Raw genomic sequence first — 139,146 nt, forward strand, 5'->3', positions numbered from 1 at the left:
CTCCTGGAGGCGCTCAGTCAGACCTAGTGCTGACACGTGGGAAGACACTCCTCGGGACGCGTCTTGCTTGGGCTTCTCTCCTGGAGGCCCTCAGTCAGACTCATTGTTGACATGTGGCAAGACACTCCTCGGGACGCGTCTTGCTTGGGCCTCTCTCCTGGAGGCGCTCAGTCAGACCGAGTGCTGACATAAGGCAAGACGCACCTCGGGGCGCGTCTTGCTGGGGCCTCTCTCCTGGAGGCGCTCAGTCAAACCCAGTGCTTACATGTGGCAAGACGCTCCTCGGGGCGCGTCTTGCTGGGGCTTCTCTCCTGGAGGCGTTCAGTCGGACCGAGTGCTGACATGTGGCAAGACACTCCTCGGGACGCGTCTTAGTTGGGCTTCTCTCCTGGAGGCCCTCAGTCAGACTCATTGTTGACATGTGGAAAGACGCTCCTCGGGGCGCGTCTTGCTTGGGCCTCTCTCCTGGAGGCGCTCAGTCAGACCCAGTGGTGACATGTGGCAAGACGCTCCTCGGGGCGCGTCTTGCTTGGGCCTCTCTCCTGGAGACGCTCAGTCAGACCCAGTTTTGACACGTGACAAGACGCTCCTCGGGGCGCGTCTTGCTTGGGCTTCTCTCATGGAGGCCCTCAGTCAGACCCATTGTTGATATGTGGCAAGACGCTCCTCGGGGCGCGTCTTGCTTGGGCCTCTCTCCTGGAGGCGCTCAGTCAGACCGAGTGCTGACATGTGGCAAGACGCTCCTCGGGGCGCGTCTTGCTTGGGCTTCTCTCATGGAGGCCCTCAGTCAGACCCATTGTTGATATGTGGCAATACGCTCCTCGGGGCGAGTCTTGCTTGGGCCTCTCTCCTGGAGGTGCTCAGTCAGACCCAGTGTTGACATGGTGCAAGACGCTCCTCGGGGCGCGTCTTGCTTGGGCTTCTCTCTTGGAGGCCCTCAGTCAGACCCATTGTTGACATGTGGCAAGACGCTCCTCGGGGCGCGTCTTGCTTGGGCTTCTCTCCTGGAGGCCCTCAGTCAGACCCATTGTTGACATGTGGCAAGACGCTCCTCGGGGCGCGTCTTGCTTGGGCCTCTCTCCTGGAGGCGCTCAGTCAGACCGAGTGCTGACATAAGGCAAGACGCTCCTCGGGGCGCGTCTTGCTGGGGCCTCTCTCCTGGAGGCGCTCAGTCAGACCCAGTGCTTACATGTGGCAAGACGCTCCTCGGGGCGCGTCTTGCTTGGGCCTCTCTCCTGGAGGCGCTCAGTCAGACCCAGTGGTGACATGTGGCAAGATGCTCCTCGGGGCGCGTCTTGCTTGGGCCTCTCTCCTGGAGACGCTCAGTCAGACCCAGTGTTGACACGTGACAAGACGCTCCTCGGGGCGCGTCTTGCTTGGGCTTCTCTCATGGAGGCCCTCAGTCAGACCCATTGTTGATAAGTGGCAAGACGCTCCTCGGGGCGAGTCTTGCTTGGGCCTCTCTCCTGGAGGTGCTCAGTCAGACCGAGTGCTGACATGTGGCAAGACGCTCCTCGGGGCGCGTCTTGCTTGGGCTTCTCTCTTGGAGGCCCTCAGTCAGACCCATTGTTTACATGTGGCAAGACGCTCCTCGGGGAGCATCTTGCTTGGGCCTCTCTCCTGGAGGTGCTCAGTCAGACCCAGTGTTGACATGGTGCAAGACGCTCCTCGGGGCGCGTCTTGCTTGGGCTTCTCTCTTGGAGGCCCTCAGTCAGACCAATTGTTGACATGTGGCAAGACGCTCCTCGGGGCGCGTCTTGCTTGGGCTTCTCTCCTGGAGGCCCTCAGTCAGACCAATTGTTGACATGTGGCAAGACGCTCCTCGGGGCGCGTCTTGCTTGGGCCTCTCTCCTGGAGGCGCTCAGTCAGACCGAGTGCTGACATGTGGCAAGACACTCCTCGGGACGCGTCTTGCTTGGGCTTCTCTCCTGGAGGCCCTCAGTCAGACCAATTGTTGACATGTGGCAAGACGCTCCTCGGGGCGCGTCTTGCTGGGGCTTCTCTCCTGGAGGCGTTCAGTCAGACCGAGTGCTGACATGTGGTAAGACACTCCTCGGGACGCGTCTTGCTTGGGCTTCTCTCCTGGAGGCCCTCAGTCAGACTCATTGTTGACATTTGGCAAGACGCTTCTCGGGGTGCGTCTTGCTTGGGCCTCTCTCCTGGAGGCGCTCAGTCAGACCGAGTGCTAACATGTGGCAAGTCGCTCCTCGGGGCGCGTCTTGCTTGGGCTTCTCTCCTGGAGGCCCTCAGTCAGACTCATTGTTGACATGTGGCAAGACGCTCCTCGGGGCGCGTCTTGCTTGGGCCTCTCTCCTGGAGGCGCTCAGTCAGACCGAGTGCTGACATAAGGCAAGACGCTCCTCGGGGCGCGTCTTGCCTGGGCCTTTCTCCTGGAGGCCCTCAGTCAGACCCATTGTTGATATGTGGCAAGACGCTCCTCGGGGCGCGTCTTGCTGGGGCTTCTCTCCTAGAGGCGTTCAGTCAGACCGAGTGCCAACATGTGGCAAGACGCTCCTCGGGGCGCGTCTTGCTTGGGCCTCTCTCCTGGAGGCGCTCAGTCAGACCCAGTGGTGACATGTGGCAAGATGCTCCTCGGGGCGCGTCTTGCTTGGGCCTCTCTCCTGGAGACGCTCAGTCAGACCCAGTGTTGACACGTGACAAGACGCTCCTCGGGGCGCGTCTTGCTTGGGCTTCTCTCATGGAGGCCCTCAGTCAGACCCATTGTTGATAAGTGGCAAGACGCTCCTCGGGGCGCGTCTTGCTTGGGCCTCTCTCCTGGAGACGCTCAGTCAGACCCAGTGTTGACACGTGACAAGACGCTCCTCGGGGCGCGTCTTGCTTGGGCTTCTCTCATGGAGGCCCTCAGTCAGACCCATTGTTGATAAGTGGCAAGACGCTCCTCGGGGCGCGTCTTGCTTGGGCCTCTCTCCTGGAGGTGCTCAGTCAGACCGAGTGCTGACATGTGGCAAGACGCTCCTCGGGGCGCGTCTTGCTTGGGCTTCTCTCTTGGAGGCCCTCAGTCAGACCCATTGTTTACATGTGGCAAGACGCTCCTCGGGGAGCATCTTGCTTGGGCCTCTCTCCTGGAGGTGCTCAGTCAGACCCAGTGTTGACATGGTGCAAGACGCTCCTCGGGGCGCGTCTTGCTTGGGCTTCTCTCTTGGAGGCCCTCAGTCAGACCAATTGTTGACATGTGGCAAGACGCTCCTCGGGGCGCGTCTTGCTTGGGCTTCTCTCCTGGAGGCCCTCAGTCAGACCAATTGTTGACATGTGGCAAGACGCTCCTCGGGGCGCGTCTTGCTTGGGCCTCTCTCCTGGAGGCGCTCAGTCAGACCGAGTGCTGACATGTGGCAAGACACTCCTCGGGACGCGTCTTGCTTGGGCTTCTCTCCTGGAGGCCCTCAGTCAGACCAATTGTTGACATGTGGCAAGACGCTCCTCGGGGCGCGTCTTGCTGGGGCTTCTCTCCTGGAGGCGTTCAGTCAGACCGAGTGCTGACATGTGGCAAGACACTCCTCGGGACGCGTCTTGCTTGGGCTTCTCTCCTGGAGGCCCTCAGTCAGACTCATTGTTGACATTTGGCAAGACGCTTCTCGGGGTGCGTCTTGCTTGGGCCTCTCTCCTGGAGGCGCTCAGTCAGACCGAGTGCTAACATGTGGCAAGTCGCTCCTCGGGGCGCGTCTTGCTTGGGCTTCTCTCCTGGAGGCCCTCAGTCAGACTCATTGTTGACATGTGGCAAGACGCTCCTCGGGGCGCGTCTTGCTTGGGCCTCTCTCCTGGAGGCGCTCAGTCAGACCGAGTGCTGACATAAGGCAAGACGCTCCTCGGGGCGCGTCTTGCCTGGGCCTTTCTCCTGGAGGCCCTCAGTCAGACCCATTGTTGATATGTGGCAAGACGCTCCTCGGGGCGCGTCTTGCTGGGGCTTCTCTCCTAGAGGCGTTCAGTCAGACCGAGTGCCGACATGTGGCAAGACGCTCCTCGGGACGCGTCTTGCTTGGGCTTCTCTCCTCGAGGCCCTCAGTCAGACTCATTGTTGACATGTGGCAAGACGCTCCTCGGGGCGCGTCTTGCTTGGGCCTCTCTCCTGGAGGCGCTCAGTCAGACGGAGTGCTGACATAAGGCAAGATGCTCCTCGGGGCGCGTCTTGCTGGGGCCTCTCTCCTGGAGGCGCTCAGTCAGACCCAGTGCTTACATGTGGCAAGACGCTCCTCGGGGCGCGTCTTGCTTGGGCCTCTCTCCAGGAGGCGCTCAGTCAGACCCAGTGGTGACATGTGACAAGACGCTCCTCGGGGCGCGTCTTGCTTGGGCTTCTCTCATGGAGGCCCTCAGTCAGACCCATTGTTGATATGTGGCAAGACGCTCCTCGGGGCGCGTCTTGCTGGGGCCTCTCTCCTGGAGGCGCTCAGTCAGACCCAGTGCTTACATGTGGCAAGACGCTCCTCGGGGCGCGTCTTGCTGGGGCTTCTCTCCTGGAGGCGTTCAGTCAGACCGAGTGCTGACATGTGGCAAGACACTCCTCGGGACGCGTCTTGCTTGGGCTTCTCTCCTGGGGGCCCTCAGTCAGACTCATTGTTGACATGTGGCAAGACGCTTCTCGGGGTGCGTCTTGCTTGGGCCTCTCTCCTGGAGGCGCTCAGTCAGACCGAGTGCTAACATGTGGCAAGTCGCTCCTCGGGGCGCGTCTTGCTTGGGCTTCTCTCCTGGAGGCCCTCAGTGAGACTCATTGTTGACATGTGGCAAGACGCTCCTCGGGGCGCGTCTTGCTTGGGCCTCTCTCCTGGAGACGCTCAGTCAGACCGAGTGCTGACATAAGGCAAGACGCTCCTCGGGGCGCGTCTTGCCTGGGCCTTTCTCCTGGAGGCCCTCAGTCAGACCCATTGTTGATATGTGGCAAGACGCTCCTCGGGGCGCGTCTTGCTGGGGCTTCTCTCCTAGAGGCGTTCAGTCAGACCGAGTGCCGACATGTGGCAAGACGCTCCTCGGGACGCGTCTTGCTTGGGCTTCTCTCCTCGAGGCCCTCAGTCAGACTCATTGTTGACATGTGGCAAGACGCTCCTCGGGGCGCGTCTTGCTTGGGCCTCTCTCCTGGAGGCGCTCAGTCAGACGGAGTGCTGACATAAGGCAATATGCTTCTCGGGGCGCGTCTTGCTGGGGCCTCTCTCCTGGAGGCGCTCAGTCAGACCCAGTGCTTACATGTGGCAAGACGCTCCTCGGGGCGCGTCTTGCTTGGGCCTCTCTCCAGGAGGCGCTCTGTCAGACCCAGTGGTGACATGTGACAAGACGCTCCTCGGGGCGCGTCTTGCTTGGGCTTCTCTCATGGAGGCCCTCAGTCAGACCCATTGTTGATATGTGGCAAGACGCTCCTCGGGGCGCGTCTTGCTGGGAATTCTCTCCTAGAGGTGTTCAGTTAGACCGAGTGCCGACATGTGGCAAGACGCTCCTCGGGACGCGTCTTGCTTGGGCTTCTCTCCTCGAGGCCCTCAGTCAGACTCATTGTTGACATGTGGCAAGACGCTCCTCGGGGAGCGTTGTGCTTGGGCCTCTCTCCTGGAGGGGCTCAGTCAGACCCAGTGGTGACATGTGACAAGACGCTCCTCGGGGCGCGTCTTGCTTGGGCCTCTCTCCTGGAGGCGCTCAGTCAGACCGAGTGCTGACATGTGGCAAGACGCTCCTTGGGGCGCGTCTTGCTTGGGCTTCTCTCATGGAGGCCCTCAGTCAGACCCATTGTTGATATGTGGCAAGACGCTCCTCGGGGCGAGTCTTGCTTGGGCCTCTCTCCTGGAGGTGCTCAGTCAGACCCAGTGTTGACATGGTGCAAGACGCTCCTCGGGGCGCGTCTTGCTTGGGCTTCTCTCTTGGAGAACCTCAGTCAGACCCATTGTTGACATGTGGCAAGATGCTCCTCGGGGCGCGTCTTGCTTGGGCTTCTCTCCTGGAGGCCCTCAGTCAGACCCATTGTTGACATGTGGCAAGACGCTCCTCGGGGCACGTCTTGCTTGGGCTTCTCTCCTGGAGGACCTCAGTCAGACCCATTGTTGATATGTGGCAAGACGCTCCTCGGGGCGAGTCTTGCTTGGGCCTCTCTCCTGGAGGTGCTCAGTCAGACCCAGTGTTGACATGGTTCAAGACACTCCTCGGGGCGCGTCTTGCTTGGGCCTCTCTCCTGGAGGCGCTCAGTCAGACCCAGTGCTTACATGTGGCAAGACGCTCCTCGGGGCACGTCTTGCTTGGGCCTCTCTCCTGGAGGCGCTCAGTCAGACCCAGTGGTGACATGTGGCAAGACGCTCCTCGGGGCGCGTCTTGCTTGGGCCTCTCTCCTGGAGACGCTCAGTCAGACCCAGTGTTGACACGTGACAAGACGCTCCTCGGGGCGCGTCTTGCTTGGGCTTCTCTCATGGAGGCCCTCAGTCAGACCCATTGTTGATATGTGGCAAGACGCTCCTCGGGGCGCGTCTTGCTTGGGCCTCTCTCCTGGAGGCGCTCAGTCAGACCGAGTGCTGACATGTGGCAAGAAGCTCCTCGGGGCGCGTCTTGCTTGGGCTTCTCTCCTGGAGGCCCTCAGTCAGACCCATTGTTGACATGTGGCAAGACGCTCCTCGGGGCGCGTCTTGCTTGGGCCTCTCTCCTGGAGGCGCTCAGTCAGACCGAGTGCTGACATAAGGCAAGACGCTCCTCGGGGCGCGTCTTGCTTGGGCCTCTCTCCTGGAGACGCTCAGTCAGACCCAGTGGTGACATGTGGCAAGATGCTCCTCGGGGCGCGTCTTGCTTGGGCCTCTCTCCTGGAGACGCTCAGTCAGACCCAGTGTTGACACGTGACAAGACGCTCCTCGGGGCGCGTCTTGCTTGGGCTTCTCTCATGGAGGCCCTCAGTCAGACCCATTGTTGATATGTGGCAAGACGCTCCTCGGGGCGCGTCTTGCTTGGGCCTCTCTCCTGGAGGTGCTCAGTCAGACCGAGTGCTGACATGTGGCAAGACGCTCCTCGGGGCGAGTCTTGCTTGGGCTTGTCTCCTGGAGGCCCTCAGTCAGACCCATTGTTTACATGTGGCAAGACGCTCCTCGGGGCGCATCTTGCTTGGGCCTCTCTCTTGGAGGCCCTCAGTCAGACCCATTGTTTACATGTGGCAAGACGCTCCTCGGGGCGCATCTTGCTTGGGCCTCTCTCTTGAAGGCCCTCAGTAAGACCCATTGTTGACATGTTTCAAGACGCTCCTCGGGGCGCGTCTTGCTTTGGCCTCTCTCCTGGAGGCGCTCAGTCAGACCGAGTGCTGACATAAGGCAAGACGCTCCTCGGGGCGCGTCTTCCTGGGGCCTCTCTCCTGGAGGCGCTCAGTCAGACCCAGTGCTTACATGTAGCAAGACGCTCCTCGGGGCGCGTCTTGCTGGGGCTTCTCTCCTGGAGGCGTTCAGTCAGACCGAGTGCTGACATGTGGCAAGACACTCCTCGGGACGCGTCTTGCTTGGGCTTCTCTCCTGGAGGCCCTCAGTCAGACTCATTGTTGACATGTGGCAAGATGCTTCTCGGGGTGCGTCTTGCTTGGGCCTCTCTCCTGGAGGTGCTCAGTCAGACCGAGTGCTAACATGTGGCAAGACGCTCCTCGGGGCGCGTCTTGCTTGGGCTTCTCTCCTGGAGGCCCTCAGTCAGACTCATTGTTGACATGTGGCAAGACGCTCCTCGGGGCGCGTCTTGCTTGGGCCTCTCTCCTGGAGGCGCTCAGTCAGACCGAGTGCTGACATAAGGCAAGACTCTCCTCGGGGCGCGTCTTGCTTGGGCCTCTCTCCTGGAGGCGCTCAGTCAGACCGAGTGCTGACATGTGGCAAGACGCTCCTTGGGGCGCGTCTTGCTTGGGCTTCTCTCATGGAGGCCCTCAGTCAGACCCATTGTTGATATGTGGCAAGACGCTCCTCGGGGCGAGTCTTGCTTGGGCCTCTCTCCTGGAGGTGCTCAGTCAGACCCAGTGTTGACATGGTGCAAGACGCTCCTCGGGGCGCGTCTTGCTTGGGCTTCTCTCTTGGAGAACCTCAGTCAGACCCATTGTTGACATGTGGCAAGACGCTCCTCGGGGCGCGTCTTGCTTGGGCTTCTCTCCTGGAGGCCCTCAGTCAGACCCATTGTTGACATGTGGCAAGACGCTCCTCGGGGCGCGTCTTGCTTGGGCTTCTCTCCTGGAGGACCTCAGTCAGACCCATTGTTGACATGTGGCAAGACGCTCCTCGGGGCTCGTCTTGCTTGGGCCTCTCTCCTGGAGGCGCTCAGTCAGACCGAGTGCTGACATAAGGCAAGACGCTCCTCTTGGCGCGTCTTGCTGGGGCCTCTCTCCTGGAGGAGCTCAGTCAGACCCAGTGCTTACATGTGGCAAGACACTCCTCGGGGCGCGTCTTGCTTGGGCTTCTCTCCTGGAGGACCTCAGTCAGACCCATTGTTGACATGTGGCAAGACGCTCCTCGGGGCTCGTCTTGCTTGGGCCTCTCTCCTGGAGGCGCTCAGTCAGACCGAGTGCTGACATAAGGCAAGACGCTCCTCTTGGCGCGTCTTGCTGGGGCCTCTCTCCTGGAGGAGCTCAGTCAGACCCAGTGCTTACATGTGGCAAGACACTCCTCGGGGTGCGTCTTGCTTGGGCCTCTCTCCTGGAGGCGCTCAGTCAGACCGAGTGCTAACATGTGGCAAGACGCTCCTCGGGGCGCGTCTTGCTTGGGCTTCTCTCCTCGAGGCCCTCAGTCAGACTCATTGTTGACATGTGGCAAGACGCTCCTCGGGGCGCGTCTTGCTTGGGCCTCTCTCCTGGAGGCGCTCAGTCAGACCGAGTGCTGACATAAGGAAAGACGCTCCTCGGGGCGCGTCTTGCTTGGGCCTCTCTCCTGGAGGCGCTCAGTCAGACCCAGTGGTGACATGTGAGAAGACGCTCCTCGGGGTGCGTCTTGCTTGGGCCTCTCTCCTGGAGACGCTCAGTCAGACCCAGTGTTGAGACGTGATAAGACGCTCCTCGGTCCGCGTCTTGCTTGGGCTTCTCTCATGGAGGCCCTCAGTCAGACCCATTGTTGATATGTGGCAAGACGCGTCTCGGGGTGCATCTTGCTTGGGCCTCTCTCCTGGAGGCGCTCAGTCAGACCGAGTGCTAACATGTGGCAAGACGCTCCTCGGGGCGCGTCTTGCTTGGGCTTCTCTCATGGAGGCCCTCAGTCAGACCCATTGTTGATATGTGGCAAGACGCTCCTCGGGGCGAGTCTTGCTTGGGCCTCTCTCCTGGAGGTGCTCAGTCAGACCCAGTGTTGACATGGTGCAAGACGCTCCTCGGGGCGCGTCTTGCTTGGGCTTCTCTCTTGGAGGCCCTCAGTCAGACCCATATTTGACATGTGGCAAGACGCTCCTCGGGGCGCGTCTTGCTTGGGCTTCTCTCCTGGAGGCCCTCAGTCAGACTCATTGTTGACATGTGGCAAGACGCTCCTCGGGGCGCGTCTTGCTTGGGCCTCTCTCCTGGAGGCGCTCAGTCAGACCGAGTGCTGACATAAGGCAAGACGCTCCTCGGGGCGCGTCTTGCTGGGGCCTCTCTCCTGGAGGCGCTCAGTCAGACCCAGTGCTTACATGTGGCAAGACGCTCCTCGGGGCGCGTCTTGCTGGGGCTTCTCTCCTGGAGGCGTTCAGTCAGACCGAGTGCTGACATGTGGCAAGACACTCCTCGGGACGCGTCTTGCTTGGGCTTCTCTCCTGGAGGCCCTCAGTCAGACTCATTGTTGACATGTGGCAAGACGCTTCTCGGGGTGCGTCTTGCTTGGGCCTCTCTCCTGGAGGTGCTCAGTCAGACCGAGTGCTAACATGTGGCAAGACGCTCCTCGGGGCGCGTCTTGCTTGGGCTTCTCTCCTGGAGGCCCTCAGTCAGACTCATTGTTGACATGTGGCAAGACGCTCCTCGGGGCGCGTCTTGCTTGGGCCTCTCTCCTGGAGGCGCTCAGTCAGACCGAGTGCTGACATAAGGCAAGACTCTCCTCGGGGCGCGTCTTGCTTGGGCCTCTCTCCTGGAGGCGCTCAGTCAGACCGAGTGCTGACATGTGGCAAGACGCTCCTTGGGGCGCGTCTTGCTTGGGCTTCTCTCATGGAGGCCCTCAGTCAGACCCATTGTTGATATGTGGCAAGACGCTCCTCGGGGCGAGTCTTGCTTGGGCCTCTCTCCTGGAGGTGCTCAGTCAGACCCAGTGTTGACATGGTGCAAGACACTCCTCGGGGCGCGTCTTGCTTGGGCTTCTCTCTTGGAGAACCTCAGTCAGACCCATTGTTGACATGTGGCAAGACGCTCCTCGGGGCGCGTCTTGCTTGGGCTTCTCTCCTGGAGGCCCTCAGTCAGACCCATTGTTGACATGTGGCAAGACGCTCCTCGGGGCGCGTCTTGCTTGGGCTTCTCTCCTGGAGGACCTCAGTCAGACCCATTGTTGACATGTGGCAAGACGCTCCTCGGGGCTCGTCTTGCTTGGGCCTCTCTCCTGGAGGCGCTCAGTCAGACCGAGTGCTGACATAAGGCAAGACGCTCCTCTTGGCGCGTCTTGCTGGGGCCTCTCTCCTGGAGGAGCTCAGTCAGACCCAGTGCTTACATGTGGCAAGACACTCCTCGGGACGCGTCTTGCTTGGGCTTCTCTCCTGGAGGCCCTCAGTCAGACTCATTGTTGACATGTGGCAAGACGCTTCTCGGGGTGCGTCTTGCTTGGGCCTCTCTCCTGGAGGCGCTCAGTCAGACCGAGTGCTAACCTGTGGCAAGACGCTCCTCGGGGCGCGTCTTGCTTGGGCTTCTCTCCTGGAGGCCCTCAGTCAGACTCATTGTTGACATGTGGCAAGACGCTCCTCGGGGCGCGTCTTGCTTGGGCCTCTCTCCTGGAGGCGCTCAGTCAGACCGAGTGCTGACATAAGGAAAGACGCTCCTCGGGGCGCGTCTTGCTTGGGCCTCTCTCCTGGAGGCGCTCAGTCAGACCCAGTGGTGACATGTGAGAAGACGCTCCTCGGGGTGCGTCTTGCTTGGGCCTCTCTCCTGGAGACGCTCAGTCAGACCCAGTGTTGAGACGTGATAAGACGCTCCTCGGTCCGCGTCTTGCTTGGGCTTCTCTCATGGAGGCCCTCAGTCAGACCCATTGTTGATATGTGGCAAGACGCGTCTCGGGGTGCATCTTGTTTGGGCCTCTCTCCTGGAGGCGCTCAGTCAGACCGAGTGCTAACATGTGGCAAGACGCTCCTCGGGGCGCGTCTTGCTTGGGCTTCTCTCTTGGAGGCCCTCAGTCAGACCCATTGTTGACATGTGGCAAGACGCTCCTCGGGGCGCGTCTTGCTTGGGCTTCTCTCCTGGAGGCCCTCAGTCAGACTCATTGTTGACATGTGGCAAGACGCTCCTCGGGGCGCGTCTTGCTTGGGCCTCTCTCCTGGAGGCGCTCAGTCAGACCGAGTGCTGACATAAGGCAAGACTCTCCTCGGGGCGCGTCTTGCTTGGGCCTCTCTCCTGGAGGCGCTCAGTCAGACCGAGTGCTGACATGTGGCAAGACGCTCCTTGGGGCGCGTCTTGCTTGGGCTTCTCTCATGGAGGCCCTCAGTCAGACCCATTGTTGATATGTGGCAAGACGCTCCTCGGGGCGAGTCTTGCTTGGGCCTCTTTCCTGGAGGTGCTCAGTCAGACCCAGTGTTGACATGGTGCAAGACGCTCCTCGGGGCGCGTCTTGCTTGGGCTTCTCTCTTGGAGAACCTCAGTCAGACCCATTGTTGACATGTGGCAAGACGCTCCTCGGGGCGCGTCTTGCTTGGGCTTCTCTCTTGGAGAACCTCAGTCAGACCCATTGTTGACATGTGGCAAGACGCTCCTCGGGACGCGTCTTGCTTGGGCTTCTCTCCTCGAGGCCCTCAGTCAGACTCATTGTTGACATGTGGCAAGACGCTCCTCGGGGCGCGTTGTGCTTGGGCCTCTCTCCTGGAGGGGCTCAGTCAGACCCAGTGGTGACATGTGACAAGACGCTCCTCGGGGCGCGTCTTGCTTGGGCCTCTCTCCTGGAGGCGCTCAGTCAGACCGAGTGCTGACATGTGGCAAGACGCTCCTTGGGGCGCGTCTTGCTTGGGCTTCTCTCATGGAGGCCCTCAGTCAGACCCATTGTTGATATGTGGCAAGACGCTCCTCGGGGCGAGTCTTGCTTGGGCCTCTCTCCTGGAGGTGCTCAGTCAGACCCAGTGTTGACATGGTGCAAGACGCTCCTCGGGGCGCGTCTTGCTTGGGCTTCTCTCTTGGAGAACCTCAGTCAGACCCATTGTTGACATGTGGCAAGATGCTCCTCGGGGCGCGTCTTGCTTGGGCTTCTCTCCTGGAGGCCCTCAGTCAGACCCATTGTTGACATGTGGCAAGACGCTCCTCGGGGCACGTCTTGCTTGGGCTTCTCTCCTGGAGGACCTCAGTCAGACCCATTGTTGATATGTGGCAAGACGCTCCTCGGGGCGAGTCTTGCTTGGGCCTCTCTCCTGGAGGTGCTCAGTCAGACCCAGTGTTGACATGGTGCAAGACGCTCCTCGGGGCGCGTCTTGCTTGGGCCTCTCTCCTGGAGGCGCTCAGTCAGACCCAGTGCTTACATGTGGCAAGACGCTCCTCGGGGCACGTCTTGCTTGGGCCTCTCTCCTGGAGGCGCTCAGTCAGACCCAGTGGTGACATGTGGCAAGACGCTCCTCGGGGCGCGTCTTGCTTGGGCCTCTCTCCTGGAGACGCTCAGTCAGACCCAGTGTTGACACGTGACAAGACGCTCCTCGGGGCGCGTCTTGCTTGGGCTTCTCTCATGGAGGCCCTCAGTCAGACCCATTGTTGATATGTGGCAAGACGCTCCTCGGGGCGCGTCTTGCTTGGGCCTCTCTCCTGGAGGCGCTCAGTCAGACCGAGTGCTGACATGTGGCAAGACGCTCCTCGGGGCGCGTCTTGCTTGGGCTTCTCTCCTGGAGGCCCTCAGTCAGACCCATTGTTGATATGTGGCAAGACGCTCCTCGGGGCGCGTCTTGCTTGGGCTTCTCTCCTGGAGGCCCTCAGTCAGACCCATTGTTTACATGTGGCAAGACGCTCCTCGGGGCGCATCTTGCTTGGGCCTCTCTCCTGGAGGCCCTCTGTCAGCCCCAGTGTTGACATGTGTCAAGACACTCCTCGGGGTGCTTCTTGCTTGGGCCTCTCTCCTGGAGTCGCTCAGTGAGACCGAGTGCTGACATGTGGCAAGACGCTCCTCGGGGTGCGTCTTGCTTGGGCTTCTCTCCTGGAGGCCCTCAGTCAGACCCATTGTTGACATGTGGCAAGACGCTCCTCTGGGCGCGTCTTGCTTGGGCCTCTCTCCTGGAGGCGCTCAGTCAGACCGAGTGCTGACATAAGGCAAGACGCTCCTCGGGGCGCGTCTTGCTGGGGCCTCTCTCCTGGAGGCGCTCAGTCAGACCCAGTGCTTACATGTGGCAAGACGCTCCTCGGGGCGTGTCTTGCTGGGGCTTCTCTCCTGGAGGCGTTCAGTCAGACCGAGTGCTGACATGTGGCAAGATCCTCCTCGGGGCGCGTCTTGCTTGGGCTTCTCTCATGGAGGCCCTCAGTCAGACCCATTGTTGATATGTGGCAAGACGCTCCTCGGGGCGCGTCTTGCTTGGGCCTCTCTCCTGGAGGCGCTCAGTCAGACCGAGTGCTGACATGTGGCAAGACGCTCCTCGGGGCGCGTCTTGCTTGGGCTTCTCTCCTGGAGGCCCTCAGTCAGACCCATTGTTGACATTTGGCAAGACGCTCCTCGGGGCGCGTCTTGCTTGGGCCTCTCTCCTGGAGGCGCTCAGTCAGACCGAGTGCTGACATAAGGCAAGACGCTCCTCGGGGCGCGTCTTGCTGGGGCCTCTCTCCTGGAGGCGCTCAGTCAGACCCAGTGCTTACATGTGGCAAGACGCTCCTCGGGGTGCGTCTTGCTTGGGCCTCTCTCCTGGAGGTGCTCAGTCAGACCCAGTGGTGACATGTGGCAAGATGCTCCTCGGGGCGCGTCTTGCTTGGGCCTCTCTCCTGGAGACGCTCAGTCAGACCCAGTGTTGACACGTGACAAGACGCTCCTCGGGGCGCGTCTTGCTTGGGCTTCTCTCATGGAGGCCCTCAGTCAGACCCATTGTTGATATGTGGCAAGACGCTCCTCGGGGCGCGTCTTGCTTGGGCCTCTCTCCTGGAGGTGCTCAGTCAGACCGAGTGCTGACATGTGGCAAGACGCTCCTCGGGGCGCGTCTTGCTTGGGCTTGTCTCCTGGAGGCCCTCAGTCAGACCCATTGTTTACATGTGGCAAGACGCTCCTCGGGGCGCATCTTGCTTGGGCCTCTCTCTTGGAGGCCCTCAGTCAGACCCATTGTTGACATGTGGCAAGACGCTCCTCGGGGCGCGTCTTGCTTGGGCTTCTCTCCTGGAGGCCCTCAGTCAGACCCATTGTTGACATGTGGCAAGACGCTCCTCGGGGCGCGTCTTGCTTTGGCCTCTCTCCTGGAGGCGCTCAGTCAGACCGAGTGCTGACATAAGGCAAGACGCTCCTCGGGGCGCGTCTTGCTGGGGCCTCTCTCCTGGAGGCGCTCAGTCAGACCCAGTGCTTACATGTGGCAAGACGCTCCTCGGGGCGCGTCTTGCTGGGGCTTCTCTCCTGGAGGCGTTCAGTCAGACCGAGTGCTGACATGTGGCAAGACACTCCTCGGGACGCGTCTTGCTTGGGCTTCTCTCCTGGAGGCCCTCAGTCAGACTCATTGTTGACATGTGGCAAGATGCTTCTCGGGGTGCGTCTTGCTTGGGCCTCTCTCCTGGAGGTGCTCAGTCAGACCGAGTGCTAACATGTGGCAAGACGCTCCTCGGGGCGCGTCTTGCTTGGGCTTCTCTCCTGGAGGCCCTCAGTCAGACTCATTGTTGACATGTGGCAAGACGCTCCTCGGGGCGCGTCTTGCTTGGGCCTCTCTCCTGGAGGCGCTCAGTCAGACCGAGTGCTGACATAAGGCAAGACTCTCCTCGGGGCGCGTCTTGCTTGGGCCTCTCTCCTGGAGGCGCTCAGTCAGACCGAGTGCTGACATGTGGCAAGACGCTCCTTGGGGCGCGTCTTGCTTGGGCTTCTCTCATGGAGGCCCTCAGTCAGACCCATTGTTGATATGTGGCAAGACGCTCCTCGGGGCGAGTCTTGCTTGGGCCTCTCTCCTGGAGGTGCTCAGTCAGACCCAGTGTTGACATGGTGCAAGACGCTCCTCGGGGCGCGTCTTGCTTGGGCTTCTCTCTTGGAGAACCTCAGTCAGACCCATTGTTGACATGTGGCAAGACGCTCCTCGGGGCGCGTCTTGCTTGGGCTTCTCTCCTGGAGGCCCTCAGTCAGACCCATTGTTGACATGTGGCAAGACGCTCCTCGGGGCGCGTCTTGCTTGGGCTTCTCTCCTGGAGGACCTCAGTCAGACCCATTGTTGACATGTGGCAATACGCTCCTCGGGGCTCGTCTTGCTTGGGCCTCTCTCCTGGAGGCGCTCAGTCAGACCGAGTGCTGACATAAGGCAAGACGCTCCTCTTGGCGCGTCTTGCTGGGGCCTCTCTCCTGGAGGAGCTCAGTCAGACCCAGTGCTTACATGTGGCAAGACACTCCTCGGGGCGCGTCTTGCTTGGGCTTCTCTCCTGGAGGACCTCAGTCAGACCCATTGTTGACATGTGGCAAGACGCTCCTCGGGGCTCGTCTTGCTTGGGCCTCTCTCCTGGAGGCGCTCAGTCAGACCGAGTGCTGACATAAGGCAAGACGCTCCTCTTGGCGCGTCTTTCTTGGACCTCTCTCCTGGAGGAGCTCAGTCAGACCCAGTGCTTACATGTGGCAAGACACTCCTCGGGGTGCGTCTTGCTTGGCCCTCTCTCCTGGAGGCGCTCAGTCAGACCGAGTGCTAACATGTGGCAAGACGCTCCTCGGGGCGCGTCTTGCTTGGGCTTCTCTCCTCGAGGCCCTCAGTCAGACTCATTGTTGACATGTGGCAAGACGCTCCTCGGGGCACGTCTTGCTTGGGCCTCTCTCCTGGAGGCGCTCAGTCAGACCGAGTGCTGACATAAGGAAAGACGCTCCTCGGGGCGCGTCTTGCTTGGGCCTCTCTCCTGGAGGCGCTCAGTCAGACCCAGTGGTGACATGTGAGAAGACGCTCCTCGGGGTGCGTCTTGCTTGGGCCTCTCTCCTGGAGACGCTCAGTCAGACCCAGTGTTGAGACGTGATAAGACGCTCCTCGGTCCGCGTCTTGCTTGGGCTTCTCTCATGGAGGCCCTCAGTCAGACCCATTGTTGATATGTGGCAAGACGCGTCTCGGGGTGCATCTTGCTTGGGCCTCTCTCCTGGAGGCGCTCAGTCAGACCGAGTGCTAACATGTGGCAAGACGCTCCTCGGGGCGCGTCTTGCTTGGGCTTCTCTCATGGAGGCCCTCAGTCAGACCCATTGTTGATATGTGGCAAGACGCTCCTCGGGGCGAGTCTTGCTTGGGCCTCTCTCCTGGAGGTGCTCAGTCAGACCCAGTGTTGACATGGTGCAAGACGCTCCTCGGGGCGCGTCTTGCTTGGGCTTCTCTCTTGGAGGCCCTCAGTCAGACCCATATTTGACATGTGGCAAGACGCTCCTCGGGGTGCGTCTTGCTTGGGCTTCTCTCCTGGAGGCCCTCAGTCAGACTCATTGTTGACATGTGGCAAGACGCTCCTCGGGGCGCGTCTTGCTTGGGCCTCTCTCCTGGAGGCGCTCAGTCAGACCGAGTGCTGACATAAGGCAAGACGCTCCTCGGGGCGCGTCTTGCTGGGGCCTCTCTCCTGGAGGCGCTCAGTCAGACCCAGTGCTTACATGTGGCAAGACGCTCCTCGGGGCGCGTCTTGCTGGGGCTTCTCTCCTGGAGGCGTTCAGTCAGACCGAGTGCTGACATGTGGCAAGACACTCCTCGGGACGCGTCTTGCTTGGGCTTCTCTCCTGGAGGCCCTCAGTCAGACTCATTGTTGACATGTGGCAAGACGCTTCTCGGGGTGCGTCTTGCTTGGGCCTCTCTCCTGGAGGTGCTCAGTCAGACCGAGTGCTAACATGTGGCAAGACGCTCCTCGGGGCGCGTCTTGCTTGGGCTTCTCTCCTGGAGGCCCTCAGTCAGACTCATTGTTGACATGTGGCAAGACGCTCCTCGGGGCGCGTCTTGCTTGGGCCTCTCTCCTGGAGGCGCTCAGTCAGACCGAGTGCTGACATAAGGCAAGACTCTCCTCGGGGCGCGTCTTGCTTGGGCCTCTCTCCTGGAGGCGCTCAGTCAGACCGAGTGCTGACATGTGGCAAGACGCTCCTTGGGGCGCGTCTTGCTTGGGCTTCTCTCATGGAGGCCCTCAGTCAGACCCATTGTTGATATGTGGCAAGACGCTCCTCGGGGCGAGTCTTGCTTGGGCCTCTCTCCTGGAGGTGCTCAGTCAGACCCAGTGTTGACATGGTGCAAGACGCTCCTCGGGGCGCGTCTTGCTTGGGCTTCTCTCTTGGAGAACCTCAGTCAGACCCATTGTTGACATGTGGCAAGACGCTCCTCGGGGCGCGTCTTGCTTGGGCTTCTCTCCTGGAGGCCCTCAGTCAGACCCATTGTTGACATGTGGCAAGACGCTCCTCGGGGCGCGTCTTGCTTGGGCTTCTCTCCTGGAGGACCTCAGTCAGACCCATTGTTGACATGTGGCAAGACGCTCCTCGGGGCTCGTCTTGCTTGGGCCTCTCTCCTGGAGGCGCTCAGTCAGACCGAGTGCTGACATAAGGCAAGACGCTCCTCTTGGCGCGTCTTGCTGGGGCCTCTCTCCTGGAGGAGCTCAGTCAGACCCAGTGCTTACATGTGGCAAGACACTCCTCGGGACGCGTCTTGCTTGGGCTTCTCTCCTGGAGGCCCTCAGTCAGACTCATTGTTGACATGTGGCAAGACGCTTCTCGGGGTGCGTCTTGCTTGGGCCTCTCTCCTGGAGGCGCTCAGTCAGACCGAGTGCTAACATGTGGCAAGACGCTCCTCGGGGCGCGTCTTGCTTGGGCTTCTCTCCTGGAGGCCCTCAGTCAGACTCATTGTTGACATGTGGCAAGACGCTCCTCGGGGCGCGTCTTGCTTGGGCCTCTCTCCTGGAGGCGCTCAGTCAGACCGAGTGCTGACATAAGGAAAGACGCTCCTCGGGGCGCGTCTTGCTTGGGCCTCTCTCCTGGAGGCGCTCAGTCAGACCCAGTGGTGACATGTGAGAAGACGCTCCTCGGGGTGCGTCTTGCTTGGGCCTCTCTCCTGGAGACGCTCAGTCAGACCCAGTGTTGAGACGTGATAAGACGCTCCTCGGTCCGCGTCTTGCTTGGGCTTCTCTCATGGAGGCCCTCAGTCAGACCCATTGTTGATATGTGGCAAGACGCGTCTCGGGGTGCATCTTGTTTGGGCCTCTCTCCTGGAGGCGCTCAGTCAGACCGAGTGCTAACATGTGGCAAGACGCTCCTCGGGGCGCGTCTTGCTTGGGCTTCTCTCTTGGAGGCCCTCAGTCAGACCCATTGTTGACATGTGGCAAGACGCTCCTCGGGGCGCGTCTTGCTTGGGCCTCTCTCCTGGAGGCGCTCAGTCAGACCGAGTGCTGACATAAGGCAAGACTCTCCTCGGGGCGCGTCTTGCTTGGGCCTCTCTCCTGGAGGCGCTCAGTCAGACCGAGTGCTGACATAAGGAAAGACGCTCCTCGGGGCGCGTCTTGCTTGGGCCTCTCTCCTGGAGGCGCTCAGTCAGACCCAGTGGTGACATGTGAGAAGACGCTCCTCGGGGTGCGTCTTGCTTGGGCCTCTCTCCTGGAGACGCTCAGTCAGACCCAGTGTTGAGACGTGATAAGACGCTCCTCGGTCCGCGTCTTGCTTGGGCTTCTCTCATGGAGGCCCTCAGTCAGACCCATTGTTGATATGTGGCAAGACGCGTCTCGGGGTGCATCTTGTTTGGGCCTCTCTCCTGGAGGCGCTCAGTCAGACCGAGTGCTAACATGTGGCAAGACGCTCCTCGGGGCGCGTCTTGCTTGGGCCTCTCTCCTGGAGGCCCTCAGTCAGACTCATTGTTGACATGTGGCAAGACGCTCCTCGGGGCGCGTCTTGCTTGGGCCTCTCTCCTGGAGGCGCTCAGTCAGACCGAGTGCTGACATAAGGCAAGACTCTCCTCGGGGCGCGTCTTGCTTGGGCCTCTCTCCTGGAGGCGCTCAGTCAGACCGAGTGCTGACATGTGGCTTCTCTCATGGAGGCCCTCAGTCAGACCCATTGTTGATATGTGGCAAGACGCTCCTCGGGGCGAGTCTTGCTTGGGCCTCTTTCCTGGAGGTGCTCAGTCAGACCCAGTGTTGACATGGTGCAAGACGCTCCTCGGGGCGCGTCTTGCTTGGGCTTCTCTCTTGGAGAACCTCAGTCAGACCCATTGTTGACATGTGGCAAGACGCTCCTCGGGGCGCGTCTTGCTTGGGCTTCTCTCTTGGAGAACCTCAGTCAGACCCATTGTTGACATGTGGCAAGACGCTCCTCGGGACGCGTCTTGCTTGGGCTTCTCTCCTCGAGGCCCTCAGTCAGACTCATTGTTGACATGTGGCAAGACGCTCCTCGGGGCGCGTTGTGCTTGGCCCTCTCTCCTGGAGGGGCTCAGTCAGACCCAGTGGTGACATGTGACAAGACGCTCCTCGGGGCGCGTCTTGCTTGGGCCTCTCTCCTGGAGGCGCTCAGTCAGACCGAGTGCTGACATGTGGCAAGACGCTCCTTGGGGCGCGTCTTGCTTGGGCTTCTCTCATGGAGGCCCTCAGTCAGACCCATTGTTGATATGTGGCAAGACGCTCCTCGGGGCGAGTCTTGCTTGGGCCTCTCTCCTGGAGGTGCTCAGTCAGACCCAGTGTTGACATGGTGCAAGACGCTCCTCGGGGCGCGTCTTGCTTGGGCTTCTCTCTTGGAGAACCTCAGTCAGACCCATTGTTGACATGTGGCAAGATGCTCCTCGGGGCGGGTCTTGCTTGGGCTTCTCTCCTGGAGGCCCTCAGTCAGACCCATTGTTGACATGTGGCAAGACGCTCCTCGGGGCACGTCTTGCTTGGGCTTCTCTCCTGGAGGACCTCAGTCAGACCCATTGTTGATATGTGGCAAGACGCTCCTCGGGGCGAGTCTTGCTTGGGCCTCTCTCCTGGAGGTGCTCAGTCAGACCCAGTGTTGACATGGTGCAAGACGCTCCTCGGGGCGCGTCTTGCTTGGGCCTCTCTCCTGGAGGCGCTCAGTCAGACCCAGTGCTTACATGTGGCAAGACGCTCCTCGGGGCACGTCTTGCTTGGGCCTCTCTCCTGGAGGCGCTCAGTCAGACCCAGTGGTGACATGTGGCAAGACGCTCCTCGGGGCGCGTCTTGCTTGGGCCTCTCTCCTGGAGACGCTCAGTCAGACCCAGTGTTGACACGTGACAAGACGCTCCTTGGGGCGCGTCTTGCTTGGGCTTCTCTCATGGAGGCCCTCAGTCAGACCCATTGTTGATATGTGGCAAGACGCTCCTCGGGGCGCGTCTTGCTTGGGCCTCTCTCCTGGAGGCGCTCAGTCAGACCGAGTGCTGACATGTGGCAAGACGCTCCTCGGGGCGCGTCTTGCTTGGGCTTCTCTCCTGGAGGCCCTCAGTCAGACCCATTGTTGATATGTGGCAAGACGCTCCTCGGGGCGCGTCTTGCTTGGGCTTCTCTCCTGGAGGCCCTCAGTCAGACCCATTGTTTACATGTGGCAAGACGCTCCTCGGGGCGCATCTTGCTTGGGCCTCTCTCCTGGAGGCCCTCTGTCAGCCCCAGTGTTGACATGTGTCAAGACACTCCTCGGGGTGCTTCTTGCTTGGGCCTCTCTCCTGGAGTCGCTCAGTGAGACCGAGTGCTGACATGTGGCAAGACGCTCCTCGGGGCGCGTCTTGCTTGGGCTTCTCTCCTGGAGGCCCTCAGTCAGACCCATTGTTGACATGTGGCAAGACGCTCCTCTGGGCGCGTCTTGCTTGGGCCTCTCTCCTGGAGGCGCTCAGTCAGACCGAGTGCTGACATAAGGCAAGACGCTCCTCGGGGCGCGTCTTGCTGGGGCCTCTCTCCTGGAGGCGCTCAGTCAGACCCAGTGCTTACATGTGGCAAGACGCTCCTCGGGGCGTGTCTTGCTGGGGCTTCTCTCCTGGAGGCGTTCAGTCAGACCGAGTGCTGACATGTGGCAAGATCCTCCTCGGGGCGCGTCTTGCTTGGGCTTCTCTCATGGAGGCCCTCAGTCAGACCCATTGTTGATATGTGGCAAGACGCTCCTCGGGGCGCGTCTTGCTTGGGCCTCTCTCCTGGAGGCGCTCAGTCAGACCGAGTGCTGACATGTGGCAAGACGCTCCTCGGGGCGCGTCTTGCTTGGGCTTCTCTCCTGGAGGCCCTCAGTCAGACCCATTGTTGACATGTGGCAAGACGCTCCTCGGGGCGCGTCTTGCTTGGGCCTCTCTCCTGGAGGCGCTCAGTCAGACCGAGTGCTGACATAAGGCAAGACGCTCCTCGGGGCGCGTCTTGCTGGGGCCTCTCTCCTGGAGGCGCTCAGTCAGACCGAGTGCTGACATAAGGCAAGACGCTCCTCGGGGCGCGTCTTGCTGGGGCCTCTCTCCTGGAGGCGCTCAGTCAGACCCAGTGCTTACATGTGGCAAGACGCTCCTCGGGGCGCGTCTTGCTGGGGCTTCTCTCCTGGAGGCGTTCAGTCAGACCGAGTGCTGACATGTGGCAAGACACTCCTCGGGACGCGTCTTGCTTGGGCTTCTCTCCTGGAGGCCCTCAGTCAGACCCATTGTTGACATGTGGCAAGACGCTCCTCGGGGCGTGTCTTGCTGGGGCTTCTCTCCTGGAGGCGTTCAGTCAGACCGAGTGCTGACATGTGGCAAGATCCTCCTCGGGGCGCGTCTTGCTTGGGCTTCTCTCATGGAGGCCCTCAGTCAGACCCATTGTTGATATGTGGCAAGACGCTCCTCGGGGCGCGTCTTGCTTGGGCCTCTCTCCTGGAGGCGCTCAGTCAGACCGAGTGCTGACATGTGGCAAGACGCTCCTCGGGGCGCGTCTTGCTTGGGCTTCTCTCCTGGAGGCCCTCAGTCAGACCCATTGTTGACATGTGGCAAGACGCTCCTCGGGGCGCGTCTTGCTTGGGCCTCTCTCCTGGAGGCGCTCAGTCAGACCGAGTGCTGACATAAGGCAAGACGCTCCTCGGTCCGCGTCTTGCTTGGGCCTCTCTCCTGGAGACGCTCAGTCAGACCCAGTGGTGACATGTGGCAAGATGCTCCTCGGGGCGCGTCTTGCTTGGGCCTCTCTCCTGGAGACGCTCAGTCAGACCCAGTGTTGACACGTGACAAGACGCTCCTCGGGGCGCGTCTTGCTTGGGCTTCTCTCATGGAGGCCCTCAGTCAGACCCATTGTTGATATGTGGCAAGACGCTCCTCGGGGCGCGTCTTGCTTGGGCCTCTCTCCTGGAGGTGCTCAGTCAGACCGAGTGCTGACATGTGGCAAGACGCTCCTCGGGGCGCGTCTTGCTTGGGCTTGTCTCCTGGAGGCCCTCAGTCAGACCCATTGTTTACATGTGGCAAGACGCTCCTCGGGGCGCATCTTGCTTGGGCCTCTCTCTTGGAGGCCCTCAGTCAGACCCATTGTTTACATGTGGCAAGACGCTCCTCGGGGTGCATCTTGCTTGGGCCTCTCTCTTGGAGGCCCTCAGTCAGACCCATTGTTGACATGTTTCAAGACGCTCCTCGGGGCGCGTCTTGCTTGGGCCTCTCTCCTGGAGGCGCTCAGTCAGACCGAGTGCTGACATAAGGCAAGACGCTCCTCGGGGCGCGTCTTGCTGGGGCCTCTCTCCTGGAGGCGCTCAGTCAGACCCAGTGCTTACATGTGGCAAGACGCTCCTCGGGGCGCGTCTTGCTGGGGCTTCTCTCCTGGAGGCGTTCAGTCAGACCGAGTGCTGACATGTGGCAAGACACTCCTCGGGACGCGTCTTGCTTGGGCTTCTCTCCTGGAGGCCCTCAGTCAGACTCATTGTTGACATGTGGCAAGATGCTTCTCGGGGTGCGTCTTGCTTGGGCCTCTCTCCTGGAGGTGCTCAGTCAGACCGAGTGCTAACATGTGGCAAGACGCTCCTCGGGGCGCGTCTTGCTTGGGCTTCTCTCCTGGAGGCCCTCAGTCAGACTCATTGTTGACATGTGGCAAGACGCTCGTCGGGGCGCGTCTTGCTTGGGCCTCTCTCCTGGAGGCGCTCAGTCAGACCGAGTGCTGACATAAGGCAAGACTCTCCTCGGGGCGCGTCTTGCTTGGGCCTCTCTCCTGGAGGCGCTCAGTCAGACCGAGTGCTGACATGTGGCAAGACGCTCCTTGGGGCGCGTCTTGCTTGGGCTTCTCTCATGGAGGCCCTCAGTCAGACCCATTGTTGATATGTGGCAAGACGCTCCTCGGGGCGAGTCTTGCTTGGGCCTCTCTCCTGGAGGTGCTCAGTCAGACCCAGTGTTGACATGGTGCAAGACGCTCCTCGGGGCGCGTCTTGCTTGGGCTTCTCTCTTGGAGAACCTCAGTCAGACCCATTGTTGACATGTGGCAAGACGCTCCTCGGGGCGCGTCTTGCTTGGGCTTCTCTCCTGGAGGCCCTCAGTCAGACCCATTGTTGACATGTGGCAAGACGCTCCTCGGGGCGCGTCTTGCTTGGGCTTCTCTCCTGGAGGACCTCAGTCAGACCCATTGTTGACATGTGGCAAGACGCTCCTCGGGGCTCGTCTTGCTTGGGCCTCTCTCCTGGAGGCGCTCAGTCAGACCGAGTGCTGACATAAGGCAAGACGCTCCTCTTGGCGCGTCTTGCTGGGGCCTCTCTCCTGGAGGAGCTCAGTCAGACCCAGTGCTTACATGTGGCAAGACACTCCTCGGGGCGCGTCTTGCTTGGGCTTCTCTCCTGGAGGACCTCAGTCAGACCCATTGTTGACATGTGGCAAGACGCTCCTCGGGGCTCGTCTTGCTTGGGCCTCTCTCCTGGAGGCGCTCAGTCAGACCGAGTGCTGACATAAGGCAAGACGCTCCTCTTGGCGCGTCTTGCTGGGGCCTCTCTCCTGGAGGAGCTCAGTCAGACCCAGTGCTTACATGTGGCAAGACACTCCTCGGGGTGCGTCTTGCTTGGGCCTCTCTCCTGGAGGCGCTCAGTCAGACCGAGTGCTAACATGTGGCAAGACGCTCCTCGGGGCGCGTCTTGCTTGGGCTTCTCTCCTCGAGGCCCTCAGTCAGACTCATTGTTGACATGTGGCAAGACGCTCCTCGGGGCGCGTCTTGCTTGGGCCTCTCTCCTGGAGGCGCTCAGTCAGACCGAGTGCTGACATAAGGAAAGACGCTCCTCGGGGCGCGTCTTGCTTGGGCCTCTCTCCTGGAGGCGCTCAGTCAGACCCAGTGGTGACATGTGAGAAGACGCTCCTCGGGGTGCGTCTTGCTTGGGCCTCTCTCCTGGAGACGCTCAGTCAGACCCAGTGTTGAGACGTGATAAGACGCTCCTCGGTCCGCGTCTTGCTTGGGCTTCTCTCATGGAGGCCCTCAGTCAGACCCATTGTTGATATGTGGCAAGACGCGTCTCGGGGTGCATCTTGCTTGGGCCTCTCTCCTGGAGGCGCTCAGTCAGACCGAGTGCTAACATGTGGCAAGACGCTCCTCGGGGCGCGTCTTGCTTGGGCTTCTCTCATGGAGGCCCTCAGTCAGACCCATTGTTGATATGTGGCAAGACGCTCCTCGGGGCGAGTCTTGCTTGGGCCTCTCTCCTGGAGGTGCTCAGTCAGACCCAGTGTTGACATGGTGCAAGACGCTCCTCGGGGCGCGTCTTGCTTGGGCTTCTCTCTTGGAGGCCCTCAGTCAGACCCATATTTGACATGTGGCAAGACGCTCCTCGGGGCGCGTCTTGCTTGGGCTTCTCTCCTGGAGGCCCTCAGTCAGACTCATTGTTGACATGTGGCAAGACGCTCCTCGGGGCGCGTCTTGCTTGGGCCTCTCTCCTGGAGGCGCTCAGTCAGACCGAGTGCTGACATAAGGCAAGACGCTCCTCGGGGCGCGTCTTGCTGGGGCCTCTCTCCTGGAGGCGCTCAGTCAGACCCAGTGCTTACATGTGGCAAGACGCTCCTCGGGGCGCGTCTTGCTGGGGCTTCTCTCCTGGAGGCGTTCAGTCAGACCGAGTGCTGACATGTGGCAAGACACTCCTCGGGACGCGTCTTGCTTGGGCTTCTCTCCTGGAGGCCCTCAGTCAGACTCATTGTTGACATGTGGCAAGACGCTTCTCGGGGTGCGTCTTGCTTGGGCCTCTCTCCTGGAGGTGCTCAGTCAGACCGAGTGCTAACATGTGGCAAGACGCTCCTCGGGGCGCGTCTTGCTTGGGCTTCTCTCCTGGAGGCCCTCAGTCAGACTCATTGTTGACATGTGGCAAGACGCTCCTCGGGGCGCGTCTTGCTTGGGCCTCTCTCCTGGAGGCGCTCAGTCAGACCGAGTGCTGACATAAGGCAAGACTCTCCTCGGGGCGCGTCTTGCTTGGGCCTCTCTCCTGGAGGCGCTCAGTCAGACCGAGTGCTGACATGTGGCAAGACGCTCCTTGGGGCGCGTCTTGCTTGGGCTTCTCTCATGGAGGCCCTCAGTCAGACCCATTGTTGATATGTGGCAAGACGCTCCTCGGGGCGAGTCTTGCTTGGGCCTCTCTCCTGGAGGTGCTCAGTCAGACCCAGTGTTGACATGGTGCAAGACGCTCCTCGGGGCGCGTCTTGCTTGGGCTTCTCTCTTGGAGAACCTCAGTCAGACCCATTGTTGACATGTGGCAAGACGCTCCTCGGGGCGCGTCTTGCTTGGGCTTCTCTCCTGGAGGCCCTCAGTCAGACCCATTGTTGACATGTGGCAAGACGCTCCTCGGGGCGCGTCTTGCTTGGGCTTCTCTCCTGGAGGCCCTCAGTCAGACTCATTGTTGACATGTGGCAAGACGCTTCTCGGGGTGCGTCTTGCTTGGGCCTCTCTCCTGGAGAAGCTCAGTCAGACCGAGTGCTAACATGTGGCAAGACGCTCCTCGGGGCGCGTCTTGCTTGGGCTTTTCTCCTGGAGGCCCTCAGTCAGACTCATTGTTGACATGTGGCAAGACGCTCCTCGGGGCGCGTCTTGCTTGGGCCTCTCTCCTGGAGGCGCTCAGTCAGACCGAGTGCTGACATAAGGAAAGACGCTCCTCGGGGCGCGTCTTGCTTGGGCCTCTCTCCTGGAGGCGCTCAGTCAGACCCAGTGGTGACATGTGAGAAGACGCTCCTCGGGGTGCGTCTTGCTTGGGCCTCTCTCCTGGAGACGCTCAGTCAGACCCAGTGTTGAGACGTGATAAGACGCTCCTCGGTCCGCGTCTTGCTTGGGCTTCTCTCATGGAGGCCCTCAGTCAGACCCATTGTTGATATGTGGCAAGACGCGTCTCGGGGTGCATCTTGTTTGGGCCTCTCTCCTGGAGGCGCTCAGTCAGACCGAGTGCTAACATGTGGCAAGACGCTCCTCGGGGCGCGTCTTGCTTGGGCTTCTCTCTTGGAGGCCCTCAGTCAGACCCATTGTTGACATGTGGCAAGACGCTCCTCGGGGCGCGTCTTGCTTGGGCTTCTCTCCTGGAGGCCCTCAGTCAGACTCATTGTTGACATGTGGCAAGACGCTCCTCGGGGCGCGTCTTGCTTGGGCCTCTCTCCTGGAGGCGCTCAGTCAGACCGAGTGCTGACATAAGGCAAGACTCTCCTCGGGGCGCGTCTTGCTTGGGCCTCTCTCCTGGAGGCGCTCAGTCAGACCGAGTGCTGACATGTGGCAAGACGCTCCTTGGGGCGCGTCTTGCTTGGGCTTCTCTCATGGAGGCCCTCAGTCAGACCCATTGTTGATATGTGGCAAGACGCTCCTCGGGGCGAGTCTTGCTTGGGCCTCTTTCCTGGAGGTGCTCAGTCAGACCCAGTGTTGACATGGTGCAAGACGCTCCTCGGGGCGCGTCTTGCTTGGGCTTCTCTCTTGGAGAACCTCAGTCAGACCCATTGTTGACATGTGGCAAGACGCTCCTCGGGGCGCGTCTTGCTTGGGCTTCTCTCCTGGAGGCCCTCAGTCAGACCCATTGTTGACATGTGGCAAGACGCTCCTCGGGGCGCGTCTTGCTTGGGCTTCTCTCCTGGAGGACCTCAGTCAGACCCATTGTTGACATGTGGCAAGACGCTCCTCGGGGCGCGTCTTACTTGGGCCTCTCTCCTGGAGGCGCTCAGTCAGACCGAGTGCTGACAGAAGGCAAGACGCTCTTCTTGGCGCGTCTTGCTGGGGCCTCTCTCCTGGAGGAGCTCAGTCAGACCCAGTGCTTACATGTGGCAAGACACTCCTCGGGACGCGTCTTGCTTGGGCTTCTCTCCTGGAGGCCCTCAGTCAGACTCATTGTTGACATGTGGCAAGACGCTTCTCGGGGTGCGTCTTGCTTGGGCCTCTCTCCTGGAGGCGCTCAGTCAGACCGAGTGCTAACATGTGGCAAGACGCTGCTCGGGGCGCGTCTTGCTTGGGCTTCTCTCCTGGAGGCCCTCAGTCAGACTCATTGTTGACATGTGGCAAGACGCTCCTCGGGGCGCGTCTTGCTTGGGCCTCTCTCCTGGAGGCGCTCAGTCAGACCGAGTGCTGACATAAGGAAAGACGCTCCTCGGGGCGCGTCTTGCTTGGGCCTCTCTCCTGGAGGCGCTCAGTCAGACCCAGTGGTGACATGTGAGAAGACGCTCCTCGGGGCGCGTCTTGCTTGGGCCTCTCTCCTGGAGACGCTCAGTCAGACCCAGTGTTGAGACGTGATAAGACGCTCCTCGGTCCGCGTCTTGCTTGGGCTTCTCTCATGGAGGCCCTCAGTCAGACCCATTGTTGATATGTGGCAAGACGCGTCTCGGGGTGCATCTTGCTTGGGCCTCTCTCCTGGAGGCGCTCAGTCAGACCGAGTGCTAACATGTGGCAAGACGCTCCTCGGGGCGCGTCTTGCTTGGGCTTCTCTCATGGAGGCCCTCAGTCAGACCCATTGTTGATATGTGGCAAGACGCTCCTCGGGGCGAGTCTTGCTTGGGCCTCTCTCCTGGAGGTGCTCAGTCAGACCCAGTGTTGACATGGTGCAAGACGCTCCTCGGGGCGCGTCTTGCTTGGGCTTCTCTCTTGGAGGCCCTCAGTCAGACCCATTGTTGACATGTGGCAAGACGCTCCTCGGGGCGCGTCTTGCTTGGGCTTTTCTCCTGTAGGCCCTCAGTCAGACCCATTGTTGACATGTGGCAAGACGCTCCTCGGGGCGCGTCTTGCTTGGGCCTCTCTCCTGGAGGCGCTCAGTCAGACCGAGTGCTGACATAAAGCAAGACGCTCCTCGGGGCGCGTCTTGCTGGGGCCTCTCTCCTGGAGGCGCTCAGTCAGACCCAGTGCTTACATGTGGCAAGACGCTCCTCGGGACGCGTCTTGCTTGGGCCTCTCTCCTGGAGGCGCTCAGTCAGACCCAGTGGTGACATGTGGCAAGACGCTCCTCTGGGCACGTCTTGCTTGGGCCTCTCTCCTGGAGACGCTCAGTCAGACCCAGTGTTGACACGTGACAAGATGCTCCTCGGGGCGCGTCGTGCTTGGGCTTCTCTCCTGGAGGCGTTCAGTCAGACCGAGTGCTGACACGTGGCAAGACGCTCCTCGGGGCGCGTCTTGCTTGGGCTTCTCTCCTGGAGGCCCTCAGTCAGACTCATTGTTGACATGTGGCAAGATGCTCCTCGGGGCACGTTTTGCTTGGGCCTCTCTCCTGGAGGCGCTCAGTCAGACCGAGTGCTGACATAAGGCAAGACGCTCCTCGGGGCGCGTCTTGCTTGGGCCTCTCTCCTGGAGGCGCTCAGTCAGACCCAGTGGTGACATGTGAGAAGACGCTCCTCGGGGCGCGTCTTGCTTGGGCCTCTCTCCTGGAGACGCTCAGTCAGACCCAGTGTTGACACGTGACAAGACGCTCCTCGGGGCGCGTCTTGCTTGGGCTTCTCTCATGGAGGCCCTCAGTCAGACCCATTGTTGATATGTGGCAAGACGCGTCTCGGGGTGCATCTTGCTTGGGCCTCTCTCCTGGAGGCAGTCAGTCAGACCGAGTGCTGACATAAAGCAAGACGCTCCTCGGGGCGCGTCTTGCTGGGGCCTCTCTCCTGGAGGCGCTCAGTCAGACCCAGTGCTTACATGTGGCAAGACGCTCCTCGGGACGCGTCTTGCTTGGGCCTCTCTCCTGGAGGCGCTCAGTCAGACCCAGTGGTGACATGTGGCAAGACGCTCCTCTGGGCACGTCTTGCTTGGGCCTCTCTCCTGGAGACGCTCAGTCAGACCCAGTGTTGACACGTGACAAGATGCTCCTCGGGGCGCGTCGTGCTTGGGCTTCTCTCATGGAGGCCCTCAGTCAGACCCATTGTTGATATGTGGCAAGACGCTCCTCGGGGCGCGTCTTGCTTGGGCCTCTCTCCTGGAGGCCCTCAGTCAGACCCATTGTTTACATGTGGTAAGACGCTCCTCGGGGCGCATCTTGCTTGGGCCTCTCTCCTGGAGGCCCTCTGTCAGCCCCAGTGTTGACATGTGTCAAGACGCTCCTCGGGGAGCGTCTTGCTTGGGCCTCTCTCCTGGAGGCGCTCAGTCAGACCGAGTGCTGACATGTGGCAAGACGCTGCTCGGGGCGCGTCTTGCTTGGGCTTCTCTCCTGGAGGCCCTCAGTCAGACCCATTGTTGACATGTGGCAAGACACTCCTCGGGACGCATCTTGCTTGGGCTTCTCTCCTGGAGGCCCTCAGTCAGACTCATTGTTGAAATGTGGCAAGACACTCCTCGGGACGCGTCTTGCTTGGGCCTCTCTCCTGGAGGCGCTCAGTCAGACCGAGTGCTGACATGTGGTAAGACGCTCCTCGGGGCGCGTCTTGCTGGGGCTTCTCTCCTGGAGGCGTTCAGTCAGACCGAGTGCTGACACGTGGCAAGACGCTCCTCGGGGCGCGTCTTGCTTGGGCTTCTCTCCTGGAGGCCCTCAGTCAGACTCATTGTTGACATGTGGCAAGATGCTCCTCGGGGCACGTTTTGCTTGGGCCTCTCTCCTGGAGGCGCTCAGTCAGACCGAGTGCTGACATAAGGCAAGACGCTCCTCGGGGCGCGTCTTGCTTGGGCCTCTCTCCTGGAGGCGCTCAGTCAGACCCAGTGGTGACATGTGAGAAGACGCTCCTCGGGGCGCGTCTTGCTTGGGCCTCTCTCCTGGAGACGCTCAGTCAGACCCAGTGTTGACACGTGACAAGACGCTCCTCGGGGCGCGTCTTGCTTGGGCTTCTCTCATGGAGGCCCTCAGTCAGACCCATTGTTGATATGTGGCAAGACGCGTCTCGGGGTGCATCTTGCTTGGGCCTCTCTCCTGGAGGCAGTCAGTCAGACCGAGTGCTGACATAAAGCAAGACGCTCCTCGGGGCGCGTCTTGCTGGGGCCTCTCTCCTGGAGGCGCTCAGTCAGACCCAGTGCTTACATGTGGCAAGACGCTCCTCGGGACGCGTCTTGCTTGGGCCTCTCTCCTGGAGGCGCTCAGTCAGACCCAGTGGTGACATGTGGCAAGACGCTCCTCTGGGCACGTCTTGCTTGGGCCTCTCTCCTGGAGACGCTCAGTCAGACCCAGTGTTGACACGTGACAAGATGCTCCTCGGGGCGCGTCGTGCTTGGGCTTCTCTCATGGAGGCCCTCAGTCAGACCCATTGTTGATATGTGGCAAGACGCTCCTCGGGGCGCGTCTTGCTTGGGCCTCTCTCCTGGAGGCCCTCAGTCAGACCCATTGTTTACATGTGGTAAGACGCTCCTCGGGGCGCATCTTGCTTGGGCCTCTCTCCTGGAGGCCCTCTGTCAGCCCCAGTGTTGACATGTGTCAAGACGCTCCTCGGGGAGCGTCTTGCTTGGGCCTCTCTCCTGGAGGCGCTCAGTCAGACCGAGTGCTGACATGTGGCAAGACGCTGCTCGGGGCGCGTCTTGCTTGGGCTTCTCTCCTGGAGGCCCTCAGTCAGACCCATTGTTGACATGTGGCAAGACACTCCTCGGGACGCATCTTGCTTGGGCTTCTCTCCTGGAGGCCCTCAGTCAGACTCATTGTTGAAATGTGGCAAGACACTCCTCGGGACGCGTCTTGCTTGGGCCTCTCTCCTGGAGGCGCTCAGTCAGACCGAGTGCTGACATAAGGCAAGACGCACCTCGGGGCGCGTCTTGCTGGGGCCTCTCTACTGGAGGCGCTCAGTCAGACCCAGTGCTTACATGTGGCAAGACGCTCCTCGGGGCGCGTCTTGCTGGGGCTTCTCTCCTGGAGGCGTTCAGTCAGACCGAGTGCTGACATGTGGCAAGACACTCCTCGGGACGCGTCTTGCTTGGGCTTCTCTCCTGGAGGCCCTCAGTCAGACTCATTGTTGACATGTGGCAAGACTCCTCGGGGCGCGTCTTGCTTGGGCCTCTCTCCTGGAGGCGCTCAGTCAGACCCAGTGGTGACATGTGGCAAGACGCTCCTCGGGGCGCGTCTTGCTTGGGCCTCTCTCCTGGAGACGCTCAGTCAGACCCAGTGTTGACACGTGACAAGACGCTCCTCGGGGCGCGTCTTGCTTGGGCTTCTCTCATGGAGGCCCTCAGTCAGACCCATTGTTGATATGTGGCAAGACGCTCCTCGGGGCGCGTCTTGCTTGGGCCTCTCTTCTGGAGGCGCTCAGTCAGACCGAGTGCTGACATGTGGCAAGACGCTCCTCGGGGCGCGTCTTGCTTGGGCTTCTCTCATGGAGGCCCTCAGTCAGACCCATTGTTGATATGTGGCAAGACGCTCCTCGGGGCGAGTCTTGCTTGGGCCTCTCTCCTGGAGGTGCTCAGTCAGACCCAGTGTTGACATGGTGCAAGACGCTCCTCGGGGCGCGTCTTGCTTGGGCCTCTCTCCTGGAGGTGCTCAGTCAGACCCAGTGCTTACATGTGGCAAGACGCTCCTCGGGGCACGTCTTGCTTGGGCCTCTCTCCTGGAGGCGCTCAGTCAGACCCAGTGGTGACATGTGGCAAGACGCTCCTCGGGGCGCGTCTTGCTTGGGCCTCTCTCCTGGAGACGCTCAGTCAGACCCAGTGTTGACACGTGACAAGACGCTCCTCGGGGCGCGTCTTGCTTGGGCTTCTCTCATGGAGGCCCTCAGTCAGACCCATTGTTGATATGTGGCAAGACGCTCCTCGGGGCGCGTCTTGCTTGGGCCTCTCTCCTGGAGGCGCTCAGTCAGACCCATTGTTTACATGTGGCAAGACGCTCCTCGGGGCGCATCTTGCTTGGGCCTCTCTCCTGGAGGCCCTCTGTCAGCCCCAGTGTTGACATGTGTCAAGACGCTCCTCGGGGTGCGTCTCTCTTGGGCCTCTCTCCTGGAGTCGCTCAGTGAGACCGAGTGCTGACATGTGGCAAGACGCTCCTCGGGGCGCTTCTTGCTTGGGCTTTTCTCCTGGAGGCCCTCAGTCAGACCCATTGTTGACATGTGGCAAGACGCTCCTCGGGGCGCGTCTTGCTTGGGCCTCTCTCCTGGAGGCGCTCAGTCAGACCGAGTGATGACATAAGGCAAGACGCTCCTCGGGGCGCGTCTTGCTGGGGCCTCTCTCCTGGAGGCGCTCAGTCAGACCCAGTGCTTACATGTGGCAAGACGCTCCTCGGGGCGCGTCTTGCTTGGGCTTCTCTCCTGGAGGCGTTCAGTCAGACCGAGTGCTGACATGTGGTAAGACGCTCCTCGGGGCGCGTCTTGCTGGGGCTTCTCTCCTGGAGGCGTTCAGTCAGACCGAGTGCTGACACGTGGCAAGACGCTCCTCGGGGCGCGTCTTGCTTGGGCTTCTCTCCTGGAGGCCCTCAGTCAGACTCATTGTTGACATGTGGCAAGATGCTCCTCGGGGCACGTTTTGCTTGGGGCCTCTCTCCTGGAGGCGCACAGTCAGACAGAGTGCTGACATGTGGCAAGACGCTCCTTGGGGCGCGTCCTGCTGGGGCTTCTCTCCTGGAGACGCTCAGTCAGACCCAGTGTTGACATGTGACTAGATGCTCCTCGGGGCGCGTCTTGCTGGGGCTTCTCTCCTGGAGGCGTTCAGTCAGACCGAGTGCTGACACGTGGCAAGACGCTCCTCGGGGCGCGTCTTGCTTGGGCTTCTCTCCTGGAGGCGTTCAGTCAGACTCATTGTTGACATGTGGCAAGACGCTCCTCAGGGCGCGTCTTGCTTGGGCCTCTCTCCTGGAGGCGCACAGACAGACAGAGTGCTGACATGTGGCAAGACGCTCCTCGGGGCGCGTCTTGCTTGGGCTTCTCTCCTGGAGGCCCTAAGTTCAGACCCATTGTTGACATGTGGCAAGATGCTCCTCGGGGCGCGTCTTGCTTGGGCTTCTCTCATGGAGGCCCTCATTCAGACCCATTGTTGATATGGGGCAAGACGCTCCTCGGGGCGAGTCTTGCTTGGGCTTCTCTCCTGGAGGCCCTCAGTCAGACTCATTGTTGACATGTGGCTAGACGCTCCTCGGGGCGCGTCTTGCTTGGGCCTCTCTCCTGGAGGCGCTCAGTCAGACCGAGTGCTGACATAAGGCAAGACGCTCCTCGGGGCGCGTCTTGCTTGGGCCTCTCTCCTGGAGGCGCTCAGTCAGACCCAGTGGTGACATGTGAGAAGACGCTCCTCGGGGCGCGTCTTGCTTGGGCCTCTCTCCTGGAGACGCTCAGTCAGACCCAGTGTTGACACGTGACAAGACGCTCCTCGGGGCGCGTCTTGCTTGGGCTTCTCTCATGGAGGCCCTCAGTCAGACCCATTGTTGATATGTGGCAAGACGCGTCTCGGGGTGCATCTTGCTTGGGCCTCTCTCCTGGAGGCAGTCAGTCAGACCGAGTGCTAACATGTGGCAAGACGCTCCTCGGGGCGCGTCTTGCTTGGGCTTCTCTCATGGAGGCCCTCAGTCAGACCCATTGTTGATATGTGGCAAGACGCTCCTCGGGGCGAGTCTTGCTTGGGCCTCTCTCCTGGAGGTGCTCAGTCAGACCCAGTGTTGACATGGTGCAAGACGCTCCTCGGGGCGCGTCTTGCTTGGGCTTGTCTCTTGGAGGCCCTCAGTCAGACCCATTGTTGACATGTGGCAAGACGCTCCTCGGGGCGCGTCTTGCTTGGGCTTTTCTCCTGGAGGCCCTCAGTCAGACCCATTGTTGACATGTGGCAAGACGCTCCTCGGGGCGCGTCTTGTTTGGGCCTCTCTCCTGGAGGTGCTCAGTCAGACCCAGTGTTGACATGGTGCAAGATGCTCCTCGGGGCGCGTCTTGCTTGGGCTTCTCTCTTGGAGGCCCTCAGTCAGACCCATTGTTGACATGTGGAAAGACGCTCCTCGGGGCGCGTCTTGCTTGGGCATCTCTCCTGGAGGCCCTCAGTCAGACCCATTGTTGACATGTGGCAAGACGCTCCTCGGGGCGCGTCTTGCTTGGGCTTCTCTCTTGGAGGCCCTCAGTCAGACCCATTGTTGACATGTGGCAATACGCTCCTCGGGGCGCGTCTTGCTTGGGCCTCTCTCCTGGAGGCGCTCAGTCAGACCGAGTGCTGACATAAGGCAAGACGCTCCTCGGGGCGCGTCTTGCTGGGGCCTCTCTCCTGGAGGCGCTCAGTCAGACCCAGTGCTTACATGTGGCAAGACGCTCCTCGGGGCGCGTCTTGCTGGGGCTTCTCTCCTGGAGGCGTTCAGTCAGACCGAGTGCTGACATGTGGCAAGACACTCCCCGGGACGCGTCTTGCTTGGGCTTCTCTCCTGGAGGCCCTCAGTCAGACTTATTGTTGACATGTGGCAAGACGCTTATCGGGGTGCGTCTTGCTTGGGCCTCTCTCCTGGAGGCGCTCAGTCAGACCGAGTGCTAACATGTGGCAAGACGCTCCTCGGGGCGCGTCTTGCTTGGGCTTCTCTCCTGGAGGCCCTCAGTCAGACCCATTGTTGACATGTGGCAAGACGCTCCTCGGGGCGCGTCTTGCTTGGGCCTCTCTCCTGGAGGCGCTCAGTCAGACCGAGTGCTAACATTTGGCAAGACGCTCCTCGGGGCGCGTCTTGCTTGGGCTTCTCTCCTGGAGGCCCTCAGTCAGACCCATTGTTGACATGTGGCAAGACGCTCCTCGGGGCGCGTCTTGCTTGGGCCTCTCTCCTGGAGGCCCTCAGTCAGACCCATTGTTTATATGTGGCAAGACGCTCCTCGGGGCGCGTCTTGCTTGGGCCTCTCTCCTGGAGGCGCTCAGTCAGACCGAGTGCTGACACGTGGCAAGACGCTCCTCGGGGCGCGTCTTGCTTGGGCTTCTCTCCTGGAGGCCCTCAGTCAGACCCATTGTTGACATGTGGCAAGACACTCCTCGGGACGCGTCTTGCTTGGGCTTCTCTCCTGGAGGGCCTCAGTCAGACTCATTGTTGACATGTGGCAAGACACTCCTCGGGACGCGTCTTGCTTGGGCCTCTCTCCTGGAGGCGCTCAGTCAGACCGAGTGCTGACATAAGGCAAGACGCACCTCGGGGCGCGTCTTGCTGGGGCCTCTCTCCTGGAGGCCCTCTGTCAGCCCCAGTGTTGACATGTGTCAAGACGCTCCTCGGGGAGCGTCTTGCTTGGGCCTCTCTCCTGGAGGCGCTCAGTCAGACCGAGTGCTGACATGTGGCAAGACGCTGCTCGGGGCGCGTCTTGCTTGGGCTTCTCTCCTGGAGGCCCTCAGTCAGACCCATTGTTGACATGTGGCAAGACACTCCTCGGGACGCATCTTGCTTGGGCTTCTCTCCTGGAGGCCCTCAGTCAGACTCATTGTTGACATGTGGCAAGACACTCCTCGGGACGCGTCTTGCTTGGGCCTCTCTCCTGGAGGCGCTCAGTCAGACCGAGTGCTGACATAAGGCAAGACGCACCTCGGGGCGCGTCTTGCTGGGGCCTCTCTACTGGAGGCGCTCAGTCAGACCCAGTGCTTACATGTGGCAAGACGCTCCTCGGGGCGCGTCTTGCTGGGGCTTCTCTCCTGGAGGCGTTCAGTCAGACCGAGTGCTGACATGTGGCAAGACACTCCTCGGGACGCGTCTTGCTTGGGCTTCTCTCCTGGAGGCCCTCAGTCAGACTCATTGTTGACATGTGGCAAGACTCCTCGGGGCGCGTCTTGCTTGGGCCTCTCTCCTGGAGGCGCTCAGTCAGACCCAGTGGTGACATGTGGCAAGACGCTCCTCGGGGCGCGTCTTGCTTGGGCCTCTCTCCTGGAGACGCTCAGTCAGACCCAGTGTTGACACGTGACAAGACGCTCCTCGGGGCGCGTCTTGCTTGGGCTTCTCTCATGGAGGCCCTCAGTCAGACCCATTGTTGATATGTGGCAAGACGCTCCTCGGGGCGCGTCTTGCTTGGGCCTCTCTTCTGGAGGCGCTCAGTCAGACCGAGTGCTGACATGTGGCAAGACGCTCCTCGGGGCGCGTCTTGCTTGGGCTTCTCTCATGGAGGCCCTCAGTCAGACCCATTGTTGATATGTGGCAAGACGCTCCTCGGGGCGAGTCTTGCTTGGGCCTCTCTCCTGGAGGTGCTCAGTCAGACCCAGTGTTGACATGGTGCAAGACGCTCCTCGGGGCGCGTCTTGCTTGGGCCTCTCTCCTGGAGGTGCTCAGTCAGACCCAGTGCTTACATGTGGCAAGACGCTCCTCGGGGCACGTCTTGCTTGGGCCTCTCTCCTGGAGGCGCTCAGTCAGACCCAGTGGTGACATGTGGCAAGACGCTCCTCGGGGCGCGTCTTGCTTGGGCCTCTCTCCTGGAGACGCTCAGTCAGACCCAGTGTTGACACGTGACAAGACGCTCCTCGGGGCGCGTCTTGCTTGGGCTTCTCTCATGGAGGCCCTCAGTCAGACCCATTGTTGATATGTGGCAAGACGCTCCTCGGGGCGCGTCTTGCTTGGGCCTCTCTCCTGGAGGCGCTCAGTCAGACCCATTGTTTACATGTGGCAAGACGCTCCTCGGGGCGCATCTTGCTTGGGCCTCTCTCCTGGAGGCCCTCTGTCAGCCCCAGTGTTGACATGTGTCAAGACGCTCCTCGGGGTGCGTCTCTCTTGGGCCTCTCTCCTGGAGTCGCTCAGTGAGACCGAGTGCTGACATGTGGCAAGACGCTCCTCGGGGCGCTTCTTGCTTGGGCTTTTCTCCTGGAGGCCCTCAGTCAGACCCATTGTTGACATGTGGCAAGACGCTCCTCGGGGCGCGTCTTGCTTGGGCCTCTCTCCTGGAGGCGCTCAGTCAGACCGAGTGATGACATAAGGCAAGACGCTCCTCGGGGCGCGTCTTGCTGGGGCCTCTCTCCTGGAGGCGCTCAGTCAGACCCAGTGCTTACATGTGGCAAGACGCTCCTCGGGGCGTGTCTTGCTGGGGCTTCTCTCCTGGAGGCGTTCAGTCAGACCGAGTGCTGACATGTGGCAAGACGCTCCTCGGGGCGCGTCTTGCTTGGGCTTCTCTCCTGGAGGCGTTCAGTCAGACCGAGTGCTGACATGTGGTAAGACGCTCCTCGGGGCGCGTCTTGCTGGGGCTTCTCTCCTGGAGGCGTTCAGTCAGACCGAGTGCTGACACGTGGCAAGACGCTCCTCGGGGCGCGTCTTGCTTGGGCTTCTCTCCTGGAGGCCCTCAGTCAGACTCATTGTTGACATGTGGCAAGATGCTCCTCGGGGCACGTTTTGCTTGGGGCCTCTCTCCTGGAGGCGCACAGTCAGACAGAGTGCTGACATGTGGCAAGACGCTCCTCGGGGCGCGTCCTGCTGGGGCTTCTCTCCTGGAGACGCTCAGTCAGACCCAGTGTTGACATGTGACTAGATGCTCCTCGGGGCGCGTCTTGCTGGGGCTTCTCTCCTGGAGGCGTTCAGTCAGACCGAGTGCTGACACGTGGCAAGACGCTCCTCGGGGCGCGTCTTGCTTGGGCTTCTCTCCTGGAGGCGTTCAGTCAGACTCATTGTTGACATGTGGCAAGACGCTCCTCAGGGCGCGTCTTGCTTGGGCCTCTCTCCTGGAGGCGCACAGACAGACAGAGTGCTGACATGTGGCAAGACGCTCCTCGGGGCGCGTCTTGCTTGGGCTTCTCTCCTGGAGGCCCTAAGTTCAGACCCATTGTTGACATGTGGCAAGATGCTCCTCGGGGCGCGTCTTGCTTGGGCTTCTCTCATGGAGGCCCTCAGTCAGACCCATTGTTGATATGGGGCAAGACGCTCCTCGGGGCGAGTCTTGCTTGGGCTTCTCTCCTGGAGGCCCTCAGTCAGACTCATTGTTGACATGTGGCTAGACGCTCCTCGGGGCGCGTCTTGCTTGGGCCTCTCTCCTGGAGGCGCTCAGTCAGACCGAGTGCTGACATAAGGCAAGACGCTCCTCGGGGCGCGTCTTGCTTGGGCCTCTCTCCTGGAGGCGCTCAGTCAGACCCAGTGGTGACATGTGAGAAGACGCTCCTCGGGGCGCGTCTTGCTTGGGCCTCTCTCCTGGAGACGCTCAGTCAGACCCAGTGTTGACACGTGACAAGACGCTCCTCGGGGCGCGTCTTGCTTGGGCTTCTCTCATGGAGGCCCTCAGTCAGACCCATTGTTGATATGTGGCAAGACGCGTCTCGGGGTGCATCTTGCTTGGGCCTCTCTCCTGGAGGCGCTCAGTCAGACCGAGTGCTAACATGTGGCAAGACGCTCCTCGGGGCGCGTCTTGCTTGGGCTTCTCTCATGGAGGCCCTCAGTCAGACCCATTGTTGATATGTGGCAAGACGCTCCTCGGGGCGAGTCTTGCTTGGGCCTCTCTCCTGGAGGTGCTCAGTCAGACCCAGTGTTGACATGGTGCAAGACGCTCCTCGGGGCGCGTCTTGCTTGGGCTTGTCTCTTGGAGGCCCTCAGTCAGACCCATTGTTGACATGTGGCAAGACGCTCCTCGGGGCGCGTCTTGCTTGGGCTTTTCTCCTGGAGGCCCTCAGTCAGACCCATTGTTGACATGTGGCAAGACGCTCCTCGGGGCGCGTCTTGTTTGGGCCTCTCTCCTGGAGGTGCTCAGTCAGACCCAGTGTTGACATGGTGCAAGATGCTCCTCGGGGCGCGTCTTGCTTGGGCTTCTCTCTTGGAGGCCCTCAGTCAGACCCATTGTTGACATGTGGAAAGACGCTCCTCGGGGCGCGTCTTGCTTGGGCATCTCTCCTGGAGGCCCTCAGTCAGACCCATTGTTGACATGTGGCAAGACGCTCCTCGGGGCGCGTCTTGCTTGGGCTTCTCTCTTGGAGGCCCTCAGTCAGACCCATTGTTGACATGTGGCAATACGCTCCTCGGGGCGCGTCTTGCTTGGGCCTCTCTCCTGGAGGCGCTCAGTCAGACCGAGTGCTGACATAAGGCAAGACGCTCCTCGGGGCGCGTCTTGCTGGGGCCTCTCTCCTGGAGGCGCTCAGTCAGACCCAGTGCTTACATGTGGCAAGACGCTCCTCGGGGCGCGTCTTGCTGGGGCTTCTCTCCTGGAGGCGTTCAGTCAGACCGAGTGCTGACATGTGGCAAGACGCTTCTCGGGGTGCGTCTTGCTTGGGCCTCTCTCCTGGAGGCGCTCAGTCAGACCGAGTGCTAACATGTGGCAAGACGCTCCTCGGGGCGCGTCTTGCTTGGGCTTCTCTCCTGGAGGCCCTCAGTCAGACCCATTGTTGACATGTGGCAAGACGCTCCTCGGGGCGCGTCTTGCTTGGGCCTCTCTCCTGGAGGCGCTCAGTCAGACCGAGTGCTAACATTTGGCAAGACGCTCCTCGGGGCGCGTCTTGCTTGGGCTTCTCTCCTGGAGGCCCTCAGTCAGACCCATTGTTGACATGTGGCAAGACGCTCCTCGGGGCGCGTCTTGCTTGGGCCTCTCTCCTGGAGGCCCTCAGTCAGACCCATTGTTTATATGTGGCAAGACGCTCCTCGGGGCGCGTCTTGCTTGGGCCTCTCTCCTGGAGGCGCTCAGTCAGACCGAGTGCTGACACGTGGCAAGACGCTCCTCGGGGCGCGTCTTGCTTGGGCTTCTCTCCTGGAGGCCCTCAGTCAGACCCATTGTTGACATGTGGCAAGACACTCCTCGGGACGCGTCTTGCTTGGGCTTCTCTCCTGGAGGGCCTCAGTCAGACTCATTGTTGACATGTGGCAAGACACTCCTCGGGACGCGTCTTGCTTGGGCCTCTCTCCTGGAGGCGCTCAGTCAGACCGAGTGCTGACATAAGGCAAGACGCACCTCGGGGCGCGTCTTGCTGGGGCCTCTCTCCTGGAGGCGCTCAGTCAGACCCAGTGCTTACATGTGGCAAGACGCTCCTCGGGGCGCGTCTTGCTGGGGCTTCTCTCCTGGAGGCGCTCAGTCAGACCGAGTGCTGATATGTGGCAAGACACTCCTCGGGACGCGTCTTAGTTGGGCTTCTCTCCTGGAGGCCCTCAGTCAGACTCATTGTTGACATGTGGCAAGACGCTCCTCGGGGCGCGTCTTGCTTGGGCCTCTCTCCTGGAGGCGCTCAGTCAGACCCAGTGGTGACATGTGGCAAGACGCTCCTCGGGGCGCGTCTTGCTTGGGCCTCTCTCCTGGAGACGCTCAGTCAGACCCAGTGTTGACACGTGACAACACGCTCCTCGGGGCGCGTCTTGCTTGGGCTTCTCTCATGGAGGCCCTCAGTCAGACCCATTGTTGATATGTGGCAAGACGCTCCTCGGGGCGCGTCTTGCTTGGGCCTCTCTCCTGGAGGCGCTCAGTCAGACCGAGTGCTGACATGTGGCAAGACGCTCCTCGGGGCGCTTCTTGCTTGGGCTTCTCTCATGGAGGCCCTCAGTCAGACCCATTGTTGATATGTGGCAAGACGCTCCTCGGGGCGAGTCTTGCTTGGGCCTCTCTCCTGGAGGTGCTCAGTCAGACCCAGTGTTGACATGGTGCAAGACGCTCCTCGGGGCGCGTCTTGCTTGGGCTTCTCTCTTGGAGGCCCTCAGTCAGACCCATTGTTGACATGTGTCAAGACGCTCCTCGGGGCGCATCTTGCTTGGGCCTCTCTCCTGGAGGCCCTCTGTCAGCCCCAGTGTTGACATGTGTCAAGACGCTCCTCGGGGTGCGTCTTGCTTGGGCCTCTCTCCTGGAGGCGCTCAGTCAGACCGAGTGCTGACACGTGGCAAGACGCTCCTCGGGGCGCGTCTTGCTTGGGCTTCTCTCCTGGAGGCCCTCAGTCAGACCAATTGTTGACATGTGGCAAGACACTCCTCGGGACGCGTCTTGCTTGGGCTTCTCTCCTGGAGGCCCTCAGTCAGACTCATTGTTGACATGTGGCAAGACACTCCTCGGGACGCGTCTTGCTTGGGCCTCTCTCCTGGAGGCGCTCAGTCAGACCCAGTGGTGACATGTGGCAAGACGCTCCTCGGGGCGCGTCTTGCCTGGGCCTCTCTCCTGGAGACGCTCAGTCAGACCCAGTGTTGACACGTGACAAGACGCTCCTCGGGGCGCGTCTTGCTTGGGCTTCTCTCCTGGAGGCCCTCAGTCAGACTCATTGTTGACATGTGGCAAGACGCTCCTCGGGGCGCGTCTTGCTTGGGCCTCTCTCCTGGAGGCGCTCAGTCAGACCGAGTGCTGACATAAGGCAAGACGCTCCTCGGGGCGCGTCTTGCTTGGGCCTCTCTCCTGGAGGCGCTCAGTCAGACCCAGTGGTGACATGTGGCAAGACGCTCCTCGGGGCGCGTCTTGCTTGGGCCTCTCTACTGGAGACGCTCAGTCAGACCCAGTGTTGACACGTGACAAGACGCTCCTCGGGGCGCGTCTTGCTTGGGCTTCTCTCATGGAGGCCCTCAGTCAGACCCATTGTTGATATGTGGCAAGACGCGTCTCGGGGTGCATCTTGCTTGGGCCTCTCTCCTGGAGGCGCTCAGTCAGACCGAGTGCTAACATGTGGCAAGACGCTCCTCGGGGCGCGTCTTGCTTGGGCTTCTCTCATGGAGGCCCTCAGTCAGACCCATTGTTGATATGTGGCAAGACGCTCCTCGGGGCGAGTCTTGCTTGGGCCTCTCTCCTGGAGGAGCTCAGTCAGACCGAGTGCTGACATAAAGCAAGACGCTCCTCGGGGCGCGTCTTGCTTGGGCCTCTCTCCTGGAGGCGCTCAGTCAGACCGAGTGCTGACATAAGGCAAGACGCTCCTCGGGGCGCGTCTTGCTTGGGCCTCTCTCCTGGAGGCGCTCAGTCAGACCCAGTGGTGACATGTGGCAAGACGCGTCTCGGGGTGCATCTTGTTTGGGCCTCTCTCCTGGAGGCGCTCAGTCAGACCGAGTGCTAACATGTGGCAAGACGCTCCTCGGGGCGCGTCTTGCTTGGGCTTCTCTCATGGAGGCCCTCAGTCAGACCCATTGTTGATATGTGGCAAGACGCTCCTCGGGGCGAGTCTTGCTTGGGCCTCTCTCCTGGAGGTGCTCAGTCAGACCCAGTGTTGACATGGTGCAAGACGCTCCTCGGGGCGCGTCTTGCTTGGGCTTCTCTCTTGGAGGCCCTCAGTCAGACCCATTGTTGACATGTGGCAAGACGCTCCTCGGGGCGCGTCTTGCTTGGGCTTCTCTCCTGGAGGCCCTCAGTCAGACTCATTGTTGACATGTGGCAAGACGCTCCTCGGGGCGCGTCTTGCTTGGGCCTCTCTCCTGGAGGCGCTCAGTCAGACCGAGTGCTGACATAAGGCAAGACTCTCCTCGGGGCGCGTCTTGCTTGGGCCTCTCTCCTGGAGGCGCTCAGTCAGACCGAGTGCTGACATGTGGCAAGACGCTCCTCGGGGCGCGTCTTGCTTGGGCTTCTCTCATGGAGGCCCTCAGTCAGACCCATTGTTGATATGTGGCAAGACGCTCCTCGGGGCGAGTCTTGCTTGGGCCTCTTTCCTGGAGGTGCTCAGTCAGACCCAGTGTTGACATGGTGCAAGACGCTCCTCGGGGCGCGTCTTGCTTGGGCTTCTCTCTTGGAGAACCTCAGTCAGACCCATTGTTGACATGTGGCAAGACGCTCCTCGGGGCGCGTCTTGCTTGGGCTTCTCTCCTGGAGGCCCTCAGTCAGACCCATTGTTGACATGTGGCAAGACGCTCCTCGGGGCGCGTCTTGCTTGGGCTTCTCTCCTGGAGGACCTCAGTCAGACCCATTGTTGACATGTGGCAAGACGCTCCTCGGGGCGCGTCTTGCTTGGGCCTCTCTCCTGGAGGCGCTCAGTCAGACCGAGTGCTGACATAAGGCAAGACGCTCTTCTTGGCGCGTCTTGCTGGGGCCTCTCTCCTGGAGGAGCTCAGTCAGACCCAGTGCTTACATGTGGCAAGACACTCCTCGGGACGCGTCTTGCTTGGGCTTCTCTCCTGGAGGCCCTCAGTCAGACTCATTGTTGACATGTGGCAAGACGCTTCTCGGGGTGCGTCTTGCTTGGGCCTCTCTCCTGGAGGCGCTCAGTCAGACCGAGTGCTAACATGTGGCAAGACGCTGCTCGGGGCGCGTCTTGCTTGGGCTTCTCTCCTGGAGGCCCTCAGTCAGACTCATTGTTGACATGTGGCAAGACGCTCCTCGGGGCGCGTCTTGCTTGGGCCTCTCTCCTGGAGGCGCTCAGTCAGACCGAGTGCTGACATAAGGAAAGACGCTCCTCGGGGCGCGTCTTGCTTGGGCCTCTCTCCTGGAGGCGCTCAGTCAGACCCAGTGGTGACATGTGAGAAGACGCTCCTCGGTGCGCGTCTTGCTTGGGCCTCTCTCCTGGAGACGCTCAGTCAGACCCAGTGTTGAGACGTGATAAGACGCTCCTCGGTCCGCGTCTTGCTTGGGCTTCTCTCATGGAGGCCCTCAGTCAGACCCATTGTTGATACGTGGCAAGACGCGTCTCGGGGTGCATCTTGCTTGGGCCTCTCTCCTGGAGGCGCTCAGTCAGACCGAGTGCTAACATGTGGCAAGACGCTCCTCGGGGCGCGTCTTGCTTGGGCTTCTCTCATGGAGGCCCTCAGTCAGACCCATTGTTGATATGTGGCAAGACGCTCCTCGGGGCGAGTCTTGCTTGGGCCTCTCTCCTGGAGGTGCTCAGTCAGACCCAGTGTTGACATGGTGCAAGACGCTCCTCGGGGCGCGTCTTGCTTGGGCTTCTCTCTTGGAGGCCCTCAGTCAGACCCATTGTTGACATGTGGCAAGACGCTCCTCGGGGCGCGTCTTGCTTGGGCTTTTCTCCTGTAGGCCCTCAGTCAGACCCATTGTTGACATGTGGCAAGACGCTCCTCGGGGCGCGTCTTGCTTGGGCCTCTCTCCTGGAGGCGCTCAGTCAGACCGAGTGCTGACATAAAGCAAGACGCTCCTCGGGGCGCGTCTTGCTGGGGCCTCTCTCCTGGAGGCGCTCAGTCAGACCCAGTGCTTACATGTGGCAAGACGCTCCTCGGGGCGCGTCTTGCTTGGGCCTCTCTCCTGGAGGCGCTCAGTCAGACCCAGTGGTGACATGTGGCAAGACGCTCCTCGGGGCACGTCTTGCTTGGGCCTCTCTCCTGGAGACGCTCAGTCAGACCCAGTGTTGACACGTGACATGATGCTCCTCGGGGCGCGTCGTGCTTGGGCTTCTCTCATGGAGGCCCTCAGTCAGACCCATTGTTGATATGTGGCAAGACGCTCCTCGGGGCGCCTCTTGCTTGGGCCTCTCTCCTGGAGGCCCTCAGTCAGACCCATTGTTTACATGTGGCAAGACGCTCCTCGGGGCGCATCTTGCTTGGGCCTCTCTCCTGGAGGCCCTCTGTCAGCCCCAGTGTTGACATGTGTCAAGACGCTCCTCGGGGTGCGTCTTGCTTGGGCCTCTCTCCTGGAGGCGCTCAGTCAGACCGAGTGCTGACATGTGGCAAGACGCTGCTCGGGGCGCGTCTTGCTTGGGCTTCTCTCCTGGAGGCCCTCAGTCAGACCCATTGTTGACATGTGGCAAGACACTCCTCGGGACGCATCTTGCTTGGGCTTCTCTCCTGGAGGCCCTCAGTCAGACTCATTGTTGACATGTGGCAAGACACTCCTCGGGACGCGTCTTGCTTGGGCCTCTCTCCTGGAGGCGCTCAGTCAGACCGAGTGCTGACATAAGGCAAGACGCACCTCGGGGCGCGTCTTGCTGGGGCCTCTCTACTGGAGGCGCTCAGTCAGACCCAGTGCTTACATGTGGCAAGACGCTCCTCGGGGCACGTCTTGCTGGGGCTTCTCTCCTGGAGGCGTTCAGTCAGACCGAGTGCTGACATGTGGCAAGACACTCCTCGGGACGCGTCTTGCTTGGGCTTCTCTCCTGGAGGCCCTCAGTCAGACTCATTGTTGACATGTGGCAAGACTCCTCGGGGCGCGTCTTGCTTGGGCCTCTCTCCTGGAGGCGCTCAGTCAGACCCAGTGGTGACATGTGGCAAGACGCTCCTCGGGGCGCGTCTTGCTTGGGCCTCTCTCCTGGAGACGCTCAGTCAGACCCAGTGTTGACACGTGACAAGACGCTCCTCGGGGCGCGTCTTGCTTGGGCTTCTCTCATGGAGGCCCTCAGTCAGACCCATTGTTGATATGTGGCAAGACGCTCCTCGGGGCGCGTCTTGCTTGGGCCTCTCTTCTGGAGGCGCTCAGTCAGACCGAGTGCTGACATGTGGCAAGACGCTCCTCGGGGCGCGTCTTGCTTGGGCTTCTCTCATGGAGGCCCTCAGTCAGACCCATTGTTGATATGTGGCAAGACGCTCCTCGGGGCGAGTCTTGCTTGGGCCTCTCTCCTGGAGGTGCTCAGTCAGACCCAGTGTTGACATGGTGCAAGACGCTCCTCGGGGCGCGTCTTGCTTGGGCCTCTCTCCTGGAGGTGCTCAGTCAGACCCAGTGCTTACATGTGGCAAGACGCTCCTCGGGGCACGTCTTGCTTGGGCCTCTCTCCTGGAGGCGCTCAGTCAGACCCAGTGGTGACATGTGGCAAGACGCTCCTCGGGGCGCGTCTTGCTTGGGCCTCTCTCCTGGAGACGCTCAGTCAGACCCAGTGTTGACACGTGACAAGACGCTCCTCGGGGCGCGTCTTGCTTGGGCTTCTCTCATGGAGGCCCTCAGTCAGACCCATTGTTGATATGTGGCAAGACGCTCCTCGGGGCGCGTCTTGCTTGGGCCTCTCTCCTGGAGGCGCTCAGTCAGACCCATTGTTTACATGTGGCAAGACGCTCCTCGGGGCGCATCTTGCTTGGGCCTCTCTCCTGGAGGCCCTCTGTCAGCCCCAGTGTTGACATGTGTCAAGACGCTCCTCGGGGTGCGTCTCTCTTGGGCCTCTCTCCTGGAGTCGCTCAGTGAGACCGAGTGCTGACATGTGGCAAGACGCTCCTCGGGGCGCTTCTTGCTTGGGCTTTTCTCCTGGAGGCCCTCAGTCAGACCCATTGTTGACATGTGGCAAGACGCTCCTCGGGGCGCGTCTTGCTTGGGCCTCTCTCCTGGAGGCGCTCAGTCAGACCGAGTGATGACATAAGGCAAGACGCTCCTCGGGGCGCGTCTTGCTGGGGCCTCTCTCCTGGAGGCGCTCAGTCAGACCCAGTGCTTACATGTGGCAAGACGCTCCTCGGGGCGTGTCTTGCTGGGGCTTCTCTCCTGGAGGCGTTCAGTCAGACCGAGTGCTGACATGTGGCAAGACGCTCCTCGGGGCGCGTCTTGCTTGGGCTTCTCTCCTGGAGGCGTTCAGTCAGACCGAGTGCTGACATGTGGTAAGACGCTCCTCGGGGCGCGTCTTGCTGGGGCTTCTCTCCTGGAGGCGTTCAGTCAGACCGAGTGCTGACACGTGGCAAGACGCTCCTCGGGGCGCGTCTTGCTTGGGCTTCTCTCCTGGAGGCCCTCAGTCAGACTCATTGTTGACATGTGGCAAGATGCTCCTCGGGGCACGTTTTGCTTGGGGCCTCTCTCCTGGAGGCGCACAGTCAGACAGAGTGCTGACATGTGGCAAGACGCTCCTCGGGGCGCGTCCTGCTGGGGCTTCTCTCCTGGAGATGCTCAGTCAGACCCAGTGTTGACATGTGACTAGATGCTCCTCGGGGCGCGTCTTGCTGGGGCTTCTCTCCTGGAGGCGTTCAGTCAGACCGAGTGCTGACACGTGGCAAGACGCTCCTCGGGGCGCGTCTTGCTTGGGCTTCTCTCCTGGAGGCGTTCAGTCAGACTCATTGTTGACATGTGGCAAGACGCTCCTCGGGGCGCGTCTTGCATGGGCCTCTCTCCTGGAGGCGCACATACAGACAGAGTGCTGACATGTGGCAAGACGCTCCTCGGGGCGCGTCTTGCTTGGGCTTCTCTCCTGGAGGCCCTAAGTTCAGACCCATTGTTGACATGTGGCAAGATGCTCCTCGGGGCGCGTCTTGCTTGGGCTTCTCTCATGGAGGCCCTCAGTCAGACCCATTGTTGATATGGGGCAAGACGCTCCTCGGGGCGAGTCTTGCTTGGGCCTCTCTCCTGGAGGTGCTCAGTCAGACCCAGTGTTGACATGGTGCAAGACGGTTCTCGGGGTGCGTCTTGCTTGGGCCTCTCTCCTGGAGGCGCTCAGTCAGACCGAGTGCTAACATGTGGCAAGACGCTCCTCGGGGCGCGTCTTGCTTGGGCTTCTCTCCTGGAGGCCCTCAGTCAGACTCATTGTTGACATGTGGCTAGACGCTCCTCGGGGCGCGTCTTGCTTGGGCCTCTCTCCTGGAGGCGCTCAGTCAGACCGAGTGCTGACATAAGGCAAGACGCTCCTCGGGGCGCGTCTTGCTTGGGCCTCTCTCCTGGAGGCGCTCAGTCAGACCCAGTGGTGACATGTGAGAAGACGCTCCTCGGGGCGCGTCTTGCTTGGGCCTCTCTCCTGGAGACGCTCAGTCAGACCCAGTGTTGACACGTGACAAGACGCTCCTCGGGGCGCGTCTTGCTTGGGCTTCTCTCATGGAGGCCCTCAGTCAGACCCATTGTTGATATGTGGCAAGACGCGTCTCGGGGTGCATCTTGCTTGGGCCTCTCTCCTGGAGGCGCTCAGTCAGACCGAGTGCTAACATGTGGCAAGACGCTCCTCGGGGCGCGTCTTGCTTGGGCTTCTCTCATGGAGGCCCTCAGTCAGACCCATTGTTGATATGTGGCAAGACGCTCCTCGGGGCGAGTCTTGCTTGGGCCTCTCTCCTGGAGGTGCTCAGTCAGACCCAGTGTTGACATGGTGCAAGACGCTCCTCGGGGCGCGTCTTGCTTGGGCTTGTCTCTTGGAGGCCCTCAGTCAGACCCATTGTTGACATGTGGCAAGACGCTCCTCGGGGCGCGTCTTGCTTGGGCTTTTCTCCTGGAGGCCCTCAGTCAGACCCATTGTTGACATGTGGCAAGACGCTCCTCGGGGCGCGTCTTGTTTGGGCCTCTCTCCTGGAGGCGCTCAGTCAGACCGAGTGCTGACATAAAGCAAGACGCTCCTCGGGGCGCGTCTTGCTTGGGCTTTTCTCCTGGAGGCCCTCAGTCAGACCCATTGTTGACATGTGGCAAGACGCTCCTCGGGGCGCGTCTTGCTTGGGCTTCTCTCATGGAGGCCCTCAGTCAGACCCATTGTTGATATGTGGCAAGACACTCCTCGGGGCGAGTCTTGCTTGGGCCTCTCTCCTGGAGGTGCTCAGTCAGACCCAGTGTTGACATGGTGCAAGACGCTCCTCGGGGCGCGTCTTGCTTGGGCTTCTCTCTTGGAGGCCCTCAGTCAGACCCATTGTTGACATGTGGAAAGACGCTCCTCGGGGCGCGTCTTGCTTGGGCATCTCTCCTGGAGGCCCTCAGTCAGACCCATTGTTGACATGTGGCAAGACGCTCCTCGGGGCGCGTCTTGCTTGGGCTTCTCTCCTGGAGGCCCTCAGTCAGACCCATTGTTGACATGTGGCAAGACGCTCCTCGGGGCGCGTCTTGCTTGGGCCTCTCTCCTGGAGGCGCTCAGTCAGACCGAGTGCTGACATAAGGCAAGACGCTCCTCGGGGCGCGTCTTGCTGGGGCCTCTCTCCTGGAGGCGCTCAGTCAGACCCAGTGCTTACATGTGGCAAGACGCTCCTCGGGGCGCGTCTTGCTGGGGCTTCTCTCCTGGAGGCGTTCAGTCAGACCGAGTGCTGACATGTGGCAAGACACTCCTCGGGACGCGTCTTGCTTGGGCTTCTCTCCTGGAGGCCCTCAGTCAGACTCATTGTTGACATGTGGCAAGACGCTTCTCGGGGTGCGTCTTGCTTGGGCCTCTCTCCTGGAGGCGCTCAGTCAGACCGAGTGCTAACATGTGGCAAGACGCTCCTCGGGGCGCGTCTTGCTTGGGCTTCTCTCCTGGAGGCCCTCAGTCAGACCCATTGTTGACATGTGGCAAGACGCTCCTCGGGGCGCGTCTTGCTTGGGCCTCTCTCCTGGAGGCGCTCAGTCAGACCGAGTGCTAACATTTGGCAAGACGCTCCTCGGGGCGCGTCTTGCTTGGGCTTCTCTCCTGGAGGCCCTCAGTCAGACCCATTGTTGACATGTGGCAAGACGCTCCTCGGGGCGCGTCTTGCTTGGGCCTCTCTCCTGGATGCCCTCAGTCAGACCCATTGTTGATATGTGGCAAGACGCTCCTCGGGGCGCGTCTTGCTTGGGCCTCTCTCCTGGAGGCGCTCAGTCAGACCGAGTGCTGACACGTGGCAAGACGCTCCTCGGGGCGCGTCTTGCTTGGGCTTCTCTCCTGGAGGCCCTCAGTCAGACCCATTGTTGACATGTGGCAAGACACTCCTCGGGACGCGTCTTGCTTGGGCTTCTCTCCTGGAGGGCCTCAGTCAGACTCATTGTTGACATGTGGCAAGACACTCCTCGGGACGCGTCTTGCTTGGGCCTCTCTCCTGGAGGCGCTCAGTCAGACCGAGTGCTGACATAAGGCAAGACGCACCTCGGGGCGCGTCTTGCTGGGGCCTCTCTCCTGGAGGCGCTCAGTCAGACCCAGTGCTTACATGTGGCAAGACGCTCCTCGGGGCGCGTCTTGCTGGGGCTTCTCTCCTGCAGGCGCTCAGTCAGACCGAGTGCTGACATGTGGCAAGACACTCCTCGGGACGCGTCTTAGTTGGGCTTCTCTCCTGGAGGCCCTCAGTCAGACTCATTGTTGACATGTGGCAAGACGCTCCTCGGGGCGCGTCTTGCTTGGGCCTCTCTCCTGGAGGCGCTCAGTCAAACCCAGTGGTGACATGTGGCAAGACGCTCCTCGGGGCGCGTCTTGCTTGGGCCTCTCTCCTGGAGACGCTCAGTCAGACCCAGTGTTGACACGTGACAAGACGCTCCTCGGGGCGCGTCTTGCTTGGGCTTCTCTCATGGAGGCCCTCAGTCAGACCCATTGTTGATATGTGGCAAGACGCTCCTCGGGGCGCGTCTTGCTTGGGCCTCTCTCCTGGAGGCGCTCAGTCAGACCGAGTGCTGACATGTGGCAAGACGCTCCTCGGGGCGCTTCTTGCTTGGGCTTCTCTCATGGAGGCCCTCAGTCAGACCCATTGTTGATATGTGGCAAGACGCTCCTCGGGGCGAGTCTTGCTTGGGCCTCTCTCCTGGAGGTGCTCAGTCAGACCCAGTGTTGACATGGTGCAAGACTTTCCTCGGGGCGCGTCTTGCTTGGGCTTCTCTCTTGGAGGCCCTCAGTCAGACCCATTGTTGACATGTGTCAAGACGCTCCTCGGGGCGCATCTTGCTTGGGCCTCTCTCCTGGAGGCCCTCTGTCAGCCCCAGTGTTGACATGTGTCAAGACGCTCCTCGGGGTGCGTCTTGCTTGGGCCTCTCTCCTGGAGGCGCTCAGTCAGACCGAGTGCTGACACGTGGCAAGACGCTCCTCGGGGCGCGTCTTGCTTGGGCTTCTCTCCTGGAGGCCCTCAGTCAGACCAATTGTTGACATGTGGCAAGACACTCCTCGGGACGCGTCTTGCTTGGGCTTCTCTCCTGGAGGCCCTCAGTCAGACTCATTGTTGACATGTGGCAAGACACTCCTCGGGACGCGTCTTGCTTGGGCCTCTCTCCTGGAGGCGCTATGTCAGACCCAGTGGTGACATGTGGCAAGACGCTCCTCGGGGCGCGTCTTGCCTGGGCCTCTCTCCTGGAGACGCTCAGTCAGACCCAGTGTTGACACGTGACAAGACGCTCCTCGGGGCGCGTCTTGCTTGGGCTTCTCTCCTGGAGGCCCTCAGTCAGACTCATTGTTGACATGTGGCAAGACGCTCCTCGGGGCGCGTCTTGCTTGGGCCTCTCTCCTGGAGGCGCTCAGTCAGACCGAGTGCTGACATAAGGCAAGACGCTCCTCGGGGCGCTTCTTGCTTGGGCCTCTCTCCTGGAGGCGCTCAGTCAGACCCAGTGGTGACATGTGGCAAGACGCTCCTCGGGGCGCGTCTTGCTTGGGCCTCTCTACTGGAGACGCTCAGTCAGACCCAGTGTTGACACGTGACAAGACGCTCCTCGGGGCGCGTCTTGCTTGGGCTTCTCTCATGGAGGCCCTCAGTCAGACCCATTGTTGATATGTGGCAAGACGCGTCTCGGGGTGCATCTTGCTTGGGCCTCTCTCCTGGAGGCGCTCAGTCAGACCGAGTGCTAACATGTGGCAAGACGCTCCTCGGGGCGCGTCTTGCTTGGGCTTCTCTCATGGAGGCCCTCAGTCAGACCCATTGTTGATATGTGGCAAGACGCTCCTCGGGGCGAGTCTTGCTTGGGCCTCTCTCCTGGAGGAGCTCAGTCAGACCGAGTGCTGACATAAAGCAAGTCGCTCCTCGGGGCGCGTCTTGCTTGGGCCTCTCTCCTGGAGGCGCTCAGTCAGACCGAGTGCTGACATAAGGCAAGACGCTCCTCGGGGCGCGTCTTGCTTGGGCCTCTCTCCTGGAGGCGCTCAGTCAGACCCAGTGGTCACATGTGGCAAGACGCTCCTCGGGGCGCGTCTTGCTTGGGCCTCTCTCCTGGAGACGCTCAGTCAGACCCAGTGTTGACATGTGACAAGACGCTCCTCGGGGCGCGTCTTGCTTGGGCTTCTCTCATGGAGGCCCTCTGTCAGACCCATTGTTGATATGTGGCAAGACGTGTCTCGGGGTGCATCTTGCTTGGGCCTCTCTCCTGGAGGCGCTCAGTCAGACCGAGTGCTAACATGTGGCAAGACGCTCCTCGGGGCGCGTCTTGCTTGGGCTTCTCTCATGGAGGCCCTCAGTCAGACCCATTGTTGATATGTGGCAAGACGCTCCTCGGGGCGACTCTTGCTTGGGCCTCTCTCCTGGAGGCGCTCAGTCAGACGAGTGCTGACATAAAGCAAGACGCTCCTCGGGGCGCGTCTTGCTGGGGCCTCTCTCCTGGAGGCGCTCAGTCAGACCCAGTGCTTACATGTGGCAAGACGCTCCTCGGGGCGCGTCTTGCTTGGGCCTCTCTCCTGGAGGCGCTCAGTCAGACCCAGTGGTGACATGTGGCAAGACGCTCCTCGGGGCGCGTCTTGCTTGGGCCTCTCTCTGGGAGACGCTCAGTCAGACCCAGTGTTGACACGTGACAAGACGCTCCCCGGGGCGCGTCTTGCTTGGGCTTCTCTCATGGAGGCCCTCAGTCAGACCCATTGTTGATAAGTGGCAAGACGCTCCTCGGGGCGCGTCTTGCTTGGGCCTCTCTCCTGGAGGCGCTCAGTCAGACCGAGTGCTGACATGTGGCAAGACGCTCCTCGGGGCGCGTCTTGCCTGGGCTTCTCTCCTGGAGGCCCTCGGTCAGACCCATTGTTTACATGTGGCAAGACGCTCCTCGGGGCGCATCTTGCTTGGGCCTCTCTCCTGGAGGCCATCTGTCAGCCCCAGTGTTGACATGTGTCAAGACGCTCCTCGGGGCGCGTCTTGCTTGGGCTTCTCTCCTGGAGGCCCTCAGTCAGACCCATTGTTGACATGTGGCAAGACACTCCTCGGGACGCGTCTTGCTTGGGCTTCTCTCCTGGAGGCCCTCAGTCAGACTCATTGTTGACATGTGGCAAGACACTCCTCGGGACGCGTCTTGCTTGGGCCTCTCTCCTGGAGGCGCTCAGTCAGACCCAGTGGTGACATGTGGCAAGACGCTCCTCGGGGCGCGTCTTGCTTGGGCCTCTCTCCTGGAGGCGCTCAGTCAGACCGAGTGCTGACATAAGGCAAGACGCTCCTCGGGGCGCGTCTTGCTTGGTTCTCTCTCCTGGAGGCGCTCAGTCAGACCCAGTGGTGACATGTGGCAAGACGTTCCTCGGGGCGCGTCTTGCTTGGGCCTCTCTCCTGGAGACGCTCAGTCAGACCCAGTGTTGACACGTGACAAGACGCTCCTCGGGGCGCGTCTTGCTTGGGCTTCTCTCATGGAGGCCCTCAGTCAGACCCATTGTTGATATGTGGCAAGACGCGTCTCGGGGTGCATCTTGCTTGGGCCTCTCTCCTGGAGGCGCTCAGTCAGACCGAGTGCTAACATGTGGCAAGACGCTCCTCGGGGCGCGTCTTGCTTGGGCTTCTCTCATGGAGGCCCTCAGTTAGACCCATTGTTGATATGTGGCAAGACGCTCCTCGGGGCGAGTCTTGCTTGGGCCTCTCTCCTGGAGGCGCTCAGTCAGACCCAGTGCTTACATGTGGCAAGACGCTCCTCGGGGCGCGTCTTGCTTGGGCCTCTCTCCTGGAGGAGCTCAGTCAGACCCAGTGGTGACAAGTGGCAAGACGCTCCTCGGGGCGCGTCTTGCTTGGGCCTCTCTCTGGGAGACGCTCAGTCAGACCCAGTGTTGACACGTGACAAGATGCTCCTCGGGGCGCGTCTTGCTTGGGCTTCTCTCATGGAGGCCCTCAGTCAGACCCATTGTTGATATGTGGCAAGACGCTCCTCGGGGCGCGTCTTGCTTGGGCTTCTCTCCTGGAGGCCCTCAGTCAGACCCATTGTTTACATGTGGCAAGACGCTCCTCGGGGCGCATCTTGCTTGGGCCTCTCTCCTGGAGGCCCTCTGTCAGCCCCAGTGTTGACATGTGTCAAGACGCTCCTCGGGGTGCGTCTTGCTTGGGCCTCTCTCCTGGAGGCGCTCAGTCAGACCGAGTGCTGACACGTGGCAAGACGCTCCTCGGGGCGCGTCTTGCTTGGGCTTCTCTCCTGGAGGCCCTCAGTCAGACCCATTGTTGACATGTGGCAAGACACTCCTCGGGACGCGTCTTGCTTGGGCTTCTCTCCTGGAGGCCCTCAGTCAGACTCATTGTTGACATGTGGCAAGACACTCCTCGGGACGCGTCTTGCTTGGGCCTCTCTCCTGGAGGCGCTCAGTCAGACCCAGTGGTGGCATGTGGCAAGACACTCCTCGGGGCGCGTCTTGCTTGGGCCTCTCTCCTGGAGACGCTCAGTCAGACCCAGTGTTGACACGTGACAAGACGCTCCTCGGGGCGCGTCTTGCTTGGGCTTCTCTCATGGAGGCCCTCAGTCAGACCCATTGTTGATATGTGGCAAGACGCGTCTCGGGGTGCATCTTGCTTGGGCCTCTCTCCTGGAGGCGCTCAGTCAGACCGAGTGCTAACATGTGGCAAGACGCTCCTCGGGGCGCGTCTTGCTTGGGCTTCTCTCATGGAGGCCCTCAGTCAGACCCATTGTTGATATGTGGCAAGACGCTCCTCGGGGCGAGTCTTGCTTGGGCCTCTCTCCTGGAGGAGCTCAGTCAGACCGAGTGCTGACATAAAGCAAGTCGCTCCTCGGGGCGCGTCTTGCTTGGGCCTCTCTCCTGGAGGCGCTCAGTCAGACCGAGTGCTGACATAAGGCAAGACGCTCCTCGGGGCGCGTCTTGCTTGGGCCTCTCTCCTGGAGGCGCTCAGTCAGACCCAGTGGTCACATGTGGCAAGACGCTCCTCGGGGCGCGTCTTGCTTGGGCCTCTCTCCTGGAGACGCTCAGTCAGACCCAGTGTTGACATGTGACAAGACGCTCCTCGGGGCGCGTCTTGCTTGGGCTTCTCTCATGGAGGCCCTCTGTCAGACCCATTGTTGATATGTGGCAAGACGTGTCTCGGGGTGCATCTTGCTTGGGCCTCTCTCCTGGAGGCGCTCAGTCAGACCGAGTGCTAACATGTGGCAAGACGCTCCTCGGGGCGCGTCTTGCTTGGGCTTCTCTCATGGAGGCCCTCAGTCAGACCCATTGTTGATATGTGGCAAGTCGCTCCTCGGGGCGACTCTTGCTTGGGCCTCTCTCCTGGAGGCGCTCAGTCAGACGAGTGCTGACATAAAGCAAGACGCTCCTCGGGGCGCGTCTTGCTGGGGCCTCTCTCCTGGAGGCGCTCAGTCAGACCCAGTGCTTACATGTGGCAAGACGCTCCTCGGGGCGCGTCTTGCTTGGGCCTCTCTCCTGGAGGCGCTCAGTCAGACCCAGTGGTGACATGTGGCAAGACGCTCCTCGGGGCGCGTCTTGCTTGGGCCTCTCTCTGGGAGACGCTCAGTCAGACCCAGTGTTGACACGTGACAAGACGCTCCCCGGGGCGCGTCTTGCTTGGGCTTCTCTCATGGAGGCCCTCAGTCAGACCCATTGTTGATAAGTGGCAAGACGCTCCTCGGGGCGCGTCTTGCTTGGGCCTCTCTCCTGGAGGCGCTCAGTCAGACCGAGTGCTGACATGTGGCAAGACGCTCCTCGGGGCGCGTCTTGCCTGGGCTTCTCTCCTGGAGGCCCTCGGTCAGACCCATTGTTTACATGTGGCAAGACGCTCCTCGGGGCGCATCTTGCTTGGGCCTCTCTCCTGGAGGCCATCTGTCAGCCCCAGTGTTGACATGTGTCAAGACGCTCCTCGGGGCGCGTCTTGCTTGGGCTTCTCTCCTGGAGGCCCTCAGTCAGACCCATTGTTGACATGTGGCAAGACACTCCTCGGGACGCGTCTTGCTTGGGCTTCTCTCCTGGAGGCCCTCAGTCAGACTCATTGTTGACATGTGGCAAGACACTCCTCGGGACGCGTCTTGCTTGGGCCTCTCTCCTGGAGGCGCTCAGTCAGACCCAGTGGTGACATGTGGCAAGACGCTCCTCGGGGCGCGTCTTGCTTGGGCCTCTCTCCTGGAGGCGCTCAGTCAGACCGAGTGCTGACATAAGGCAAGACGCTCCTCGGGGCGCGTCTTGCTTGGTTCTCTCTCCTGGAGGCGCTCAGTCAGACCCAGTGGTGACATGTGGCAAGACGTTCCTCGGGGCGCGTCTTGCTTGGGCCTCTCTCCTGGAGACGCTCAGTCAGACCCAGTGTTGACACGTGACAAGACGCTCCTCGGGGCGCGTCTTGCTTGGGCTTCTCTCATGGAGGCCCTCAGTCAGACCCATTGTTGATATGTGGCAAGACGCGTCTCGGGGTGCATCTTGCTTGGGCCTCTCTCCTGGAGGCGCTCAGTCAGACCGAGTGCTAACATGTGGCAAGACGCTCCTCGGGGCGCGTCTTGCTTGGGCTTCTCTCATGGAGGCCCTCAGTTAGACCCATTGTTGATATGTGGCAAGACGCTCCTCGGGGCGAGTCTTGCTTGGGCCTCTCTCCTGGAGGCGCTCAGTCAGACCCAGTGCTTACATGTGGCAAGACGCTCCTCGGGGCGCGTCTTGCTTGGGCCTCTCTCCTGGAGGAGCTCAGTCAGACCCAGTGGTGACAAGTGGCAAGACGCTCCTCGGGGCGCGTCTTGCTTGGGCCTCTCTCTGGGAGACGCTCAGTCAGACCCAGTGTTGACACGTGACAAGATGCTCCTCGGGGCGCGTCTTGCTTGGGCTTCTCTCATGGAGGCCCTCAGTCAGACCCATTGTTGATATGTGGCAAGACGCTCCTCGGGGCGCGTCTTGCTTGGGCTTCTCTCCTGGAGGCCCTCAGTCAGACCCATTGTTTACATGTGGCAAGACGCTCCTCGGGGCGCATCTTGCTTGGGCCTCTCTCCTGGAGGCCCTCTGTCAGCCCCAGTGTTGACATGTGTCAAGACGCTCCTCGGGGTGCGTCTTGCTTGGGCCTCTCTCCTGGAGGCGCTCAGTCAGACCGAGTGCTGACACGTGGCAAGACGCTCCTCGGGGCGCGTCTTGCTTGGGCTTCTCTCCTGGAGGCCCTCAGTCAGACCCATTGTTGACATGTGGCAAGACACTCCTCGGGACGCGTCTTGCTTGGGCTTCTCTCCTGGAGGCCCTCAGTCAGACTCATTGTTGACATGTGGCAAGACACTCCTCGGGACGCGTCTTGCTTGGGCCTCTCTCCTGGAGGCGCTCAGTCAGACCCAGTGGTGGCATGTGGCAAGACACTCCTCGGGGCGCGTCTTGCTTGGGCCTCTCTCCTGGAGACGCTCAGTCAGACCCAGTGTTGACACGTGACAAGACGCTCCTCGGGGCGCGTCTTGCTTGGGCTTCTCTCATGGAGGCCCTCAGTCAGACCCATTGTTGATATGTGGCAAGACGCTCCTCGGGGCGCGTCTTGCTTGGGCCTCTCTCCTGGAGGCGCTCAGTCAGACCCAGTGTTGACACGTGACAAGATGCTCCTCGGGGCGCGTCTTGCTTGGGCTTCTCTCATGGAGGCCCTCAGTCAGACCCATTGTTTACATGTGGCAAGACGCTCCTCGGGGCGCATCTTGCTTGGGCCTCTCTCCTGGAGGTCCTCTGTCAGCCCCAGTGTTGACATGTGTCAAGACGCTCCTCGGGGTGCATCTTGCTTGGGCCTCTCTCCTGGAGGCGCTCAGTCAGACCGAGTGCTGACACGTGGCAAGACGCTCCTCGGGGCGCGTCTTGCTTGGGCTTCTCTCCTGGAGGCCCTCAGTCAGACCCATTGTTGACATGTGGCAAGACACTCCTCGGGACGCGTCTTGCTTGGGCTTCTCTCCTGGAGGGCCTCAGTCAGACTCATTGTTGACATAAGGCAAGACACTCCTCGGGACGCGTCTTGCTTGGGCCTCTCTCCTGGAGGCGCTCAGTCAGACCGAGTGCTGACATAAGGCAAGACGCACCTCGGGGCGCGTCTTGCTGGGGCCTCTCTCCTGGAGGTGCTCAGTCAGACCCAGTGCTTACATGTGGCAAGACGCTCCTCGGGGCGCGTCTTGCTGGGGCTTCTCTCCTGGAGGCGCTCAGTCAGACCGAGTGCTGACATGTGGCAAGACACTCCTCGGGACGCGTCTTAGTTGGGCTTCTCTCCTGGAGGCCCTCAGTCAGACTCATTGTTGACATGTGGCAAGACGCTCCTCGGGGCGCGTCTTGCTTGGGCCTCTCTCCTGGAGGCGCTCAGTCAGACCCAGTGGTGACATGTGGCAAGACGCTCCTCGGGGCGCGTCTTGCTTGGGCCTCTCTCCTGGAGACGCTCAGTCAGACCCAGTGTTGACACGTGACAAGACGCTCCTCGGGGCGCGTCTTGCTTGGGCTTCTCTCATGGAGGCCCTCAGTCAGACCCATTGTTGATATGTGGCAAGACGCTCCTCGGGGCGCGTCTTGCTTGGGCCTCTCTCCTGGAGGCGCTCAGTCAGACCGAGTGCTGACATGTGGCAAGACGCTCCTCGGGGCGCTTCTTGCTTGGGCTTCTCTCATGGAGGCCCTCAGTCAGACCCATTGTTGATATGTGGCAAGACGCTCCTCGGGGCGAGTCTTGCTTGGGCCTCTCTCCTGGAGGTGCTCAGTCAGACCCAGTGTTGACATGGTGCAAGACGCTCCTCGGGGCGCGTCTTGCTTGGGCTTCTCTCTTGGAGGCCCTCAGTCAGACCCATTGTTGACATGTGGCAAGACGCTCCTCGGGGCGCATCTTGCTTGGGCCTCTCTCCTGGAGGCCCTCTGTCAGCCCCAGTGATGACATGTGTCAAGACGCTCCTCGGGGTGCGTCTTGCTTGGGCCTCTCTCCTGGAGGCGCTCAGTCAGACCGAGTGCTGACACGTGGCAAGACGCTCCTCGGGGCGCGACTTGCTTGGGCTTCTCTCCTGGAGGCCCTCAGTCAGACCAATTGTTGACATGTGGCAAGACACTCCTCGGGACGCGTCTTGCTTGGGCTTCTCTCCTGGAGGCCCTCAGTCAGACTCATTGTTGACATGTGGCAAGACACTCCTCGGGACGCGTCTTGCTTGGGCCTCTCTCCTGGAGGCGCTCAGTCAGACCCAGTGGTGACATGTGGCAAGACGCTCCTCGGGGCGCGTCTTGCCTGGGCCTCTCTCCTGGAGACGCTCAGTCAGACCCAGTGTTGACACGTGACAAGACGCTCCTCGGGGCGCGTCTTGCTTGGGCTTCTCTCATGGAGGCCCTCAGTCAGACCCATTGTTGATATGTGGCAAGACGCTCCTCGGGGCACGTCTTGCTTGGGCCTCTTTCCTGGAGGCGCTCAGTCAGACCGAGTGCTGACATGTGGCAAGACGCTCCTCGGGGCGCGTCTTGTTTGGGCTTCTCTCCTGGAGGCCCTCAGTCAGACTCATTGTTGACATGTGGCAAGACGCTCCTCGGGGCGCGTCTTGCTTGGGCCTCTCTCCTGGAGGCGCTCAGTCAGACCGAGTGCTGACATGTGGCAAGACGCTCCTCGGGGCGCGTCTTGCTTGGGCTTCTCTCCTGGAGGCCCTCAGTCAGACCCATTGTTTACATGTGGCAAGACGCTCCTCGGGGCGCATCTTGCTTGGGCCTCTCTCCTGGAGGTCCTCTGTCAGCCCCAGTGTTGACATGTGTCAAGACGCTCCTCGGGGTGCATCTTGCTTGGGCCTCTCTCCTGGAGGCGCTTAGTCAGACCGAGTGCTGACACGTGGCAAGACGCTCCTCGGGGCGCGTCTTGCTTGGGCTTCTCTCCTGGAGGCCCTCAGTCAGACCCATTGTTGACATGTGGCAAGACACTCCTCGGGACGCGTCTTGCTTGGGCTTCTCTCCTGGAGGCCCTCAGTCAGACTCATTGTTGACATGTGGCAAGACACTCCTCGGGATGCGTCTTGCTTGGGCCTCTCTCCTGGAGGCGCTCAGTCAGACCGAGTGCTGACATAAGGCAAGACGCACCTCGGGGCGCGTCTTGCTGGGGCCTCTCTCCTGGAGGCGCTCAGTCAGACCCAGTGTTGACACGTGACAAGACGCTCCTCGGGGCGCGTCTTGCTTGGGCTTCTCTCATGGAGGCCCTCAGTCAGACCCATTGTTGATATGTGGCAAGACGCTCCTCGGGGCGCGTCTTGCTTGGGCCTCTCTCCTGGAGGCGCTCAGTCAGACCGAGTGCTGACATGTGGCAAGACGCTCCTCGGGGCGCGTCTTGCTTGGGCTTCTCTCCTGGAGGCCCTCAGTCAGACCCATTGTTTACATGTGGCAAGACGCTCCTCGGGGCGCATCTTGCTTGGGCCTCTCTCCTGGAGGTCCTCTGTCAGCCCCAGTGTTGACATGTGTCAAGACGCTCCTCGGGGTGCATCTTGCTTGGGCCTCTCTCCTGGAGGCGCTCAGTCATACCGAGTGCTGACACGTGGCAAGACGCTCCTCGGGGCGCGTCTTGCTTGGGCTTCTCTCCTGGAGGCCCTCAGTCAGACCCATTGTTGACATGTGGCAAGACACTCCTCGGGACGCGTCTTGCTTGGGCTTCTCTCCTGGAGGCCCTCAGTCAGACTCATTGTTGAAATGTGGCAAGACACTCCTCGGGACGCGTCTTGCTTGGGCCTCTCTCCTGGAGGCGCTCAGTCAGACCGAGTGCTGACATAAGGCAAGACGCACCTCGGGGCGCGTCTTGCTGGGGCCTCTCTCCTGGAGGCGCTCAGTCAGACCCAGTGCTTACATGTGGCAAGACGCTCCTCGGGGCGCGTCTTGCTGTGGCTTCTCTCCTGGAGGCGCTCAGTCAGACCGAGTGCTGACATGTGGCAAGACACTCCTCGGGACGCGTCTTAGTTGGGCTTCTCTCCTGGAGGCCCTTAGTCAGACTCATTGTTGACATGTGGCAAGACGCTCCTCGGGGCGCGTCTTGCTTGGGCCTCTCTCCTGGAGGCGCTCAGTCAGACCCAGTGGTGACATGTGGCAAGACGCTCCTCGGGGCGCGTCTTGCTTGGGCCTCTCTCCTGGAGACGCTCAGTCAGACCCAGTGTTGACACGTGACAAGACGCTCCTCGGGGCGCGTCTTGCTTGGGCTTCTCTCATGGAGGCCCTCAGTCAGACCCATTGTTGATATGTGGCAAGACGCTCCTCGGGGCGCGTCTTGCTTGGGCCTCTCTCCTGGAGGCGCTCAGTCAGACCGAGTGCTGACATGGTGCAAGACGCTCCTCGGGGCGCGTCTTGATTGGGCTTCTCTCTTGGAGGCCCTCAGTCAGACCCATTGTTGACATGTGGCAAGACGCTCCTCGGGGCGCATCTTGCTTGGGCCTCTCTCCTGGAGGCCCTCTGTCAGCCCCAGTGTTGACATGTGTCAAGACGCTCCTCGGGGTGCGTCTTGCTTGGGCCTCTCTCCTGGAGGCGCTCAGTCAGACCGAGTGCTGACACGTGGCAAGACGCTCCTCGGGGCGCGTCTTGCTTGGGCTTCTCTCCTGGAGGCCCTCAGTCAGACCAATTATTGACATGTGGCAAGACACTCCTCGGGACGCGTCTTGCTTGGGCTTCTCTCCTGGAGGCCCTCAGTCAGACTCATTGTTGACATGTGGCAAGACACTCCTCGGGACGCGTCTTGCTTGGGCCTCTCTCCTGGAGGCGCTCAGTCAGACCCAGTGGTGACATGTGGCAAGACGCTCCTCGGGGCGCGTCTTGCTTGGGCCTCTCTCCTGGAGACGCTCAGTCAGACCCAGTGTTGACACGTGACAAGACGCTCCTCGGGGCGCGTCTTGCTTGGGCTTCTCTCATGGAGGCCCTCAGTCAGACCCATTGTTGATATGTGGCAAGACGCTCCTCGGGGCACGTCTTGCTTGGGCCTCTCTCCTGGAGGCGCTCAGTCAGACCGAGTGCTGACATGTGGCAAGACGCTCCTCGGGGCGCGTCTTGTTTGGGCTTCTCTCCTGGAGGCCCTCAGTCAGACCAATTGTTTACATTTGGCAAGACGCTCCTCGGGGCGCATCTTGCTTGGGCCTCTCTCCTGGAGGCCCTCTGTCAGCCCCAGTGTTGACATGTGTCAAGACGCTCCTCGGGGTGCGTCTTGCTTGGGCCTCTCTCTTGAAGGCGCTCAGTCAGACCGAGTGCTGACACGTGGCAAGACGCTCCTCGGGGCGCGTCTTGCTTGGGCTTCTCTCCTGGAGGCCCTCAGTCAGACCCATTGTTGACATGTGGCAAGACACTCCTCGGGACGCGTCTTGCTTGGGCTTCTGTCCTGGAGGCCCTCAGTCAGACTCATTGTTGACATGTGGCAAGACACTCCTCGGGACGCGTCTTGCTTGGGCCTCTCTCCTGGAGGCGCTCAGTCAGACCGAGTGCTGACATAAGGCAAGACGCACCTCGGGGCGCGTCTTGCTGGGGCCTCTCTCCTGGAGGCGCTCAGTCAGACCCAGTTCTTACATGTGGCAAGACGCTCCTCGGGGCGCGTCTTGCTGGGGCTTCTCTCCTGGAGGCGTTCAGTCAGACCGAGTGCTGACATGTGGCAAGACGCTCCTCGGGGCGCGTCTTGCTTGGGCTTCTCTCCTGGAGGCCCTCAGTCAGACCCATTGTTTACATGTGGCAAGACGCTCCTCGGGGCGCATCTTGCTTGGGCCTCTCTCCTGGAGGCCCTCTGTCAGCCCCAGTGTTGACATGTGTCAAGACGCTCCTCGGGGTGCGTCTTGCTTGGGCCTCTCTCCTGGAGGCGCTCAGTCAGACCGAGTGCTGACACGTGGCAAGACGCTCCTCGGGGCGCGTCTTGCTTGGGCTTCTCTCCTGGAGGCCCTCAGTCAGACCCATTGTTGACATGTGGCAAGACACTCCTCGGGACGCGTCTTGCTTGGGCTTCTCTCCTGGAGGCCCTCAGTCAGACTCATTGTGGACATGTGGCAAGACACTCCTCGGGACGCGTCTTGCTTGGGCCTCTCTCCTGGAGGTGCTCAGTCAGACCCAGTGGTGACATGTGGCAAGACGCTCCTCGGGGCGCGTCTTGCTTGGGCCTCTCTCCTGGAGACGCTCAGTCAGACCCAGTGTTGACACGTGACAAGACGCTCCTCGGGGCGCGTCTTGCTTGGGCTTCTCTCATGGAGGCCCTCAGTCAGACCCATTGTTGATATGTGGCAAGACGCTCCTCGGGGCGCGTCTTGCTTGGGCCTCTCTCCTGGAGGCGCTCAGTCAGACCGAGTGCTGACATGTGGCAAGACGCTCCTCGGGGCGCGTCTTGCTTGGGCTTCTCTCCTGGAGGCCCTCAGTCAGACCCATTGTTTACATGTGGCAAGACGCTCCTCGGGGCGCATCTTGCTTGGGCCTCTCTCCTGGAGGCCCTCTGTCAGCCCCAGTGTTGACATGTGTCAAGACGCTCCTCGGGGTGCGTCTTGCTTGGACCTCTCTCCTGGAGGCGCTTAGTCAGACCGAGTGCTGACACGTGGCAAGACGCTCCTCGGGGCGCGTCTTGCTTGGGCTTCTCTCCTGGAGGCCCTCAGTCAGACCCATTGTTGACATGTGGCAAGACACTCCTCGGGACGCGTCTTGCTTGGGCTTCTCTCCTGGAGGCCCTCAGTCAGACTCATTGTTGACATGTGGCAAGACACTCCTCGGGACGCGTCTTGCTTGGGCCTCTGTCCTGGAGGCGCTCAGTCAGACCGAGTGCTGACATAAGGCAAGACGCACCTCGGGGCGCGTCTTGCTGGGGCCTCTCTCCTGGAGGCGCTCAGTCAGACCCAGTGCTTACATGTGGCAAGACGCTCCTCGGGGCGCGTCTTGCTGGGGCTTCTCTCCTGGAGGCTTTCAGTCAGACCGAGTGCTGACATGTGGCAAGACACTCCTCGGGACGCGTCTTAGTTGGGCTTCTCTCCTGGAGGCCCTCAGTCAGACTCATTGTTGACATGTGGCAAGACGCTCCTCGGGGCGCGTCTTGCTTGGGCCTCTCTCCTGGAGGCGCTCAGTCAGACCCAGTGGTGACATGTGGCAAGACGCTCCTCGGGGCGCGTCTTGCTTGGGCCTCTCTCCTGGAGACGCTCAGTCAGACCCAGTGTTGAAACGTGACAAGACGCTCCTCGGGGCGCGTCTTGCTTGGGCTTCTCTCATGGAGGCCCTCAGTCAGACCCATTGTTGATATGTGGCAAGACGCTCCTCGGGGCGCGTCTTGCTTGGGCCTCTCTCCTGGAGGCGCTCAGTCAGACCGAGTGCTGACATGTGGCAAGACGCTCCTCGGGGCTCTTCTTGCTTGGGCTTCTCTCATGGAGGCCCTCAGTCAGACCCATTGTTGATATGTGGCAAGACGCTCCTCGGGGCGAGTCTTGCTTGGGCCTCTCTCCTGGAGGTGCTCAGTCAGACCCAGTGTTGACATGGTGCAAGACGCTCCTCGGGGCGCGTCTTGCTTGGGCTTCTCTCTTGGAGGCCCTCAGTCAGACCCATTGTTGACATGTGGCAAGACGCTCCTCGGGGCGCGTCTTGCTTGGGCTTCTCTCCTGGAGGCCCTCAGTCAGACCCATTGTTGACATGTGGCAAGACGCTCCTCGGGGCGCGTCTTGCTTGGGCCTCTCTCCTGGAGGTGCTCAGTCAGACCGAGTGCTGAGATAAGGCAAGACGCTCCTCGGGGCGCATCTTGCTTGGGCCTCTCTCCTGGAGGCCCTCTGTCAGCCCCAGTGTTGACATGTGTCAAGACGCTCCTCGGGGTGCGTCTTGCTTGGGCCTCTCTCCTGGAGGCGCTCAGTCAGACCGAGTGCTGACATGTGGCAAGACGCTCCTCGGGGCGCGTCTTGCTTGGGCTTCTCTCCTGGAGGCCCTCAGTCAGACCCATTGTTGACATGTGGCAAGACACTCCTCGGGACGCGTCTTGCTTGGGCTTCTCTCCTGGAGGCCCTCAGTCAGACTCATTGTTGACATGTGGCAAGACACTCCTCGGGACGCGTCTTGCTTGGGCCTCTGTCCTGGAGGCGCTCAGTCAGACCGAGTGCTGACATAAGGCAAGACGCACCTCGGGGCGCGTCTTGCTGGGGCCTCTCTCCTGGAGGCGCTCAGTCAGACCCAGTGCTTACATGTGGCAAGACGCTCCTCGGGGCGCGTCTTGCTGGGGCTTCTCTCCTGGAGGCTTTCAGTCAGACCGAGTGCTGACATGTGGCAAGACACTCCTCGGGACGCGTCTTAGTTGGGCTTCTCTCCTGGAGGCCCTCAGTCAGACTCATTGTTGACATGTGGCAAGACGCTCCTCGGGGCGCGTCTTGCTTGGGCCTCTCTCCTGGAGGCGCTCAGTCAGACCCATTGTTGACATGTGGCAAGACACTCCTCGGGACGCATCTTGCTTGGGCCTCTCTCCTGGAGGCCCTCTGTCAGCCCCAGTGTTGACATGTGTCAATACGCTCCTCGGGGTGCGTCTTGCTTGGACCTCTCTCCTGGAGGCGCTTAGTCAGACCGAGTGCTGACACGTGGCAAGACGCTCCTCGGGGCGCGTCTTGCTTGGGCTTCTCTCCTGGAGGCCCTCAGTCAGACCCATTGTTGACATGTGGCAAGACACTCCTCGGGACGCGTCTTGCTTGGGCTTCTCTCCTGGAGGCCCTCAGTCAGACTCATTGTTGACATGTGGCAAGACACTCCTCGGGACGCGTCTTGCTTGGGCTTCTCTCCTGGAGGCCCTCAGTCAGACTCATTGTTGACATGTGGCAAGACACTCCTCGGGACGCGTCTTGCTTGGGCCTCTGTCCTGGAGGCGCTCAGTCAGACCGAGTGCTGACATGTGGCAAGACGCTCCTCGGGGCTCTTCTTGCTTGGGCTTCTCTCATGGAGGCCCTCAGTCAGACCCATTGTTGATATGTGGCAAGACGCTCCTCGGGGCGAGTCTTGCTTGGGCCTCTCTCCTGGAGGTGCTCAGTCAGACCCAGTGTTGACATGGTGCAAGACGCTCCTCGGGGCGCGTCTTGCTTGGGCTTCTCTCATGGAGGCCCTCAGTCAGACCCATTGTTGACATGTGGCAAGACGCTCCTCGGGGCGCGTCTTGCTGGGGCTTCTCTCCTGGAGGCTTTCAGTCAGACCGAGTGCTGACATGTGGCAAGACACTCCTCGGGACGCGTCTTAGTTGGGCTTCTCTCCTGGAGGCCCTCAGTCAGACTCATTGTTGACATGTGGCAAGACGCTCCTCGGGGCGCGTCTTGCTTGGGCCTCTCTCCTGGAGGCGCTCAGTCAGACCCAGTGGTGACATGTGGCAAGACGCTCCTCGGGGCGCGTCTTGCTTGGGCCTCTCTCCTGGAGACGCTCAGTCAGACCCAGTGTTGAAACGTGACAAGACGCTCCTCGGGGCGCGTCTTGCTTGGGCTTCTCTCATGGAGGCCCTCAGTCAGACCCATTGTTGATATGTGGCAAGACGCTCCTCGGGGCGCGTCTTGCTTGGGCCTCTCTCCTGGAGGCGCTCAGTCAGACCGAGTGCTGACATGTGGCAAGACGCTCCTCGGGGCTCTTCTTGCTTGGGCTTCTCTCATGGAGGCCCTCAGTCAGACCCATTGTTGATATGTGGCAAGACGCTCCTCGGGGCGAGTCTTGCTTGGGCCTCTCTCCTGGAGGTGCTCAGTCAGACCCAGTGTTGACATGGTGCAAGACGCTCCTCGGGGCGCGTCTTGCTTGGGCTTCTCTCTTGGAGGCCCTCAGTCAGACCCATTGTTGACATGTGGCAAGACGCTCCTCGGGGCGCGTCTTGCTTGGGCTTCTCTCCTGGAGGCCCTCAGTCAGACCCATTGTTGACATGTGGCAAGACGCTCCTCGGGGCGCGTCTTGCTTGGGCCTCTCTCCTGGAGGTGCTCAGTCAGACCGAGTGCTGAGATAAGGCAAGACGCTCCTCGGGGCGCATCTTGCTTGGGCCTCTCTCCTGGAGGCCCTCTGTCAGCCCCAGTGTTGACATGTGTCAAGACGCTCCTCGGGGTGCGTCTTGCTTGGGCCTCTCTCCTGGAGGCGCTCAGTCAGACCGAGTGCTGACATGTGGCAAGACGCTCCTCGGGGCGCGTCTTGCTTGGGCTTCTCTCCTGGAGGCCCTCAGTCAGACCCATTGTTGACATGTGGCAAGACACTCCTCGGGACGCGTCTTGCTTGGGCTTCTCTCCTGGAGGCCCTCAGTCAGACTCATTGTTGACATGTGGCAAGACACTCCTCGGGACGCGTCTTGCTTGGGCCTCTCTCCTGGAGGCGCTCAGTCAGACCCAGTGGTGACATGTGGCAAGACTCTCCTCGGGGCGCGTCTTGCTTGGGCCTCTCTCCTGGAGACGCTCAGTCAGACCCAGTGTTGACACGTGACAAGACGCTCCTCGGGGCGCGTCTTGCTTGGGCTTCTCTCATGGAGGCCCTCAGTCAGACCCATTGTTGATATGTGGCAAGACGCTCCTCGGGGCGCGTCTTGCTTGGGCCTCTCTCCTGGAGGCGCTCAGTCAGACCGAGTGCTGACATGTGGCAAGACGCTCCTCGGGGCGCGTCTTGCTTGGGCTTCTCTCCTGGAGGCCCTCTGTCAGCCCCAGTGTTGACATGTGTCAAGACGCTCCTCGGGGTGCGTCTTGCTTGGGCCTCTCTCCTGGAGGCGCTCAGTCAGACCGAGTCCTGACACGTGGCAAGACGCTCCTCGGGGCGCGTCTTGCTTGGGCTTCTCTCCTGGAGGCCCTCAGTCAGACCCATTGTTGACATTTGGCAAGACACTCCTCGGGACGCGTCTTGCTTGGGCTTCTCTCCTGGAGGCCCTCAGTCAGACTCATTGTTGACATGTGGCAAGACACTCCTCGGGACGCGTCTTGCTTGGGCCTCTCTCCTGGAGACGCTCAGTCAGACCCAGTGTTGACACGTGACAAGACGCTCCTCGGGGCGCGTCTTGCTTGGGCTTCTCTCATGGAGGCCCTCAGTCAGACCCATTGTTGATATGTGGCAAGACGCTCCTCGGGGCGCGTCTTGCTTGGGCCTCTCTCCTGGAGGCGCTCAGTCAGACCGAGTGCTGACATGTGGCAAGACGCTCCTCGGGGCGCGTCTTGCTTGGGCTTCTCTCCTGGAGGCCCTCTGTCAGCCCCAGTGTTGACATGTGTCAAGACGCTCCTCGGGGTGCGTCTTGCTTGGGCCTCTCTCCTGGAGGCGCTCAGTCAGACCGAGTGCTGACACGTGGCAAGACGCTCCTCGGGGCGCGTCTTGCTTGGGCTTCTCTCCTGGAGGCCCTCAGTCAGACCCATTGTTGACATTTGGCAAGACACTCCTCGGGACGCGTCTTGCTTGGGCTTCTCTCCTGGAGGCCCTCAGTCAGACTCATTGTTGACATGTGGCAAGACACTCCTCGGGACGCGTCTTGCTTGGGCCTCTCTCCTGGAGGCGCTCAGTCAGACCGAGTGCTGACATAAGGCAAGACGCACCTCGGGGCGCGTCTTGCTGGGGCCTCTCTCCTGGAGGCGCTCAGTCAGACCCAGTGCTTACATGTGGCAAGACGCTCCTCGGGGCGCGTCTTGCTGGGGCTTCTCTCCTGGAGGCGTTCAGTCAGACCCAGTGGTGACATGTGGCAAGACGCTCCTCGGGGCGCGTCTTGCTTGGGCTTCTCTCATGGAGGCCCTCAGTCAGACCCATTGTTGATATGTGGCAAGACGCACCTCGGGGCGCGTCTTGCTGGGGCCTCTCTCCTGGAGGCGTTCAGTCAGACCGAGTGCTGACATGTGGCAAGACACTCCTCGGGACACGTCTTAGTTGGGCTTCTCTCCTGGAGGCCCTCAGTCAGACTCATTGTTGACATGTGGCAAGACGCTCCTCGGGGCGCGTCTTGCTTGGGCCTCTCTCCTGGAGATGCTCAGTCAGACCCAGTGTTGACACGTGACAAGACGCTCCTCGGGGCGCGTCTTGCTTGGGCTTCTCTCATGGAGGCCCTCAGTCAGACCCATTGTTGATATGTGGCAAGACGCTCCTCGGGGCGCGTCTTGCTTGGGCCTCTCTCCTGGAGGCGCTCAGTCAGACCGAGTGCTGACATGTGGTAGGACGCTCCTCCGGGCGCTTCTTGCTTGGGCTTCTCTCATGGAGGCCCTCAGTCAGACCCATTGTTGATATGTGGCAAGACGCTCCTCGGGGCGAGTCTTGCTTGGGCGTCTCTCCTGGAGGTGCTCAGTCAGACCCAGTGTTGACATGGTGCAAGACGCTCCTCGGGGCGCGTCTTGCTTGGGCTTATCTCCTGGAGGCCCTCTGTCAGCCCCAGTGTTGACATGTGTCAAGACGCTCCTCGGGGTGCATCTTGCTTGGGCCTCTCTCCTGGAGGCGCTCAGTCAGACCGAGTGCTGACACGTGGCAAGATGCTCCTCGGGGCGCGTCTTGCTTGGGCTTCTCTCCTGGAGGCCCTCAGTCAGACCCATTGTTGACATGTGGCAAGACACTCCTCGGGACGCGTCTTGCTTGGGCTTCTCTCCTGGAGGCCCTCAGTCAGACTCATTGTTGACATGTGGCAAGACACTCCTCGGGACGCGTCTTGCTTGGGCCTCTCTCCTGGAGGCGCTCAGTCAGACCGAGTGCTGACATAAGGCAAGACGCACCTCGGGGCGCGTCTTGCTGTGGCCTCTCTCCTGGAGGCGCTCAGTCAGACCCAGTGCTTACATGTGGCAAGACGCTCCTCGGGGCGCGTCTTGCTGGGGCTTCTCTCCTGGAGGCGTTCAGCCAGACCGAGTGCTGACATGTGGCAAGACACTCCTCGGGACGCGTCTTAGTTGGGCTTCTCTCCTGGAGGCCCTCAGTCAGACTCATTGTTGACATGTGGCAAGACACTCCTCGGGACGCGTCTTGCTTGGGCCTCTCTCCTGGAGGCGCTCAGTCAGACCCAGTGGTGACATGTGGCAAGACGCTCCTCGGGGCGCGTCTTGCTTGGGCCTCTCTCCTGGAGACGCTCAGTCAGACCCAGTGTTGACACGTGACAAGACGCTCCTCGGGGCGCGTCTTGCTTGGGCTTCTCTCATGGAGGCCCTCAGTCAGACCCATTGTTGATATGTGGCAAGACGCTCCTCGGGGCGCGTCTTGCTTGGGCCTCTCTCCTGGAGGCGCTCAGTCAGACCGAGTGCTGACATGTGGCAAGACGCTCCTCGGGGCGCTTCTTGCTTGGGCTTCTCTCATGGAGGCCCTCAGTCAGACCCATTGTTGATATGTGGCAAGACGCTCCTCGGGGCGAGTCTTGCTTGGGCCTCTCTCCTGGAGGTGCTCAGTCAGACCCAGTGTTGACATGGTGCAAGACGCTCCTCGGGGCGCGTCTTGCTTGGGCTTATCTCCTGGAGGCCCTCTGTCAGCCCCAGTGTTGACATGTGTCAAGACGCTCCTCGGGGTGCGTCTTGCTTGGGCCTCTCTCCTGGAGGCGCTCAGTCAGACCGAGTGCTGACACGTGGCAAGACGCTCCTCGGGGCGCGTCTTGCTTGGGCTTCTCTCCTGGAGGCCCTCAGTCAGACCCATTGTTGACATGTGGCAAGACACTCCTCGGGACGCGTCTTGCTTGGGCTTCTCTCCTGGAGGCCCTCAGTCAGACTCATTGTTGACATGTGGCAAGACACTCCTCGGGATGCGTCTTGCTTGGGCCTCTCTCCTGGAGGCGCTCAGTCAGACCGAGTGCTGACATAAGGCAAGACGCACCTCGGGGCGCGTCTTGCTGGGGCCTCTCTCCTGGAGGCGCTCAGTCAGACCCAGTGCTTACATGTGGCAAGACGCTCCTCGGGGCGCGTCTTGCTGGGGCTTCTCTCCTGGAGGCGTTCAGTCAGACCGAGTGCTGACATGTGGCAAGACACTCCTCGGGACGCGTCTTAGTTGGGCTTCTCTCCTGGAGGCCCTCAGTCAGACTCATTGTTGACATGTGGCAAGACGCTCCTCGGGGCGCATCTTGCTTGGGCCTCTCTCCTGGAGGTGCTCAGTCAGACCCAGTGGTGACATGTGGCAAGACGCTCCTCGGGGCGCGTCTTGATTGGGCCTCTCTCCTGGAGACGCTCAGTCAGACCCAGTGTTGACACATGACAAGACGCTCCTCGGGGCGCGTCTTGCTTGGGCTTCTCTCATGGAGGCCCTCAGTCAGACCCATTGTTGATATGTGGCAAGACGCTCCTTGGGGGGCGTCTTGCTTGGGCCTCTCTCCTGGAGGCGCTCAGTCAGACCGAGTGCTGACATGTGGCAAGACGCTCCTCGGGGCGAGTCTTGCTTGGGCCTCTCTCCTGGAGGTGCTCAGTCAGACCCAGTGTTGACATGGTGCAAGACGCTCCTCGGGGCACGTCTTGCTTGGGCTTCTCTCTTGGAGGCCCTCAGTCAGACCCATTGTTGACATGTGGCAAGACGCTCCTCAGGGCGCGTCTTGCTTGGGCTTCTCTCCTGGAGGCCCTCAGTCAGACCCATTGTTGACATGTGGCAAGACGCTCCTCGGGGCGCGTCTTGCTTGGGCCTCTCTCCTGGAGGCGCTCAGTCAGACAGAGTGCTGACATAAGGCAAGACGCTCCTCGGGGCGCGTCTTGCTGGGGCCTCTCTCCTGGAGGCGCTCAGTCAGACCCAGTGCTTACATGTGGCAAGACGCTCCTCGGGGTGCGTCTTGCTTGGGCCTCTCTCCTGGAGGCGCTCAGTCAGACCCAGTGGTGACATGTGGCAAGACGCTCCTCTGGGCGCGTCTTGCTTGGGCTTCTCTCATGGAGGCCCTCAGTCAGACCCATTGTTGATATGTGGCAAGACGCTCCTCGGGGCGCGTCTTGCTTGGGCCTCTCTCCTGGAGGCGCTCAGTCAGACCGAGTGCTGACACGTGGCAAGACGCTCCTCGGGGCGCGTCTTGCTTGGGCTTCTCTCCTGGAGGCCCTCAGTCAGACCCATTGTCTACATGTGGCAAGACACTCCTCGGGACGCGTCTTGCTTGGGCTTCTCTCCTGGAGGCCCTCAGTCAGACTCATTGTTGACATGTGGCAAGACACTCCTCGGGACGCGTCTTGCTTGGGCCTCTCTCCTGGAGGCGCTCAGTCAGACCGAGTGCTGACATAAAGCAAGGCGCGTCTTGCTGGGGCCTCTCTCCTGGAGGCGCTCAGTCAGACCCAGTGCTTACATGTGGCAAGACGCTCCTCGGGGCGCGTCTTGCTGGGGCTTCTCTCCTGGAGGCGTCCAGTCAGACCGAGTGCTGACATGTGGCAAGACACTCCTCGGGACGCGTCTTAGTTGGGCTTCTCTCCTGGAGGCCCTCAGTCAGACTCATTGTTGACATGTGGCAAGACGCTCCTCGGGGCGCGTCTTGCTTGGGCCTCTCTCCTGGAGGCGCTCAGTCAGACCCAGTGGTGACATGTGGCAAGACGCTCCTCGGGGCGCGTCTTGCTTGGGCCTCTCTCCTGGAGACGCTCAGTCAGACCCAGTGTTGACACGTGACAAGACGCTCCTCGGGGCGCGTCTTGCTTGGGCTTCTCTCGTGGAGGCCCTCAGTCAGACCCATTGTTGATATGTGGCAAGACGCACCTCGGGGCACGTCTTGCTGGGGCCTCTCTCCTGGAGGCGCTCAGTCAGACCCAGTGCTTACATGTGGCAAGATGCTCCTCGGGGCGCGTCTTGCTGGGGCTTCTCTCCTGGAGGCGTTCAGTCAGACCGAGTGCTGACATGTCTCAAGACACTCCTCGGGACACGTCTTAGTTGGGCTTCTCTCCTGGAGGCCCTCAGTCAGACTCATTGTTGACATGTGGCAAGACGCTCCTCGGGGCGCGTCTTGCTTGGGCCTCTCTCCTGGAGGCGCTCAGTCAGACCCAGTGGTGACATGTGGCAAGACGCTCCTCGGGGCGCGTCTTGCTTGGGCCTCTCTCCTGGAGACGCTCAGTCAGACCCAGTGTTGACACGTGACAAGACGCTCCTCGGGACGCGTCTTGCTTGGGCTTCTCTCATGGAGGCCCTCAGTCAGACCCATTGTTGATATGTGGCAAGACGCTCCTCGGGGCGCGTCTTGCTTGGGCCTCTCTCCTGGAGGCGCTCAGTCAGACCGAGTGCTGACATGTGGTAGGACGCTCCTCCGGGCGCTTCTTGCTTGGGCTTCTCTCATGGAGGCCCTCAGTCAGACCCATTGTTGATATGTGGCAAGACGCTCCTCGGGGCGAGTCTTGCTTGGGCGTCTCTCCTGGAGGTGCTCAGTCAGACCCAGTGTTGACATGGTGCAAGACGCTCCTCGGGGCGCGTCTTGCTTGGGCTTATCTCCTGGAGGCCCTCTGTCAGCCCCAGTGTTGACATGTGTCAAGACGCTCCTCGGGGTGCATCTTGCTTGGGCCTCTCTCCTGGAGGCGCTCAGTCAGACCGAGTGCTGACACGTGGCAAGATGCTCCTCGGGGCGCGTCTTGCTTGGGCTTCTCTCCTGGAGGCCCTCAGTCAGACCCATTGTTGACATGTGGCAAGACACTCCTCGGGACGCGTCTTGCTTGGGCTTCTCTCCTGGAGGCCCTCAGTCAGACTCATTGTTGACATGTGGCAAGACACTCCTCGGGACGCGTCTTGCTTGGGCCTCTCTCCTGGAGGCGCTCAGTCAGACCGAGTGCTGACATAAGGCAAGACGCACCTCGGGGCGCGTCTTGCTGTGGCCTCTCTCCTGGAGGCGCTCAGTCAGACCCAGTGCTTACATGTGGCAAGACGCTCCTCGGGGCGCGTCTTGCTGGGGCTTCTCTCCTGGAGGCGTTCAGCCAGACCGAGTGCTGACATGTGGCAAGACACTCCTCGGGACGCGTCTTAGTTGGGCTTCTCTCCTGGAGGCCCTCAGTCAGACTCATTGTTGACATGTGGCAAGACACTCCTCGGGACGCGTCTTGCTTGGGCCTCTCTCCTGGAGGCGCTCAGTCAGACCCAGTGGTGACATGTGGCAAGACGCTCCTCGGGGCGCGTCTTGCTTGGGCCTCTCTCCTGGAGACGCTCAGTCAGACCCAGTGTTGACACGTGACAAGACGCTCCTCGGGGCGCGTCTTGCTTGGGCTTCTCTCATGGAGGCCCTCAGTCAGACCCATTGTTGATATGTGGCAAGACGCTCCTCGGGGCGCGTCTTGCTTGGGCCTCTCTCCTGGAGGCGCTCAGTCAGACCGAGTGCTGACATGTGGCAAGACGCTCCTCGGGGCGCTTCTTGCTTGGGCTTCTCTCATGGAGGCCCTCAGTCAGACCCATTGTTGATATGTGGCAAGATGCTCCTCGGGGCGAGTCTTGCTTGGGCCTCTCTCCTGGAGGTGCTCAGTCAGACCCAGTGTTGACATGGTGCAAGACGCTCCTCGGGGCGCGTCTTGCTTGGGCTTATCTCCTGGAGGCCCTCTGTCAGCCCCAGTGTTGACATGTGTCAAGACGCTCCTCGGGGTGCGTCTTGCTTGGGCCTCTCTCCTGGAGGCGCTCAGTCAGACCGAGTGCTGACACGTGGCAAGACGCTCCTCGGGGCGCGTCTTGCTTGGGCTTCTCTCCTGGAGGCCCTCAGTCAGACCCATTGTTGACATGTGGCAAGACACTCCTCGGGACGCGTCTTGCTTGGGCTTCTCTCCTGGAGGCCCTCAGTCAGACTCATTGTTGACATGTGGCAAGACACTCCTCGGGATGCGTCTTGCTTGGGCCTCTCTCCTGGAGGCGCTCAGTCAGACCGAGTGCTGACATAAGGCAAGACGCACCTCGGGGCGCGTCTTGCTGGGGCCTCTCTCCTGGAGGCGCTCAGTCAGACCCAGTGCTTACATGTGGCAAGACGCTCCTCGGGGCGCGTCTTGCTGGGGCTTCTCTCCTGGAGGCGTTCAGTCAGACCGAGTGCTGACATGTGGCAAGACACTCCTCGGGACGCGTCTTAGTTGGGCTTCTCTCCTGGAGGCCCTCAGTCAGACTCATTGTTGACATGTGGCAAGACGCTCCTCGGGGCGCATCTTGCTTGGGCCTCTCTCCTGGAGGTGCTCAGTCAGACCCAGTGGTGACATGTGGCAAGACGCTCCTCGGGGCGCGTCTTGATTGGGCCTCTCTCCTGGAGACGCTCAGTCAGACCCAGTGTTGACACATGACAAGACGCTCCTCGGGGCGCGTCTTGCTTGGGCTTCTCTCATGGAGGCCCTCAGTCAGACCCATTGTTGATATGTGGCAAGACGCTCCTTGGGGGGCGTCTTGCTTGGGCCTCTCTCCTGGAGGCGCTCAGTCAGACCGAGTGCTGACATGTGGCAAGACGCTCCTCGGGGCGAGTCTTGCTTGGGCCTCTCTCCTGGAGGTGCTCAGTCAGACCCAGTGTTGACATGGTGCAAGACGCTCCTCGGGGCACGTCTTGCTTGGGCTTCTCTCTTGGAGGCCCTCAGTCAGACCCATTGTTGACATGTGGCAAGACGCTCCTCAGGGCGCGTCTTGCTTGGGCTTCTCTCCTGGAGGCCCTCAGTCAGACCCATTGTTGACATGTGGCAAGACGCTCCTCGGGGCGCGTCTTGCTTGGGCCTCTCTCCTGGAGGCGCTCAGTCAGACAGAGTGCTGACATAAGGCAAGACGCTCCTCGGGGCGCGTCTTGCTGGGGCCTCTCTCCTGGAGGCGCTCAGTCAGACCCAGTGCTTACATGTGGCAAGACGCTCCTCGGGGTGCGTCTTGCTTGGGCCTCTCTCCTGGAGGCGCTCAGTCAGACCCAGTGGTGACATGTGGCAAGACGCTCCTCTGGGCGCGTCTTGCTTGGGCTTCTCTCATGGAGGCCCTCAGTCAGACCCATTGTTGATATGTGGCAAGACGCTCCTCGGGGCGCGTCTTGCTTGGGCCTCTCTCCTGGAGGCGCTCAGTCAGACCGAGTGCTGACACGTGGCAAGACGCTCCTCGGGGCGCGTCTTGCTTGGGCTTCTCTCCTGGAGGCCCTCAGTCAGACCCATTGTCTACATGTGGCAAGACACTCCTCGGGACGCGTCTTGCTTGGGCTTCTCTCCTGGAGGCCCTCAGTCAGACTCATTGTTGACATGTGGCAAGACACTCCTCGGGACGCGTCTTGCTTGGGCCTCTCTCCTGGAGGCGCTCAGTCAGACCGAGTGCTGACATAAAGCAAGGCGCGTCTTGCTGGGGCCTCTCTCCTGGAGGCGCTCAGTCAGACCCAGTGCTTACATGTGGCAAGACGCTCCTCGGGGCGCGTCTTGCTGGGGCTTCTCTCCTGGAGGCGTCCAGTCAGACCGAGTGCTGACATGTGGCAAGACACTCCTCGGGACGCGTCTTAGTTGGGCTTCTCTCCTGGAGGCCCTCAGTCAGACTCATTGTTGACATGTGGCAAGACGCTCCTCGGGGCGCGTCTTGCTTGGGCCTCTCTCCTGGAGGCGCTCAGTCAGACCCAGTGGTGACATGTGGCAAGACGCTCCTCGGGGCGCGTCTTGCTTGGGCCTCTCTCCTGGAGACGCTCAGTCAGACCCAGTGTTGACACGTGACAAGACGCTCCTCGGGGCGCGTCTTGCTTGGGCTTCTCTCGTGGAGGCCCTCAGTCAGACCCATTGTTGATATGTGGCAAGACGCACCTCGGGGCACGTCTTGCTGGGGCCTCTCTCCTGGAGGCGCTCAGTCAGACCCAGTGCTTACATGTGGCAAGATGCTCCTCGGGGCGCGTCTTGCTGGGGCTTCTCTCCTGGAGGCGTTCAGTCAGACCGAGTGCTGACATGTCTCAAGACACTCCTCGGGACACGTCTTAGTTGGGCTTCTCTCCTGGAGGCCCTCAGTCAGACTCATTGTTGACATGTGGCAAGACGCTCCTCGGGGCGCGTCTTGCTTGGGCCTCTCTCCTGGAGGCGCTCAGTCAGACCCAGTGGTGACATGTGGCAAGACGCTCCTCGGGGCGCGTCTTGCTTGGGCCTCTCTCCTGGAGACGCTCAGTCAGACCCAGTGTTGACACGTGACAAGACGCTCCTCGGGACGCGTCTTGCTTGGGCTTCTCTCATGGAGGCCCTCAGTCAGACCCATTGTTGACATGTGGCAAGACACTCCTCGGGACGCATCTTGCTTGGGCCTCTCTCCTGGAGGCGCTCAGTCAGACCGAGTGCTGACATAAGGCAAGACGCACCTCGGGGCGCGTCTTGCTGGGGCCTCTCTCCTGGAGGCGCTCAGTCAGACCCAGTGCTTACATGTGGCAAGACGCTCCTCGGGGCGCCTCCAGGAGAGAGGCCCTACTAAGACGCGCCCCGAGGAGCGTCTTGCCACGTGTCAGCACTCGGTCTGACTGAGCGCCTCCAGGAGAGAGGCCCAAGCAAGACGCACCCCGAGGAGCGTCTTGACACATGTCAACACTGGGGCTGACAGAGGGCATCCAGGAGATAAGCCCAAGCAAGACGCGCCCCGAGGAGCGTCTTGCACCATGTCAATACTGGGTCTGACTGAGCACCTCCAGGAGAGAGGCCCAAGCAAGACTCGCCCCGAGGAGCGTCTTGCCACATATCAACAATGGGTCTGACTGAGGGCCTCCATGAGAGAAGCCCAAGCAAGAAGCGCCCCGAGGAGCGTCTTGCCACATGTCAGCACTCGGTCTGACTGAGCGCCTCCAGGAGAGAGGCCCAAGAAAGACGCGACCCGAGGAGCGTCTTGCCACATATCAACAATGGGTCTGACTGAGGGCCTCCATGAGAGAAGCCCAAGCAAGACGCGCCCCGAGGAGCGTCTTGTCACGTGTCAACACTGGGTCTGACTGAGCGTCTCCAGGAGAGAGGCCCAAGCAAGACGCGCCCCGAGGAGCGTCTTGCCACATGTCACCACTGGGTCTGACTGAGCGCCTCCAGGAGAGAGGCCCAAGCAAGACGCGCCCCGAGGAGCGTCTTGCCACATGTCAACAATGAGTCTGACTGAGGGCCTCCAGGAGAGAAGCCCAACTAAGACGCGTCCCGAGGAGTGTCTTGCCACATGTCAGCACTCGGTCTGGCTGAACGCCTCCAGGAGAGAAGCCCCAGCAAGACGCGCCCCGAGGAGCGTCTTGCCACATGTAAGCACTGGGTCTGACTGAGCGCCTCCAGGAGAGAGGCCCCAGCAAGACGCGCCCCGAGGTGCGTCTTGCCTTATGTCAGCACTCGGTCTGACTGAGCGCCTCCAGGAGAGAGGCCTATGCAAGACGCGTCCCGAGGAGTGTCTTGCCACATGTCAACAATGAGTCTGACTGAGGGCCTCCTGGAGAGAAGCCCAAGCAAGACGCGTCCCGAGGAGTGTCTTGCCACATGTCAACAATGGGTCTGACTGAGGGCCTCCAGGAGAGAAGCCCAAGCAAGACGCGCCCCGAGGAGCGTCTTGCCACGTGTCAGCACTCGGTCTGACTGAGCGCCTCCAGGAGAGAGGCCCAAGCAAGACGCACCCCGAGGAGCGTCTTGACACATGTCAACACTGGGGCTGACAGAGGGCCTCCAGGAGATAAGCCCAAGCAAGACGCGCCCCGAGAAGCGTCTTGAACCATGTCAACACTGGGTCTGACTGAGCACCTCCAGGAGAGAGGCCCAAGCAAGACTCGCCCCGAGGAGCGTCTTGCCACATATCAACAATGGGTCTGACTGAGGGCCTAAATGAGAGAAGCCCAAGCAAGAAGCGCCCCGAGGAGCGTCTTGCCACATATCAACAATGGGTCTGACTGAGGGCCTCCATGAGAGAAGCCCAAGCAAGACGCACCCCGAGGAGCGTCTTGCCACATGTCAGCACTCGGTCTGACTGAGCGCCTCCAGGAGAGAGGCCCAAGCAAGACGCGTCCCGAGGAGCGTCTTGCCACATATCAACAATGGGTCTGACTGAGGGCCTCCATGAGAGAAGCCCAAGCAAGACGCGCTCCGAGGAGCGTCTTGTCACATGTCACCACTGGGTCTGACTGAGCGCCTCCAGGAGAGAGGCCCAAGCAAAATGCGCCCCGAGGAGCGTCTTGTCACATTTCACCACTGGGTCTGACTGAGCGCCTCCAGGAGAGAGGCCCAAGCAAAACGCGCCCCGAGGAGCGTCTTGCCACATGTCAACAATGAGTCTGACTGAGGGCCTCGAGGAGAGAAGCCCAAGCAAGACGCGTCCCGAGGAGCGTCTTTCCACATGTCGGCACTCGGTCTGACTGAACGCCTCTAGGAGAGAAGCCCCAGCAAGACGCGCCCCGAGGAGCGTATTGCCACATATCAACAATGGGTCTGACTGAGGGCCTCCATGAGAGAAGCCCAAGCAAGACGTGCCCCGAGGAGCGTCTTGTCACATGTCACCACTGAGTCTGACTGAGCGCCTCCTGGAGAGAGGCCCAAGCAAGACGCGCCCCGAGGAGCGTCTTGCCACATGTAAGCACTGGGTCTGACTGAGCGCCTCCAGGAGAGAGGCCCCAGCAAGACGCGCCCCGAGGAGCGTCTTGCCTTATGTCAGCACTCGGTCTGACTGAGCGCCTCCAGGAGAGAGGCCCAAGCAAGACGCGCCCCGAGGAGCGTCTTGCCACATGTCACCAATGGGTCTGACTGAGGGCCTCCAGGAGAGAAGCCCAAGCAAGACGTGCCCCGAGGAGCGTCTTGCCACATGTTAGCACTCAGTCTGACTGAGCGCCTCCAGGAGAGAGGCCCAAGCAAGACGCACCCCGAGAAGCGTCTTGCCACATGTCAACAATGAGTCTGACTGAGGGCCTCCAGGAGAGAAGCCCAAGCAAGACGCGTCCCGAGGAGTGTCTTGCCACATGTCAGCACTCGGTCTGACTGAACGCCTCCAGGAGAGAAGCCCCAGCAAGACGCGCCCCGAGGAGCGTCTTGCCACATGTAAGCACTGGGTCTGACTGAGCGCCTCCAGGAGAGAGGCCCCAGCTAGACGCGTCCCGAGGAGCGTCTTGCCTTATGTCAGCACTCGGTCTGACTGAGCGCCTCCAGGAGAGAGGCCCAAGCAAGACGCGCCCCGAGGAGCGTCTTGCCACATGTCAACAATGGGTCTGACTGAGGGCCTCCAGGAGAGAAGCCCAAGCAAGACGCGCCCCGAGGAGCGTCTTGCCACATGTCAACAATGGGTCTGACTGAGGGCCTCCAAGAGATCAGCCCAAGCAAGACGCGCCCCGAGGAGCGTCTTGCACCATGTCAACACTGGGTCTGACTGAGCACCTCCAGGAGAGAGGCCCAAGCAAGACTCGCCCCGAGGAGCGTCTTGCCACATATCAACAATGGGTCTGACTGAGGGCCTCCATGAGAGAAGCCCAAGCAAGAAGCGCCCCGAGTAGCGTCTTGCCACATGTCAGCACTCGATCTGACAGAGCGCCTCCAGGAGAGAGGCCCAAGCAAGACGCGCCCCGAGGAGCGTCTTGCCACATATCAACAATGGGTCTGACTGAGGGCCTCCATGAGAGAAGCCCAAGCAAGACGCGCCCCGAGGAGCGTCTTGTCACGTGTCAACACTGGGTCTGACTGAGCGTCTCCAGGAGAGAGGCCCAAGCAAGACGCGCCCCGAGGAGCGTCTTGCCACATGTCACCACTGGGTCTGACTGAGCGCCTCCAGGAGAGAGGCCCAAGCAAGACGCGCCCCGAGGAGCGTCTTGCCACATGTCAACAATGAGTCTGACTGAGGGCCTCCAGGAGAGAAGCCCAACTAAGACGCGTCCCGGGGAGTCTCTTGCCACATGTCAGCACTCGGTCTGACTGAACGCCTCCAGGAGAGAAGCCCCAGCAAGACGCGCCCCGAGGAGCGTCTTGCCACATGTAAGCACTAGAATCTATTGAGTTGTAAGTGATCTGAACGTTTCATGATGATCGCACATTCCTATAGGGGGTCAAACCATGTCCCAAAGGTCACCGGGCCTGGTGTCACTTTAAAGAAGTAGTGCAGTTGCACCTTTGTGGGCTTATAACTTGGCTTCTGAATATCCTACAGAGGTCAGGTTTAATTTAGAGTACTCCAATTAACAGCCCCCATTACCCCAAAAAGGAATGGAGTCATTAGCACTTATGTTTTTTAAATGGCACCCAGAATTATGTTGCACGAAGCACAATTTCACATCATTCTGGGTTCATTTGTGTGAAAACAAGGTCCAATCAGGCTGAAACGTTACAGGAAGGTAGAATCTATTGAGTTGTAAGTGATCTGAACGTTTCATGATGATAGCACTTTCCTAAGGGGGTCATACCATGTCCCAAAGGTCACCGGGCCTGGTGTCACTTTAAAGAAGTAGTCCAGTTACACCTTTGTGGGCTTATAACTTGGCTTCTGAATTACCTAGAGAGGTCAGGTTTGTTTTAGAGTACTCCAATTAACAGCCCCCATTACCCCAAAAAAGAATGGAGTCATTAGCACTTATGGTTTTTAAATGGCACCCAGAATTATGTTGCACGAAGCACAATTTCACATCATTCTGGGTCCATTTGTGTGAAAACAAGGTCCAATCAGGCTGAAACGTTACAAGAAGGTAGAATCTATTGAGTTGTAAGTGATCTGACCGTTTCATGATGATCGCACATTCCTAAGGGGGTCAAACCATGTCCCAACGGTCACCGGATCTGGTATCACTCTAAAGAAGTAGTCCAGTTACACATTTGTGGGCTTATAACTTGGCTTCTGAATGTCCTAGAGAGATCAGGTTTGTTTTAGTGTACTCCAATCAACAGCCCCTACAACCACAAAAAGGAATGGAGTCATTAGCACTTATGGTTTGTAAATGGCACCCAGAATTATGTTGCACGTAGCACAATTTCACATCATTCTGGGTCCATTTGGGTGAAAACAAGGTCCAATCAGGCTGAAACGTTACAAGAAGGTAGAATCTATTGAGTTGTAAGTGATCTGAACGTTTCATGATGATCGCACATTCCTATAGGGTATCAAACCATGTCCCAAAGGTCACCAGGCCTGGTGTCACTTTAAAGAAGTAGTCCAGTTACACATTTGTGGGATTATAACTTGGCTTCTGAATATCCTAGAGAGGTCAGGTTTGTTTTAGAGTACTCCAATTAACAGCCCCCATTACCCCAAAAAGGAATGGAGTCATTAGCACTTATGGTTTTTAAATGGCACCCAGAATTATGTTGCACGAAGCACAATTTCACATCATTCTGGGTTCATTTGTGTGAAAACAAGGTCAAATCAGGCTGAAACGTTACAGGAAGGTAGAATCTATTGAGTTGTAAGTGATCTGAACGTTTCATGGTGATAGCACTTTCCTAAGGGGGTCAAACCATGTCCCAAAGGTCACCGGATCTGGTGTCAATTTAAAGAAGTGGTCCAGTTACACATTTGTGGGCTTATAACTTGGCTTCTGAATGTCCTAGAGAGATCAGGTGTGTTTTAGTGTACTCCAATCAACAGCCCCTACAACCACAAAAAGGAATGGAGTCATTAGCACTTATGGTTTGTAAATGGCAGACTCATTGTTGACATGTGGCAAGACGCTTCTCGGGGTGCGTCTTGCTTGGGCCTCTCTCCTGGAGGAGCTCAGTCAGACCGAGTGCTGACATGTGGCAAGACGCTCCTCGGGGCGCGTCTTGCTTGGGCTTCTCTCCTGGAGGCCCTCAGTCATACTCATTGTTGACATGTGGCAAGACGCTCCTCGGGGCGCGTCTTGCTTGGGCCTCTCTCCTGGAGGCGCTCAGTCAGACCGAGTGCTGACATAAGGCAAGACGCTCCTCGGGGCGCGTCTTGCTTGGGCCTCTCTCCTGGAGGCGCTCAGTCAGACCCAGTGGTGACATGTGGCAAGACGCTCCTCGGGGCGCGTCTTGCTTGGGCCTCTCTCCTGGAGGCGCTCAGTCAGACCGAGTGCTGACATAAGGCAAGACGCTCCTCGGGGCGCGTCTTGCTTGGGCCTCTCTCCTGGAGGCGCTCAGTCAGACCCAGTGCTTACATGTGGCAAGACGCTCCTCGGGGCGCCCCCAGGAGAGAGGCCCTACTAAGACGCGCCCCGAGGAGCGTCTTGCCACGTGTCAGCACTCGGTCTGACTGAGCGCCTCCAGGAGAGAGGCCCAAGCAAGACGCACCCCGAGGAGCGTCTTGACACATGTCAACACTGGGGCTGACAGAGGGCATCCAGGAGATAAGCCCAAGCAAGACGCGCCCCGAGGAGCGTCTTGCACCATGTCAATACTGGGTCTGACTGAGCACCTCCAGGAGAGAGGCCCAAGCAAGACTCGCCCCGAGGAGCGTCTTGCCACATATCAACAATGGGTCTGACTGAGGGCCTCCATGAGAGAAGCCCAAGCAAGAAGCGCCCCGAGGAGCGTCTTGTCACGTGTCAACACTGGGTCTGACTGAGCGTCTCCAGGAGAGAGGCCCAAGCAAGACGCGCCCCGAGGAGCGTCTTGCCACATGTCACCACTGGGTCTGACTGAGCGCCTCCAGGAGAGAGGCCCAAGCAAGACGAGCCCCGAGGAGCGTCTTGCCACATGTCAACAATGAGTCTGACTGAGGGCCTCCAGGAGAAAAGCCCAACTAAGACGCGTCCCGAGGAGTGTCTTGCCACATGTCAGCACTCGGTCTGACTGAACGCCTCCAGGAGAGAAGCCCCAGCAAGACGCGCCCCGAGGAGCGTCTTGCCACATGTAAGCACTGGGTCTGACTGAGCGCCTCCAGGAGAGAGGCCCCAGCAAGACGCGCCCCGAGGTGCGTCTTGCCTTATGTCAGCACTCGGTCTGACTGAGCGCCTCCAGGAGAGAGGCCCAAGCAAGACGCGTCCCGAGGAGTGTCTTGCCACATGTCAACAATGAGTCTGACTGAGGGCCTCCAGGAGAGAAGCCCAAGCAAGACGCGTCCCGAGGAGTGTCTTGCCAAATGTCAACAATGGGTCTGACTGAGGGCCTCCAGGAGAGAAGCCCAAGCAAGACGTGCCCCGAGGAGCGTCTTGCCACGTGTCAGCACTCGGTCTGACTGAGCGCCTCAAGGAGAGAGGCCCAAGTAAGACGCACCCCGAGGAGCGTCTTGACACATGTCAACACTGGGGCTGACAGAGGGCCTCCAGGAGAGAAGCCCAAGCAAGACGCGCCCCGAGGAGCGTCTTGCCACATGTCAGCACTCTGTCTGACTGAGCGCCTCCAGGAGAGAGGCCCAAGCAAGACGCGCCCCGAGGAGCGTCTTGCCACATATCAACAATGGGTCTGACTGAGGGCCTCCATGAGAGAAGCCCAAGCAAGACGCGCCCCGAGGAGCGTCTTGTCACGTGTCAACACTGGGTCTGACTGAGCGTCTCCAGGAGAGAGGCCCAAGCAAGACGCGCCCCGAGGAGCGTCTTGCCACATGTCAACACTGGGTCTGACTGAGCGCCTCCAGGAGAGAGGCCCAAGCAAGACGCGTCCCGAGGAGTGTCTTGCCACATGTCAACAATGAGTCTGACTGAGGGCCTCCAGGAGAGAAGCCCAAGCAAGACGCGTCCCGAGGAGTGTCTTGCCACATGTCAACAATGGGTCTGACTGAGGGCCTCCAGGAGAGAAGCCCAAGCAAGACGCGCCCCGAGGAGCGTCTTGCCTAATGTCAGCACTCGGTCTGACTGAGCACCTCCAGGAGAGAGGCCCAAGCAAGACGCGCCCCGAGGAGCGTCTTGCCACATGTCAACAATGGGTCTGACTGAGGGCCTCCAGGAGAGAAGCCCAAGCAAGACGCGCCCCGAGGAGCGTCTTGCCACATGTCAACAATGGGTCTGACTGAGGGCCTCCAAGAGAGAAGCCCAAGCAAGACGCGCCCCGAGGAGCGTCTTGCACCATGTCAACACTGGGTCTGACTGAGCACCTCCAGTAGAGAGGCCCAAGCAAGACTCGCCCCGAGGAGCGTCTTGCCACATATCAACAATGGGTCTGACTGAGGGCCTCCATGAGAGAAGCCCAAGCAAGAAGCGCCCCGAGGAGCGTCTTGCCACATGTCAGCACTCGGTCTGACTGAGCGCCTCCAGGAGAGAGGCCCAAGCAAGACGCACCCCGAGGAGCGTCTTGCCACATATCAACAATGGGTCTGACTGAGGGCCTCCATGAGAGAAGCCCAAGCAAGACGCGCCCCGAGGAGCGTCTTGTCACGTGTCAACACTGGGTCTGACTGAGCGTCTCCAGGAGAGAGGCCCAAGCAAGACTCGCCCCGAGGAGCGTCTTGCCACATGTCACCACTGGGTCTGACTGAGCGCCTCCAGGAGAGAGGCCCAAGCAAGACGCGCCCCGAGGAGCGTCTTGCCACATGTCAACAATGAGTCTGACTGAGGGCCTCCAGGAGAGAAGCCCAACTAAGACGCGTCCCGAGGAGTGTCTTGCCACATGTCAGCACTCTGTCTGACTGAGCGCCTCCAGGAGAGAGGCCCAAGCAAGACGCGCCCCGAGGAGCGTCTTGCCACATATCAACAATGGGTCTGACTGAGGGCCTCCATGAGAGAAGCCCAAGCAAGATGCGCCCCGAGGAGCGTCTTGTCACGTGTCAACACTGGGTCTGACTGAGCGCCTCCAGGAGAGAGGCCCAAAGCAAGACGCACCCCGAGGATCGTCTTGACACATGTCAACACTGGGGCTGACAGAGGGCCTCCAGGAGAGAGGCCCAAGCAAGATGCGCCCCGAGGAGCGTCTTGCCTTATGTCAGCACTCGGTCTGACTGAGCGCCTCCAGGAGAGAGGCCCAAGCAAGACGCGCCCCGAGGAGCGTCTTGCCACATGTCAACAATGGGTCTGACTGAGGGCCTCCAAGAGAGAAGCCCAAGCAAGACGCGCCCCGAGGAGCGTCTTGCACCATGTCAACACTGGGTCTGACTGAGCACCTCCAGGAGAGAGGCCCAAGCAAGACTCGCCCCGAGGAGCGTCTTGCCACATATCAACAATGGGTCTGACTGAGGGCCTCCATGAGAGAAGCCCAAGCAAGAAGCGCCCCGAGGAGCGTCTTGCCACATGTCAGCACTCGGTCTGACTGAGCGCCTCCAGGAGAGAGGCCCAAGCAAGACGCGCCCCGAGGAGCGTCTTGCCACATATCAACAATGGGTCTGACTGAGGGCCTCCATGAGAGAAGCCCAAGCAAGACGCGCCCCGAGGAGCGTCTTGTCACGTGTCAACACTGGGTCTGACTGAGCGTCTCCAGGAGAGAGGCCCAAGCAAGACGCACCCCGAGGAGCGTCTTGCCACATGTCACCACTGGGTCTGACTGAGCGCCTCCAGGAGAGAGGCCCAAGCAAGACGCGCCCCGAGGAGCGTCTTGCCACATGTCAACAATGAGTCTGACTGAGGGCCTCCAGGAGAGAAGCCCAACTAAGACGCGTCCCGAGGAGTGTCTTGCCACATGTCAGCACTCGGTCTGACTGAACGCCTCCAGGAGAGAAGCCCCAGCAAGACGCGCCCCGAGGAGCGTCTTGCCACATGTAAGCACTGGGTCTGACTGAGCGCCTCCAGGAGAGAGGCCCCAGCAAGACGCGCCCCGAGGTGCGTCTTGCCTTATGTCAGCACTCGGTCTGACTGAGCGCCTCCAGGAGAGAGGCCCAAGCAAGAAACGTCCCGAAGAGTGTCTTCCCACATGTCAACAATGAGTCTGACTGAGGGCCTCCAGGAGAGAAGCCCAAGCAAGACGCGTCCCGAGGAGTGTCTTGCCACATGTCAACAATGGGTCTGACTGAGGGCCTCCAGGAGAGAAGCCCAAGCAAGACGCGCCCCGAGGAGCGTCTTGCCACGTGTCAGCACTCGGTCTGACTGAGCGCCTCCAGGAGAGAGGCCCAAGCAAGACGCACCCCGAGGAGCGTCTTGACACATGTCAACACTGGGGCTGACAGAGGGCCTCCAGGAGAGAGGCCCAAGCAAGACGCACCCCGAGAAGCGTCTTGCCACATGTCAACAATGAGTCTGACTGAGGGCCTCCAGGAGAGAAGCCCAAGCAAGACGCGTCCCGAGGAGTGTCTTGCCACATGTCAGCACTCGGTCTGACTGAACGCCTCCAGGAGAGAAGCCCCAGCAAGACGCGCCCCGAGGAGCGTCTTGCCACATGTAAGCACTGGGTCTGACTGAGCGCCTCCAGGAGAGAGGCCCCAGCTAGACGCGTCCCGAGGAGCGTCTTGCCTTATGTCAGCACTCGATCTGACAGAGCGCCTCCAGGAGAGAGGCCCAAGCAAGACGCGCCCCGAGGAGCGTCTTGCCACATATCAACAATGGGTCTGACTGAGGGCCTCCATGAGAGAAGCCCAAGCAAGACGCGCCCCGAGGAGCGTCTTGTCACGTGTCAACACTGGGTCTGACTGAGCGTCTCCAGGAGAGAGGCCCAAGCAAGACGCGCCCCGAGGAGCGTCTTGCCACATGTCACCACTGGGTCTGACTGAGCGCCTCCAGGAGAGAGGCCCAAGCAAGACGCGCCCCGAGGAGCGTCTTGCCACATGTCAACAATGAGTCTGACTGAGGGCCTCCAGGAGAGAAGCCCAACTAAGACGCGTCCCGGGGAGTCTCTTGCCACATGTCAGCACTCGGTCTGACTGAACGCCTCCAGGAGAGAAGCCCCAGCAAGACGCGCCCCGAGGAGCGTCTTGCCACATGTAAGCACTAGAATCTATTGAGTTGTAAGTGATCTGAACGTTTCATGATGATCGCACATTCCTATAGGGGGTCAAACCATGTCCCAAAGGTCACCGGGCCTGGTGTCACTTTAAAGAAGTAGTGCAGTTGCACCTTTGTGGGCTTATAACTTGGCTTCTGAATATCCTACAGAGGTCAGGTTTAATTTAGAGTACTCCAATTAACAGCCCCCATTACCCCAAAAAGGAATGGAGTCATTAGCACTTATGTTTTTTAAATGGCACCCAGAATTATGTTGCACGAAGCACAATTTCACATCATTCTGGGTTCATTTGTGTGAAAACAAGGTCCAATCAGGCTGAAACGTTACAGGAAGGTAGAATCTATTGAGTTGTAAGTGATCTGAACGTTTCATGATGATAGCACTTTCCTAAGGGGGTCATACCATGTCCCAAAGGTCACCGGGCCTGGTGTCACTTTAAAGAAGTAGTCCAGTTACACCTTTGTGGGCTTATAACTTGGCTTCTGAATTACCTAGAGAGGTCAGGTTTGTTTTAGAGTACTCCAATTAACAGCCCCCATTACCCCAAAAAAGAATGGAGTCATTAGCACTTATGGTTTTTAAATGGCACCCAGAATTATGTTGCACGAAGCACAATTTCACATCATTCTGGGTCCATTTGTGTGAAAACAAGGTCCAATCAGGCTGAAACGTTACAAGAAGGTAGAATCTATTGAGTTGTAAGTGATCTGACCGTTTCATGATGATCGCACATTCCTAAGGGGGTCAAACCATGTCCCAACGGTCACCGGATCTGGTATCACTCTAAAGAAGTAGTCCAGTTACACATTTGTGGGCTTATAACTTGGCTTCTGAATGTCCTAGAGAGATCAGGTTTGTTTTAGTGTACTCCAATCAACAGCCCCTACAACCACAAAAAGGAATGGAGTCATTAGCACTTATGGTTTGTAAATGGCACCCAGAATTATGTTGCACGTAGCACAATTTCACATCATTCTGGGTCCATTTGGGTGAAAACAAGGTCCAATCAGGCTGAAACGTTACAAGAAGGTAGAATCTATTGAGTTGTAAGTGATCTGAACGTTTCATGATGATCGCACATTCCTATAGGGTATCAAACCATGTCCCAAAGGTCACCAGGCCTGGTGTCACTTTAAAGAAGTAGTCCAGTTACACATTTGTGGGATTATAACTTGGCTTCTGAATATCCTAGAGAGGTCAGGTTTGTTTTAGAGTACTCCAATTAACAGCCCCCATTACCCCAAAAAGGAATGGAGTCATTAGCACTTATGGTTTTTAAATGGCACCCAGAATTATGTTGCACGAAGCACAATTTCACATCATTCTGGGTTCATTTGTGTGAAAACAAGGTCAAATCAGGCTGAAACGTTACAGGAAGGTAGAATCTATTGAGTTGTAAGTGATCTGAACGTTTCATGGTGATAGCACTTTCCTAAGGGGGTCAAACCATGTCCCAAAGGTCACCGGATCTGGTGTCAATTTAAAGAAGTGGTCCAGTTACACATTTGTGGGCTTATAACTTGGCTTCTGAATGTCCTAGAGAGATCAGGTGTGTTTTAGTGTACTCCAATCAACAGCCCCTACAACCACAAAAAGGAATGGAGTCATTAGCACTTATGGTTTGTAAATGGCAGACTCATTGTTGACATGTGGCAAGACGCTTCTCGGGGTGCGTCTTGCTTGGGCCTCTCTCCTGGAGGCGCTCAGTCAGACCGAGTGCTAACATGTGGCAAGACGCTCCTCGGGGCGCGTCTTGCTTGGGCTTCTCTCCTGGAGGCCCTCAGTCATACTCATTGTTGACATGTGGCAAGACGCTCCTCGGGGCGCGTCTTGCTTGGGCCTCTCTCCTGGAGGCGCTCAGTCAGACCGAGTGCTGACATAAGGCAAGACGCTCCTCGGGGCGCGTCTTGCTTGGGCCTCTCTCCTGGAGGCGCTCAGTCAGACCCAGTGGTGACATGTGGCAAGACGCTCCTCGGGGCGCGTCTTGCTTGGGCCTCTCTCCTGGAGGCGCTCAGTCAGACCGAGTGCTGACATAAGGCAAGACGCTCCTCGGGGCGCGTCTTGCTTGGGCCTCTCTCCTGGAGGCGCTCAGTCAGACCCAGTGCTTACATGTGGCAAGACGCTCCTCGGGGCGCCTCCAGGAGAGAGGCCCTACTAAGACGCGCCCCGAGGAGCGTCTTGCCACGTGTCAGCACTCGGTCTGACTGAGCGCCTCCAGGAGAGAGGCCCAAGCAAGACGCACCCCGAGGAGCGTCTTGACACATGTCAACACTGGGGCTGACAGAGGGCATCCAGGAGATAAGCCCAAGCAAGACGCGCCCCGAGGAGCGTCTTGCACCATGTCAATACTGGGTCTGACTGAGCACCTCCAGGAGAGAGGCCCAAGCAAGACTCGCCCCGAGGAGCGTCTTGCCACATATCAACAATGGGTCTGACTGAGGGCCTCCATGAGAGAAGCCCAAGCAAGAAGCGCCCCGAGGAGCGTCTTGTCACGTGTCAACACTGGGTCTGACTGAGCGTCTCCAGGAGAGAGGCCCAAGCAAGACGCGCCCCGAGGAGCGTCTTGCCACATGTCACCACTGGGTCTGACTGAGCGCCTCCAGGAGAGAGGCCCAAGCAAGACGAGCCCCGAGGAGCGTCTTGCCACATGTCAACAATGAGTCTGACTGAGGGCCTCCAGGAGAAAAGCCCAACTAAGACGCGTCCCGAGGAGTGTCTTGCCACATGTCAGCACTCGGTCTGACTGAACGCCTCCAGGAGAGAAGCCCCAGCAAGACGCGCCCCGAGGAGCGTCTTGCCACATGTAAGCACTGGGTCTGACTGAGCGCCTCCAGGAGAGAGGCCCCAGCAAGACGCGCCCCGAGGTGCGTCTTGCCTTATGTCAGCACTCGGTCTGACTGAGCGCCTCCAGGAGAGAGGCCCAAGCAAGACGCGTCCCGAGGAGTGTCTTGCCACATGTCAACAATGAGTCTGACTGAGGGCCTCCAGGAGAGAAGCCCAAGCAAGACGCGTCCCGAGGAGTGTCTTGCCAAATGTCAACAATGGGTCTGACTGAGGGCCTCCAGGAGAGAAGCCCAAGCAAGACGTGCCCCGAGGAGCGTCTTGCCACGTGTCAGCACTCGGTCTGACTGAGCGCCTCAAGGAGAGAGGCCCAAGTAAGACGCACCCCGAGGAGCGTCTTGACACATGTCAACACTGGGGCTGACAGAGGGCCTCCAGGAGAGAAGCCCAAGCAAGACGCGCCCCGAGGAGCGTCTTGCCACATGTCAGCACTCTGTCTGACTGAGCGCCTCCAGGAGAGAGGCCCAAGCAAGACGCGCCCCGAGGAGCGTCTTGCCACATATCAACAATGGGTCTGACTGAGGGCCTCCATGAGAGAAGCCCAAGCAAGACGCGCCCCGAGGAGCGTCTTGTCACGTGTCAACACTGGGTCTGACTGAGCGTCTCCAGGAGAGAGGCCCAAGCAAGACGCGCCCCGAGGAGCGTCTTGCCACATGTCACCACTGGGTCTGACTGAGCGCCTCCAGGAGAGAGGCCCAAGCAAGACGCGTCCCGAGGAGTGTCTTGCCACATGTCAACAATGAGTCTGACTGAGGGCCTCCAGGAGAGAAGCCCAAGCAAGACGCGTCCCGAGGAGTGTCTTGCCACATGTCAACAATGGGTCTGACTGAGGGCCTCCAGGAGAGAAGCCCAAGCAAGACGCGCCCCGAGGAGCGTCTTGCCTAATGTCAGCACTCGGTCTGACTGAGCACCTCCAGGAGAGAGGCCCAAGCAAGACGCGCCCCGAGGAGCGTCTTGCCACATGTCAACAATGGGTCTGACTGAGGGCCTCCAGGAGAGAAGCCCAAGCAAGACGCGCCCCGAGGAGCGTCTTGCCACATGTCAACAATGGGTCTGACTGAGGGCCTCCAAGAGAGAAGCCCAAGCAAGACGCGCCCCGAGGAGCGTCTTGCACCATGTCAACACTGGGTCTGACTGAGCACCTCCAGTAGAGAGGCCCAAGCAAGACTCGCCCCGAGGAGCGTCTTGCCACATATCAACAATGGGTCTGACTGAGGGCCTCCATGAGAGAAGCCCAAGCAAGAAGCGCCCCGAGGAGCGTCTTGCCACATGTCAGCACTCGGTCTGACTGAGCGCCTCCAGGAGAGAGGCCCAAGCAAGACGCACCCCGAGGAGCGTCTTGCCACATATCAACAATGGGTCTGACTGAGGGCCTCCATGAGAGAAGCCCAAGCAAGACGCGCCCCGAGGAGCGTCTTGTCACGTGTCAACACTGGGTCTGACTGAGCGTCTCCAGGAGAGAGGCCCAAGCAAGACTCGCCCCGAGGAGCGTCTTGCCACATGTCACCACTGGGTCTGACTGAGCGCCTCCAGGAGAGAGGCCCAAGCAAGACGCGCCCCGAGGAGCGTCTTGCCACATGTCAACAATGAGTCTGACTGAGGGCCTCCAGGAGAGAAGCCCAACTAAGACGCGTCCCGAGGAGTGTCTTGCCACATGTCAGCACTCTGTCTGACTGAAAGCCTCCAGGAGAGAGGCCCAAGCAAGACGCGCCCCGAGGAGCGTCTTGCCACATATCAACAATGGGTCTGACTGAGGGCCTCCATGAGAGAAGCCCAAGCAAGATGCGCCCCGAGGAGCGTCTTGTCACGTGTCAACACTGGGTCTGACTGAGCGCCTCCAGGAGAGAGGCCCAAAGCAAGACGCACCCCGAGGATCGTCTTGACACATGTCAACACTGGGGCTGACAGAGGGCCTCCAGGAGAGAGGCCCAAGCAAGATGCGCCCCGAGGAGCGTCTTGCCTTATGTCAGCACTCGGTCTGACTGAGCGCCTCCAGGAGAGAGGCCCAAGCAAGACGCGCCCCGAGGAGCGTCTTGCCACATGTCAACAATGGGTCTGACTGAGGGCCTCCAAGAGAGAAGCCCAAGCAAGACGCGCCCCGAGGAGCGTCTTGCACCATGTCAACACTGGGTCTGACTGAGCACCTCCAGGAGAGAGGCCCAAGCAAGACTCGCCCCGAGGAGCGTCTTGCCACATATCAACAATGGGTCTGACTGAGGGCCTCCATGAGAGAAGCCCAAGCAAGAAGCGCCCCGAGGAGCGTCTTGCCACATGTCAGCACTCGGTCTGACTGAGCGCCTCCAGGAGAGAGGCCCAAGCAAGACGCGCCCCGAGGAGCGTCTTGCCACATATCAACAATGGGTCTGACTGAGGGCCTCCATGAGAGAAGCCCAAGCAAGACGCGCCCCGAGGAGCGTCTTGTCACGTGTCAACACTGGGTCTGACTGAGCGTCTCCAGGAGAGAGGCCCAAGCAAGACGCACCACGAGGAGCGTCTTGCCACATGTCACCACTGGGTCTGACTGAGCGCCTCCAGGAGAGAGGCCCAAGCAAGACGCGCCCCGAGGAGCGTCTTGCCACATGTCAACAATGAGTCTGACTGAGGGCCTCCAGGAGAGAAGCCCAACTAAGACGCGTCCCGAGGAGTGTCTTGCCACATGTCAGCACTCGGTCTGACTGAACGCCTCCAGGAGAGAAGCCCCAGCAAGACGCGCCCCGAGGAGCGTCTTGCCACATGTAAGCACTGGGTCTGACTGAGCGCCTCCAGGAGAGAGGCCCCAGCAAGACGCGCCCCGAGGTGCGTCTTGCCTTATGTCAGCACTCGGTCTGACTGAGCGCCTCCAGGAGAGAGGCCCAAGCAAGAAACGTCCCGAAGAGTGTCTTCCCACATGTCAACAATGAGTCTGACTGAGGGCCTCCAGGAGAGAAGCCCAAGCAAGACGCGTCCCGAGGAGTGTCTTGCCACATGTCAACAATGGGTCTGACTGAGGGCCTCCAGGAGAGAAGCCCAAGCAAGACGCGCCCCGAGGAGCGTCTTGCCACGTGTCAGCACTCGGTCTGACTGAGCGCCTCCAGGAGAGAGGCCCAAGCAAGACGCACCCCGAGGAGCGTCTTGACACATGTCAACACTGGGGCTGACAGAGGGCCTCCAGGAGAGAGGCCCAAGCAAGACGCACCCCGAGAAGCGTCTTGCCACATGTCAACAATGAGTCTGACTGAGGGCCTCCAGGAGAGAAGCCCAAGCAAGACGCGTCCCGAGGAGTGTCTTGCCACATGTCAGCACTCGGTCTGACTGAACGCCTCCAGGAGAGAAGCCCCAGCAAGACGCGCCCCGAGGAGCGTCTTGCCACATGTAAGCACTGGGTCTGACTGAGCGCCTCCAGGAGAGAGGCCCCAGCTAGACGCGTCCCGAGGAGCGTCTTGCCTTATGTCAGCACTCGGTCTGACTGAGCGCCTCCAGGAGAGAGGCCCAAGCAAGACGCGCCCCGAGGAGCGTCTTGCCACATGTCAACTATGGGTCTGACTGAGGGCCTCCAGGAGAGAAGCCCAAGCAAGACGCGCCCCGAGGAGCGTCTTGCCACATGTCAACAATGGGTCTGACTGAGGGCCTCCAAGAGATCAGCCCAAGCAAGACGCGCCCCGAGGAGCGTCTTGCACCATGTCAACACTGGGTCTGACTGAGCACCTCCAGGAGAGAGGCCCAAGCAAGACTCGCCCCGAGGAGCGTCTTGCCACATATCAACAATGGGTCTGACTGAGGGCCTCCATGAGAGAAGCCCAAGCAAGAAGCGCCCCGAGTAGCGTCTTGCCACATGTCAGCACTCGATCTGACAGAGCGCCTCCAGGAGAGAGGCCCAAGCAAGACGCGCCCCGAGGAGCGTCTTGCCACATATCAACAATCGGTCTGACTGAGGGCCTCCATGAGAGAAGCCCAAGCAAGACGCGCCCCGAGGAGCGTCTTGTCACGTGTCAACACTGGGTCTGACTGAGCGTCTCCAGGAGAGAGGCCCAAGCAAGACGCGCCCCGAGGAGCGTCTTGCCACATGTCACCACTGGGTCTGACTGAGCGCCTCCAGGAGAGAGGCCCAAGCAAGACGCGCCCCGAGGAGCGTCTTGCCACATGTCAACAATGAGTCTGACTGAGGGCCTCCAGGAGAGAAGCCCAACTAAGACGCGTCCCGAGGAGTCTCTTGCCACATGTCAGCACTCGGTCTGACTGAACGCCTCCAGGAGAGAAGCCCCAGCAAGACGCGCCCCGAGGAGCGTCTTGCCACATGTAAGCACTAGAATCTATTGAGTTGTAAGTGATCTGAACGTTTCATGATGATCGCACATTCCTATAGGGGGTCAAACCATGTCCCAAAGGTCACCGGGCCTGGTGTCACTTTAAAGAAGTAGTGCAGTTGCACCTTTGTGGGCTTATAACTTGGCTTCTGAATATCCTACAGAGGTCAGGTTTAATTTAGAGTACTCCAATTAACAGCCCCCATTACCCCAAAAAGGAATGGAGTCATTAGCACTTATGTTTTTTAAATGGCACCCAGAATTATGTTGCACGAAGCACAATTTCACATCATTCTGGGTTCATTTGTGTGAAAACAAGGTCCAATCAGGCTGAAACGTTACAGGAAGGTAGAATCTATTGAGTTGTAAGTGATCTGAACGTTTCATGATGATAGCACTTTCCTAAGGGGGTCATACCATGTCCCAAAGGTCACCGGGCCTGGTGTCACTTTAAAGAAGTAGTCCAGTTACACCTTTGTGGGCTTATAACTTGGCTTCTGAATTACCTAGAGAGGTCAGGTTTGTTTTAGAGTACTCCAATTAACAGCCCCCATTACCCCAAAAAAGAATGGAGTCATTAGCACTTATGGTTTTTAAATGGCACCCAGAATTATGTTGCACGAAGCACAATTTCACATCATTCTGGGTCCATTTGTGTGAAAACAAGGTCCAATCAGGCTGAAACGTTACAAGAAGGTAGAATCTATTGAGTTGTAAGTGATCTGACCGTTTCATGATGATCGCACATTCCTAAGGGGGTCAAACCATGTCCCAACGGTCACCGGATCTGGTATCACTCTAAAGAAGTAGTCCAGTTACACATTTGTGGGCTTATAACTTGGCTTCTGAATGTCCTAGAGAGATCAGGTTTGTTTTAGTGTACTCCAATCAACAGCCCCTACAACCACAAAAAGGAATGGAGTCATTAGCACTTATGGTTTGTAAATGGCACCCAGAATTATGTTGCACGTAGCACAATTTCACATCATTCTGGGTCCATTTGGGTGAAAACAAGGTCCAATCAGGCTGAAACGTTACAAGAAGGTAGAATCTATTGAGTTGTAAGTGATCTGAACGTTTCATGATGATCGCACATTCCTATAGGGTATCAAACCATGTCCCAAAGGTCACCGGGCCTGGTGTCACTTTAAAGAAGTAGTCCAGTTACACATTTGTGGGATTATAACTTGGCTTCTGAATATCCTAGAGAGGTCAGGTTTGTTTTAGAGTACTCCAATTAACACCCCCCATTACCCCAAAAAGGAATGGAGTCATTAGCACTTATGGTTTTTAAATGGCACCCAGAATTATGTTGCACGAAGCACAATTTCACATCATTCTGGGTTCATTTGTGTGAAAACAAGGTCAAATCAGGCTGAAACGTTACAGGAAGGTAGAATCTATTGAGTTGTAAGTGATCTGAACGTTTCATGGTGATAGCACTTTCCTAAGGGGGTCAAACCATGTCCCAAAGGTCACCGGATCTGGTGTCAATTTAAAGAAGTGGTCCAGTTACACATTTGTGGGCTTATAACTTGGCTTCTGAATGTCCTAGAGAGATCAGGTGTGTTTTAGTGTACTCCAATCAACAGCCCCTACAACCACAAAAAGGAATGGAGTCATTAGCACTTATGGTTTGTAAATGGCAGACTCATTGTTGACATGTGGCAAGACGCTTCTCGGGGTGCGTCTTGCTTGGGCCTCTCTCCTGGAGGCGCTCAGTCAGACCGAGTGCTAACATGTGGCAAGACGCTCCTCGGGGCGCGTCTTGCTTGGGCTTCTCTCCTGGAGGCCCTCAGTCATACTCATTGTTGACATGTGGCAAGACGCTCCTCGGGGCGCGTCTTGCTTGGGCCTCTCTCCTGGAGGCGCTCAGTCAGACCGAGTGCTGACATAAGGCAAGACGCTCCTCGGGGCGCGTCTTGCTTGGGCCTCTCTCCTGGAGGCGCTCAGTCAGACCCAGTGGTGACATGTGGCAAGACGCTCCTCGGGGCGCGTCTTGCTTGGGCCTCTCTCCTGGAGGCGCTCAGTCAGACCGAGTGCTGACATAAGGCAAGACGCTCCTCGGGGCGCGTCTTGCTTGGGCCTCTCTCCTGGAGGCGCTCAGTCAGACCCAGTGCTTACATGTGGCAAGACGCTCCTCGGGGCGCCTCCAGGAGAGAGGCCCTACTAAGACGCGCCCCGAGGAGCGTCTTGCCACGTGTCAGCACTCGGTCTGACTGAGCGCCTCCAGGAGAGAGGCCCAAGCAAGACGCACCCCGAGGAGCGTCTTGACACATGTCAACACTGGGGCTGACAGAGGGCATCCAGGAGATAAGCCCAAGCAAGACGCGCCCCGAGGAGCGTCTTGCACCATGTCAATACTGGGTCTGACTGAGCACCTCCAGGAGAGAGGCCCAAGCAAGACTCGCCCCGAGGAGCGTCTTGCCACATATCAACAATGGGTCTGACTGAGGGCCTCCATGAGAGAAGCCCAAGCAAGAAGCGCCCCGAGGAGCGTCTTGCCACATGTCAGCACTCGGTCTGACTGAGCGCCTCCAGGAGAGAGGCCCAAGCAAGACGCACCCCGAGGAGCGTCTTGCCACATATCAACAATGGGTCTGACTGAGGGCCTCCATGAGAGAAGCCCAAGCAAGACGCGCCCCGAGGAGCGTCTTGTCACGTGTCAACACTGGGTCTGACTGAGCGTCTCCAGGAGAGAGGCCCAAGCAAGACTCGCCCCGAGGAGCGTCTTGCCACATGTCACCACTGGGTCTGACTGAGCGCCTCCAGGAGAGAGGCCCAAGCAAGACGCGCCCCGAGGAGCGTCTTGCCACATGTCAACAATGAGTCTGACTGAGGGCCTCCAGGAGAGAAGCCCAACTAAGACGCGTCCCGAGGAGTGTCTTGCCACATGTCAGCACTCTGTCTGACTGAAAGCCTCCAGGAGAGAGGCCCAAGCAAGACGCCCGTCACCTTATCGTGGTGGAGGAGTTTGAGTGCCCTAATGATCCTAGGAGCTATGTTGTCTGGGGCACTTAGTGCCCCTGGTAGGGTCTCCCATGACAAATTGGTCTTAGGTGAAGGGTGAGACAAAGAACGGTTCGAAGGATCTTTCATGGCGGTTAAAACGAAGAGTCGGAGTACCCGGCCCGGAGGGTTACCGGGGTCCCACCCTGGAGCCAGGCCTGGGGTTGGGGCCCGTGAGCGAGCGCCTGGTGGCCGGGCTTTCGCCCAGCCCGAACCGGATACATGGGCTCGTCCAACTGTGGACCCACCACCCGCAGGAGGAACATGAAGGGTCCGGTGCAATGTGAATCGGGTGGCAGACCAAGGCGGGAGCCTTGGCGGTCCAATCCCCGGACAAGAAAACTAGTTTTTGGGACATGGAACGTCACCTCGCTGGCGGGGAAGGAGCCGGAGCTTGTGGCAGAGGTTGAGCGGTACCGGCTAGATATAGTCGGACTCACCTCGACACATAGCATTGGCTCTGGAACCCGAGACCTGGAGAGGGGTTGGACACTCTACTTTGCTGGAGTTGCTCCGGGTGAGAGGCGGAGGGCTGGGGTTGGCTTTTTGTTAGCCCCGAGACTCTCTGCCTGTGTGTTGGGGTTTACCCCGGGGGACAAAAGGGTAGCTTCCTTGCGCCTTCGGGTCGGGGAACGGGTCCTGACTGTTGTTTGTGCTTATGGGCCAAATATCAGTTCAGAGTACCCACCCTTTTTGGAGTCCCTGGGACGAGTGCTAGATAGTGCTCCATCAGGGGACTCCATTGTCCTGCTGGGGGACTTCAATGCTCACGTGGGCAATGACAGCTTGACCTGGAGGGGTGTGATTGGGAGGAACGGCCCACCTGATCAGAACTCGAGCGGTGTTTTGTTACTGGACTTCTGTGCAAGTCGCAGTTTGGCCATAACGAACACCATGTTCGAACATAAGGATGCCCACCGGTACACTTGGTACCAGGGCAGCCTAGGTCACAGGTCGATGATAGATTTTGTAGTCGTATCATCTGACCTGCGGCCGTATGTTTTGGACACCCGAGTGAAGAGAGGGGCGGAGCTGTCAACTGATCACCACCTGGTGGTGAGTTGGATCAGATGGCAAGGGAACATGCCGCGTAGACCTGGCAGACCCAAACGCATAGTGAGGGTCTGCTGGGAACGCCTGGCAGAAGAACCTGTCAAGACGGTCTTCAACTCCCACCTCCGGCAGAGCTTTGACCACGTCCCGAGAGCAGTGGGGGACATTGAGTCCGAGTGGGCCTTGTTCCACTCTGCGATTGTCGAGGCGGCTGTTGTTAGCTGTGGTCGTAAGGTGGCCGGTGCCAGTCGTGGTGGCAACCCCCGTACCCGCTGGTGGACACCAGAGGTTCGGGGAGCCGTCAGGCTGAAGAAGGAGGCCTACAGGGCGTGGCTGGTCTGTGGGTCTCCGGAGGCAGCAGACAGGTACCGGATAGCCAAGCGGGGTGCAGCAGTGGCAGTTGCCGAGGCAAAATCTCGGGCGTGGGAGGAGTTTGGTGAGGCCATGGAGAAAGACTATCGATCGGCTCCAAAGAGGTTCTGGCAAACTGTCCGGCGCCTCAGGAGAGGAAGGCAGCAACTCGCTCACACTGTTTACAGTGGGGATGGGGAGCTGCTGACGTCAACTGAGGCTATAGTCGGACGGTGGAAGGAATACTTTGAGGAGCTCCTCAATCCCACCAATGCGCATTCCGAGGAGGAACCAGAGCTGGGAGGCCTGGGGATGGACTGTCCGATCTCGGGGGCAGAAGTTGCTGAGGTAGTCAAACAACTACACAGCGGCGGAGCCCCGGGGGCGGATGAGGTTCGTCCTGGGTATCTCAAGGCTATGGATGTTGTAGGGCTGTCATGGTTGACACGTCTCTACAACATTGCGTGGTCATCGGGGGCAGTTCCTAGGGAGTGGCAGACCGGGGTGGTGGTCCCCATCTTTAAGAAGGGTGACCTGAGGGTGTGTTCCAACTATAGGGGGATCACACTCCTCAGCCTCCCTGGAAAGGTCTACTCCAAGGTACTGGAGAGGAGGGTCCGATCGATAGTTGAATCTCAGATAGAGGAGGAGCAATGTGGTTTTCGTCCTGGCCGTGGAACTGTGGACCAGCTCTATACCCTTGCAAGGGTGATGGAGGGGGCATGGGAGTTTGCCCAACCAATCCACATGTGCTTTGTGGATTTGGAGAAGGCTTATGACCGTGTCCCCAGGGGCACCCTGTGGGGGACGCTCCAGGAGTATGGGGTGGGTGGCTTTCTGTTAAGGGCCATTCAGTCCCTTTACCAGAGGAGCGTGAGTTTGGTCCGCATAGCCGGTAGTAAGTCGGACCTGTTCCCAGTGAGGGTTGGACTCCGCCAGGGCTGCCCTTTGTCACCGGTTCTGTTCATCACTTTTATGGACAGAATTTCTAGACGCAGCCGTGGTGTGGAGTGTGTCGAGTTTGGTGGCAGGAGAATCTCGTCTCTGCTTTTTGCGGATGATGTGGTTCTCCTAGCTTCATCCAGCTCTGACCTTCAGCTCTTGCTGGGTAGGTTCGCGGCCGAATGTGAAGCGGCTGGGATGAGGATCAGCACCTCCAAATCTGAGACCATGGTTCTCGACCGGAAAAGGGTGGCTTGCCACCTCCGGGTCGGGGGAGAGGTCCTACCTCAAGTGGAGGAGTTTAAGTATCTCGGGGTCTTGTTCACGAGTGAGGGTAGGAGGGATCGGGAGATCGACAGGCGGATTGGTTCGGCGTCTGCAGTGATGCGGACGCTGAGCCGATCTGTCGTGGGGAAGAGGGAGCTGAGCCAGAAAGCCAGGCTCTCGATTTACCGGTCGATCTACGTCCCAATCCTCACCTATGGGCATGAGCTTTGGGTAATGACCGAAAGAACGAGATCGCGGATACAAGCGGCCGAAATGAGTTTCCTCCGTAGGGTGGCCGGGCTCAGCCTTAGAGATAGGGTGAGGAGCTCGGACATTCGGGAGGGACTCGGAGTAGAACCGCTGCTCCTCCGGATCGAAAGGAGCCAGTTGAGGTGGTTTGGGCATCTGGTCAGGATGCCTCCTGGACGCCTCCCCGGGGAGGTGTTTCGGGCATGTCCTGCCGGCAGAAGGCCCCCGGGTCGACCCAGGACACGTTGGAGAGGTTACATCTCCAATCTGGTCCGGGAACGCCTTGGGGTCCTGCCGGAGGAGCTGGTGGACAAGGCCGGGGAGAGGACGGCCTGGAGCTCCCTAATTGGGATGCTGCCCCCGCGACCCGGACCCGGATAAGCGGAGGAAGACGACGACGACGACGACAATTTCACATCATTCTGGGTCCATTTGGGTGAAAACAAGGTCCAATCAGGCTGAAACGTTACAAGAAGGTAGAATCTATTGAGTTGTAAGTGATCTGAACGTTTCATGATGATCGCACATTCCTATAGGGTATCAAACCATGTCCCAAAGGTCACCGGGCCTGGTGTCACTTTAAAGAAGTAGTCCAGTTACACATTTGTGGGATTATAACTTGGCTTCTGAATATCCTAGAGAGGTCAGGTTTGTTTTAGAGTACTCCAATTAACAGCCCCCATTACCCCAAAAAGGAATGGAGTCATTAGCACTTATGGTTTTTAAATGGCACCCAGAATTATGTTGCACGAAGCACAATTTCACATCATTCTGGGTTCATTTGTGTGAAAACAAGGTCAAATCAGGCTGAAACGTTACAGGAAGGTAGAATCTATTGAGTTGTAAGTGATCTGAACGTTTCATGGTGATAGCACTTTCCTAAGGGGGTCAAACCATGTCCCAAAGGTCACCGGATCTGGTGTCAATTTAAAGAAGTGGTCCAGTTACACATTTGTGGGCTTATAACTTGGCTTCTGAATGTCCTAGAGAGATCAGGTGTGTTTTAGTGTACTCCAATCAACAGCCCCTACAACCACAAAAAGGAATGGAGTCATTAGCACTTATGGTTTGTAAATGGCAGACTCATTGTTGACATGTGGCAAGACGCTTCTCGGGGTGCGTCTTGCTTGGGCCTCTCTCCTGGAGGCGCTCAGTCAGACCGAGTGCTAACATGTGGCAAGACGCTCCTCGGGGCGCGTCTTGCTTGGGCTTCTCTCCTGGAGGCCCTCAGTCATACTCATTGTTGACATGTGGCAAGACGCTCCTCGGGGCGCGTCTTGCTTGGGCCTCTCTCCTGGAGGCGCTCAGTCAGACCGAGTGCTGACATAAGGCAAGACGCTCCTCGGGGCGCGTCTTGCTTGGGCCTCTCTCCTGGAGGCGCTCAGTCAGACCCAGTGGTGACATGTGGCAAGACGCTCCTCGGGGCGCGTCTTGCTTGGGCCTCTCTCCTGGAGGCGCTCAGTCAGACCGAGTGCTGACATAAGGCAAGACGCTCCTCGGGGCGCGTCTTGCTTGGGCCTCTCTCCTGGAGGCGCTCAGTCAGACCCAGTGCTTACATGTGGCAAGACGCTCCTCGGGGCGCCTCCAGGAGAGAGGCCCTACTAAGACGCGCCCCGAGGAGCGTCTTGCCACGTGTCAGCACTCGGTCTGACTGAGCGCCTCCAGGAGAGAGGCCCAAGCAAGACGCACCCCGAGGAGCGTCTTGACACATGTCAACACTGGGGCTGACAGAGGGCATCCAGGAGATAAGCCCAAGCAAGACGCGCCCCGAGGAGCGTCTTGCACCATGTCAATACTGGGTCTGACTGAGCACCTCCAGGAGAGAGGCCCAAGCAAGACTCGCCCCGAGGAGCGTCTTGCCACATATCAACAATGGGTCTGACTGAGGGCCTCCATGAGAGAAGCCCAAGCAAGAAGCGCCCCGAGGAGCGTCTTGTCACGTGTCAACACTGGGTCTGACTGAGCGTCTCCAGGAGAGAGGCCCAAGCAAGACGCGCCCCGAGGAGCGTCTTGCCACATGTCACCACTGGGTCTGACTGAGCGCCTCCAGGAGAGAGGCCCAAGCAAGACGAGCCCCGAGGAGCGTCTTGCCACATGTCAACAATGAGTCTGACTGAGGGCCTCCAGGAGAAAAGCCCAACTAAGACGCGTCCCGAGGAGTGTCTTGCCACATGTCAGCACTCGGTCTGACTGAACGCCTCCAGGAGAGAAGCCCCAGCAAGACGCGCCCCGAGGAGCGTCTTGCCACATGTAAGCACTGGGTCTGACTGAGCGCCTCCAGGAGAGAGGCCCCAGCAAGACGCGCCCCGAGGTGCGTCTTGCCTTATGTCAGCACTCGGTCTGACTGAGCGCCTCCAGGAGAGAGGCCCAAGCAAGACGCGTCCCGAGGAGTGTCTTGCCACATGTCAACAATGAGTCTGACTGAGGGCCTCCAGGAGAGAAGCCCAAGCAAGACGCGTCCCGAGGAGTGTCTTGCCAAATGTCAACAATGGGTCTGACTGAGGGCCTCCAGGAGAGAAGCCCAAGCAAGACGTGCCCCGAGGAGCGTCTTGCCACGTGTCAGCACTCGGTCTGACTGAGCGCCTCAAGGAGAGAGGCCCAAGTAAGACGCACCCCGAGGAGCGTCTTGACACATGTCAACACTGGGGCTGACAGAGGGCCTCCAGGAGAGAAGCCCAAGCAAGACGCGCCCCGAGGAGCGTCTTGCCACATGTCAGCACTCTGTCTGACTGAGCGCCTCCAGGAGAGAGGCCCAAGCAAGACGCGCCCCGAGGAGCGTCTTGCCACATATCAACAATGGGTCTGACTGAGGGCCTCCATGAGAGAAGCCCAAGCAAGACGCGCCCCGAGGAGCGTCTTGTCACGTGTCAACACTGGGTCTGACTGAGCGTCTCCAGGAGAGAGGCCCAAGCAAGACGCGCCCCGAGGAGCGTCTTGCCACATGTCACCACTGGGTCTGACTGAGCGCCTCCAGGAGAGAGGCCCAAGCAAGACGCGTCCCGAGGAGTGTCTTGCCACATGTCAACAATGAGTCTGACTGAGGGCCTCCAGGAGAGAAGCCCAAGCAAGACGCGTCCCGAGGAGTGTCTTGCCACATGTCAACAATGGGTCTGACTGAGGGCCTCCAGGAGAGAAGCCCAAGCAAGACGCGCCCCGAGGAGCGTCTTGCCTTATGTCAGCACTCGGTCTGACTGAGCACCTCCAGGAGAGAGGCCCAAGCAAGACGCGCCCCGAGGAGCGTCTTGCCACATGTCAACAATGGGTCTGACTGAGGGCCTCCAGGAGAGAAGCCCAAGCAAGACGCGCCCCGAGGAGCGTCTTGCCACATGTCAACAATGGGTCTGACTGAGGGCCTCCAAGAGAGAAGCCCAAGCAAGACGCGCCCCGAGGAGCGTCTTGCACCATGTCAACACTGGGTCTGACTGAGCACCTCCAGTAGAGAGGCCCAAGCAAGACTCGCCCCGAGGAGCGTCTTGCCACATATCAACAATGGGTCTGACTGAGGGCCTCCATGAGAGAAGCCCAAGCAAGAAGCGCCCCGAGGAGCGTCTTGCCACATGTCAGCACTCGGTCTGACTGAGCGCCTCCAGGAGAGAGGCCCAAGCAAGACGCACCCCGAGGAGCGTCTTGCCACATATCAACAATGGGTCTGACTGAGGGCCTCCATGAGAGAAGCCCAAGCAAGACGCGCCCCGAGGAGCGTCTTGTCACGTGTCAACACTGGGTCTGACTGAGCGTCTCCAGGAGAGAGGCCCAAGCAAGACTCGCCCCGAGGAGCGTCTTGCCACATGTCACCACTGGGTCTGACTGAGCGCCTCCAGGAGAGAGGCCCAAGCAAGACGCGCCCCGAGGAGCGTCTTGCCACATGTCAACAATGAGTCTGACTGAGGGCCTCCAGGAGAGAAGCCCAACTAAGACGCGTCCCGAGGAGTGTCTTGCCACATGTCAGCACTCTGTCTGACTGAAAGCCTCCAGGAGAGAGGCCCAAGCAAGACGCGCCCCGAGGAGCGTCTTAACACATATCAACAATGGGTCTGACTGAGGGCCTCCATGAGAGAAGCCCAAGCAAGATGCGCCCCGAGGAGCGTCTTGTCACGTGTCAACACTGGGTCTGACTGAGCGCCTCCAGGAGAGAGGCCCAAAGCAAGACGCACCCCGAGGATCGTCTTGACACATGTCAACACTGGGGCTGACAGAGGGCCTCCAGGAGAGAGGCCCAAGCAAGATGCGCCCCGAGGAGCGTCTTGCCTTATGTCAGCACTCGGTCTGACTGAGCGCCTCCAGGAGAGAGGCCCAAGCAAGACGCGCCCCGAGGAGCGTCTTGCCACATGTCAACAATGGGTCTGACTGAGGGCCTCCAAGAGAGAAGCCCAAGCAAGACGCGCCCCGAGGAGCGTCTTGCACCATGTCAACACTGGGTCTGACTGAGCACCTCCAGGAGAGAGGCCCAAGCAAGACTCGCCCCGAGGAGCGTCTTGCCACATATCAACAATGGGTCTGACTGAGGGCCTCCATGAGAGAAGCCCAAGCAAGAAGCGCCCCGAGGAGCGTCTTGCCACATGTCAGCACTCGGTCTGACTGAGCGCCTCCAGGAGAGAGGCCCAAGCAAGACACGCCCCGAGGAGCGTCTTGCCACATATCAACAATGGGTCTGACTGAGGGCCTCCATGAGAGAAGCCCAAGCAAGACGCGCCCCGAGGAGCGTCTTGTCACGTGTCAACACTGGGTCTGACTGAGCGTCTCCAGGAGAGAGGCCCAAGCAAGACGCACCCCGAGGAGCGTCTTGCCACATGTCACCACTGGGTCTGACTGAGCGCCTCCAGGAGAGAGGCCCAAGCAAGACGCGCCCCGAGGAGCGTCTTGCCACATGTCAACAATGAGTCTGACTGAGGGCCTCCAGGAGAGAAGCCCAACTAAGACGCGTCCCGAGGAGTTTCTTGCCACATGTCAGCACTCGGTCTGACTGAACGCCTCCAGGAGAGAAGCCCCAGCAAGACGCGCCCCGAGGAGCGTCTTGCCACATGTAAGCACTGGGTCTGACTGAGCGCCTCCAGGAGAGAGGCCCCAGCAAGACGCGCCCCGAGGTGCGTCTTGCCTTATGTCAGCACTCGGTCTGACTGAGCGCCTCCAGGAGAGAGGCCCAAGCAAGAAACGTCCCGAAGAGTGTCTTCCCACATGTCAACAATGAGTCTGACTGAGGGCCTCCAGGAGAGAAGCCCAAGCAAGACGCGTCCCGAGGAGTGTCTTGCCACATGTCAACAATGGGTCTGACTGAGGGCCTCCAGGAGAGAAGCCCAAGCAAGACGCGCCCCGAGGAGCGTCTTGCCACGTGTCAGCACTCGGTCTGACTGAGCGCCTCCAGGAGAGAGGCCCAAGCAAGACGCGCCCCGAGGAGCGTCTTGCCATATGTCAGCACTCGGTCTGACTGAGCGCCTCCAGGAGAGAGGCCCAAGCAAGACGCGCCCCGAGGAGCGTCTTGCCACTTATCAACAATGGGTCTGACTGAGGGCCTCCATGAGAGAAGCCCAAGCAAGACGCGCCCCGAGGAGCGTCTTGTCACGTGTCAACACTGGGTCTGACTGAGCGTCTCCAGGAGACAGGCCCAAGCAAGAGGCGCCCCGAGGAGCGTCTTGCCACATGTCACCACTGGGTCTGACTGAGCGCCTCCAGGAGAGAGGCCCAAGCAAGACGCGTCCCGAGGATTGTCTTGCCACATGTCAACAATGAGTCTGACTGAGGGCCTCCAGGAGAGAAGCCCAAGCAAGACGCGTCCCGAGGAGTGTCTTGCCACATGTCAACAATGGGTCTGACTGAGGGCCTCCAGGAGAGAAGCCCAAGCAAGACGCGCCCCGAGGAGCGTCTTGCCACGTGTCAGCACTCGGTCTGACTGAGCGCCTCCAGGAGAGAGGCCCAAGCAAGACGCGCCCCGAGGAGCGTCTTGCCACTTATCAACAATGGGTCTGACTGAGGGCCTCCATGAGAGAAGCCCAAGCAAGACGCGCCCCGAGGAGCGTCTTGTCACGTGTCAACACTGGGTCTGACTGAGCGTCTCCCAGAGAGAGGCCCAAGCAAGACGCGCCCCGAGGAGCGTCTTGCCACATGTCACCACTGGGTCTGACTGAGCGCCTCCAGGAGAGAGGCCCAAGCAAGACGCGCCCCGAGGAGCGTCTTGCCACATGTAAGCACTGGGTCTGACTGAGCGCCTCCAGGAGAGAGGCCCCAGCAAGACGCGCCCCGAGGAGCGTCTTGCTTTATGTCAGCACTCGGTCTGACTGAGCGCCTCCAGGAGAGAGGCCCAAGCAAGACTCGCCCCGAGGAGCGTCTTGCCACATATCAACAATGGGTCTGACTGAGGGCCTCCATGAGAGAAGCCCAAGCAAGACGCGCCCCGAGGAGCGTCTTGCCACATGTTAGCACTCGGTCTGACTGAGCGCCTCCAGGAGAGAGGCCCAAGCAAGATGCACCCCGAGACGCGTCTTGCCACATATCAACAATGGGTCTGACTGAGGGCCTCCATGAGAGAAGCCCAAGCAAGACGCGCCCCGAGGAGCGTCTTGTCACGTGTCAACACTGGGTCTGACTGAGCGTCTCCAGGAGAAAGGCCCAAGCAAGACGCGCCCCGAGGAGCGTCTTGCCACATGTCACCACTGGGTCTGACTGAGCGCCTCCAGGAGAGAGGCCCAAGCAAGACGCGCCCCGAGGAGCGTCTTGCCTTATGTCAGCACTCCGTCTGACTGAGCGCCTCCAGGAGAGAGGCCCAAGCAAGACGCGCCCCGAGGAGCGTCTTGCCACATGTTAGCACTCGGTCTGACTGAGCGCCTCCAGGAGAGAGGCCCAAGCAAGACGCACCCCGAGAAGCGTCTTGCGACATGTCAACAATGAGTCTGACTGAGGGCCTCCAGGAGAGAAGCCCAAGCAAGACGCGTCCCGAGGAGTGTCTTGCCACATGTCAGCACTCGGTCTGACTGAACGCCTCCAGGAGAGAGGCCCCAGCAAGACGCGCCCCGAGGAGCGTCTTGCCTTATGTCAGCACTCGGTCTGACTGAGCGCCTCCAGGAGAGAGGCCCAAGCAAGACGCGCCCCGAGGAGCGTCTTGCCACATGTCAACAATGGGTCTGACTGAGGGCCTCCAGGAGAGAAGCCCAAGCAAGACGCGCCCCGAGGAGCGTCTTGCCACATGTCAACAATGGGTCTGACTGAGGTTCTCCAAGAGAGAGGCCCAAGCAAAACGCGCCCCGAGGAGCGTCTTGCCACATGTCAACAATGAGTCTGACTGAGGGCCTCGAGGAGAGAAGCCCAAGCAAGACGCGTCCCGAGGAGCGTCTTGCCACATGTCGGCACTCGGTCTGACTGAACGCCTCTAGGAGAGAAGCCCCAGCAAGACGCACCCTGAGGAGCGTATTGCCACATATCAACAATGGGTCTGACTGAGGGCCTCCATGAGAGAAGCCCAAGCAAGACGCGCCCCGAGGAGCGTCTTGTCACATGTCACCACTGGGTCTGACTGAGCGCCTCCTGGAGAGAGGCCCAAGCAAGACGCGCCCCGAGGAGCGTCTTGCCACATGTAAGCACTGGGTCTGACTGAGCGCCTCCAGGAGAGAGGCCCCAGCAAGACGCGCCCCGAGGAGCATCTTGCCTTATGTCAGCACTCGGTCTGACTGAGCGCCTCCAGGAGAGAGGCCCAAGCAAGACGCGCCCCGAGGAGCGTCTTGCCACATGTCAACAATGAGTCTGACTGAGGGCCTCGAGGAGAGAAGCCCAAACAAGACGCGTCCCGAGGAGCGTCTTGCCACATGTCGGCACTCGGTCTGACTGAACGCCTCCAGGAGAGAGGCCCAAGCAAGACGCGTCCCGAGGAGTGTCTTGCCACATGTCAACAATGAGTCTGACTGAGGGCCTCCAGGAGAGAAGCCCAAGCAAGACGCGTCCCGAGGAGTGTCTTGCCACATGTCAACAATGGGTCTGACTGAGGGCCTCCAGGAGGGAAGCCCAAGCAAGACGCGCCCCGAGGAGCGTCTTGCCACATGTCAGCACTCGGTCTGACTGAGCGCCTCCAGGAGAGAGGCCCAAGCAAGACGCACCCCGAGGAGCGTCTTGACACATGTCAACACTGGGGCTGACAGAGGGCCTCCAGGAGAGAGGCCCAAGTAAGATGCGCCCCGAGGAGCGTCTTGCCACATGTAAACAATGGGTCGGACTAAGGGCCTCCAGGAGAGAGGCCCAAGCAAGACGCGCCCCGAGGAGCGTCTTGCCACATATCAACAATGGGTCTGACTGAGGGCCTCCATGAGAGAAGCCTAAGCAAGACGCGCCCCGAGGAGCATCTTGTCACGTGTCAACACTGGGTCTGACTGAGCGTCTCCAGGAGAGAGGCCCAAGCAAGACGCGCCCCGAGGAGCGTCTTGCCACATGTCACCACTGGGTCTGACTGAGCGCCTCCAGGAGAGAGGCCCAAGCAAGACGTGCCCCGAGGAGCGTCTTGCCACATGTAAGCACTGGGTCTGACTGAGCGCCTCCAGGAGAGAGGCCCCAGCAAGACGCGCCCCGTGGAGCGTCTTGCTTAATGTCAGCACTCGGTCTGACTGAGCGCCTCCAGGAGAGAGGCCCAAGCAAGACGCGCCCCGAGGAGCGTCTTGCCACATGTCAACAATGGGTCTGACTGAGGGCCTCCAGGAGAAAAGCCCAAGCAAGACGCGCCCCGAGGAGCGTCTTGCCACATGTCAACAATGGGTCTGACTGAGGGCCTCCAAGAGAGAAGCCCAAGCAAGACGCGCCCCGAGGAGCGTCTTGCCACATGTTAGCACTCGGTCTGACTGAGTGCCTCCAGGAGAGAGGCCCAAGCAAGATGCACCCCGAGACGCGTCTTGCCACATATCAACAATGGGTCTGACTGAGGGCCTCCATGAGAGAAGCCCAAGCAAGACGCGGACCGAGGAGCGTCTTGTCACGTCTCAACACTGGGTCTGACTGAGCGTCTCCAGGAGAGAGGCCCAAGCAAGACGCGCCCCGAGGAGCGTCTTCTCACATGTCACCACTGGGTCTGACTGAGCGCCTCCAGGAGAGAGGCCCAAGCAAGACGCACCCCGAGGAGCGTCTTGCCTTATGTCAGCACTCGGTCTGACTGAGCGCCTCCAGGAGAGAGGCCCAAGCAAGATGCGCCCCGAGGAGCGTCTTGCCACATGTCAACAATGAGTCTGACTGAGGGCCTCCAGGAGAGAAGCCCAAGCAAGACGCGCCCCGAGGAGCGTCTTGCCACATGTTAGCACTCGGTCTGACTGAGCGCCTCCAGGAGAGAGGCCCAAGCAAGATGCACCCCGAGAAGCGTCTTGCCACATGTCAACAATGAGTCTGACTGAGGGCCTCCAGGAGAGAAGCCCAAGCAAGACGCGTCCCGAGGAGTGTCTTGCCACATGTCAGCACTCGGTCTGACTGAACGCCTCCAGGAGAGAAGCCCCAGCAAGACGCGCCCCGAGGAGCGTCTTGCCACATGTAAGCACTGGGTCTGACTGAGCTCCTCCAGGAGAGAGGCCCCAGCAAGACGCGCCAAGAGGAGCGTCTTGCCTTATGTCAGCACTCGGTCTGACTGAGCGCCTCCAGGAGAGAGGCCCAAGCAAGACGCGCTCCGAGGAGCGTCTTGCCACATGTCAACAATGGGTCTGACTGAGGTCCTCCAGGAGAGAAGCCCAAGCAAGACGCGCCCCGAGGAGCGTCTTGCCACATGTCAACAATGGGTCTGACTGAGGGCCTCCAGGAGAGAAGCCCAAGCAAGACGCGCCCCGAGGAGCGTCTTGCCACATGTCAACAATGGGTCTGACTGAGGTTCTCCAAGAGAGAAGCCCAAGCAAGACGCGCCCCGAGGAGCGTCTTGCACCATGTCAACACTGGGTCTGACTGAGCACCTCCAGGAGAGAGGCCCAAGCAAGACTCGCCCCGAGGAGCGTCTTGCCACATATCAACAATGGGTCTGACTGAGGGCCTCCATGAGAGAAACCCAAGCAAGACGCGCCCCAAGGAGCGTCTTGCCACATGTCAGCACTCGGTCAGACTGAGCGCCTCCAGGAGAGAGGCCCAAGCAAGACGCGCCCCGAGGAGCGTCTTGCCTTATGTCAGCACTCGGTCTGACTGAGCGCCTCCAGGAGAGAGGCCCAAGCAAGACGCGCCCCGAGGAGCGTCTTGCCACATGTCAACAATGAGTCTGACTGAGGGCCTCCAGGAGAGAAGCCCAAGCAAGACGCGCCCCGAGGAGCGTCTTGCCACATGTTAGCACTCGGTCTGACTGAGCGCCTCCAGGAGAGAGGCCCAAGCAAGACGCACCCCGAGAAGCGTCTTGCCACATGTCAACAATGAGTCTGACTGAGGGCCTCCAGGAGAGAAGCCCAGGCAAGACGCGTCCCGAGGAGTGTCTTGTCACATGTCAGCACTCGGTCTGACTGAACGCCTCCAGGAGAGAAGCCCCAGCAAGACGCGCCCCGAGGAGCGTCTTGCCACATGTAAGCACTGGGTCTGACTGAGCGCCTCCAGGAGAGAGGCCCCAGCAAGACGCGCCCCGAGGAGCGTCTTGCCTTATGTCAGCACTCGGTCTGACTGAGCGCCTCCAGGAGAGAGGCCCAAGCAAGACGCGCCCCGAGGAGCGTCTTGAAACATGTCAACAATGGGTCTGACTGAGGGCCTCCAGGAGAGAAGCCCAAGCAAGACGCGCGCCGAGGAGCGTCTTGCCACATGTCAACAATGGGTCTGACTGAGGGCCTCCAAGAGAGAAGCCCAAGCAAGACGCGCCCCGAGGAGCGTCTTGCACCATGTCAACACTGGGTCTGACTGAGCACCTCCAGGAGAGAGGCCCAAGCAAGACGCGCCCCGAGGAGCGTCTTGCCACATGTCAACAATGGGTCTGACTGAGGGCCTCCAAGAGAGAAGCCCAAGCAAGACGCGCCCCGAGGAGCGTCTTGCACCATGTCAACACTGGGTCTGACTGAGCGTCTCCAGGAGAGAGGCCCAAGCAAGACGCGCCCCGAGGAGCGTCTTGCCACATGTCACCACTGGGTCTGACTGAGCGCCTCCAGGAGAGAGGCCCAAGCAAGACGCGCCCCGAGGAGCGTCTTGCCACATGTAAGCACTGGGTCTGACTGAGCGCCTCCAGGAGAGAGGCCCAGCAAGACGCGCCCCGAGGAGCGTCTTGCTTTATGTCAGCACTCGGTCTGACTGAGCGCCTCCAGGAGAGAGGCCCAAGCAAGACGCGCCCCGAGGAGCGTCTTGCCACATGTCAACAATGGGTCTGACTGAGGGCCTCCAGGAGAAAAGCCCAAGCAAGACGCGCCCCGAGGAGCGTCTTGCCACATGTCAACAATGGGTCTGACTGAGGGCCTCCAAGAGAGAAGCCCAAGCAAGACGCGCCCCGAGGAGCGTCTTGCACCATGTCAACACTGGGTCTGACTGAGCACCTCCAGGAGAGAGGCCCAAGCAAGACTCGCCCCGAGGAGCGTCTTGCCACATATCAACAATGGGTCTGACTGAGGGCCTCCATGAGAGAAGCCCAAAAAAGACGCGCCCCGAGGAGCGTCTTGCCACATGTTAGCACTCGGTCTGACTGAGCGCCTCCAGGAGAGAGGCCCAAGCAAGACGCACCCCGAGAAGCATCTTGCCACATGTCAACAATGAGTCTGACTGAGGGCCTCCAGGAGAGAAGCCCAAGCAAGACGCGTCCCGAGGAGTGTCTTGCCACATGTCAGCACTCGGTCTGACTGAACGCCTCCAGGAGAGAAGCCCCAGCAAGACGCGCCCCGAGGAGCGTCTTGCCACATGTAAGCACTGGGTCTGACTGAGCTCCTCCAGGAGAGAGGCCCCAGCAAGACGCGCCAAGAGGAGCGTCTTGCCTTATGTCAGCACTCGGTCTGACTGAGCGCCTCCAGGAGAGAGGCCCAAGCAAGACGCGCTCCGAGGAGCGTCTTGCCACATGTCAACAATGGGTCTGACTGAGGTCCTCCAGGAGAGAAGCCCAAGCAAGACGCGCCCCGAGGAGCGTCTTGCCACATGTCAACAATGGGTCTGACTGAGGGCCTCCAGGAGAGAAGCCCAAGCAAGACGCGCCCCGAGGAGCGTCTTGCCACATGTCAACAATGGGTCTGACTGAGGTTCTCCAAGAGAGAAGCCCAAGCAAGACGCGCCCCGAGGAGCGTCTTGCACCATGTCAACACTGGGTCTGACTGAGCACCTCCAGGAGAGAGGCCCAAGCAAGACTCGCCCCAAGGAGCGTCTTGCCACATATCAACAATGGGTCTGACTGAGGGCCTCCATGAGAGAAGCCCAAGCAAGACGCGCCCCAAGGAGCGTCTTGCCACATGTCAGCACTCGGTCTGACTGAGCGCCTCCAGGAGAGAGGCCCAAGCAAGACGTGCCCCGAGGAGCGTCTTGCCTTATGTCAGCACTCGGTCTGACTGAGCGCCTCCAGGAGAGAGGCCCAAGCAAGACGCGCCCCGAGGAGCGTCTTGCCACATGTCACCACTGGGTCTGACTGAGCGCCTCCAGGAGAGAGGCCCAAGCAAGACGCGCCCCGAGGAGCGTCTTGCCTTATGTCAGCACTCGGTCTGACTGAGCGCCTCCAGGAGAGAGGCCCAAGCAAGACGCGCCCCGAGGAGCGTCTTGCCACATGTCAACAATGAGTCTGACTGAGGGCCTCCAGGAGAGAAGCCCAAGCAAGACGCGCCCCGAGGAGCGTCTTGCCACATGTTAGCACTCGGTCTGACTGAGCGCCTCCAGGAGAGAGGCCCAAGCAAGACGCACCCCGAGAAGCGTCTTGCCACATGTCAACAATGAGTCTGCCATTTACAAACCATAAGTGCTAATGACTCCATTCCTTTTTGTGGTTGTAGGGGCTGTTGATTGGAGTACACTAAAACACACCTGATCTCTGTAGGACATTCAGAAGCCAAGTTATAAGCCCACAAATGTGTAACTGGACCACTTCTTTAAATTGACACCAGATCCGGTGACCTTTGGGACATGGTTTGACCCCCTTAGGAAAGTGCTATCACCATGAAACGTTCAGATCACTTACAACTCAATAGATTCTACCTTCCTGTAACGTTTCAGCCTGATTTGACCTTGTTTTCACACAAATGAACCCAGAATGATGTGAAATTGTGCTTCGTGCAACATAATTCTGGGTGCCATTTAAAAACCATAAGTGCTAATGACTCCATTCCTTTTTGGGGTAATGGGGGCTGTTAATTGGAGTACTCTAAAACAAACCTGACCTCTCTAGGATATTCAGAAGCCAAGTTATAATCCCACAAATGTGTAACTGGACTACTTCTTTAAAGTGACACCAGGCCCGGTGACCTTTGGGACATGGTATGATACCCTATAGGAATGTGCGATCATCATGAAACGTTCAGATCACTTACAACTCAATAGATTCTACCTTCTTGTAACGTTTCAGCCTGATTGGACCTTGTTTTCACCCAAATGGACCCAGAATGATGTGAAATTGTGCTACGTGCAACATAATTCTGGGTGCCATTTACAAACCATAAGTGCTAATGACTCCATTCCTTTTTGTGGTTGTAGGGGCTGTTGATTGGAGTACACTAAAACAAACCTGATCTCTCTAGGACATTCAGAAGCCAAGTTATAAGCCCACAAATGTGTAACTGGACTACTTCTTTAGAGTGATACCAGATCCGGTGACCGTTGGGACATGGTTTGACCCCCTTAGGAATGTGCGATCATCATGAAACGGTCAGATCACTTACAACTCAATAGATTCTACCTTCTTGTAACGTTTCAGCCTGATTGGACCTTGTTTTCACACAAATGGACCCAGAATGATGTGAAATTGTGCTTCGTGCAACATAATTCTGGGTGCCATTTAAAAACCATAAGTGCTAATGACTCCATTCTTTTTTGGGGTAATGGGGGCTGTTAATTGGAGTACTCTAAAACAAACCTGACCTCTCTAGGTAATTCAGAAGCCAAGTTATAAGCCCACAAAGGTGTAACTGGACTACTTCTTTAAAGTGACACCAGGCCCGGTGACCTTTGGGACATGGTATGACCCCCTTAGGAAAGTGCTATCATCATGAAACGTTCAGATCACTTACAACTCAATAGATTCTACCTTCCTGTAACGTTTCAGCCTGATTGGACCTTGTTTTCACACAAATGAACCCAGAATGATGTGAAATTGTGCTTCGTGCAACATAATTCTGGGTGCCATTTAAAAAACATAAGTGCTAATGACTCCATTCCTTTTTGGGGTAATGGGGGCTGTTAATTGGAGTACTCTAAATTAAACCTGACCTCTGTAGGATATTCAGAAGCCAAGTTATAAGCCCACAAAGGTGCAACTGCACTACTTCTTTAAAGTGACACCAGGCCCGGTGACCTTTGGGACATGGTTTGACCCCCTATAGGAATGTGCGATCATCATGAAACGTTCAGATCACTTACAACTCAATAGATTCTAGTGCTTACATGTGGCAAGACGCTCCTCGGGGCGCGTCTTGCTGGGGCTTCTCTCCTGGAGGCGTTCAGTCAGACCGAGTGCTGACATGTGGCAAGAGACTCCTCGGGACGCGTCTTAGTTGGGCTTCTCTCCTGGAGGCCCTCAGTCAGACTCATTGTTGACATGTGGCAAGACGCTCCTCGGTGCGCGTCTTGCTTGGGCCTCTCTCCTGGAGGCGCTCAGTCAGACCCAGTGGTGACATGTGGCAAGACGCTCCTCGGGGCGCGTCTTGCTTGGGCCTCTCTCCTGGAGACGCTCAGTCAGACCCAGTGTTGACACGTGACAAGACGCTCCTCGGGGCGCGTCTTGCTTGGGCTTCTCTCATGGAGGCCCTCAGTCAGACCCATTGTTGATATGTGGCAAGACGCTCCTCGGGGCGCGTCTTGCTTGGGCCTCTCTCCTGGAGGCGCTCTGTTAGATCGAGTGCTGACATGTGGCAAGACGCTCCTCGGGGCGCTTCTTGCTTGGGCTTCTCTCATGGAGGCCCTCAGTCAGACCCATTGTTGATATGTGGCAAGACGCTCCTCGGGGCGAGTCTTGCTTGGGCCTCTCTCCTGGAGGTGCTCAGTCAGACCCAGTGTTGACATGGTGCAAGACGCTCCTCGGGGCGCGTCTTGCTTGGGCTGATCTCTTGGAGGCCCTCAGTCAGACCCATTGTTGACATGTGGCAAGATGCTCCTCGGGGCGCGTCTTGCTTGGGCTTCTCTCCTGGAGGCCCTCAGTCAGACCCATTGTTGACATGTGGCAAGACGCTCCTCGGGGCGCGTCTTGCTTGGGCCTCTCTCCTGGAGGCGCTCAGTCAGACCGAGTGCTGACATAAGGCAAGACGCTCCTCGGGGCGCGTCTTGCTGGGGCCTCTCTCCTGGAGGCGCTCAGTCAGACCCAGTGCTTACATGTGGCAAGACGCTCCTCGGGGCGCGTCTTGCTTGGGCCTCTCTCCTGGAGGCGCTCAGTCAGACCCAGTGGTGACATGTGGCAAGATGCTCCTCGGGGCGCGTCTTGCTTGGGCCTCTCTCCTGGAGACGCTCAGTCAGACCCAGTGTTGACACGTGACAAGACGCTCCTCGGGGCGCGTCTTGCTTGGGCTTCTCTCATGGAGGCCCTCAGTCAGACCCATTGTTGATATGTGGCAAGACGCTCCTCGGGGCGCGTCTTGCCTGGGCCTCTCTCCTGGAGGTGCTCAGTCAGACCGAGTGCTGACATGTGGCAAGACGCTCCTCGGGGCGCGTCTTGCTTGGGCTTCTCTCCTGGAGGCCCTCAGTCAGACCCATTGTTTACATGTGGCAAGACGCTCCTCGGGGCGCATCTTGCTTGGGCCTCTCTCCTGGAGGTGCTCAGTCAGACCCCGTGTTGACATGGTGCAAGACGCTCCTCGGGGCGCGTCTTGCTTGGGCTTCTCTCTTGGAGGCCCTCAGTCAGACCCATTGTTGACATGTGGCAAGACGCTCCTCGGGGCGCGTCTTGCTTGGGCTTCTCTCCTGGAGGCCCTCAGTCAGACCCATTGTTCACATGTGGCAAGACGCTCCTCGGGGCGCGTCTTGCTTGGGCTTCTCTCCTGGAGGCCCTCAGTCAGACCCATTGTTGACATGTGGCAAGACGCTCCTCGGGGCGCGTCTTGCTTGGGCCTCTCTCCTGGAGGCGCTCAGTCAGACCGAGTGCTGACATAAGGCAAGACGCTCCTCGGGACGCGTCTAGCTGGGGCCTCTCTCCTGGAGGCGCTCAGTCAGACCCAGTGCTTACATGTGGCAAGACGCTCCTCGGGGCGCGTCTTGCTGGGGCTTCTCTCCTGGAGGCGTTCAGTCAGACCGAGTGCTGACATGTGGCAAGACACTCCTCGGGACGCGTCTTGCTTGGGCTTCTCTCCTGGAGGCCCTCAGTCAGACTCATTGTTGACATGTGGCAAGACGCTTCTCGGGGTGCGTCTTGCTTGGGCCTCTCTCCTGGAGGCGCTCAGTCAGACTGAGTGCTAACATGTGGCAAGACGCTCCTCGGGGCACGTCTTGCTTGGGCTTCTCTCCTGGAGGCCCTCAGTCAGACCCATTGGTGACATGTGGCAAGACGCTCCTCGGGGCGCGTCTTGCTTGGGCCTCTCTCCTGGAGGCGCTCAGTCAGACCGAGTGCTGACATAAGGCAAGACGCTCCTCGGGGCGCGTCTTGCTGGGGCCTCTCTCCTGGAGGCGCTCAGTCAGACCCAGTGCTTACATGTGGCTAGACGCTCCTCGGGGCGCGTCTTGCTTGGGCCTCTCTCCAGGAGGCGCTCAGTCAGACTCAGTGGTGACATGTGACAAGACGCTCCTCGGGGCACGTCTTGCTTGGGCTTCTCTCATGGAGGCCCTCAGTCAGACCCATTGTTGATATGTGGCAATACGCTCCTCGGGGCGCGTCTTGCTGGGGCTTCTCTCCTAGAGGCGTTCAGTCAGACCGAGTGCCGACATGTGGAAAGACGCTCCTCGGGACGCGTCTTGCTTGGGCTTCTCTCCTCGAGGCCCTCAGTCAGACTCATTGTTGACATGTGGCAAGACGCTCCTCGGGGCGCGTTTTGCTTGGGCCTCTCTCCTGGAGGCGCTCAGTCAGACCCAGTGGTGAAATGTGACAAGACGCTCCTCGGGGCGCATCTTGCTTGGGCCTCTCTCCTGGAGGCGCTCAGTCAGACCCAGTGGTGACATGTGACAAGACGCTCCTCGGAGCGCGTCTTGCTTGGGCTTCTCTCATGGAGGCCCTCAGTCAGACCCATTGTTGATATGTGGCAAGACGCTCCTCGGGACGCGTCTTGCTTGGGCCTCTCTCCTGGAGGCGCTCAGTCAGACCGAGTGCTGACATGTGGCAAGACGCTCCTCGGGGTGCGTCTTGCTTGGGCTTCTCTCATGGAGGCCCTCAGTCAGACCCATTGTTGATATGTGGCAAGACGCTCCTCGGGGCGAGTCTTGCTTGGGCCTCTCTCCTGGAGGTGCTCAGTCAGACCCAGTGTTGACATGGTGCAAGACGCTCCTCGGGGCGCGTCTTGCTTGGGCTTCTCTCTTGGAGAACCTCAGTCAGACCCATTGTTGACATGTGGCAAGACGCTCCTCGGGGCGCGTCTTGCTTGGGCTTCTCTCCTGGAGGCCCTCAGTCAGACCCATTGTTGACATGTGGCAAGACGCTCCTCGGGGCGCGTCTTGCTTGGGCCTCTCTCCTGGAGGCGCTCAGTCAGACCGAGTGCTGACATAAGGCAAGACGCTCCTCGGGGCGCGTCTGGCTGGGGCCTCTCTCCTGGAGGAGCTCAGTCAGACCCAGTGCTTACATGTGGCAGGACGCTCCTCGGGGCGCGTCTTGCTGGGGCTTCTCTCCTGGAGGCGTTCAGTCAGACCGAGTGCTGACATGTGGCAAGACACTCCTCGGGACGCGTCTTGCTTGGGTTTCTCTCCTGGAGGCCCTCAGTCAGACTCATTGTTGACATGTGGCAAGACGCTTCTCGGGGTGCGTCTTGCTTGGGCCTCTCTCCTGGAGGCGCTCAGTCAGACTGAGTGCTAACATGTGGCAAGACGCTCCTCGGGGCGCGTCTTGCTTGGGCTTCTCTCCTGGAGGCCCTCAGTCAGACTCATTGTTGACATGTGGCAAGACGCTCCTCGGGGCGCGTCTTGCTTGGGCCTCTCTCCTGGAGGCGCTCAGTCAGACCCAGTGGTGACATGTGGCAAGACGCTCCTCGGGGCGCGTCTTGCTTGGGCCTCTCTCCTGGAGACGCTCAGTCAGACCCAGTGTTGACACGTGACAAGACGCTCCTCGGGGCGCGTCTTGCTTGGGCTTCTCTCATGGAGGCCCTCAGTCAGACCCATTGTTGATATGTGGCAAGACGCGTCTCGGGGTGCATCTTGCTTGGGCCTCTCTCCTGGAGGCGCTCAGTCAGACCGAGTGCTAACATGTGGCAAGACGCTCCTCGGGGCGCGTCTTGCTTGGGCTTCTCTCATGGAGGCCCTCAGTCAGACCCATTGTTGATATGTGGCAAGACGCTCCTCGGGGCGAGTCTTGCTTGGGCCTCTCTCCTGGAGGTGCTCAGTCAGACCGAGTGCTGACATAAAGCAAGACGCTCCTCGGGGCGCGTCTTGCTGGGGCCTCTCTCCTGGAGGCGCTCAGTCAGACCCAGTGCTTACATGTGGCAAGACGCTCCTCGGGGCGCGTCTTGCTTGGGCCTCTCTCCTTTAGGCGCTCAGTCAGACCCAGTGGTAACATGTGGCAAGACGCTCCTCGGGGCGCGTCTTGCTTGGGCCTCTCTCCTGGAGACGCTCAGTCAGACCCAGTGTTGACACGTGACAAGACGCTCCTCGGGGCGCGTCTTGCTTGGGCTTCTCTCATGGAGGCCCTCAGTCAGACCCATTGTTGATATGTGGCAAGACGCTCCTCGGGGCGCGTCTTGCTTGGGACTCTCTCCTGGAGGTGCTCAGTCAGACCGAGTGCTGACATGTGGCAAGACGCTCCTCGGGGCGCGTCTTGCTTGGGCTTCTCTCCTGGAGGCCCTCAGTCAGACCCATTGTTTCCATGTGGCAAGACGCTCCTCGGGGCGCATCTTGCTTGGGCCTCTCTCCTGGAGGCGCTCAGTCAGACCCAGTGGTGAAATGTGACAAGACGCTCCTCGGGGCGCATCTTGCTTGGGCCTCTCTCCTGGAGGCGCTCAGTCAGACCCAGTGGTGACATGTGACAAGACGCTCCACGGAGCGCGTCTTGCTTGGGCTTCTCTCATGGAGGCCCTCAGTCAGACCCATTGTTGATATGTGGCAAGACGCTCCTCGGGACGCGTCTTGCTTGGGCCTCTCTCCTGGAGGCGCTCAGTCAGACCGAGTGCTGACATGTGGCAAGACGCTCCTCGGGGTGCGTCTTGCTTGGGCTTCTCTCATGGAGGCCCTCAGTCAGACCCATTGTTGATATGTGGCAAGACGCTCCTCGGGGCGAGTCTTGCTTGGGCCTCTCTCCTGGAGGTGCTCAGTCAGACCCAGTGTTGACATGGTGCAAGACGCTCCTCGGGGCGCGTCTTGCTTGGGCTTCTCTCTTGGAGAACCTCAGTCAGACCCATTGTTGACATGTGGCAAGACGCTCCTCGGGGCGCGTCTTGCTTGGGCTTCTCTCCTGGAGGCCCTCAGTCAGACCCATTGTTGACATGTGGCAAGACGCTCCTCGGGGCGCGTCTTGCTTCGGCCTCTCTCCTGGAGGCGCTCAGTCAGACCGAGTGCTGACATAAGGCAAGACGCTCCTCGGGGCGCGTCTTGCTGGGGCCTCTCTCCTGGAGGAGCTCAGTCAGACCCAGTGCTTACATGTGGCAGGACGCTCCTCGGGGCGCGTCTTGCTGGGGCTTCTCTCCTGGAGGCGTTCAGTCAGACCGAGTGCTGACATGTGGCAAGACACTCCTCGGGACGCGTCTTGCTTGGGCTTCTCTCCTGGAGGCCCTCAGTCAGACTCATTGTTGACATGTGGCAAGACGCTCCTCGGGGCGCGTCTTGCTTGGGCCTCTCTCCTGGAGGCGCTCAGTCAGACCCAGTGGTGACATGTGGCAAGACGCTCCTCGGGGCGCGTCTTGCTTGGGCCTCTCTCCTGGAGACGCTCAGTCAGACCCAGTGTTGAAACGTGACAAGACGCTCCTCGGGGCGCGTCTTGCTTGGGCTTCTCTCATGGAGGCCCTCAGTCAGACCCATTGTTGATATGTGGCAAGACGCGTCTCGGGGTGCATCTTGCTTGGGCCTCTCTCCTGGAGGCGCTCAGTCAGACCGAGTGCTAACATGTGGCAAGACGCTCCTCGGGGCGCGTCTTGCTTGGGCTTCTCTCATGGAGGCCCTCAGTCAGACCCATTGTTGATATGTGGCAAGACGCTCCTCGGGGCGAGTCTTGCTTGGGCCTCTCTCCTGGAGGTGCTCAGTCAGACCGAGTGCTGACATAAAGCAAGACGCTCCTCGGGGCGCGTCTTGCTGGGGCCTCTCTCCTGGAGGCGCTCAGTCAGACCCAGTGCTTACATGTGGCAAGACGCTCCTCGGGGCGCGTCTTGCTTGGGCCTCTCTCCTTTAGGCGCTCAGTCAGACCCAGTGGTAACATGTGGCAAGACGCTCCTCGGGGCGCGTCTTGCTTGGGCCTCTCTCCTGGAGACGCTCAGTCAGACCCAGTGTTGACACGTGACAAGACGCTCCTCGGGGCGCGTCTTGCTTGGGCTTCTCTCATGGAGGCCCTCAGTCAGACCCATTGTTGATATGTGGCAAGACGCTCCTCGGGGCGCGTCTTGCTTGGGCCTCTCTCCTGGAGGTGCTCAGTCAGACCGAGTGCTGACATGTGGCAAGACGCTCCTCGGGGCGCGTCTTGCTTGGGCTTCTCTCCTGGAGGCCCTCAGTCAGACCCATTGTTTCCATGTGGCAAGACGCTCCTCGGGGCGCATCTTGCTTGGGCCTCTCTCCTGGAGGCCCTCTGTCAGCCCCAGTGTTGACATGTGTCAAGACGCTCCTCGGGGTGCGTCTTGCTTGGGCCTCTCTCCTGGAGGCGCTCAGTCAGACCGAGTGCTGACACGTGGCAAGACGCTCCTCGGGGCGCGTCTTGCTTGGGCTTCTCTCCTGGAGGCCCTCAGTCAGACCCATTGTTGACATGTGGAAAGACACTACTCGGGACGCGTCTTGCTTGGGCCTCTCTCCTGGAGGCGCTCAGTCAGACCGAGTGCTGACATAAAGCAAGACGCTCCTCGGGGCGCGTCTTGCTGGAGCCTCTCTCCTGGAGGCGCTCAGTCAGACCCAGTGCTTACATGTGGCAAGACGCTCCTCGGGGCGCGTCTTGCTTGGGCCTCTCTCCTGGAGGCGCTCAGTCAGACCCAGTGGTGACATGTGGCAAGACGCTCCTCGGGGCGCGTCTTGCTTGGACCTCTCTCCTGGAGACGCTCAGTCAGACCCAGTGTTGACACGTGACAAGACGCTCCTCGGGGCGCGTCTTGCTTGGGCTTCTCTCATGGAGGCCCTCAGTCAGACCCATTGTTGATATGTGGCAAGACGCTCCTCGGGGCGCGTCTTGCTTGGGCCTCTCTCCTGGAGGCGCTCAGTCAGACCGAGTGCTGACATGTGGCAAGACGCTCCTCGGGGCGCGTCTTGCTTGGGCTTCTCTCCTGGAGGCCCTCAGCCAGACCCATTGTTTACATGTGGCAAGACGCTCCTCGGGGCGCATCTTGCTTGGGCCTCTCTCCTGGGGGCCCTCTGTCAGCCCCAGTGTTGACGTGTGTCAAGACGCTCCTCGGGATGCGTCTTGCTTGGGCCTCTCTCCTGGAGGCGCTCAGTCAGACCGAGTGCTGACACGTGGCAAGACGCTCCTCGGGGCGCGTCTTGCTTGGGCTTCTCTCCTGGAGGCACTCAGTCAGACCCATTGTTGACATGTGGCAAGACACTCCTCGGGACGCGTCTTGCTTGGGCTTCTCTCCTGGAGGCCCTCAGTCAGACTCATTGTTGACATGTGGCAAGACACTCCTCGGGACGCGTCTTGCTTGGGCCTCTCTCCTGGAGGCGCTCAGTCAGACCGAGTGCTGACATAAGGCAAGACGCACCTCGGGGCGCGTCTTGCTGGGGCCTCTCTCCTGGAGGCGCTCAGTCAGACCCAGTGCTTACATGTGGCAAGACGCTCCTCGGGGCGCGTCTTGCTGGGGCTTCTCTCCTGGAGGCGTTCAGTCGGACCGAGTGCTGACATGTGGCAAGACACTCCTCGGGACGCGTCTTAGTTGGGCTTCTCTCCTAGAGGCCCTCAGTCAGACTCATTGTTGACATGTGGCAAGACGCTCCTCGGGGCGCGTCTTGCTTGGGCCTCTCTCCTGGAGACGCTCAGTCAGACCCAGTTTTGACACGTGACAAGACGCTCCTCGGGGCGCGTCTTGCTTGGGCTTCTCTCATGGAGGCCCTCAGTCAGACCCATTGTTGATATGTGGCAAGACGCTCCTCGGGGCGCGTCTTGCTTGGGCCTCTCTCCTGGAGGCGCTCAGTCAGACCGAGTGCTGACATGTGGCAAGACGCTCCTCGGGGCGCGTCTTGCTTGGGCTTCTCTCATGGAGGCCCTCAGTCAGACCCATTGTTGATATGTGGCAAGACGCTCCTCGGGGCGAGTCTTGCTTGGGCCTCTCTCCTGGAGGTGCTCAGTCAGACCCAGTGTTGACATGGTGCAAGACGCTCCTCGGGGCGCGTCTTGCTTGGGCTTCTCTCTTGGAGGCCCTCAGTCAGACCCATTGTTGACCTGTGGCAAGACGCTCCTCGGGGCGCGTCTTGCTTGGGCTTCTCTCCTGGAGGCCCTCAGTCAGACCCATTGTTGACATGTGGCAAGACGCTCCTCGGGGCGCGTCTTGCTTGGGCCTCTCTCCTGGAGGCGCTCAGTCAGACCGAGTGCTGACATAAGGCAAGACGCTCCTCGGGGCGCGTCTTGCTGGGGCCTCTCTCCTGGAGGCGCTCAGTCAGACCCAGTGCTTACATGTGGCAAGACGCTCCTCGGGGCGCGTCTTGCTGGGGCCTCTCTCCTGGAGACGCTCAGTCAGACCCAGTGTTGACACGTGACAAGACGCTCCTCGGGGCGCGTCTTGCTTGGGCTTCTCTCATGGAGGCCCTCAGTCAGACCCATTGTTGATATGTGGCAAGACGCTCCTCGGGGCGCGTCTTGCTTGGGCCTCTCTCCTGGAGGTGCTCAGTCAGACCGAGTGCTGACATGTGGCAAGACGCTCCTCGGGGCGCGTCTTGCTTGAGCTTCTCTCCTGGAGGCCCTCAGTCAGACCCATTGTTTACATGTGGCAAGACGCTCCTCGGGGCGCATCTTGCTTGGGCCTCTCTCCTGGAGGTGCTCAGTCAGACCCAGTGTTGACATGGTGCAAGACGCTCCTCGGGGCGCGTCTTGCTTGGGCTTCTCTCTTGGAGGCCCTCAGTCAGACCCATTGTTGACATGTGGCAAGACGCTCCTCGGGGCGCGTCTTGCTTGGGCTTCTCTCCTGGAGGCCCTCAGTCAGACCCATTGTTGACATGTTTCAAGACGCTCCTCGGGGAGCGTCTTGCTTGGGCCTCTCTCCTGGAGGCGCTCAGTCAGACCGAGTGCTGACATAAGGCAAGACGCTCCTCGGGGCGCGTCTTGCTGGGGCCTCTCTCCTGGAGGCGCTCAGTCAGACCCAGTGCTTACATGTGGCAAGACGCTCCTCGGGGCGCGTCTTGCTGGGGCTTCTCTCTTGGAGGCGTTCAGTCAGACCGAGTGCTGACATGTGGCAAGACACTCCTCGGGACGCGTCTTGCTTGGGCTTCTCTCCTGGAGGCCCTCAGTCAGACTCAATGTTGACATGTGCCAAGACGCTTCTCGGGGTGCGTCTTGCTTGGGCCTCTCTCCTGGAGGCGCTCAGTCAGACCGAGTGCTAACATGTGGCAAGACGCTCCTCGGGGCGCGTCTTGCTTGGGCTTCTCTCCTGGAGGCCCTCAGTCAGACTCATTGTTGACATGTGGCAAGACGCGCCTCGGGGCGCGTCTTGCTTGGGCCTCTCTCCTAGAGGCGCTCAGTCAGACCGAGTGCTGACATAAGGCAAGACGCTCCTCGGGGCGCGTCTTGCTTGGGCCTCTCTCCTGGAGGCCCTCAGTCAGACCCATTGTTGATATGTGGCAAGACGCTCCTCGGGGCGCGTCTTGCTGGGGCTTCTCTCCTAGAGGCGTTCAGTCAGACCGAGTGCCGACATGTGGCAAAACGCTCCTCGGGACGCGTCTTGCTTGGGCTTCTCTCCTCGAGGCCCTCAGTCAGACTCATTGTTGACATGTGGCAAGACGCTCCTCGGGGCGCGTCTTGCTTGGGCCTCTCTCCTGGAGGCGCTCAGTCAGACCGAGTGCTGACATAAGGCAAGATGCTCCTCGGGGCGCGTCTTGCTGGGGCCTCTCTCCTGGAGGCGCTCAGTCAGACCCAGTGCTTACATGTGGCAAGACGCTCCTCGGGGCGCGTCTTGCTTGGGGTTCTCTCATGGAGGCCCTCAGTCAGACCCATTGTTGATATGTGGCAAGACGCTCCTCGGGGCGCGTCTTGCTGGGGCTTCTCTCCTGGAGGCGCTCAGTCAGACCGAGTGCTAACATGTGGCAAGACGCTCCTCGGGGCGCGTCTTGCTTGGGGTTCTCTCATGGAGGCCCTCAGTCAGACCCATTGTTGATATGTGGCAAGACGCTCCTCGGGGCGCGTCTTGCTGGGGCTTCTCTCCTAGAGGCGTTCAGTCAGACCGAGTGCCGACATGTGGCAAGACGCTCCTCGGGACGCGTCTTGCTTGGGCTTCTCTCCTCGAGGCCCTCAGTCAGACTCATTGTTGACATGTGGCAAGACGCTCCTCGGGGCGCGTCTTGCTTGGGCCTCTCTCCTGGAGGCGCTCAGTCAGACCGAGTGCTGACATGTGGCAAGACTCTCCTTGGGGCGCGTCTTGCTTGGGCTTCTCTCATGGAGGCCCTCAGTCAGACCCATTGTTGATATGTGGCAAGACGCTCCTCGGGGCGAGTCTTGCTTGGGCCTCTCTCCTGGAGGTGCTCAGTCAGACCCAGTGTTGACATGGTGCAAGACGCTCCTCGGGGCGCGTCTTGCTTGGGCTTCTCTCTTGGAGAACCTCAGTCAGACCCATTGTTGACATGTGGCAAGACGCTCCTCGGGGCGCGTCTTGCTTGGGCTTCTCTCCTGGAGGCCCTCAGTCAGACCGAGTGCTGACATAAGGCAAGACGTTCCTCTGGGCGCGTCTTGCTGGGGCCTCTCTCCTGGAGGAGCTCAGTCAGACCCAGTGCTTACATGTGGCAGGACGCTCCTCGGGGCGCGTCTTGCTGGGGCTTCTCTCCTGGAGGCGTTCAGTCAGACCGAGTGCTGACATGTGGCAAGACACTCCTCGGGACGCGTCTTGCTTGGGCTTCTCTCCTGGAGGCCCTCAGTCAGACTCATTGTTGACATGTGGCAAGACGCTTCTCGGGGTGCGTCTTGCTTGGGCCTCTCTCCTGGAGGCGCTCAGTCAGACCGAGTGCTAACATGTGGCAAGACGCTCCTCGGGGCGCGTCTTGCTTGGGCTTCTCTCCTGGAGGCCCTCAGTCAGACTCATTGTTGACATGTGGCAAGACGCTCCTCGGGGCGCGTCTTGCTTGGGCCTCTCTCCTGGAGGCGCTCAGTCAGACCGAGTGCTGACATAAGGCAAGACGCTCCTCGGGGCACGTCTTGCTTGGGCCTCTCTCCTGGAGGCGCTCAGTCAGACCCAGTGGTGACATGTGAAAAGACGCTCCTCGGGGCGCGTCTTGCTTGGGCCTCTCTCCTGGAGATGCTCAGTCAGACCCAGTGTTGACACGTGACAAGACGCTCCTCGGGGCGCGTCTTGCTTGGGCTTCTCTCATGGAGGCCCTCAGTCAGACCCATTGTTGATATGTGGCAAGACGCGTCTCGGGGTGCATCTTGCTTGGGCCTCTCTCCTGGAGGCGCTCAGTCAGACCGAGTGCTAACATGTGGCAAGACGCTCCTCGGGACGCGTCTTGCTTGGTCTTCTCTCATGGAGGCCCTCAGTCAGACCCATTGTGGATATGTGGCAAGACGCTCCTCGGGGCGAGTCTTGCTTGGGCCTCTCTCCTGGAGGTGCTCAGTCAGACCCAGTGTTGACATGGTGCAAGACGCTCCTCGGGGCGCGTCTTGCTTGGGCTTCTCTCTTGGAGGCCCTCAGTCAGACCCATTGTTGACATGTGGCAAGACGCTCCTCGGGGCGCGTCTTGCTTGGGCTTTTCTCCTGGAGGCCCTCAGTCAGACCCATTGTTGATATGTGGCAAGACGCTCCTCGGGGCGAGTCTTGCTTGGGCCTCTCTCCTGGAGGTGCTCAGTCAGACCCAGTGTTGACATGGTGCAAGACGCTCCTCGGGGCGCGTCTTGCTTGGGCCTCTCTCCTGGAGGCGCTCAGTCAGACCGAGTGCTGACATAAAGCAAGACACTCCTCGGGGCGCGTCTTGCTGGGGCCTCTCTCCTGGAGGCGCTCAGTCAGACCCAGTGCTTACATGTGGCAAGACGCTCCTCGGGGCGCGTCTTGCTTGGGCCTCTCTCCTAGAGGCGCTCAGTCAGACCCAGTGGTGACATGTGGCAAGACGCTCCTCGGGGCGCGTCTTGCTTGGGCCTCTCTCCTGGAGACGCTCAGTCAGACCCAGTGTTGACACGTGACAAGACGCTCCTCGGGGCGCGTCTTGCTTGGGCTTCTCTCATGGAGGCCCTCAGTCAGACCCATTGTTGATATGTGGCAAGACGCTCCTCGGGGCGCATCTTGCTTGGGCCTCTCTCCTGGAGGCCCTCTGTCAGCCCCAGTTTTGACATGTGTCAAGACGCTCCTCGGGGTGCGTCTTGCTTGGGCCTCTCTCCTGGAGGCGCTCAGTCAGACCGAGTGCTGACATGTGGCAAGACGCTCCTCGGGGCGCGTCTTGCTTGGGCTTTTCTCCTGGAGGCCCTCAGTCAGACCCATTGTTGACATGTGGCAAGACACTCCTTGGGACGCGTCTTGCTTGGGCTTCTCTCCTGGAGGCCCTCAGTCAGACTCATTGTTGACATGTGGCAAGACACTCCTCGGGACGCGTCTTGCTTGGGCCTCTCTCCTGGAGGCACTCAGTCAGACCGAGTGCTGACATAAGGCAAGACGCACCTCGGGGCGCGTCTTGCTGGGGCCTCTCTACTGGAGGCGCTCAGTCAGTCCCAGTGCTTACATGTGGCAAGACGCTCCTCGGGGCGCGTCTTGCTGGGGCTTCTCTCCTGGAGGCGTTCAGTCAGACCGAGTGCTGACATGTGGCAAGACACTCCTCGGGACGCGTCTTGCTTGGGCTTCTCTCCTGGAGGCCCTCAGTCAGACTCATTGTTGACATGTGGCAAGACGCTCCTCGGGGCGCGTCTTGCTTGGGCCTCTCTCCTGGAGGCGCTCAGTCAGACCCAGTGGTGACATGTGGCAAGACGCTCCTCGGGGCGCGTCTTGCTTGGGCCTCTCTCCTGGAGACGCTCAGTCAGACCCAGTGTTGACACGTGACAAGACGCTCCTCGGGGCGCGTCTTGCTTGGGCTTCTCTCATGGAGGCCCTCAGTCAGACCCATTGTTGATATGTGGCAAGACGCTCCTCGGGGCGCGTCTTGCTTGGGCCTCTCTCCTGGAGAAGCTCAGTCAGACCGAGTGCTGACATGTGGCAAGACGCTCCTCGGGGCGCGTCTTGCTTGGGCTTCTCTCATGGAGGCCCTCAGTCAGACCCATTGTTGATATGTGGCAAGACGCTCCTCGGGGCGAGTCTTGCTTGGGCCTCTCTCCTGGAGGTGCTCAGTCAGACCCAGTGTTGACATGGTGCAAGACGCTCCTCGGGGCGCGTCTTGCTTGGGCCTCTCTCCTGGAGGTGCTCAGTCAGACCCAATGCTTACATGTGGCAAGACGCTCCTCGGGGCACGTCTTGCTTGGGCCTCTCTCCTGGAGGCGCTCAGTCAGACCCAGTGGTGACATGTGGCAAGACGCTCCTCGGGGCGCGTCTTGCTTGGGCCTCTCTCCTGGAGACGCTCAGTCAGACCCAGTGTTGACACATGACAAGACTTTCCTCGGGGCGCGTCTTGCTTGGTCTTCTCTCATGGAGGCCCTCAGTCAGACCCATTGTTGATATGTGGCAAGACGCTCCTCGGGGCGCGTCTTGCTTGGGCCTCTCTCCTGGAGGCGCTCAGTCAGACCGAGTGCTGACATGTGGCAAGACGCTCCTCGGGGCGCGTCTTGCTTGGGCTTCTCTCCTGGAGGCCCTCAGTCAGACCCATTGTTTACATGTGGCAAGACGCTCCTCGGGGCGCATCTTGCTTGGGCCTCTCTCCTGGAGGCCCTCTGTCAGCCCCAGTGTTGACATGTGTCAAGACGCTCCTCGGGGTGCGTCTTGCTTGGGCCTCTCTCCTGGAGTCGCTCAGTGAGACCGAGTGCTGACATGTGGCAAGACGCTCCTCGGGGCCCGTCTTGCTTGGGCTTCTCTCCTGGAGGCCCTCAGTCAGACCCATTGTTGACATGTGGCAAGACGCTCCTCGGGGCGCGTCTTGCTTGGGCCTCTCTCCTGGAGAGGCTCAGTCAGACCGAGTGCTGACATAAGGCAAGACGCTCCTCGGGGCGCGTCTTGCTGGGGCCTCTCTCCTGGAGGCGCTCAGTCAGACCCAGTGCTTACATGTGGCAAGACGCTCCTCGGGGCGTGTCTTGCTGGGGCTTCTCTCCTGGAGGCGTTCAGTCAGACCGAGTGCTGACATGTGGCAAGACGCTCCTCGGGGCGCGTCTTGCTTGTGCTTCTCTCCTGGAGGCGTTCAGTCAGACCGAGTGCTGACATGTGGTAAGACGCTCCTCGGGGCGTGTCTTGCTGGGGCTTCTCTCCTGGAGGCGCTCAGTCAGACCCAGTGCTTACATGTGGCAAGACGCTCCTCGGGGCGCGTCTTGCTTGGGCCTCTCTCCTGGAGGCGCTCAGTCAGACCCAGTGGTGACATGTGGCAAGACGCTCCTCGGGGCGCGTCTTGCTTGGGCCTCTCTCCTGGAGGCGTTCAGTCAGACCGAGTGCTGACACGTGGCAAGACGCTCCTCGGGGTGCGTCTTGCTTGGGCTTCTCTCCTGGAGGCCCTCAGTCAGACTCATTGTTGACATGTGGCAAGATGCTCCTCGGGGCGCGTCTTGCTTGGGGCCTCTCTCCTGGAGGCGCACAGTCAGACAGAGTGCTGACATGTGGCAAGACGCTCCTCGGGGCGCGTCTTGCTTGGGGCCTCTCTCCTGGAGGCGCACAGTCAGACAGAGTGCTGACATGTGGCAAGACGCTCCTCGGGGCGCGTCTTGCTGGGGCGCGTCTTGCTGGGGTTTCTCCTGGAGGCGCTCAGTCAGACCCAGTGTTGACATGTGACAAGACACTCCTCGGGGCGCGTCTTGCTGCGGCTTCTCTCCTGGAGGCGTTCAGTCAGACTCATTGTTGACATGTGGCAAGACGCTCCTCGGGGCGCGTCTTGCTTGGGCCTCTCTCCTGGAGGCGCACAGACAGACAGAGTGCTGACATGTGGCAAGACGCTCCTCGGGGCGCATCTTGCTTGGGCTTCTCTCCTGGAGGCCCTAAGTTCAGACCCATTGTTGACATGTGGCAAGACGCTCCTCGGGGCGCGTCTTGCTTGGGCTTCTCTCATGGAGGCCCTCAGTCAGACCCATTGTTGATATGTGGCAAGACGCTCCTCGGGGCGAGTCTTGCTTGGGCCTCTCTCCTGGAGGTGCTCAGTCAGACCCAGTGTTGACATGGTGCAAGACGCTTCTCGGGGTGCGTCTTGCTTGAGCCTCTCTCCTGGAGGCGCTCAGTCAGACCGAGTGCTAACATGTGGCAAGACGCTCCTCGGGGCGCGTCTTGCTTGGGCTTCTCTCCTGGAGGCCCTCAGTCAGACTCATTGTTGACATGTGGCAAGACGCTCCTCGGGGCGCGTCTTGCTTGGGCCTCTCTCCTGGAGGCGCTCAGTCAGACCGAGTGCTGACATAAGGCAAGACGCTCCTCGGGGCGCGTCTTGCTTGGGCCTCTCTCCTGGAGGCGCTCAGTCAGACCCAGTGGTGACATGTGAGAAGACGCTCCTCGGGGCGCGTCTTGCTTGGGCCTCTCTCCTGGAGACGCTCAGTCAGACCCAGTGTTGACACGTGACAAGACGCTCCTCGGGGCGCGTCTTGCTTGGGCTTCTCTCATGGAGGCCCTCAGTCAGACCCATTGTTGATATGTGGCAAGACGCTCCTCGGGCTGAGTCTTGCTTGGGCCTCTCTCCTGGAGGTGCTCAGTCAGACCCAGTGTTGACATGGTGCAAGACGCTCCTCGGGGCGCGTCTTGCTTGGGCTTTTCTCCTGGAGGCCCTCAGTCAGACCCATTGTTGACATGTGGCAAGACGCTCCTCGGGGCGCGTCTTGCTTGGGCCTCTCTCCTGGAGGCGCTCAGTCAGACTGCGTGCTGACATAAAGCAAGACGCTCCTCGGGGCGCGTCTTGCTGGGGCCTATCTCCTGGAGGCGCTCAGTCAGACCCAGTGCTTACATGTGGCAAGACGCTCCTCGGGGCGCGTCTTGCTTGGGCCTCTCTCCTGGAGGCGCTCAGTCAGACCCATTGTTGACATGTGGCAAGACGCTCCTCGGGGCGCGTCTTGCTTGGGCTTTTCTCCTGGAGGCCCTCAGTCAGACCCATTGTTGACATATGGCAAGACGCTCCTCGGGGCGCGTCTTGCTTGGGCCTCTCTCCTGGAGGCGCTCAGTCAGACCGAGTGCTGACATAAAGCAAGACGCTCCTCGGGGCGCGTCTTGCTGGGGCCTCTCTCCTGGAGGCGCTCAGTCAGACCCAGTGCTTACATGTGGCAAGACGCTCCTCGGGGCGCGTCTTGCTTGGGCCTCTCTCCTGGAGGCGCTCAGTCAGACCCAGTGGAGACATGTGGCAAGACGCTCCTCGGGGCCCGTCTTGCTTGGGCCTCTCTCCTGGAGACGCTCAGTCAGACCCAGTGTTGACACGTGACAAGACGCTCCTCGGGGCGCGTCTTGCTTGGGCTTCTCTCATGGAGGCCCTCAGTCAGACCCATTGTTGATATGTGGCAAGACGCTCCTCGGGGCGCTTCTTGCTTGGGCCTCTCTCCTGGAGGCCCTCAGTCAGACCCATTGTTTACATGTGGCAAGACGCTCCTCGGGGCGCATCTTGCTTGGGCCTCTCTCCTGGAGGCCCTCTGTCAGCCCCAGTGTTGACATGTGTCAAGACGCTCCTCGGGTTGCGTCTTGCTTGGGCCTCTCTCCTGGAGGCGCTCAGTCAGACCGAGTGCTGACATGTGGCAAGACGCTCCTCGGGGCGCGTCTTGCTTGGGCTTCTCTCCTGGAGGCCCTCAGTCAGACCCATTGTTGACATGTGGCAAGACACTCCTCGGGACGCGTCTTGCTTGGGCTTCTCTCCTGGAGGCCCTCAGTCAGACTCATTGTTGACATGTGGCAAGACACTCCTCGGGACGCGTCTTGCTTGGGCCTCTCTCCTGGAGGCGCTCAGTCAGACCGAGTGCTGACATAAGGCAAGACGCACCTAGGGGCGCGTCTTGCTGGGGCCTCTCTACTGGAGGCGCTCAGTCAGACCCAGTGCTTACATGTGGCAAGACGCTCCTCGGGGCGCGTCTTGCTGGGGCTTCTCTCCTGGAGGCGTTCAGTCAGACCGAGTGCTGACATGTGGCAAGACACACCTCGGGACGCGTCTTGCTTGGGCTTCTCTCCTGGAGGCCCTCAATCAGACTCATTGTTGACATGTGGCAAGACGCTCCTCGGGGCGCGTCTTGCTTGGGCCTCTCTCCTGGAGGCGCTCAGTCAGACCCAGTGGTGACATGTGGCAAGACGCTCCTCGGGGCGCGTCTTGCTTGGGCCTCTCTCCTGGAGACGCTCAGTCAGACCCAGTGTTGACACGTGACAAGACGCTCCTCGGGGCGCGTCTTGCTTGGGCTTCTCTCATGGAGGCCCTCAGTCAGACCCATTGGTCATATGTGGCAAGACGCTCCTCGGGGCGCGTCTTGCTTGGGCCTCTCTCCTGGAGGCGCTCAGTCAGACCGAGTGCTGACATGTGGCAAGACGCTCCTCGGGGCGCGTCTTGCTTGGGCTTCTCTCATGGAGGCCCTCAGTCAGACCCATTGTTGATATGTGGCAAGACGCTCCTCGGGGCGAGTCTTGCTTGGGCCTCTCTCCTGGAGGTGCTCAGTCAGACCCAGTGTTGACATGGTGCAAGACGCTCCTCGGGGCGCGTCTTGCTTGGGCCTCGCTCCTGGAGGTGCTCAGTCAGACCCAGTGCTTACATGTGGCAAGACGCTCCTCGGGGCACGTCTTGCTTGGGCCTCTCTCCTGGAGGCGCTCAGTCAGACCCAGTGGTGACATGTGGCAAGACGCTCCTCGGGGCGCGTCTTGCTTGGGCCTCTCTCCTGGAGACGCTCAGTCAGACCCAGTGTTGACACGTGACAAGACGCTCCTCGGGGCGCGTCTTGCTTGGGCTTCTCTCATGGAGGCCCTCAGTCAGACCCATTGTTGATATGTGGCAAGACGCTCCTCGGGGCGCGTCTTGCTTGGGCCTCTCTCCTGGTGGCGCTCAGTCAGACTGAGTGTGACATGTGGCAAGACGCTCCTCGGGGCGCGTCTTGCTTGGGCTTCTCTCCTGGAGGCCCTCAGTCAGACCCATTGTTTACAGGTGGCAAGACGCTCCTCGGGGCGCATCTTGCTTGGGCCTCTCTCCTGGAGGCCCTCTGTCAGCCCCAGTGTTGACATGTGTCAAGACGCTCCTCGGGGTGCGTCTTGCTTGGGCCTCTCTCCTGGAGTCGCTCAGTGAGACCGAGTGCTGACATGTGGCAAGACGCTCCTCGGGGCGCGTCTTGCTTGGGCTTCTCTCCTGGAGGCCCTCAGTCATACCCATTATTGACATGTGGCAAGACGCTCCTCGGGGCGCGTCTTGCTTGGGCTTCTCTCCTGGAGGCGTTCAGGCAGACCGAATGCTGACATGTGGCAAGACGCTCCTCGGGGCGCGTCTTGCTTGGGCTTCTCTCCTGGAGGCGTTCAGTCAGACCGAGTGCTGACATGTGGTAAGACGCTCCTCGGGGCGCGTCTTGCTGGGGCTTCTCTCCTGGAGGCGCTCAGTCAGACCCAGTGCTTACATGTGGCAAGACGCTCCTCGGGGCGCGTCTTGCTTGGACCTCTCTCCTGGAGGCGCTCAGTCAGACCCAGTGGTGACATGTGGCAAGACGCTCCTCGGGGCGCGTCTTGCTTGGGCTTCTCTCATGGAGGCCCTCAGTCAGACCCATTGTTGATATGTGGCAAGACGCTCCTCGGGGCGCGTCTTGCTTGGGCCTCTCTCCTGGAGGCGCTCAGTCAGACCCAGTGGTGACATGTGGCAAGACGCTCCTCGGGGCGCGTCTTGCTTGGGCTTCTCTCATGGAGGCCCTCAGTCAGACCCAGTGTTGACACGTGGCAAGACGCTCCTCGGGGCGCGTCTTGCTTGGGCCTCTCTCCTGGAGACGCTCAGTCAGACCCAGTGTTGACACGTGACAAGACGCTCCTCGGGGCGCGTCTTGCTTGGGCCTCTCTCCTGGAGGCCCTCAGTCAGACCCATTGTTTACATGTGGCAAGACACTCCTCGGGGCGCATCTTGCTTGGGCCTCTCTCCTGGAGGCCCTCTGTCAGCCCCAGTGTTGACATGTGTCAAGACGCTCCTCGGGGTGCGTCTTGCTTGGGCCTCTCTCCTGGAGGCGCTCAGTCAGACCGAGTGCTGACATGTGGCAAGACGCTCCTCGGGGCGCGTCTTGCTTGGGCTTCTCTCCTGGAGGCCCTCAGTCAGACTCATTGTTGACATGTGGCAAGACACTCCTCGGGACGCGTCTTGCTTGGGCCTCTCTCCTGGAGGCACTCAGTCAGACCGAGTGCTGACATAAGGCAAGACGCACCTCGGGGCGCGTCTTGCTGGGGCCTCTCTACTGGAGGCGCTCAGTCAGTCCCAGTGCTTACATGTGGCAAGACGCTCCTCGGGGCGCGTCTTGCTGGGGCTTCTCTCCTGGAGGCGTTCAGTCAGACCGAGTGCTGACATGTGGCAAGACACTCCTCGGGACGCATCTTGCTTGGGCTTCTCTCCTGGAGGCCCTCAGTCAGACTCATTGTTGACATGTGGCAAGACGCTCCTCGGGGCGTGTCTTGCTTGGGCCTCTCTCCTGGAGGCGCTCAGTCAGACCCAGTGGTGACATGTGGCAAGACGCTCCTCGGGGCGCGTCTTGCTTGGGCTTCTCTCATGGAGGCCCTCAGTCAGACCCATTGTTGATATGTGGCAAGACGCTCCTCGGGGCGAGTCTTGCTTGGGCCTCTCTTCTGGAGGTGCTCAGTCAGACCCAGTGTTGACATGGTGCAAGACGCTCCTCGGGGCGCGTCTTGCTTGGGCCTCTCTCCTGGAGGTGCTCAGTCAGACCCAGTGCTTACATGTGGCAAGACGCTCCTCGGGGCACGTCTTGCTTGGGCCTCTCTCCTGGAGGCGCTCAGTCAGACCCAGTGGTGACATGTGGCAAGACGCTCCTCGGGGCGCGTCTTCCTTGGGCCTCTCTCCTGGAGACGCTCAGTCAGACCCAGTGTTGACACGTGACAAGACGCTCCTCGGGGAGCGTCTTGCTTGGTCTTCTCTCATGGAGGCCCTCAGTCAGACCCATTGTTTACATGTGGCAAGACGCTCCTCGGGGCGCATCTTGCTTGGGCCTCTCTCCTGGAGGCCCTCTGTCAGCCCCAGTGTTGACATGTGTCAAGACGCTCCTCGGGGTGCGTCTTGCTTGGGCCTCTCTCCTGGAGTCGCTCAGTGAGACCGAGTGCTGACATGTGGCAAGACGCTCCTCGGGGCGCGTCTTGCTTGGGCTTCTCTCCTGGAGGCCCTCAGTCAGACCCTTTGTTGACATGTGGCAAGACGCTCCTCGGGGCGCGTCTTGCTTGGGCCTCTCTCCTGGAGAGGCTCAGTCAGACCGAGTGCTGACATAAGGCAAGACGCTCCTCGGGGCGCGTCTTGCTGGGAAATCTCTCCTGGAGGCGCTCAGTCAGACCCAGTGCTTACATGTGGCAAGACGCTCCTCGGGGCGTGTCTTGCTGGGGCTTCTCTCCTGGAGGCGTTCAGTCAGACCGAGTGCTGACATCTGGCAAGACGCTCCTCGGGGCGCGTCTTGCTTGGGCTTCTCTCCTGGAGGCGTTCAGTCAGACCGAGTGCTGACATGTGGTAAGACGCTCCTCTGGGCGCGTCTTGCTGGGGCTTCTCTCCTGGAGGCGCTCAGTCAGACCCAGTGCTTACATGTGGCAAGACGCTCCTCGGGGCGCGTCTTGCTGGGGCCTCTCTCCTGGAGGCGCTCAGTCAGACCCAGAGCTTACATGTGGCAAGACGCTCCTTGGGGCGCGTCTTGCTGGGGCTTCTCTCCTGGAGGCGTTCAGTCAGACCGAGTTCTGACATGTGGCAAGAATCTCCTCGGGACGCGTCTTGCTTGGGCTTCTCTCCTGGAGGCCCTCAGTCAGACTCATTGTTGACATGTGGCAAGACGCTCCTCGGGGCGCGTCTTGCTTGGGACTCTCTCCTGGAGGCGCTCAGTCAGACCCAGTGGTGACATGTGGCAAGACGCTCCTCGGGGCGCGTCTTGCTTGGGCCTCTCTCCTGGAGGCGCTCAGTCAGACCCAGTGGTGACATGTGACAAGACGCTCCTCGGGGCGCGTCTTGCTTGGGCTTCTCTCATGGAGGCCCTCAGTCAGATCCATTGTTGATATGTGGCAAGACACTCCTCGGGGCGCGTCTTGCTTGGGCCTCTCTCCTGGAGGAGCTCAGTCAGACCGAGTGCTGACATGTGGCAAGACGCTCCTCGGGGCGCGTCTTGCTGGGGCTTCTCTCCTGGAGGCGTTCAGTCAGACCGAGTGCTGACACGTGGCAAGACGCTCCTCGGGGTGCGTCTTGCTTGGGCTTCTCTCCTGGAGGCCCTCAGTCAGACTCATTGTTGACATGTGGCAAGATGCTCCTCGGGGCGCGTCTTTCTTGGGGCCTCTCTCCTGGAGGCGCACAGTCAGACAGAGTGCTGACATGTGGCAAGAAGCTCCTCGGGGCGCGTCTTGCTGGGGCTTCTCTCCTGGAGGCGCTCAGTCAGACCCAGTGTTGACATGTGACAAGACGCTCCTCGGGGCGCGTCTTGCTTGGGGCCTCTCTCCTGGAGGCGCACAGTCAGACAGAGTGCTGACATGTGGCAAGACGCTCCTCGGGGCGCGTCTTGCTGGGGCGCGTCTTGCTGGGGCTTCTCTCCTGGAGGCGCTCAGTCAGACCCAGTGTTGACATGTGACAAGACACTCCTCGGGGCGCGTCTTGCTGCGGCTTCTCTCCTGGAGGCGTTCAGTCAGACTCATTGTTGACATGTGGCAAGACGCTCCTCGGGGCGCGTCTTGCTTGGGCCTCTCTCCTGGAGGCGCACAGACAGACAGAGTGCTGACATGTGGTAAGACGCTCCTCGGGGCGCATCTTGCTTGGGCTTCTCTCCTGGAGGCCCTAAGTTCAGACCCATTGTTGACATGTGGCAAGACGCTCCTCGGGGCGCGTCTTGCTTGGGCTTCTCTCATGGAGGCCCTCAGTCAGACCCATTGTTGATATGTGGCAAGACGCTCCTCGGGGCGAGTCTTGCTTGGGCCTCTCTCCTGGAGGTGCTCAGTCAGACCCAGTGTTGACATGGTGCAAGACGCTTCTCGGGGTGCGTCTTGCTTGAGCCTCTCTCCTGGAGGCGCTCAGTCAGACCGAGTGCTAACATGTGGCAAGACGCTCCTCGGGGCGCGTCTTGCTTGGTGTTCTCTCCTGGAGGCCCTCAGTCAGACTCATTGTTGACATGTGGCAAGACGCTCCTCGGGGCGCGTCTTGCTTTGGCCTCTCTCCTGGAGGCGCTCAGTCAGACCGAGTGCTGACATATGGCAAGACGCTCCTCGGGGCGCGTCTTGCTTGTGCCTCTCTCCTGGAGGCGCTCAGTCAGACCCAGTGGTGACATGTGAGAAGACGCTCCTCGGGGCGCGTCTTGCTTGGGCCTCTCTCCTGGAGACGCTCAGTCAGACCCAGTGTTGACACGTGACAAGACGCTCCTCGGGGCGCGTCTTGCTTGGGCTTCTCTCATGGAGGCCCTCAGTCAGACCCATTGTTGAGATGTGGCAAGACGCGTCTCAGGGTGCATCTTGCTTGGGCCTCTCTCCTGGAGGCGCTCAGTCAGACCGAGTGCTAACATGTGGCAAGACGCTCCTCGGGGCGCGTCTTGCTTGGGCTTCTCTCATGGAGGCCCTCAGTCAGACCCATTGTTGATATGTGGCAAGACGCTCCTCGGGCTGAGTCTTGCTTGGGCCTCTCTCCTGGAGGTGCTCAGTCAGACCCAGTGTTGACATGGTGCAAGACGCTCCTCGGGGCGCGTCTTGCTTGGGCTTTTCTCCTGGAGGCCCTCAGTCAGACCCATTGTTGACATGTGGCAAGACGCTCCTCGGAGCGCGTCTTGCTTTGGCCTCTCTCCTGGAGGCGCTCAGTCAGACCGAGTGCTGACATAAAGCAAGACGCTCCTCGGGGCGCGTCTTGCTGGGGCCTCTCTCCTGGAGGCGCTCAGTCAGACCAAGTGCTTACATGTGGCAAGACGCTCCTCGGGGCGCGTCTTGCTTGGGCCTCTCTCCTGGAGGCGCTCAGTCAAACCCATTGTTGACATGTGGCAAGACGCTCCTCGGGGCGCGTCTTGCTTGGGCTTTTCTCCTGGAGGCCCTCAGTCAGACCCATTGTTGACATGTGGCAAGACGCTCCTCGGGGCGCGTCTTGCTTGGGCCTCTCTCCTGGAGGCGCTCAGTCAGACCGAGTGCTGACATAAAGCAAGACGCTCCTCGGGGCGCGTCTTGCTGGGGCCTCTCTCCTGGAGGCGCTCAGTCAGACCCAGTGCTTACATGTTGCAAGACGCTCCTCGGGGCGCGTCTTGCTTGGGCCTCTCTCCTGGAGGCGCTCAGTCAGACCCAGTGGAGACATGTGGCAAGACGCTCCTCGGGGCGCGTCTTGCTGAGGCCTCTCTCCTGGAGGCGCTCAGTCAGACCCAGTGCTTACATGTGGCAAGACGCTCCTCGGGGCGCCTCTTGATTGGGCCTCTCTCCTGGAGGCGCTCAGTCAGACCCATTGTTGACATGTGGCAAGACGCTCCTCGGGGCGCGTCTTGCTTGGGCTTTTCTCCTGGAGGCCCTCAGTCAGACCCATTGTTGACATGTGGCAAGACGCTCCTCGGGGCGCGTCTTGATTGGGCCTCTCTCCTGGAAGCGCTCAGTCAGAACGAGTGCTGACATAAAGCAAGACGCTCCTCGGGGCGCGTCTTGCTGGGGCCTCTCTCCTGGAGGCGCTCAGTCAGACCCAGTGCTTACATGTGGCAAGACGCTCCTCGGGGCGCGTCTTGCTTGGGCCTCTCTCCTGGAGGCGCTCAGTCAGACCCAGTGGAGACATGTGGCAAGACGCTCCTCGGGGCGCGTCTTGCTTGGGCCTCTCTCCTGGAGACGCTCAGTCAGACCCAGTGTTGACACGTGACAAGACCCTCCTCGGGGCGCGTCTTGCTTGGGCTTCTCTCATGGAGGCCCTCAGTCAGACCCATTGTTGATATGTGGCAAGACGCTCCTCGGGGCGCGTCTTGCTTGGGCCTCTCTCCTGGAGGCCCTCAGTCAGACCCATTGTTTACATGTGGCAAGACGCTCCTCGGGGCGCATCTTGCTTGGGCCTCTCTCCTGGAGGCCCTCTGTCAGCCCCAGTGTTGACATGTGTCAAGACGCTCCTCGGGGTGCGTCTTGCTTGGGCCTCTCTCCTGGAGGCGCTCAGTCAGACCGAGTTCTGACATGTGGCAAGACGCTCCTCGGGGCGCGTCTTGCTTGGGCTTCTCTCCTGGAGGCCCTCAGTCAGACCCATTGTTGACATGTGGCAAGACACTCCTCGG

The sequence above is a fragment of the Nothobranchius furzeri genome, chromosome 6 (assembly GCF_043380555.1).
Source record: "Nothobranchius furzeri strain GRZ-AD chromosome 6, NfurGRZ-RIMD1, whole genome shotgun sequence".
Classification (NCBI taxonomy): Eukaryota; Metazoa; Chordata; class Actinopteri; order Cyprinodontiformes; family Nothobranchiidae; genus Nothobranchius; species Nothobranchius furzeri.